The 144,179-nt window shown below is 40.7% G+C and overlaps 1 protein-coding gene across 5 annotated transcripts; it reads left to right on the forward strand.

Moving 5' to 3' along the window:
* Positions 1–38,700: 38,700 nt before the first annotated feature.
* Positions 38,701–107,056, forward strand: chl1b (cell adhesion molecule L1-like b). 5 transcript variants are annotated; one of them, XM_069165738.1, is made up of 28 exons: positions 38,701–38,863; positions 74,977–75,161; positions 77,845–77,862; positions 78,718–78,826; positions 79,005–79,195; positions 79,883–80,005; positions 80,554–80,724; positions 81,014–81,040; positions 81,169–81,280; positions 81,479–81,660; positions 83,883–84,014; positions 85,399–85,539; positions 86,458–86,569; positions 86,870–87,036; positions 87,118–87,283; positions 87,392–87,516; positions 87,878–87,979; positions 88,289–88,486; positions 88,696–88,766; positions 89,588–89,810; positions 91,252–91,367; positions 91,632–91,836; positions 91,969–92,091; positions 95,043–95,222; positions 100,431–100,562; positions 101,556–101,628; positions 101,742–101,855; positions 103,736–103,820. In XM_069165738.1, the coding sequence occupies exons 2-27, from the start codon at positions 75,059–75,061 to the stop codon at positions 101,842–101,844; spliced, it is 3,405 nt and encodes a 1,134-aa protein (XP_069021839.1). In that variant the 5' UTR covers positions 38,701–38,863; positions 74,977–75,058; the 3' UTR covers positions 101,845–101,855; positions 103,736–103,820. The 5 variants fall into 5 exon arrangements, with proteins under 5 accessions (XP_069021839.1, XP_069021921.1, XP_069021598.1 ...); XM_069165820.1 differs by having other exon boundaries at positions 101,776–101,855; XM_069165497.1 differs by lacking the exon at positions 101,742–101,855 and having other exon boundaries at positions 38,705–38,863; positions 103,736–107,056.
* Positions 107,057–144,179: the final 37,123 nt, after the last annotated feature.

Consider the following 144,179-nt stretch of genomic DNA (forward strand, 5'->3'; position numbering starts at 1 on the left):
GTTACATCACTTTTGTTGGTGTTAGTTTCCTGTTCTTTACTCAACTGTTTTTGGTATTTTCAACCCAATCATTTAATTCCCATAATATTGTACTTGAGTTAAGTTTGATTTTCTTCTTCCTTTTAGGAGTGCTTGGGGCTGGCTGCAGTGTGGCCGCCCAAAGGGTGATGGGTTTGGTGACTGGTGTTTTCACCTGCTCCTCACATTCTCAGTTGTGTGCTTGGAGGTATGTCCCCCCTCAAAGGCAGCATGATTTACAGCTTCAAATATTATAGTCTGTCTGTTCTGCAGCGTTCAGTCCAAGTTCAGTTTTCCATCCCACGTGTATTAGCCCTTTTTGCCACAACATACAACTCCAGTAACAAAGCTCCCCTTAGTTTATGATGTATCAAGCAGCCATGGGGAAAATTATTGAATAGTGAAACCATTCACACTGCCAGACAACTGACCAAAAATTACTATCAACGTGATCGATTACCGAGTGTGTCTGCTCTGCTTATTCAGCTGGTTTGGGTGGAGCTCAGCTGTGTGACTAAATGCTAATAAACATGAGCAGCTCTAGGACACTTTCATTTTGTCAAAGTAGCTCTCAAAGGAAAAAAGGTTGGAGACCCCTGGCCTGCAGCAATGAAGCAGTGAGCCTGGAGAGGTGCTTTAAGTGGCATTTAAGTTTCCAAAAGGTCAAACATCACTGTCCAAAACACCAAAAAAGGCACAGCAGGTCAGCCATGCAACCATGGCTTTTCTTTGACACTGGTGATGTTGAATTTTTTTCCTAGAGGATCAGACTGTCGACACCAAGTTCTACTGTGATGTTCTGAGGCATCTGAGGGAAAACATTAGGTGCAAATGACCTGAACAGTGGCGCATTGGCACTTGGGTTCTCCAAGATGACAATGCACCTGCTCACAGGCCACTGAAGACGCACAGTTTCTTAAAAATAACAACACAATTGTAACATCCTGGCTCCCTAATACTTCTTTCTGTTCCCCAATAATTTGTCATAGACTTTGATTTGTGCTCACTCCTCATGTTTCTGGTGCACAAAACGTGGCCGACGCACCCAGACTACGACTCACAACAGCATATGTAACTCAGATGCTGATTTTGGTTAAGCGAAGGTTTTAGCTTCTCTGTGCTTCATGCATGTTACAGTGCTGTGCAACATTCATAGGCAACAGGAGCAGTCTTGGAACTTATTAATCTGCCTATGTATTTCTAAATGGCAGTAATCAGTGCCACAAAACAATGTGATGTCTGTCATCAAAACATACGAGTGTAAAGGTTGAGCTGTAAATATGTTGTCCAAATGCAGTGCAATGCAAATACTTTTTATGCGTTTTTTTAATTGGTTTTAAGATAATGGGTGTAATTAGAAACCATGGACACTTCACTTGTGGGTGCTAATTAGACACACAATTTTGATCATTTGATTCATCTGAAAAGGGCAAAACAATGATGCTGTTGTTTAATTGCACTTTTTAAAAGGGGGGAATTGCCATGGACATGCTTGCATTATCAACCTTTGACAAGCACCCACAAACTATAATCTACATTGATTGTATTGATTTTCAAATATTACTCCAACATTGTGCTGTATGTTGCATTCAGCCTTATTTTGAGTGCAGGCAAATTTCATGACATGAGAAATAAAGGAACGATTATTATCATGGATACATTGTGTTGTTTTAATTGTTATGGCTAATGTGTAAACAAAAACTCAAGCACTATTATGAATTCAATGAAAGGGGATTTCATCTCAGACATTGGGATTAACTTCATACTGAGCTAAATCTTTCCCCAAAAACTACCATGTGTAATCATATGCTAATATTAGCATTTAAATCACATCTAACATTATTACAAACTCGTAAATTACAAGTGGACTTCTTGTCTATTTTCTTCCAAATGAAATGTCTTGGTGTGTATTCTAAACTTGTATTTGAAGTAAGATAAAAAATGTATTACGAGTTACATCATTATAAGTTACATTATTATGAAGGCCATGATAAAAATAGAGGAAATAGTTATCATCCAAAAAAGATTGAAACGATCAAAGAGTAATCATGGCTTTCAAATGCTTTTCATTTGCAAAGATGTATTCACTAAGTGAATAAAGGCAGTTTTATTTCACCAACACATTCATTTCAAGGTTTCATCAGGTAATTTGTACCTGCTAAGGTCAACACTGCAGCTCTAAGTCTGCATAAAACATTAAACTTCACAATTTTTCTTGCTTTCATTTAAGAACAAATTGCAATGTGTCAGGCTTATAAAGCAAAGGACATTTGCTTTCAAACATGGCAACCAAAAATACTTGAAGTTTCAAAGCTCATTTTTTACTTGCAAACATCCGTTAATAATGCAAAACCAAGTCAAGGTAAATTAAATAAATGTCCATGTTGGTTTAAGAGTTGAGTTTAAAAACTGAAATGAAATAAAAGTTTAGTTTTCCAAGGTCAAAAACTTTCAACCGTTACTGAAATGAAATGAAATTTGAACATAAATTTCCATCTACACTCATCAAGTTCCAACACCTGAAACAATTCACAAAGAACACGTAATATGGTCAAAAGCTCCAGAGAAACCATCAAATGGACGTTGAAGTGCGATTGTTACAAATGTCTTGAACAAAATAAAATACCTCAAATGTTATGTCAACTTTTAAAATAAAATTATCTGCATGGATGTGATGCAGGAAGTAATCTCATACCAATTTTAAGTTTTAGTTGTCCTGTTATTTTTTTTAAAGAACACTAAATAATTTAATAGGTTTATCTGATAGGTGTAATTAATAAGTTAATTCATCTTACCAACTGTAGTTCCTCTGATACCTAAACATTAAATTTAGCAGCATTCAGTTTGATTAATCAGTTCAAAGTCATTTTATGAGGTGTGAAATTGTAAAAGTAGCTTAGTTATGTTAACTGAACTTGAAAAGAGTTTAATAAACTTCAGGTATCAAGTTGAATCAGCAAAAAAAAAAAAAACGAATTAAAACTGACATTTTAGATTAAATGAACTAGAAATTAACACAACATATGCCTGTGACTGAGGCCTAACTTTCTTGGATCCTTCCAAAAGTGTACATTTCGCAAATTTTAAAAATGGGTCACAAAACCTTAATAAAGAAACTCAGTCATTTCTTGGGTGCAGTACATTTTAAGAATAAACTTGTTTTGGATTTTCAGCCACTGATTTCGGTTGTCCATTCAGTGTTGCCAGAACAATAGGCGCCGGAATTAAACCTTAGAACCTGCCGTTGTGAAAGGTAAATCATAATTGTAAAATAAATTAATATAGTCTGTAAATATAACCCACCTTTTAATTATCATTGAAAAAATGGTTTCTACAAAACCTTTCGATGAGGTTACCTTAAATATGACTAAGTATGGTGGATTTGCTATTAACTGTTGCTAAGTACCAATGGGTGTACTGACAACTGCACATTAAAAACTTTGAAATTTAAAAATGATTAAATGATGAATTAAAGATTATTTTGGATAGATTTAGTTCGCAGCAGATGAGGCATCCATTTGACACACGACACCAGCAACAAACAAAAGACAAACATGATATAGCACTTATGTTTCAAATAATTACTAAACCATTCAAATAAAATAAACACATAAATGTGGCTCCCAAAGCAACTGTGCAATGTTGCTATGACTTGTTCACTTGATGGCTACTGGAATAAAGCCATTTTCATGCAACTTTGGTCTTCGCTTTGGGACTGTAGACCTTCAACCAGAAGGAGGAAGCTGAAATTCACTCTGTAAATAGTGAGAGTCGTCATTGAAAATCTCACCACTTATACGCTCTAACTCTCTGGTGTGCATGGGCGCTGGGGGAAGCTGTGACTCACCGGTCAGCCTACTAGTCCATTTAACAATTTGATTCAGAGTTCCTTGTTCTTTAAAGACAGATTGCCAAAACATGACTCCAAAGAAGAAAAGATCAAATCTATTCAATACAAGCACGGTGGAATAAGGTCATCATGCTTTTGTCAATGTGGACAAATGACGGTTTTCTCACACAAAACAAACTCTGGTGCCGCTTTTTGCACTTTGAAACTTTTAAGCTTTACAATTTGCTTCAAAGTTCAGTTTTGAGTCTGTCATAGTCGCAAGGTATTTGTAAGATTTCTCATAGTCCACTGACTAACCCTGAATGAATATGATTTACTGTGTGTGGCCATGTTTTCTAAAATCAGTTATTTTGGCATTGGTTTTAGATATGACTTGACAAACTGGTCGATGGCCAGGCCACAGCTGCTCTCATTGTCCCAGATTCAGCAACTTCTGGAGTTAAAAAAAAAATACTTTTCCTTTGAATATTAAGTGGATTTATTGGGTGAAAAACCATCCAATCTGGCAACAGTGACTCCAGTGAGCATTACTGGCAGCAGGATGGAGTCTGTTGGATTGAGTGCCTGTGTTCATCATAGTGAAGGAACGTGTGAACAGTGAATGGTGTAGTGGTAAAAAGCAATTTTAATGTTTTTTAGACAGTTCTTTTTTAGACAGGGTTAGACATTTCTTTAAACATTAATATACATTTTTGTATTTGGTATCTTATTTTCTACCTTCAAATCTGCAACTGTTCTTATTGCACACGAACAGAGCACCACTCAGTGATGTGCACAGAGAAGGGGCAACCACTAACTTTCACAAATATTTAAACTTTCAACATCAGCACCTAAGTTACACGTGTTTTTGTGACCACTGGTAACTGCGCATTTGCGCAGAGAGCACACGTCTAAATTTGTTTAAAACTCAGAGAAATCAGCAACAGAGACCCTCAAGGAAATATATAATAATGAGACTGGAGATGTGTTGTCAGTGACATTAGCGCCTCAGAGGGGCAGAACATCACTGTCCAAGACAGAGGAAGGTGCATCAGGTTGGGAGCACAAACGTGGGTTTTCTTTGATATTTGAGGGGTTTCCCATTGTGAGTTTATCCACAAGCCTAAGACTTTCAATTCCAAGTGCTTCTATAATATTCTGAGCCGTCTGAGGGAAACAAACGACCTGAACAATACCATAAGGGTTCTTCAACATGACAACACACCCGTTCACAGTTTGCTCAAAAGTTTCTTGCCTGCAACAACACAATCATTTTAATAACACAATCCCCAACACCCCTACTCACCGGATTTGGCTTCGTGTGACTTCTTTCTGATTGTGAAATCGAAATTGCGCACGTACAGCTGGTCACAAAAGCATATGTACGAGACTTTTTGATCGCCCCTCGTACAGTGTTGGGTAAAAATAACACAGAAGGGTGCCTAATCATTAATTTAAATGTGCTGTCAGATAATTTGTCTAGCCTATAAGGATAAGTCGATGGCTACAGCTAGCACTTGAATAGAATGCCTGATGGACTAAGTTATGTTGACAGCATTTGATTTGATCCCTTGTTTTTGTCACCCATTCAGTGACAAATAAAGCATCGGCATAAGAATACAGATACCCGCCCAAAGAACTGTATGGTCAGATGTGGGGCACCCAGATGAGGCATTTTGCACTGCTAAGGAAATGTCATTTAGCCTTTATTAAGATGTCATCTTGACTTTATCAGGATGGGGAGCACTGAAAACAAACGCACAGAAAATATTGAGTGGGTGGGTGCGGAGGCCATCAGTGTACTGAGTGAAAAACTGTAAAATAGACATATTGTGAAAAGGATGTTGTGGTCAAGGCTGCAGTGAGGACACCTTCCATTTGATGTTGAAACTAAAAATTATAAATTAATCAAGGTTTAATTATCACATAACATTCACTAATTCATGCAATCGTTCATTAAAAACGTTGTGTTGCCTATTAATGCATCACTGTATCCTTCCACTGTCTTTCAATCAAGGACACATTGTGTCCAAATGTGAAGCTGCTCTGCTGAAATCATTATTTTGCAAAGGATGGCTGCTGTTATTATTCTCTGCAAATTTGAGACAGTACAAAAATTAAATAGCTGCCAGAGAATGTATTATCTATACAATGAAGCCACAATTCTTTTTAAAAATAGAGATACAGAGAGAAAGTGAGAAAACAGTCTGCTGTGACTCCAAAACAAAAACACACGCATTGTTATAAAACCTCACATGAGCTCGGTCTGAAATGTACATGCTTCCATTCCTTGCAGTAAGTCACAGTGAAGTCCGAATTATATTATAGAGCTGAATGACTTCAAATCAGTGTCATGAAACAGCGGCTATCGCTGTTTGTTAATGAGGGATTGCCCCTGAGGTAAACACAAAACTACAGAGCTTCTGCTTAAAATTACACTATAATGAAATGTTAGGAAGTCTGGAAATATACCGAATATGTCAGTTTTTAAAATGTGGGTTGTTCGTTCTTGTGGGTAGTATAAGGAAAAGGCACAGTGATCACACCTCACCTTCTAATCCGTGACATTTCCTCAAAAAAAGAAATGTCATAAGATACAGTACTTTCATGTTATAATGACATGTTTTTCTCATTATTGAGACAAGTATTTCATCATAAAAGATGCATTTCTTGTTAAAATGACAAACCTTTTGATGGCTTTTTGTCATAACGTAAGTTAGTTGTTGTCATGTCAAGAACGTTTGACATTTGGCTTTACTCTAAAAAAAAAACGTATACAAGCACATTGGAGAAAGCGACAATGAAGTTATGTGTATGATTTGAAATGTCTTGAAATGTAATTTAACAATGATGACAGTTTTGTAAATGTAAATACTTAATGAAATGTAGGTTTAAACTGTAGCCTGTAGCCTCAATAGTAAACCTAGTGAATATGGAAACTTAGAGGCACTACCAGTCTTCCAATTTTAAACTTTGATACCTCATATTGCATTTGTATTTACTTGTTTAAGCTGGTGTTGTTGTGAAATTGCAAAATGTGATTAACATGTTACTGTAGAGGAGTGGTGGTTTTGCAGTTTTTACTTGTTTGCCGCAAATCAACTGCTGTCTATGTGTTAGCCGTAGCGACCTAACTTGCGAGAAAGAGCACGAGCTAGTGATGTGTGCGTTTTTGTGATGTTTCACTCTTACACTCGAAAGCACAGATGTTAGCTGCAGAGAGGAACTGCACCAAGCGTTTGTGTGCTTTTGTGTGATAGCTCAGCCTCTTAAACACCTCAGGACGAGGAATCCTGTTTCATTCTTCTATTTATTTCAGACCCCTTTTGGCTACTTTTTTCTCAGAATTGCAGACTTATAACCTTAAACTACAGTAAGTCCGGAAGAAATTAAACAATAGAATACGAACAGAACCCAATAGTATCAGTTCACAGTATGTAAAAATTGTATGCAGGGCTCCTTAATGCAAACAATTTGAGGGAAAAAAAAAAAAGAATGTTAGCTCTTACTGCCCAAAGCACATTTCAATAGCCATTGCTACAACTATCACAAAAGCACTGTGGCAAATATTCATTTTCAGCTTTCCCAAATTCGTTGTGCTGAAGTGGAATTATTTTCAGTTTTTGTACATGCACAGACTATGTAACGATTATTTTTTACTATAAGAAAATAATAGTATAAAATAAAAATAAAAAAAATCATTCAACAGATCATCAGTTTTAACGTTCGCCTGTATTTTCACTGTACACGTAAAAAAAAAAAAAAACTCCCACTTGTGTTTTTGAATCTATTCTATTTATATATTGTTTTAAAAATATTTCCTTGTTATAATGACAACATGATTTGTCTTATCAGACATTTTATATTTTAATAGGAGATAGGAACAGTAGTTGTTTATATAATAAAATCAGCTTTTAATACTACGCAATAATACATTTTATAGACAGACAGAAGAGATCCTCTGTTTTCATTAAACATCCTTAATGCGCTACATGACACATTACACTTTAAGAGCTTTTACACATGAAATTATGCAATTAGTACTTACAAGAGAGAATTACAGCAAGCAGAGACATTCCTTTTTTTTTTTTTTCAAAGACACACTACTTATGCATAATTCAGTCGATGAAATATTTGAAGGAGACATAAAGAACAGACCTAAAATTGTCTTCTGTGTATTCAACTTGTAAACTATTGTGTATATTACATTAAGTATGCAAGCTCTTACATGTCATGAAGCAGCTGTGGTTGCTGCATTAATACAACAGTGAGTATGCATGATAGATAATGTCTTTTGTAACCTTTACATGATTACAAAATGTATTACCCATTAGAGCCTGTTAACCCTCATAATTATGTTTCTGCAGCCATTTACCAATGGTTGTGGGCCGCACATTGGAAATACTGGATATATATTTATATTCAGTGAGGGAAGCACCAAGCCACACAATGAAGCACAAAGCTCTAAAAAGAGATGTGATCTAACCTTATGGGCCAGGATTGATCTGCGGTAAAAGGATTTTTATAGTGATCTCAAATTTGACTGAGTCAGGCCTTGGCCTTGTCAGTATCATATTTTCAAAATGACATTGCTGTACTGCATGTTAATACATATTCTGTTGCCGTTTTATATCATTATTTCGACATGGTATTGACCGGCTGATATTTAAAGCTTGTGAGTGCCTCAGCCATCATTATATGCCAAGAAAGAACTCAATCACAGATTTCATGGGGATATCGGGTGTGTCTTCAATCTTTTTCCTTCTCTAAGCATCAATAATGTCATCAATCTGTTTGTGTTAAGATGCTCCCTCCACCTTGCTTTGACACCCATTTCACAAAAAATAGATGGAGGTTCAACTAATCCCTTAAATTTACTGAATTTTTTTAAGGCAGTCATATTTTGTTTTTTTGTCAACCCAACACAAGAGTATTTTTTTACTGCTTGAAGTTGCAATATCAAGCCAGAAATGCAGTACAGTGAACCACCTAAGTAAGCATGCGAAATGTTGATGCCTCTTTGCATCACACGCAGACAGGTCTTGGGAGTATTTTATAACCATGCCAGGGGAATGTAGCTCTACAATAAATCAAATGTGCTGGCTAGTAATTATTGCCTCTGCTCTCTCACAGGGATCGGGGGATTTCACTCGTGAACTTCCTCTCTCTGGGCTTTGGAGCACCACCCCTTGTGTGTTTTGAAAGACAAGCGAACAGAAAGGCGAATGTCAGTTTAATTGGTGTGTTTGTGGCTCCTTCTGCACGCCAGCTGCAAATTAGTTCCACGGCGCAACTCAAGGACACAAGCACAGTTACTGTGCGAGCAATGTCTGAGGAACGTTGAGTGCTGCTGTAAAAGGGAACGGCTGGCTGATGACACTGTCAAGATAATACACTTTTAATGATCCTGAGGTGCATGTTTTTTTGTTTCAGTCTGACTCTGCTGTACTGTATGGACACTAATATTCATTATGGGGCTTCCTTTGGCCTGTGGTTTACTAATAGCAGGATGTTGATAATTTGGTTTGCATTAAAAGCAAATCATGAGCTCTAGGCCAAGGGCATCATGAGAAGTTGATATTGCTCCACAGCAATATCCTTGCTTCGGTGTAACATGCGCAGTACCTCTCATTGCATAGTCTCTTTGTTCACTGCAGTGCAGTGCGAGGATGTAGGTGTACTTAAAAAAAAAAAAAAAAAGAGTTTGCCTTCGACAGGCATTGCTGGAAAACCTGATTCAAACATCGATGTGCAGCATCTAGTGTCCAAGAGCTCCCTTCTCCCTTATCTTTGTCTATTCTCTTTGTTTTTCCCTGGACCTGGTAAACACGTGGAGGCGGAAGGGGCTGCCGGACAAGGATAGGCTGTGAAACCAAGAACATTCATCCAGTGGAAATGTTAGAGAAATCACTGAAGGTGATAGGATCCATTTTGGTTTTCAACACAGACGGACACAGACTTTTCCCATTAATTTGAAAGTGATTCCACATCATTTTTCAATGCACTGTAACTTTTTATCCTGTTTTTAGCCTCCTTTATATTTTGATGACTGTTTTAATGTTTTAATCACTGGTCTTAATTGTTTTTAAATGTCATTTTCTTTTGCCTTATGTTTTGATGCTTTTAACGGTTTTGAATTGCCTTGTTTTTGAAATGTGCTCTTCAAATAAACGTGCCTTGCCTTGCCTTGATTACCGGCTACATAACATGTCAGCATGAAGGGGGGGTTCAGCAGCAGTTCAAGTGTTGATGGCTTCCAAGGAAATGTAAGATGATGTTTGTGAACAAAGCGGATATCAGACTAACATGTATAAAATATATGTCCCTCTGGTAGACTGGCGGGTGTATTACACGCTGTGGTGTGATACTAGATTGGCCTTTCGAATGTTAAAATACTACCGTAGTGTTACTTTGATTAGGTTAGGAGCATGAATTGTACGCACAAAACTGCAATAATGAAGTACTAAAACTCGGTACCCCCATCTTGTCAGTTGATATTAGTGTGTCATATTTCCTGACAATTAATCAAATTGAATAAGCACGAAGCAATTGTGTTAATTCAACCAAATTCATGTGAGTATTTCAGCCTATACTACAGTTTCTTTTACCATTAAACAACAGGTTAAAGTGTAACTTTCTCTATAAAGGAATACCCATTTGGTGCTTCACTCACTAACCACCTTTTTTAATTTACTGATGCTGTATATTCAACACAGTTTTGCTTGTTTGTTTTTTTCAGCCCTTTGTATTCAGTAGGACTAGGGCCTTCATTAGATTTTTGTTTCAATACAAATTTACAATTTAATTTTTTGTTGTTGTTGTTTTTCATTTCATAATTTTTTTCCACTATTGCAGTGTAAGCCTACTCCTAATTTAATAACGCATTTATGAAGAAGAGCCATTTATTGGCTGTGGTGTTTGGTTTTGCAACCAAATCCATGATTTAATGTTAGTAGATGTTCATTGAAAAGCAGTTGGTCTTTACTCAGTTTTACTCTGCTGTTTTTACGAAATAATGGAACTAATTCCAACGATAATGCAAAATGATTGCGGTCGGCTCAAATAATCACGATCAGGCGATTATGTAATAATTGTTTCAGACTGAAGTGGAAGGAGCTACAAAACACAACGTGACACATTTAGCTCTTTTCTCTTCGCTTCCAATTCCTAGGAGACATGTCGAGCTTTTAACTGCTAAAAACTCCCCTTCATTCATTACATAGTTGCTAATCACCACATATCTACTGGAGAGTGCACGTATTTGACTGTCTGCCAATTTTTTTTAAAGAATCCAATCCAAATAAATTCATTATTATTGTGTGGCCCTCAATTTTTTTTTTTATAAATCCAGTAATAGATCAATAAGATTGTGTCAATGGCATTTACACTACTTTTTACTTACAATCCCTCAGTGCAATGCATCACATTTTATAGGAGCAAAAACTGCCGTCATGCAAGACTATTCCTGATGAGTAATGAAATGTTCGAAATGTCCATTTACTGCTGACCATAAACTATTGAGTGTCAGTTACATTGGGATATGAGAGTGGAGTTTATGGACTGGACTCAAAACAAGGGGGGAGGGAGAGGGATAGCAAAGTTGGATAATAATTCTCTGAGAGCTTGTTTAAGTAACTTTTTTTTAATTTTGCATGGCTATTTCATACATCGGCAACATAAATAATATTGATTATTACAGCTTTAAAGGTATTTTTATGTCAGTACAAATTTAGCTGTCCACACCTTCAACACAGTAGTTCAACGACACATAAGTCAAAGTCAATTACATGAACCATTCAGCGGAAGGCAGATTCATTACTGCCTTATAGTCTTATGTGCATGCACTCCATTCACCATGTATTTTATTATGCGAGTTTACCCCCCCCCCCCCCTCCCCTTTAGGACAACACAATGAAATTATTCATTAAGTCAGTAAGTTGCAGTGTCCACAAGGTTTATAGTCATGGTAATACTGTAACATACCTCATGTTACGATACCAACTGGAGTTCATTGGTTTTATTCACCTCTGCATTACTGCTCGTGCAGCAGTAGGGAGACTGTGTAGAGCAGTGTTCAGTAACTGCCACGCTACCTCTGCATGTTGCCCTGCTCTGATAATTGCACCTTGCATTGCAATCACTTTGGCCCAAGATCCCATCGACGAGTGACACAGGCTGTTTCTCAGGCTGCTTCTTGGGACAGAGTGGGGCTACAAATAATGTAATGTTTCTCTCTGTGGAGAGTGCTGAAGCATTGTTGTGTTCACCGTCACAATCTGGAAGCACCACAACAGTATTTTTCACTTGGGGAAAAAAAAAGAAAAGAAAAAGAGAATACCTGGCTGTTTTTACTTTACAGTACTTTTATCCCCCAGCATGTTATTTTACTCTCAGGCGAGGCTGCATTCTTCTTTTTTTTTTGTCGCAGTTTAACTGAGGATATTAGGTAGGCATGGCTGTTTCAAACTCATTTTATTGAAGTCTATGACAAATAAGTATTGAGGTGCCGCTTACACCACTCGGTTTACTCCTCTGAACATACCCCGCTTCTATCGCAGCCGTTTGGGAAGGGTAGAGATGTTATTGCTCTGTCAGTTTTATCTGACACAACCTGAGCTGCAGGATGTCACTGGTGGTGCCGAGTCTCAACCCAGTATAGGGACACTGGACAAAAGCCAGAGTTCTACAGCGCAGCTGCTAACAGATACAGTTAATTCAATCTGCATTGCATCACATCATGAATACTAGCATGGTCTGCACTTGGCTGGTGAAAACACTGTTGCATTACATCCTGTGACACATTTTGAAATATATTAAACACATGAGGATGTAACAATTCCTCATAGACATGAATCCTAACACAGCTCCTATTACAAAATTGTGCCAATGAACATTCTAAAACTAACAATGGCAATTAGACAGCGCTATAGAGCAAATTCTCGATAGCTGGCCATGAGCTCAAGCCTGCAGGCTGTGGGACGATAATTAATGTCAAAACAGTGCACTGGTACAAACAGACTCAGTCTGACATGGCTACAACGCACCAGTAGGCTTCAGAGCCCCTTCCAGTGTTTTGGTGGCGGCACATTCCAGCAGACTGCACTGCAACAAGCCACCTCTGACTAGTCTTCTAATGAGGTTGGGGACTGTCAACAGCCTTCCTCTGCACTTCTTCAGCCAGCCGGGGTGCTTGCTCCCTACACCCACTACCCAGCCCCCTCTGGGCCTGCCACACACTTTACACAGGCTGTACCGATTAATCAAATAAGGCCTTCTGCTGCTCAATTTAGCTTTTTTTTTTTTTTTTTTTTAAAGGACTGTAGCCCTTGTGAAGTGGGCTTGACACTCTAATAATTGGGAACTCTGCTGGCCTTGTTAGCAAGGCTAAACAAGGGTGGAGAATGTGTTCCCATGTTGTAATTAAATATTTACAACAGCAGCAGGACTCCTGCACACTATGGAAACACATTGCATCAACATGTTAGGCATTTTGCAGCTTTCAATTGCAAAGCACTCCAGACCATTATTTAGTTGTTTTTTGAAATTGAATTTGTATATGTTTGGTCAATAACTTTTTACAGTGCCTAAAAAGTTATTGATGCATTCCAAATGAATAGATTTGAAATGATTATTATGTATCTTTCTTATTATTAAGAACAATCCATGAAGACTATTATAAGCTTTGATATTGCTCTTATGTAGTTCCTTTTTTGGATGCAGTTAATCGTATTCATGTGCACTGACCTTTACGCACTGAGGACGCAGAACAAAAATTTGAAATATCTGCTTTTGAATATTTTGCATCAAAACTATTCATACAGGCAGCGATGTGAATTTTTTTGTCCAAAAGAAGTTTAAATTGATTCACGTCAGCTCATTTGTCAGAAACATTTTGATCCAGTGATGAGGATCTTGTCCTGCTCCTCTCGTTTCACAAAAGCAGAGGATATGTTGATATGTTAGCCAAGCCTGCTCACTCCCAGCTCTACTACATCCAAAAGCTCCACCCTTCACCTGGTTAAGTGTTTCCATGATATAATTCGAGCCCCCACTGTGTTTATACTATAATTATACACTGCACGTGTTATCACAAATCATTGCCCTGTATATTTATGATGGAACCAGGCGCAGCTTACGAGAAAACTAGGCATGCGGTCTATTCTCTATATGTCACACTGCACAAGTGTGGCGTGAAATGCACGTGAGATGCGCGTCTCACCAGAAATGCAGAAATGAAATGACTCCACACAGCAACATGTTACACAGGCCTTAATCTGTGTCCTGACTTGTGCATTTGGAGTAGTGACTTTGAAATTTGAGATTGGTGACTTTTTCATATAACACAGGGTGGCTATAATATAGACACAATCAATCATCACGTCATTTAGAGTTGTGATGTAACATCTTTTTTTCTCTTCCAACCAATGTAATTGGTTAATGCTTTTACTCCTCAAAAGCTCAAAAGCATAAAGTGGTTTCTAAAACATAAGTAGGATTTTTGCCATGTAATATTCATTTAACAACAGTTAGAAAAGTATGAATTAATCACATGAAAAAAACAACAACCTGCATGTAAAGAACTTAGGAACAAAATGTATTCAGCTCTAAAGCAGTGACCAAGCAGCTGTTACATTTTTCAAATCATTTCAAGAAAGTGCTTACAGCACAACCACTTTAGCTGCCAGTCACTGCAATTAGTCCAAGCAAACAGATGCTCAAACTCTCACATGCCCACAAACCAGTTGAGTCAGTCCCCGAAAGCTAGAATACTATACCCATTTTGTTTCACAATTCACACCTCATTCACCACATTTATGACTCATCCCAGTTTATGTAAAGTTTTCTGTCTGCATTTTTTTAAAACCCTGGAGTCTTTTGAGGGAATATTCTCCTGAAAACAGAAAATCATATTTGTCAACAATCTGCAGCAAAAATTCTGGTTTACTTGTAATAAGTGCCACTAATAAAAAATACAAAACGTAAGACATCATAGTCTTTCCAAGTGATGCGTAAAAACACACGCACACCCGTAACTGCTGGATTTGTGAATAGGCAGCTGTTTGCTACCACCACAGACATACACACCAAAAATAATCAGCTTAAAAGGTGATGATGGTGTGTCAGCATCAAGTTTGGATGGATTTATCTACACAATCGCCTATCCTCATTAAAAGTAATACCTTCAGAAATCCCTGTATAATGTGCATGTAATCCAGCCAGGCATTAAAATAAGTTTTGATATTTCAAATTCATTCATTTACAAAATCACACCAGTTGTGCGTTTGTGTCTGTGGATATCAGTGTGACTGCATGGTGGCACCATTCACTGAAAAGGAACTATGTGCTATTTATGGGCACAAGGGGGAATACAGGGACCAGTCGAGGGCCTTCACTGACTGGTGCGACAAAAACTGTCTCCTTCTGAACACCTCAAAGACGATGAGATGTTTGTGGATGTTCAAAGGTCCAAGTCTCGCCCTTCATCCAATCACCATGAGAGTAGAGGACTTAGGTGTCCATCTGGATAACAAACTGGACTCTGAAAACAGGTGCCATCTACAGAAAGGGGCAGAGCCAGCTGTTTTTCCTAAGGAGGCTGGGGTCCTTTGATGTATGCAGTGAAATGTGATATACTGTATGTTCATCCAGTCAGTGGTGTTGTGTGTCCTTTTTTATGCTGGTTGGCAGTGTGGCCGACAAGAACTAAAGGCTGCCGGACAAACTGGTCAAAAAAGCTGGCTCACTACTTGGAGCCTGGACTCAATGGGGATGGTTGTGGACAGGTGAATGCGGAGCAAGGTACTGGCTATAATGGACTCTCGCTATATTCCTTTGGACTGTGCATTAGTTGTGTCAGGACCGTGTTTACTGTTGCAATAACAATCAGTCGCACTTTTTTTCTCATTGGCACTTTCAATTTTATTCATCTATTTATCTAGTGATGGGTTGATTTTCTTAATCCTTCTTTTCTTAGCCCTGTTTTAAACCCACTATTACCACTAACTTGTTTTTGTGACATCTACTAGACATATGAATTCCCATAAAGCATCTCTCTCTCTCTCTCTCTCTCTCTCTATCAGGATGTCTGAGGGGTGGGGGTGAAGAAATATTAAAGGCCACTTGATATTTGAATAGGCAATAACAGTGATGCATGTTTGGTAAAAAGGCCACATCCCCAACGAAGATGAACATTTTCTAGGGCAATTCACAACATCAGGAAACAACATTTCTGTATTAAAAAGGATTTACTTTGAAGCTTTTCCAGCTTTTTAGAGCGCCCTCATAATTGTTCAAATCCTCTGATTTCGAATGGCTAATTACATTCTGTAATCACAGGCTAACCAGTGCTAATTCCCCTTTCTTCAAGTGAAAGTTAAGCCAGGCTAAAAGGTTGTGATCACATTATATCCCAATCTATTCTAATGATTTCCTCTACTACACCACATGGTTGACTTCCAATTTGGACCAAATATTAAGTACAGAAAAGGCCAGTACATACCTGGTTACCTATAGCTACTGCACATCTAGCATGTTTAGCATGTTATGCAGCTTTGGAATTCGAACATGAATAAAACATACTTAATATTTTACCCATACACTTGTTTTAATGGTGGAAAAAGTTCTACTATGTCTCTACAAACTGTTAGATCTGTACTCATAGACAACATACGTGACAAAATTAGACAAAAATACGTGACATGAAATGATATTTTTTGCAAACCTGATCAAAACCACATTTGGAAAGGTTTTACAATGCGCTCCCAATCAGATTTCTACAGCTGTGTGTGAGTCTGGACATTGTTGTGGTTCAGATTTGATCGCGTACGTCATTCACAACGCAACACACAGTGACAACACAATTTTCAGAGTGACAGAGCTTTGTTTCAGAGCAAATAACAGTGCGGAGAGTCAGTGAGAAACAGATCCAATTTGCCTGCAGTCTGAACAAAGCCTTACAGTGCTGTATTCTCCTAATGGTCAAACTACATGAATTAATTTCTACCATAATGGCCAGTTTACTCCATCTTTTAGGGCACTGTATCTCCTATTCTTCACTGTGGGCGCTTGATGGGTTTGTTGTTGTTGTTTTCCTTAAAATATACCCAATTCTGCATTTAATGGCACGCTAAATGACTTTTTCTTTTTTTTTTATATATCCCAACACAGACCTTTAGCTCACCCCCTTACAGCAACAACGTATATTTCATTGCAATGCTTGTTCTTCATTTGCAGGGCTTATTGGCGTTCTTTGCTGTCCTCTGGGTCCAATAGCTGTAGATGTTTTCAAACTAGGAAGTCCGGACTATACTATTGTTAACATGGCCTTACTACCAGCCCATATTTTACTTTCAGATAAAAAGGCACAAGTTTCAGCTTTTTTACACATTTTTGTTTTTAATTTGAACTTTGATTTCTTTGTTGACCTCAATAACAATTCAATTATTTGTGCTGCTGTAGCTATTTTTTTCTTCTCTTTCAGTTATTTTTCTTCTATTGTTTGTTAGGTGATGATAGCCTGCCTCAACTGTGGTTTGTTACAAAAGTCCAATTGATCAGAAGGATTTTTATGCTGCAGAAGAACTGAACCACAATTCAGTCTAATTTTGTCTGAGACTGCCTCTTTTGATCAGACCAAATTTAGGTGTCTAGGTTTGGACCATGGTCCAAGGCACCTTCCACACCTGCTTTTTAGGTTCGGACCAAACTGAACAGTCTGAAGGGACGGATCAAAGCAGACAGGTGTGGAAAAAAAAACCTGGGGCTACTGTGGCTGTCATGTAGCAGGAAGAGGGTTTGGATGGCTAATTATACAAAACACCAGCAAGACAATGTATAAGCTTTTGCACTAAAAGCGCAGCAGCTATGCCTCCCCAAGACGTTTGGAATGGTTTACGAACACAGTGGTAGAGAGGACAGCGCTGCCTTTTATTGTTCAAAGCATTTTGGCAATAAGGAGTGTAAAGAGCTGCACAACTGGAGCCAGTGTGTGTGTGTGTTTTTATTTTTATTATTATTATTATTATTATTATTATTTTGAGGAAGCATAACTACAAAAAGAGAAGAAAAGAGCAGCAAATCTGCACAAGCTGCTTAAAAAAAGACAAGCCCTATAGACATTGCAGCTGCCTTCTCACACTGGCAAAATGGACACACAATTGCTTTTACCAAAAACAGTATGAAGCCACTAAATTCATGTTAATCTTTGCTTTAAATGTTAGTTTGGTGCTTTAGTTGTGAGGAGAGCTGCCAGTGTCTTGGTTGAGAATCTTAATGCTCCAGCCAGCATCTGTAAAAGTGTCAATATGTGCAGAGGCGTGAATTGCATGTTCGGTCTCTGCCCGCAGAGCGACGGATGCCAAATTGGGGGTGCTGGCGGCAGATGGTGTGGGGTGTGAGATTAGACTAGGCATTGACACATGGCAGGAGGCTGTGCTGGTGTGAAGCTGCTGCGGGTTAAAGTGAAGTTCAGAGATCTTTTCCATGGGAATTGGCCCAGGGATTGAGAAGGAGTAGATTTACATACGTGTCTACATCACCAGCTCAGCTTCAGACAGTGTTTCTCCAGCGCCTCGGGTGAAGAATGTTAAATGCAACTTATTTTTTTTTTCTCTTTAAAATAATCCAAACAGTCAGCAGAGAATACTGTATGCTTTTTATACTCCGTTTTTTTCCCCTCTGGACTGAACTGTGTGCCAGAAGTTTATATATAACAGGATGAATTACTAAGTAATCACTGACCAGCCCTACTTTGCATACGGCTGCACAGGGAAAAATAGAGCTCTTTATGTTATTGCATCCATAAAGCAGGATGATACTGCTGCTGGAGTTCATTAATAAGAACCCAGGCCCATAACTCTTTAAGAAATATGATGTGTTTTATTCATACAGGAGCACATTGGAACAACTGTATTTTCACTGGCGCAATTAAGGACAAGAACCTTGCTCAAGGGCATAAATACGAGTGGCTCGTTGGATTCATCTCCCTGTTGTTAAATCACTAGGCTATTGACCCCGTGTAATACCGCCTGCTGACACAGTAGAAAAAGGACTTTAATTATATATTCTGGAGAAAATGGTGGGGGAAATAATGGGATACCCCAGTGGCAAGGGGACCTCAAAGTCAAGAGGAGCTTGAAAGAATATTGAATTTTTAAAAAAAAGGGCAGGTGTTAATAAATTATGATGCTTGATCATTTTCAGGTATTTAACCACACTGACATATGGCAATATCATTTTGTACCAGGAGATCTGGATGTTCGAATAGCCAATGCAACACTGCTGGATTTGGAAAGACTGGATTCAAGGGTGTAGGAACAAATATAGCCAGAGGAGGGTGACACAGACAACAAATGTACACGAAAAGCAGGATTTTGGCATAACAATTGTGCTTCCTAATTTTACCAACAGAGGGGGGTAGAGGACAACTTTTACAATCAGATTTATGGGTAAGGTGGAACGAGGCTGCATTCAACAATCTTTGAGGTGTCAGTGGATCTCAGTCCATGAATCAATTTGTGTCACTGACCATACGTCTGAGGTTGCAATTTACCTTCACATTATTTTTTAAGAATTAAGATGATGATTGACAAAGTGGTCTGCTAAACAATAACAACAATATCCATTAGCATGTCAATGTAGCAGGTCAGATTGTGACAGGAATTAATAGCAAAGGGTGAATGCAAATCTAATTGTGAAAATGACTTAGTTAGAGCAGCCAGTCAACCCTTCAACACACCAGAGCACATGTCCACGTAAAAGCACAACAAATTATTTAAGCCTTCATCTGTGCAACCCCAACGTGTTTGATAAAAAAAATAAATAACAAATAAATTCTGAAATGTGGATATGAATAAACGGTGTAAAATATACATGTGAAATGTGAATTTTTTTAAAGGTTAAGTTTTTAAAACACCAATTTCATTTCATAAGGCATTTTATCCCAATGACTATTTTATTTAATGTATTGTTTCATAACAGTGGTGTTATGATAGTGATCAATGGCCAGATTTGTCCAGGTAGCTTCTCTAGCTTGCACATTGGTAAAGTCAAATTGAATCCACAAGCAGGTGCTGAAAAGTATGACAATAGGGGAGAACGGGGAAAGTTCAGTCAGTTTCAGTTCTACAGTTTGTACTTGGAGCATCTTTAAAGTGAAACAATGACCATAATGCCTTCAACTAAATGTATGTACACATATTTCAAGGTGCGGTGCATCGCTGGGAGTAATCAATTTGGATCTAAAAGAAAAAAGTTTTCAAAATATGACTTAAAAAAAAAAATTGGTCTCTTGGCTTAACTTGCCCCCAGTGGGGTTTGAGTTGAGCCGAGGCAGGTGGGTAAATTGTTCTGCTGATTGTGGCGAAGTACATTTTCACCTCAAATAATGCTGTATCAAATCTAAGGAAATTCATCAGAGGTGGCTGCGCTTGTGCAAACTGAAATAGCTGGTAATTTACAGGCGAAAAGGGAACTGGTTGCACCAGTGCGCATTAGCACCTGTGTGTTGATGCCCTGTCTGTCCTCTGTTAATAGAAGATCGAGTTTGGTCAAACATTCTAAATGTCCTTTTATTTTGGCAGTAAAAAGTACGAATGCAATGTATAATGAATACTTTACTTAAATACTACTTTGATAATGATAATTAGAATTGGGGGAACTGGCTCAAGGCCTGTTCGCTCAAATTACCCAAATCCTGCCATTTTAACAAAGATGTATCATCCAGCAGTTTAGAGTTAACATCATGCTGAGAGTATAGCCTCATATTGTAACTCACTAAAGCACTAACAAGTGTGGGAAATGTGTCGGACTTCTCTGTTCTTGTTCAGAAAATAGAATCATAACTACTTGAACATTAAAAAAAAAATGTGTGGTCACATGACCATTTTTTTCTACAGTTGTCAAGAAACAAAGGGTAGCTGAACTTACCCTGTTCTCCGCTACACGTATACGGACTAACACCTCACCACACAGATGGTTTTCTGAGTGACGTCAGGTGTGAGAAGAACGAGACAGACGGAGGCAGAAATTGAACCAGACTGCCGGAGACTCTGAGGGGAGCAGCCTGAAAAGTTGTTTTTGAGCAATAAACTGCTTGAATCCCAACAGTGACGAGTGGAAATGTTCATCATCCAAGGAACACTACCCGCCTGTTAGATTAGAGTGCAAAATGATCTGTTAGCTCCAGCGCTCAGACCATCGTGGAAGCAAACGGTTTTTATAAACGTTGTGGATGGTTTTGCACTAGTTTTAATGTCAGCAAACTCACGCGAGTACTGTGTTAATTGCTGTTTAATAAATGGCTGAAAGGCTCTATGATTGATGTGTGCTTTGAGCAACAGCACGTACAAATTTAATTAAAAACTCAAGCAGACCCAGCTGACTCCCAACAATAAATGAAACTGTTCTAGCACAAGATTTTGTTAGGGATATCAGAGAAGCGCTTTTTGGAAAGAAAAACAAAAATAAAAAACTGGGCCAGGCTGAGGAAACCAAGAAGCATTAAGTGCCAGGTGCAATACAAAAGTGGTGGAATCCAAGAAACCGGGGTTTAAGTCCATGAGAAAGCCATGTGGTTAGGGTTAGGAAACATTTATTGAAATAAATCCACACTCAAACCCTGGTCCCTTTGATTTTACAGCTTTTGTGCTGCAACAAATGACCTCCGCCACTGGTATTTTTCACTAGTGTGTACTTTTCACGCTTTCACGTGACACTGAAATGGTATCCTCTAGTGGACTGAGAGATGTATTACACACTTTGGTGTGATACCACCCAACATTCTGATAAAAAACACCTTTCGATTCAAAAGTAATTTTGGATTAGCCAGCCAGTTGCTGCCGAGCCAGCTAGGTAGGTAGCATGTTAAGCAAACTACATAAGGGAATTTTGTGTTTTTGTTTCGATTCATTCATTACTTTGATCTTGTTATTTCCCCAGCAAACAGGAGCTAACTGGCTAAATCTGGTCGCAGTCATTGAGCCTGCTTGCTTAAGAGGGTGGGGAAATGTGATGACTGAAATGTGAGAGGGTACCATTTAATGATGAACAGCACCCTCACATAATGACAATTTTAATTTTGCTATTAACTGATACTTGTAGAAACATGCAGGTAGTAATTAATTATTGAAAATAGTCATGCCTTTACAGGAAAAACAATCCAGACAACTGCTAAGTTTTGTTATAAATATTCATCATGTGTAGTGAAGAGAGAAATAAGAAGACAGAAACACGTTTAGGGGGGGCGGTACTCTATACGGGGAAAGGGGGAAGAGGTTTTGTGGAGGGGTGACTTCATCAGAGCTTCATCTGAACACAAAGAGGCTCAACAGAAACTCGATTACTGGGAAATGGAAGTCTGCTGTCGTGTGACTGTGACAGTGCGGGGACGGGGGGCTGCGGGGGTGGGGTGGGGGGGTGGGGGGGCAAGACTCCGAGATGATACCATCAAAGTACTCCTTTATTTTGCTTGATGAGGAAGAGATGCCGCACCCCGCGAGCTGCCCGAGGGCATGCTGATGTCATCTGCCTGTCAGACACAATGACAGGAAACCTCGATGCTGGAGAGAGGCGCATGTAAATGAATGAATGAATGGATTCTGCTGGTGGATTCATCAGGTCCTACAAAGAAACTGGTCAAGGCAGTGATAATGGACTGAGAAGGCATTAGCATTTTCCCAGATACTTGTGACCTGATCTGATATATGCTATGATATATCCTGTGCTGATGATAAGCTGGGTGCTGCTTTTGATGAATTCATATTGCTTTCATTAGTGCTGGTGGGATGCTGCTTGGAATTCCCCGCGATATCAGGAGGCGCTCTTTGGTGCATCTGGGGGTTGGTTCAGTCGTGGTGTTGCTTATTGCTCCAGCTCCACCCATGATCCTCAGAGACACAATAGAGCCGCAAGACAGAAAAGCAAGCAACTTCTTTAGAGTATTTTTAGAGATGGATGCAAATCATTCCAGGGTTTCCATGTGTGTGCGTGTGTGTGTCTTTTGAGGACTTTGTTGCCCAGACAGATTTATTGGTGGGGCTTTTTGTGACCGTCCTCAGCTTCCAGCACCTTTGGCTCTAGCACAGAGACCGGAGACAAACACATGTGGCCTATCCAGATTATACCTCATTTGAGATCTACAATAGCCGCATTAGAGCATTTAAATGGGGCCCTGAGTCGTCAACCTTCGCACTGTTGACAGGTCACAGATGCATGGATTGTTAACTGACCGCTGCCTGTTAAAGCAAGCGACGGAATAAGACACCCATGAATGTTTATAAGAGTAATTCTCCCCTGATAAAAATAAATCCCCACCTCAACTACTCACCGCTGCCAGACAACATTTAATGAGATGCAGCCAGATTGCTAATTGACTTCCTGAATTCCACTATATCTCCATGGCAACTAAACCCGCAATCTCCTTTCTTTCTCATAGGAAAGGGAGACAAGTTTTTTTGTATTTTTTTTAAAGCCTCATTCAGTCTTCTGAATAAAACATTGACGATTACATTTCAGCTCTGTGCTCATTCCAAATTGTTAACTGATAATGCTCTTAGAGGAATACTGAGTTTTAATCAGTGCATGACTTGATTACACTGATTTGTTAGGAGCTTGAGTATTAATGACTCAGATGTACAAGGCAGGGTTGTTAAAGGAAGGCATTGTGAGGTGAGGTCATTAAAAGAGACACCGCACGGGGAAGGGGGGGGGGGGGGGGGGGGGAGGGAGCTGGGCTTGTCTGAGTGTCTGGCTCCCCACTGACACCAACATGGCCCTCTCTGTTCACTGTCAAAGTGACATAAACCAGTCCTGAATCACTGCTGCTGGACTCCTTATACGAAGATTCTGTGGATCCCTCTCCCTCACTGACACACTGACCCCCTCCCCCAATAGATCAGATCACGTGTCCACATCAGACGGGTAACAAGATCCAAGGCGGCCTTGTCCTGCTGAAGGGACACAGGAAATAAGCTGTGCAAGAACATTATTTAAATTACACAAGAACACAGCAGAAACCAGCTCCTCCAAACAAACTCTTGATTTGTTTGGGGCTTTGCTGAGCTGGGCTGTTTAAAACGTACATCTCATTTCCTCTGCTCATGTCAATTGTTGACATCAATGTAAACTTGAATGTTAACGTCACCTATTATCTTTCATCCAGACTTTTAATGTAGAGCTTCTCAGACTGGATGTATTGACCTCATTTGATGACAAGCAGAGGTTGTGGGAGATTTGAAAGAATTTATAGTTTTTAAATGTAAGAGGCCCTCTTGCAATTTAGTATTTTACTCTTGTCTTGCGAGAGTTATCTAAATTAGAGGAACATGTCGAGGTTTCTTAATTTTTAGTCCATGATGCAAGCCAGGTTCTAAAAACACTGGATTATTTTTTTTCTCATAGTGCAACCAAGCGCTTTTTGTTGTTGTTGATGGCCGTGCATTTCATATTCCACACCTCCAAATGGTACTGCAATTTTTCAATCATAAATTCGTAGTCTTAAATTATCAGGTTCATTTTCATACATTTGGTTCTTTCTGAGCCACTAAAGAAATTGTACTGTACAATAATAATAATAAACTTTATATGTATAGCACTTTTCTAAACTTAAGTTACAAAATGCTTCACATAAAATAAACCATTAACATAAAAGAACCAGTGAATTTCAACGAGCCTTAACAACACAACACCCAACAACATAAATGTTGTATAAAACAACCATAAAACAAATTAAAACAGGGTATGAAAGCAATAAAAGTATATCACTAAAATCAGCTAAAATCACCATGGGCTCTCCGATAAAACTATGTTTTAAGAAGAGATTTAAAAGATGTCACTGACTCTGCAGACCATATTTCCTCAGGAAGCTCATTCCATAACTTGGGGGCTCTGACAGAAAGTGCTTTGTCACACTTAATTTTAAGACGTGTCTCCAGAACAGATACAACATTTTTGTCTGAGAATATATGGGCAGGCTTATATAGAACAATCAGGTCAGCTAAGTAGGAGAGAGAGAAGCTATGAAGTGTTTTAAAAGTCAACAGTAAAATCTTTAAATCAATTATAAAACATACTGGGAGTCAGTGCAAAGAGGCTAAAACAGGGGTGATGTGGTTCCTTTTCCTGGTTTTAGTTAAAAAGTCTGGCAGCTGAGTACAGTTTGAATTGACTGATGGATTTTTGATTGAGGTCAGGTGAAGAGGCTGTTGCAGTAGTCTGGGCCTGAGAAGATGAAGGCATGTATCATGGTCTCAGCATCATGAAAAGTTAAAACAGGACATATTTTTTGAGATATTTCGAAGGTGATAAAAACTGCACAAGCTTTGTGATATGGTGTTCGAAACTGAAATTGCTGTCAAACCAAACCCAAAGATTTTTTTTGCCACAGGTGTAATGTGTTTACAAGCGGGCCAGCAGACGGGAGGATTTGTTTGGTTAAGTATGGAGGACCGATTACAATAATCTCTGTTTTGCTTGAGTATAGCCAGCCAGTTCTTATTCCTAGATCGTCAGTTAATGGTGTTTTGCCATGGGAATGAGAACGTGCTATAGTTATCCCAGTATTAATTCTGTCACCAAAACTAAAGCTATCATTAGCTATTGTGAAGATTTTGCACAATTTGAACCATCTGCCCATCAGGAGTAGTAAATGTATAAAATCTTAAATTATGGAGGGGTGTATATACTTTAAATTAGCTACACGCCACCGTGCTTACAATATATACTAATAGTAGGAATGAGTGCGGGATAAATGTACGCTGTCAAACATTTAAATCTCGCAATGGATGTTGGTCAAAGATACAGAACTGCATTAAAGATGTCATCTGACACAAAAATGAAAAATGACTGACCATTAAACTGGTATATCATATATCACCCTGTACAACGTAATATATATATATGTATATATATATATACTGTATATATGTATATACTGTATAAATATGTATATATATATATGATATTCCTCTACCCTCCATCCTCGTTAATAATGAACGTTCCGGGGAAACCCTAACTGCTAAATTAATTTCAACATGAACTGAAAATGTCACTTGTCACACTTTAAAATGTCATGACAACCCTATGATCATAATGTCAGGTTATATACAATATCTGATGACATTCAGACAGCTGCTTGTGATTGCAGATGATGAAAGAGGAAATACGTGAGCAAATAGGAAGTGTATCAATGTTTATTGATGCAACATTTTTTTTATTATTTTTTTTTATTTTCACAAATGATTAGCAATTGTGTGAATTTTTACTTTGGCTAATCCTTCAGATATTAAAGGTAAAGCATGCAGACAATGAAGCAAATGTGAATGATTATTTATATCGATTTCCATTGTTTCTTTTGAATTAGCCCCAGGGCTTAGGACTTGATTAGATGGTGCTGTGGATCTCGAGGTATTGATTTGTTGGCAGACTCCTTTAAAGCCACTCTGCTATTGTCTATCTCTGCCGCTCCCCTGTGGGCAGCGTTTGCCCTGCTACCAAACATGTAGTCGTCCCCCCCCCCTCAGAAGACTCCCCAAGACATTTAATTGAAACAGACAAAATAACACCCCTGTTATCCCATGGGCCCAATTCTATTAGCTTCTCAGGCACCTCCCCTGAGAGAGGTGTGGGGCCGCAAACCAAGTGTAACACCGGTGCATCATTCACACCTTCCAATCTCATCTCGGAATGATCATTCTGCCTGCAGGGCCGCTGAGGAGCAGCAGAGATGTTTTCTTATTGTAGTAAAGCCGCTGTATGACATCTTCCTTATCAGACAACCGATGATGTTTATGCACAGCATTTATTTGCACATTAATTAATTCATATCCAAACATCATTGTGTGTAAATGGGAGCTCCCGCTTGTGTTCCCGGAGATCTGATATGGACATGCTTGTCGACCTATCTGCCCGAGTACGAGCGGAAAGGCAATTATTTGCATGATCACACACTCATTGTGTTGCATCCAACCACAGAGAAATTTAATTATCTAATGGTAAATTCTTTCACAGGAAAAGAGTAGCGACTCAGGCCCATCTTTTCTGACTGTAGTGGTTCACGTCCTTCACTGCACAGCACAGTCAGCTGCATTATCAGGTCTTGAGTGTAAGTCTACTCATCAAGTCAAATTTAAGCTAAAAAAAACAACAGTTCTTTGCTTTCTTTGGTTAATATGTTTTAAAGCTGAGGGTTCACTCTCTCTTGAGCTGGTTTGATTTAATTTTTTTTTAGCAATAAAGCACAATAGATTTGGAGTACAGTTCCAGCACTACAGTTGGATCGATTGTCTCACCTGTGTGGTCTCTAAAATGCAAAGCTGCAACAGACAACCATGCTCATGCATGGTCGTAAAAAACGCACATGCCCACATCTAATCATAACACTCCATCTTCATCAAGTGGCCCAGCAGTTTTATTACTGCTGGAAGAGAGAGGAGGCTTATTCCCTATTTCCTTCTTTGTTAAATGATTGACGGCCGCTTGGCGTCAGTCTCCCATCTCAGCTCAGATTTTGTTGCTGCAATATTTGGATTGCTATGGAAACAGCTTTCATACTGTGAGCCTCCCCACCTCCCTCTGCCTTCATCCAGACACCACGGTATCTCCCAGCCTTTATTGGGTGAGAGGATGCTCCTTGCCGCTCTCATAAAGAGCAAATTATTCCACGAAGGCATATGATGAAGCTCTACCAGCAGAGCAATGCGTGGTCTCCTGGGAGAGCGCCTACGCACAGAGCAATCTGCCACAGGAAAACGCCCTCTCCCAACCTGCTGCTGATATTAATTACGAATCGAAAGCTACGGCTGTGCCTGCAGCGCTTCCTGTGCGAGGCTGGGTGGGGCTACGGGGGCTACAGATGTTGTTCACACATTCTTATAGTAGAAAATGGGAGAGGCTTTTGCTTTATTTGCATGTCTGTGCTGCAGGTGGATAGGTAGTAGTCTGAGCAGAAAGCCTTCATTCAATAAATCACTGCTGCCCTGGTTGATAATAGAGCATGTACTCAGCCAGAGATTCTTCCGTGTCGACTCCCATGATGTAGCCCTACAATATAGCCTCCAGTGTACAGTAAATAAAACATGTCATTGGTTATATAGCAGGTTCTTGGAGGAAGATCATCATTTGCTTGATAGTACTATTTCATTCAACAGTGCATGCAAGGTTGAAAATTAAACATCAATAAAATCCTATATTTGCCAAAACCATACCAATCTGTCCTCTCAAACACCATCTGCTCTCTGACACATTATATTTAAAGACGACACGTTTGAAAATAAAGTGACATGAGAAGTTTGCTACAAACTCAAACTTATTGGAACCGGAACCTATTTAGCACACTTATTGCCGAGGTGCACGTTCAGGAGCAGCAAAGCAGCCAAATGATTGGAACCATTTTTTTTTTTTTTTTTTTTTTTTTAATAATTGGGAAAATGGGCCCCTAATGGCCACTCATGTTGGCACATTTTGCAATACACCCCACCCCCTCCTAAAACTTCCCACAAAGTCACTGTACAGTGCACCTCCGTTACCCCAAAACCCCCTTCTTAGTACCAAGGTGGGGCCACACGTTGTGTGTGGGTGTGCTGTATGTGTATAAACCATGTGCAAAGAACACCAGCTGTTTCAGAATGTGAGAGTGAGTTTACCTGCGAGTTAATATTCGATGAATACATATTTACATGTTGCTCCTCCTTTGTTCCTCAAATACTCAGACATGTGTTTTACCTAACTAATGAAATGATTGAATGCATTTTTATGGGGGAACTTTGGCATGTGAGAGAGGGCTGGGTTGGGGGTGGCCTTGTAGGCTCCTTTGCCCGGGGCCCGACAGAGTCTAGGATCACTACTGACTACTGACTACTGCATGGGAAACAGCTTGCTACCTCAGAGGACTGACATGCTCAAACTGGATGAGGTACAGTACCTGGCAACCTCACTGTCATCGTGAAGCCCCTGCTGTTGTCCCCCAACAATTCTCCTTCTCCTAAAAAATACAAACAGACATTTTGTCACATCTGTTTCTTAGATATTAAACAAAACAATGTGATAATTAAACGGGGTTAGTGATTTTCTTATGTGGAGTTTTTATGTTTGAACACAGCCAGCCTTGTCTGTTTCCACCTATTTCCAGCCTATATGCTAAGATAGGCTAACTCTCCCCTAAATTCAATTCAATACAATTCAGTTTTAAGCATGAAATTCCAATGAAACATGATCCCAGAAAACTTTGTAGTTACTAAAATACACAGGAAGGAAACAAAGAGACAAAAAAGCAGGTTTAACATTGTGTTCTGTTGGTTAGGCAAAAACACAAGAGTTAAGTTGGTCTTCTCATCTCAAAATGCTGAACTAGTCCCTGAGCTTTTTGTGCATAAGTCGCATCAGATTTTGACTTGGAAACACCAATGTTTCTAATAACTCTAACACTGGCTCCCTTCTATTCAAGTGTTTCAGTAAGCCATGACAGTGGCGCAGTGAGCCAAGCATGCACCACGACACTAAAACTAAAGCAGCTAAATGGTATTCAGCCACATGCTAAAATGACTTTTATGAAAACGGTATGTTGAAGTGTTAATGATATGTTCTCAAACTAAAAAATACAGTTTCACAGGTATTTACTGTTAACCAAACTCTGAATAAAAATGACTTAAACAGTAATTTACTCCCTAAAAAACAAAACAAATGTATTATAACTATTTCTCATCCGGGTGGAGCAACAGGCCCAGAAAGAAACTCTGTTAACCTGTCAAGGCAACACAAAATTACATCATCTAATTAACCTTTGGAAAACCCCTTACTCTTGTGCAGTTTGTCTGTGTGTGTGCTTGTGTGTTTTCACAATTAAATTTGCTCTTGTCAGGGATATATTGTGGACCAGTGGCTGAGAGTGAACAACTTGCAGCACACACACATTTCATAACACAGACTTTCAGAAGGAGATTTTCTCCCCAGGGGCTTCAGAGCTGACACTTTAATCCACCCTGACACCATGTTGTTTGTTTACATCTGTGACTTCTACCCTTTGCTGTGTTGTTCAGTTTTTATTTTTATGGAAAAAGCAAAGAATTGTGTTTTGTGTTTGGAGTTTACACTCAGAGCAAGTCACAGACAGTCATAACTCTTTTATTTGATAATAGTCATGAACATTTCAAATGTTATCACATATTTCTCCCTTTTTGCATTGCCTTATAAGAGAAACTGCTGACTTAAGTGATCACTTAAAAAAGTGCCTGTAACACTTATAATGAAGCTAACAACTGAGCTACAAGAGGCTGGGGGAGGAGCAGCCGAGGGAGTTGGTGGACCACCACTGCTGCACAATGCTTTTCCCCCACTGTGATAAAAAACAAACATATGTTATTTGTTTGTATACGTGTGAAATGGAAGTGAAAATGCTTTTTGATCACAATGATTAATAGCCATCTTATACATTTCAAATAAATATCAGTAAAAAGGTTAAAGCATATAAACAAAATGTGGCAAATTGGAATGAAGGAACATGTTAAATCCTTTCAAATGGCCTTTGCGTTTTGCTTTAGATAAATAAAACACTTCGCAGCATTGTTATGGGTTTTTGGCAACACAATCCATCTTAATTTTTGATGAAAGCCTATAGGCTGTCTGGTATAGAGCGGCAAAGCAGCACACAGCCTGCATATTTACTTCCAGCTCATTTATTCTCATTATGCAGCCCTGCAGACGTCAATGAGGGGATTTCTGCCCCACAGTGATATTCCACGATACAGAAGGAGAGAGAGAGAGATGGAGGGGGCGGGGGGACATATCAGGGAAAAACAAGACGGAAGCGAGGCGATGGGGGGTGCATTCATTCATGCTCTGCCCGTGAACTTTGACACCTTTGACAGAGGTACCCTCTGTTTTCAGACCCTACGTTGACGGCACAAGCTCATTCTTTTCCCCTTGCTCAGTCTCCGTTGGAAATTTCGCATTCGCTGTCACATAATGAGGCCTGGCCCTGCCTGGCTGGGGAGGTGCCAATGATTTCCTATCTCGGTTTTACTTCCCTGCTGTAATTACGGTGTATAATGCCAACAATATGCCACCTGAGAAATGGCGCAGAGTAAATATGTATTATTTCTAAAGGAACAAACATATTTGAGAAAATAGGAATTTTATAACATGCATTACAGAAGTATAGGCTGCTATCCAATAACATGTGTATGCATAAATATTTATGATGTTGACGTGATCATATCTTTTATCGTATCTGTCTGTAAAACAGAGTTTTAATTTAATTTAAATTAAACATTTCTCTGCTTGAATTTGGAATTCTTAACATGTGAATCCCAGCTGATGTGGTAACACCCATGGTTACAGATGCGGTTCAATACTACAGCGAATGCAACTTTTTAAGGCAACTCAGGAACACAACAAAAGAATGGCTGCTATATCTGGTGTTAACAAGCCAACCAAACAAACTTGTTGTGTAAAACAATTTTGTCCATGACGACGTGAGAGGTTTTCCACACAATAGCAGGGAACAATAACCTTGGCTGCCATGCTGAGGAGTTAAAGGTGAGCAGCCTGTTATGCTGAATTCATGTAAACTTTGTTTTTGCCAACGTTTTTTTGAGATCACCAACAGACGCCCCAGTTAAGAGGTAAATCACAGATTCATCACAGATTTCCAAAAGATATTAAGAAGGCTAAACATCTGAACCTGTCAGGGAGTCCACATCCTGTTGTGTGAAAAGTGACCTTGTTGGGAAAGTGAAAGAGAGCATTGATGGCCTGCTGCCAATGAGTTGGCAAGTCACTGAGTGGAAGGAAAACCTGGAAAAATAATATAATTGTGTGAATTTCCTCAGGAAGAATGACTTAGGACATTTCCTTCTTCATATTTGTTTTTTTTCTAACAGTTTTAGAACAAAAACTTGTCTGTAACCTCTAAGATATATTAGTAAAATACAGTTTCATGACTAAAAATTTGTTCCTCCAAATTTTTTGGAAGAAAATAATCCTGTCTCAAGCATGCTATTGCATTATTTCTTGAGTAACTTCCTGCAAGTGTTTATGGGCGGCACAGTGGTGCAGTGGTTAGCATTGTCGCCTCACAGCAAATCCGGTCCTGGGCCTTTCTGTGCGGAGTTTGCATGTTCTCCCTGTGTTTGCGTGGGTTCTCTCCGGGTGCTCCGGCTTTCTCCCAACATCCAAAAAACATGCACCTCCCCAGCTCCTCCTGCCCACATGCCTAAGTGTCCTTGAGCAAGACACTGAACCCTAAATTGCTCCCGATGGTGTACCATCGGTGTGTTGTAAGTCGCTTTGGATAAAAGTGTCAGTGAAATGAAATGAAATGTAATGTGATAAAGCCTGGTTTGGAGACCACACAAACCCGTCAGGGATTCCTCCCGGTGATAGATCTTGCAATGTGTGACCCCCTGTCACCGATCAGTCTTGTAATGTGCAAACCACAATGACCTCAAGATGTAGTGTGAACAGTAGAGCGGTCTGACGACTTTGAAAGTCATGACGTCTGTGCTTGTCAGCATTACCTGAAACTCTATGTCGAACAGCTCCCCAGGTCTGTTATTTTTTGCTTTATTAGCTTGCTAAGCTCAAAAACTAAATGTTTAAAAAAAATAAATAATTGAAAACAGATTTAATTGAATAGTAGCGTCAGGCCAAACTGCTGTGAAAAATACAAAGTGTTTCTTGTGACTTCAGAATAAAGGTTTAGTTCCCCAGTTGAATGGTTTTAATAGGAAATATAGGCAGGATGTTCCATTTGCAATTGAATACAGATCTGACATAGTTATAAAGACTTAACAGCAGTGGTGGAATGCACCTGAGTACATTTTACTCAAGTACTTAAATGTTTTCATTTTATGTAGCTTTACACTTCTAATCCACTACATCTCAGAGCCAAATATTGTACTTTTTAGTTACTAGCTACTTTTAATATTACAAATTTGCATGTCCTTCCGGTCTAGTCATCTCCAATTGTGTTAATTTTCAAATGTTTCATATAAACTGAAAGATTAAGTGTTTCTTTTAAAACCCTTTTGGATTCGCTGGCAAATGCATCGTCAGAAAGCTGAAAACCGTTTTTCAATTTTTTTTTTATTCATGAAAACCTACCAGGACCGCAGCGGCACGACAAACATATGATGATCTCATAGAGTATGATTCATCTCTTTAGATTAAACTAAACCTATAACAATATAAAGGAGATAAAATTAGCTTAACCTCAAACATCGACAGCAGTAAAATGCAACACACATATTAAAGAAACAGAAATATCAATCCAAAATGATAATATGATAGTAATACTTTTGATACTTTAATTCAATTTTTCTGCAAATATTTATACTAATATAATATAATATATACACATACTTTCGCTTCAGTAAAGTTCTGAATGCAGGACTGTGCTTCCTGGTAAGCTTTAGTACATTCAAAGCGATTTGAATCTCATGTGGTAAGGGTGGACTCTGCCACAAATAATGGAGAGTTATTTAGAAGGAGGTATTTCCAGATTGTAAATACACTGAATGGTTATTGGTGTAAATGTCGACCATAAATAGTATAGTTTGGTGGTGATTGCGGTGTGATTAGATCTGACTGATATAAACAAACAACCCGCAAAACTCATTACACTTTAATTCAATAACTGACACCAGATTGAATGACATTATCTTTTTTCCAGTCCAGCCCAGCACACCTCACACCTGTCAGCTCAACGAAGACCGAAATGTTGAAATATCCAACTTGAAATAACTAAAACACTCATAATAAGAAGCTGAGTCATAATAAATAGGTTTTCAAGGCCTTTATTAAAGCATTTTTAGGAATGAACAATCTGAAAATAGGAATTAACTCTAATATAATTGCAGCTTTTAACACGGGGACCCTACAGGTCAGCTGAGAACAGGGCCTGAAGCTATTGTATCACATTTAACACTTCCAGATGAGCCAGTTCAGGCTGAACAAGAGGAAGCAGATGTTCCACCAAATCTAATTTTGTTTGATAAGAGCACTCACTGTAACACGGAGCACCTCGCAAAGGTATCCTGTTCCATTTATTGCTCAGTCAAGCCATTGTGTAATCCACTCAGTGTGACTATGATACCCTAAATCAGGTTATTTGGATTCAAGTCAATCTGTTCATTTCCCATCTTTGTGTAACAAAACGATCTCAGTGTTTTTTCTTTGGAGCCAGTTGGATGAAGATGAATCCATTGTAGAGAAGACAGGTGGGATGACCTGTCTCAGTGTCCTGCAGTCAGTGACTTTGTGAGCTTTAGCCCGAATGTGACCCTTCCCTGTTCAAGTTTCCTGAACACAGGTTCTTGTGCCAACATTTGTCCAGCTGTGTGGAGGTATGAGAAAGTAAGGAGAGTGTGAATGAATGTCTCCTATTTTTAGTGTGAACAACTGAGTGCAGCACTATGGGTTCTGGTCTGAAAACTTTGACCATTATCCTCGAAATGAAAAAGGTTTTGAGTCTCCACCCATACAGTTGGCTTTTTGTTCTTGAGTGTGGCCATTTAGAACAACTTCAAATCCTTTATGTGGTCTCAATGTGGTCAACAAGTTATTTTCTAGTTAAACCCAGCCAATAATAAATATCTCTTCTCTTCAGTGGATCAAAGAACAACATAAATTAAAATAATTTTGATAAATAACTGGCAGATATTATCAAAACAGCTAAATAGACTGCAAATCCATACATTGTGTAACCTAATGCAATACAGTTTAATACCAATGTGTGATACACCTGTCTGTCCACTATAGGATAACATGTCAATGTCACGTTCATAGACTGTATATAAAAATGGACTTAGCGTCTGGGTCTGGAAAGTGCCACCAATGCGGAAGTACCTTCGAGTGCAATATCCCTGAGGGCCACTAGGGGCTGGCTTAAAAAAAAAAACCCAAAAAACGTTTAATTCCGGTAGACTCCTATTAAAAAATATCAACTTCTCATGAAATACAAAGTCAGTAAATTTTCTCCATAAGTCATAGTGGTGTCACTCCTGATCATTGTTCTGCTGGTTCTTCTGAAAATAATTCTAATAATTAGATATTAGGCCACAATGAGAGGTAGGTTTCCGCTATAGGTGGGCAGGCATAATTCCCTCGGGTTGTCAGTCAGATTCAGTCAGATCCACTACTCGCTCCTTAGCACATCAAAATATGGTCAATTCTGGCTCCAAAAAAACAAGATGGTGATGGCCAAAATGCCAAACTCACAGTAGGTTGCTGCCTGCTCACAATTTGCTTTGCCTACGTGAAGAAAAACAAGGTGCCTTCGTGTTACACATCCAAACCCCTCATTGTAAGGAAAAGATCATGATTTGGGTTAAAATAAGTAATTTTGCTCATCACAGACCACAGCACGAGTCGCAGGTGTCTCTTGACATCCAGTCTCACAAATGAGTGGAGAAGATGAATGTGAGCAGCGAGGAGGCACTCCATTGTGATCAATGAAAAAAAAAAAAAAAGAAGATTTTTCTCTTTGATTCACATCCTGCATTTTGTCACTGAATATAAATCTTTTCCTGAATCCAGGCACGCTGTCTGAAAAAAAAATAGATGTACATCACTGACTGACCTACTGAGTCAGAGATGACCGAAAGTGAGCTTACAAACATTAATTGGCAAAGGAGAGAGAGAGGCTCTTCCCACTTTCTAATTTCCAGGTTAGAAATGCACTCCATTTCTGTCTGTGGGTCTGAGGTTATTGGATAAATTGATTTCTAGCTGACCTTTACTGCCCGCTTCGCTGATGCAAAGAGTTCTTAATGATCTTGTGCTGTCAGAGGTACTGGAATCACAGATCCCTACAGACACCATTAGTCCTACAGTACATGAGCTGACATCACGAGAGGAGTGAGCACAGTTGATATAGAGCAGGATGGCACAACAATATGAACACCTGTTAATATAATGCAACCCAATACACAAGCCATGCAGGGAATGCTGTATTTGTGAAGCATGAAATGAGACCAGAAGCGTGACCAGAGTGGCTTCCAAACTCGTTGTCACAACATTATGACTGCATGTTAGATTTAAAGTGAGCACAGAAAAATGCATGCTGTTTAAAGTAACACAATTGAAACCACTAAAGCAAAAAGGTTTTACATGGAGAGGGATATTAAGTTGCTAGAATCACCAGATTTTATTATGTTATTTATTTTCAGAAATAAAAATTGGTGCCAACATCAAACATTCAGTATCTTCAGGCCATGTTGTAATGGTTAATTAGAACTTAACACAACGTCTGACTTATTATTTTTGTTTTGTTTTGTTTTGTTTTGTTTTGTTGAGAGCTTCTCTTAGAATACAATGATAAAGAAAGGCAAAATAGGATAGTGGATTAAGACTGTCTGGGATAAAATAGTGGTCTCACTTTGTTATTATTGGCCACTCGGCTATTACTGCATTATGGAGGTGCCCTTGAGGAAGGTGCTGAACATTTAACTGGAAACAGGAAATGGTGGAATGGCTAAAGGGCAGCTTCCAGCAGCCTGTGGTATTACTATGTGTCACGTTCTCTCCTTTTTCAAATTAGTCAAGTGTGACAAAGAGCAGACAATAAACAGGAGCATGAGTGAAGATACAACAGCACTGGACATTCTTTAGACAAACAGAGGGAAGGATTACCGTTGTGTAGAGGTGTGATACAGGGTGGGTAAATAGAGTGGATAAGCATTTACTGTAATTCCTGTGTGTGTGTGTGTGTGTGTGTGTGTGTGTGTGTGTGTGTGTGTTTGTGTGTGTTTGTGCAATACAAACCTCACAACTAAATACAGTGGGTACGAAAAGTATTCAGACCCCTTTACATTTTTCACTCTTTGTTTCATTGCAGCCATTTGCTAAAATCAAAAAAGTTCATTTTATTTCTCATTAATGTACACTCAGCACCCCATGTTGACAGAAAAAAACAGAAATGTAGAAATTTGTGCAAATTTATTAAAAAAGAAAAACTGAAATATCACATGGTCATAAGTATTCAGACCCTTTGCTGTGACACTCATATTTAACTCACATGCTGTCCATTTCTTCTGATCCTCCTTGAGATGGTTCTACTCCTTCATTGGAGTCCAGCTGTGTTTAATTAAACTGATTGGACTTGATTAGGAAAGGCACACACCTGTCTATATAAGACCTGACAGCTCACAGTGCATGTCAGAGCAAATGAGAATCATGAGGTCGAAGGAACTGTCCAAGGAGCTCAGAGACAGAATTGTGGCAAGGCACAGATCTGGCCAAGGTTACAAAATAATTTCTGCAGCACTCAAGGTTCCTAAGAGCACAGTGGCCTCCATAATCCTTAAATGGAAGAAGTTTGGGACGACCAGAACTCTTCCTAGACCCGGCCGTCCAGCCAAACTGAGCAATCGTGGGAGAAGAGCCTTGGTGAGAGAGGTAAAGAAGAACCCAAAGATCACTGTGGCTGAGCTCCAGAGATGCAGTAGGGAGATGGGAGAAAGTTCCACAAAGTCAACGATCACTGCAGCCCTCCACCAGTCGGGGCTTTATGGCAGAGTGGCCCGACGGAAGCCTCTCCTCAGTGCAAGACATATGAAAGCCCGCATAGAGTTTGCCAAAAAACACATGAAGGACTCCCAGACTATGAGAAATAAGATTCTCTGGTCTGATGAGACCAAGATTGAACTTTTTGGCATTAATTCTAAGCGGTATGTGTGGAGAAAACCAGGCACTGCTCATCACCTGCCCAATACAATCCCAACAGTGAAACATGGTGGTGGCAGCATCATGCTATGGGGGTGTTTTTCAGCTGCCGGGACAGGACGACTGGTTGCAATTGAAGGAAAGATGAATGCGGCCAAGTACAGAGATATCCTGGAAGAAAACCTCTTCCAGAGTGCTCTGGACCTCAGACTGGGCCGAAGGTTCACCTTCCAACAAGACAATGACCCTAAGCACACAGCTAAAATAACAAATGAGTGGCTTCGGAACAACTCTGTGACCATTCTTGACTGGCCCAGCCAGAGCCCTGACCGAAACCCAATTGAGCATCTCTGGAGAGACCTGAAAATGGCTGTCCACCAACGTTCACCAGCCAACCTGACGGAACTGGAGAGGATCTGCAAGGAAGAATGGCAGAGGATCCCCAAATCCAGGTGTGAAAAGCTTGTTGCATCATTCCCAAGAAGACTCATGGCTGTACTAGCTCAAAAGGGTGCTTCTACTCAATACTGAGCAAAGGGTCTGAATACTTATGACCATGTGATATTTCAGTTTTTCTTTTTTTTAATAAATTTGCACAAATTTCTACATTTCTGTTTTTTTCCTGTCAACATGGGGTGCTGAGTGTACATTAATGAGAAATAAAATGAACTTTTTTGATTTTAGCAAATGGCTGCAATGAAACAAAGAGTGAAAAATGTAAAGGGGTCTGAATACTTTCCGTACCCACTGCAGCAGAAACACTTGTTTATGACGTCAATAATGTACTGGACCTACGCCACATTGGAAAGTTATTAAGTCATTCATATTTGAACAGCATCCTCACCGGCAGAGTTTGGCGCCTTCCTACCCCCTCCACCCCCCCCCCCCCCCCCACTCCTCCCATTAAAACCTGCTCACTCTGAAAGCTCAGGAATAATGTGTGCCACTGTTTTTTTTTTGGGGGGGGGGGGGGGGGGGGGGCTGGGGGAGCTTTAACCCGGTCACAACGTGGGGAAGTTGCTCACGGTTTTGCTGCGTTGCCATGGGGTTTTGTGAAACCTATTGACTGCGATAGGGTCCCTTCTTTTCTTTTCAGTCTGTCTTTGAGGAGGAGGAGGAGGAGGAGGAGGAGGAGGAAGAAACCGCTATTACTTTTTCTCTAACAGAGGCGCAGGAGGAGGAGGAGGAGGGGAGCGATAGTAGCATCCAAGGGAGGAGGAGGAGCGGAGGTACTCCGGCTCACACCAACTACCAGGCGAAGCGGCGTTACGTACGGGTTAACCTCCCTCTGCCTTTTTCTTCCAGCGGTGGAGACGGTTTCAACTTCGCAAGCGACTGCCGCGCCATGAGTTGCACCTGAGGGTGAGTTTTTTTTTTTTTTTTTTTTCTTCTCGCAATTTCTGCATTTCCATTTAGCTTCAGGGGAAAAAAAAAGAAAATCATACTTTTCTTCCGTGTTGACTGTGTTTAGTTGTTTTACTTGTCACACATGTTGGCGAGCTGTGAACGCGGAGCACTCAGCTGATACACCCCGTGGCAGGTGGTTGGAATTTTAAATTTCGAAAAAAAAAAAAAAAAAATCGGGGGAAAGAAGGATTTTTGATGTTGTCACGTATTTTCAGTTTTTTCCACGGGTGGAATATAGTAACCAGTATTACAGTTTAGTCTCAACCTGTCAGGGGATAACCTGGTTTATCAGGGTGCGGACTACCTTTTCTTCTTCTTTTTTTGGCAGAAAAACAACAACAAACCTGACCACCTCCATGATGCAGGGGTATTAGAGTTGATGCTTATAAATTAATGAGAGCCTGAGATTAAAGTTTTTTTTTTTTTTTCACACTGGTGTTACCTGATAAGAATCACAGACTGGATATCACACTCTGCTGTCCCTCTTATTTCCCACTACACAGCTCATAACACAGCAGTGATCTCAGCCTGCTTATCTCTGGCACTGGTGCTGAATACTGAACCGCAGAACTGAATCATACCTTGTCACCCTTGTGTGGTTGAAGAGCACTGCCTCATTCTCTATTGGCAAGAAATGCATGCATTTTGTTTTGCATGCGATGTACAGACACAGAGTTATGGTTATGTGGAGTAGGAAAAATGCAGAAGCCCCGCTGATGGTTGAACTACAGTAATGTCTGCGTGTGTGTGCGTGTGTGTGTGTGTGTGTGTGTGTGTGTGTGTGTGTGTGTGTATACAATGCCATCTTGGCAGATTTACTCTGAAAAAGGTAAGTGGTGTCACATGGCACCAGAAGCAGTCTGGAAAGGTTGTGACAATGTGTTTTAGAACAAACGTGTTTTCAAAGAACAAACACCCGATGGTTTCTTTAATCACTTTCCACACTTAAGGAAATTGATCTTCATTACATGCATCGCTGATGAAGTGCAGAGCATGCTTGCCCAAGATTAAAATGACTGATGAGACTTAAATGTGTGTGATTAAAATCACATTACAGTGACATTTAAATCTGAAGATCGGTGTTGTGGTTGCTATCTGTAGTTTTAGTGATCGGTGGGGATGTGCACGGAACAGTTGTTGCTTGAGCGTTTGTTGCATTCATAAACCGGCTGTATCTCACGTAGTTGACATGATATCTTTTTTAGATGATTCCCTCAGTATGAATATTTACAAGGTATGCAAATGTTTCACACACTGTATAGAAGTGCTGCAAATTTAAATGTTAGTTTCCTCAGTGTTGTTTTGTGGCTTCTCATTACAGATGATGCCTTTGAGGGGAATCCCATGAAACAGAGAAATGCTCCATAGTTTACCCATAATTTGATACTTGTATTCCTTTTGATGCTTTCTTTGAATTGTTCACAACACTATCAGCTTGGCCTATATTGCCTGTAACACAGTTAATTTTCCAGAAATCAATTGAAGAAATGCGCTCCTATTGCAGTAAACCCACTGTAACTACCACTCTTGCTGGTATTTATGTTAGAACAAGTCTTGCTGCTACTTTTAATACTGGTCCTGCTGCTGCTTCATGTTAAACACGAAGACCTTGTGAAGGTCAGACTGCCATTAGTGAGTTTGTTCATTTCAAGCTGCAGATCCTATTTATGTTGTCCCCTGTTCATCCCAGCAAGTTGTGCCAAAAGCAAATGGGTTCTCCAGTATTCATAGGCCAAATTATCACACATCAGGTAAGATGCCTGAATTTAATTTCTAGGCCAAAGACAAGAGCCTCTAATAGCACTTGTCATCACACGTGGTCCCCAGCTTCTCTGTATTCAGGGCAGTGGTGCTTTGTGTCCAGAAGTAGGTCGAATGCTTCTCACCAAACAATTTGAGTGAGAGCCAGTAATTGGACAAGCAAAGTGTCGAACATCTCCCAGCCGGTCCATGTCAGCCAGCCCCCCTCCACCACTTAATATGCAGCTCCAACCTGGCCCATTTCATGGACCTTTTTCATCCTTTTTAATCATTTAGATGACAAAATGCAGCAAACAGGACATCCTTTGTGGCCGCAGATAGACCCATTCATGTTAGGGGCTTGCATACTCTGCTGCTGACTGAGAGTTTATGACAAATATCTGCTCATATGTCTCTAAACACCCGCAGTGTGGTATCTGTCTTTGCTGCACACAGATTGAATAAACAACAAAACTGAGCTTCCACCTTGCTGTATTGTCTTTTTGCTGAAACTGGGAGCACATTCAGAGGCAAGGAGCGCATTGAAGATGCGAACGACAGAGTCAGGTTGGGATTTTTGCCTTTATCTGCTCATACAGGTGTGTGTTTGCACTCACGGCATCTGCGTGCACTCGCTGTATTGTCCCGTGTATTGCATGAGGTAAATGGTTGGTTGAGAGTGAAAAGGAGAAATAGAAAGAAGACAGAGAGCCCTTTCTTTGTGGCCAGACTGTATACACCTGGCATTGAAAAGAGCAGACTGAAAGATGTGTGTCCAGAGGCACACAGTTTCAATGATATGTGGCTGAAAGTCGAGCCAGGGAGGACTAGAACCTCTATTCTCTATATTTGATTTAGAGGGTTCGGTATCAGATACATCCTGCCTGTTAATTTGTGCATTTAAACCACTCTAAAATATTTGCTCGTCTCTTATCTTCAGGAGATGCATCTCTTATCAGCCTCAGAAATTAAATTCGGGGTTATAATTCAGCCAGAGGGATGGAATCTGGAGTATCAAATGGCTGTTAGAGATTAGACAAAAAAGCAGCCTGACATCAGTGAGCAAGAGTGAATTGCTGTATCAGACTAACTGTCCATTTAGGCCGCTGTTATCGCACTATCTACAATGTGTTGTAAGTGATGATGAAAAAAAGAAATCGCAAAGAAATATTGTCGTGAACAGGTACAAAAAGCGGATTCACAGAGATCCAGAGTGTAATCCTAAACTGTGATAATCAATAACGTGATACCTGGTAGTATTAAGATGGAAGTGTGTTTTTCCGGAGCGGTATGCCGAGAAGGTGTGGAGCCCAGCGAGCACCCAGGCACTAATTGAGGTTCGGCTCAGGCTCCAGCACTATAAGCAATTACAGTGAAGACTCGTGCTCCCTTAGCTGCAGGCAGTTGAGAGTGCTGCAGTGTAGCCGTACCTGAGCCCTCCTCTTTCATGTTTGCCACCGATGACAGCTGGGAAGACACATTCCAGCCAGTATGTTGTGGAAATGTGTTTGGTAACATGAAATATTCATTTCCTCTCCTGCTATCTGGCAGTGTGCGTATTTATTTACCCGATTTTTTTTTTTTTTTGGGGGGGGGCGGGTTTTGACGATACCTGTGACTGGTTAAGAAGAGAGGAAAGATAGAAAGAGGAGTGTTGAAAAATGAATCCCTCCTCGCTGCCTCTGGTGGGGGATGGAGCGGCAAAGATAAGAGGTGCTGATCATCATCGGGGCCACTGGGTGAACATGATCAATGGTGCCTCGCGCTGCACGGACAATTAATCAGTGAAGTTAATACTGAAGGACAAACCTGCAGTGAGGTCAATGTTATCTGGTGTGTTCGGTGCTTCTTTCCCCAGCAGGAGGGCACAGGAGGTCAGCAGCAGCCGTACGTAATGCCGGCGATGTGCTGTGCACACCTCCCTGCCTCAAACTATAGTTTAGCCTGTCATCATCCTTTCTCTGCCAGGCTGTTTTCTCTGACGGAACATTTCACCCTGACATATTGTGATTTTTTCTTTTTTCTTTTTTCTGTCAGCTGCAGAGCTTTCAAGCCTTTCATGTCTTTCATAATGTTTTGTGTTTACATGTCGTCATTCAGGAAAAAAAAATACGAATGCCTCGTTATTGTTATGTCCAAGCGACAATGCATCTTCTACTTGCCGTGGCGTTATCCTTACCTCCAGGCTGTTTGTGAACATGTTTTTAATGGGACTTTTCCTGCAGAGGCAGTGGGATGTAATGTGTTACTTGGCCTCGTTTAGCTTTGGAATTGTAATTTTTATGTTTAATTAATCAACTTAGATTAGGCTCACATGAAAACCATAACCAATAAGGGGATGTTTTATGAGAGGAATACTAATCCCTCTGTGCTTTGCTGTCAGCTTCAAACTCATTTTCCGATCTTATTGTCCTGGTTTTTGCCTGCGTGCTCAGATTTATAACGCCGTGGTTGAGTCACAGGGTGCATATCCTCTAAATCCAATGCTTATGTTAAAAACCTCTGTGAAAAGGGCAACACAACCATAAGATTCTCCCAGGAGCAACAAACATGACAGATATGCCGTAAGGAGGAAGAAGTTATTGCCTTTAAGTCACTGGGACACAGGGATGATTTCCATTTCAATTGCAGGCTCAATTTGGGATAACTCATGCATACGGAGGTAAGACGAACAAAGAGCAGAGGAACAGAAGTGACAAATGTAGAGAACGGAACTGAGGAGCCTGGTATCCTTGGCTTTGTGTCCCATGAAGGGTATTGTGCGTGGCTGCATGGATAAGGTTACAGGGGGACCCTTGGGACATGAAAGTGAAGGGCGCCAAGGATGAGGGAGGACACATGTGACAAGCAGGGGACACAGAGGACGTACCGGGACAGAAATGAAACACACCTCAGACAGACATGATTCTGTGATGTCTGCCGGTGAATTTGTTGGAGTTGCTCCTCACAGTTCCCCACACCTTAAATTGCTTATTGCTCTTTGTCCAACCAACAGTCCAAAAAGCCCAACAACATTCAGTGCATAATCATAAATCACAGTAGCAGATCGTCATATTGAAAGGTTTGCATTTTCACTTGATGAATAATGTAGATGTAATCAGGTCTCAACATTTTTTTCTCACCACTTGATTTTTTGATCAATTATTTCAGCACATATTGTGCTTTGTTTTTACGACACATTTCCACAACGCATCAGAGAAACGTGGCATCATTTATTAAGTAGAAAAGAGAACAGTGCTTTGAGCTTAACAGTTGCTATGCTAACATGCTGGTTTGCCATCTTTACCACCCTAGATTACTGTGTTAGCATTCTGTTGAACCTAACAGGCTGAAGAGCATGCCATTCATTTTGACTCGGTCAAAGGTGCAGCACACACGTTTTTTTTTTTCACAGCAACTAAGCTACTATAGCTTCACTATAAGCTTTGCTTTACCAATGTTTAGTGACAGTGCACGTTTAAATATTATTGTAATGCCAGTAGTCCAAAATTAAGTGAAAATGCGTAGTTCTAAGTCAAATACCTGTCCACCACCACAGCATCCAAACCCTCCAGAAACCCAGTTGTACAAAAATAATCCTGACAAGGTGTTGTCAAGAAAGTTCTCTCAAACCCACAAAGCTAGAGGAAAAGTTAGAGGATGGGGGACATCGAATGCCTGTTAAAAATATCAGGGCAATCAATACTTCAGTCTGGACCAAAGTTTTGGACCAACAGACCAACATCAGTCATCCATTTAGCCACACAGCTACCGTGGCCAATGCAAGTAAGGAGTCAAAACATGCTTTATTTTGGTATTAGACTTTAAGTCAATTTAAAGGTCCCACAGATCACTATATTCTCTGTTTATTAAAACCTCATCATGTAATAAAAATCACTAGCACATAGAGATTCAGTTTTTCATGCAATGCCCCAAATGCTCTTTGCATATTCAGAACAAAATCACTGTCAAATAGGGGGTGTGGTAACGTAAAATCCGTACTTGATGGTTTGTATGAGATAATGTATCCTTTAGGTGCTGTTGGAGTCTGTCTAGAAGTAGGTGAGTAATATGTGTCTGTCACATGTATGCTGCAAGGGTAGCAGTGCTCTGTGTCCTGAAGCTTCCCCTGGGATCTCATTACATAGTGTTGGGCTCCGTTGGGCAATGTAAGTGGACTGCTGGGAGCCCCAAGCCAGTCCAGCTCCATGTATGTCGAAGTGGTATGAGCATGCGAGCCCGGTGCCTGCTCTGCATATTAAGAGCCTGTTTACTGGCCCATTGAGGCCTGGAGTCAAGCACAGCAGTATCATCCAAATGGAAGATTAGAGAACAGATCAAGCATGATTAGAAGCAAAAAAACAAAGAGGCTCAGCTGAGTGGTCAATTTGCTAAGTGGGCTAGGATGCGAGCAAAAAGTTTAATTGAGTGATTTTCTGTTGCAGCAGCTGCATTGATCCAATTGTCCTAAATTGTCGTACAGGTTTGATCGTAGGTGGAGAATGTGCAGACAGCAGTACCCTTTTCATCCTAACAAGATTTTAGAGACCTTTTCACCTTTTAAAATGTATAATAGATATAGGTTGGTGCTACAGCATTGTTATGTTATTGGGTGTTAGGCACGCCATTGCAGTATGTTGCTCCAAACGTGTAGCAGTAATTTTTATGTGCCAGAATTTAACTAATTTCCTCATAATGAACATTTTCAGTCGTTTTTGACAGCTGGGATGGTTAATAAAAGTCCTTGCAGTTGTCCTTAAGGGTCTTCTACAAAGAGCCAGAGCTCAGCATGTCTATTTCTTATTGTACTCACCCCCAGACAGAGCAAATGTTGAGTAGAAGAATGTTGCCAAGCTGGTACGAATCCAAATTAATTCATCAGCTGGGGGGTGCTCCGATCTCCATTTTTACAAGTGTGATCCACCGACCACCAGCTATGAACCACAGACCTCTTTGACCTCATTATTTTTACAACTAAAACATTTTTTGGGTGGAAACCGAGACTTCTCGCAGAGCATGTTTTTATTGCCTCATGTCGGATTGCAAACCTTGTAACATTTTCTGCAGTTTACAGTGGAGTTCTAATGAGTGTCGGGGGATGATTTTGCGGGTCAAATGAAACCAGTGACGAGGTCCCATTCCAGTTCGGTACAGCTCGTAAGATGTTGAGGCTTAAAGAAAATAGCTTGGTGCTTAATTACTAACTGTTTTAGTCACAACGTGACTCATTCAGAGACACAGGAGTGCAGTGGTTGGGGTAAATACTCTTTAATTTCATTAGATAATCAGTGTTATGCAGACTTTCCTGAACACAACTAGACTGTAGTGCTCATTATGAAATACCAACCAGATTAGCATCCACTATAATTGGAAACCTTTTCCTTTTAGAACATAACATTTAAACACTGTAATGTAGAAGCTTGGATCTCATGGAAGAGGGTGGTTTATAATATCGATTCAGTTTGATCTTTTTTTAATTTTTTTTTAATGTACATGGCCTGGTGTGTCCTTTGCGCTGAAGCTGGTTGAATTATTTGATCACAATTTCCACAGTTGGTTTTACCCAAAGCTCTTCATACAGTGCTTTCAAAGTTTTTCTTGAAAAAGCATCCATGCTTTGTTCCTTCACAGAAAGGTAGCTGCAGGGTCTTTCTATCAGTCACGATCCTATGAGGGAGAAAACACAGTACATCGATTGTTGTGTGAACTGTGAGTTTCTCCAGCACGAAAAATACACAATATCAGTGATGAACAGTACAGTAAATGTAACAAAAATGCACAACCAAAGAAGGAAAATAATAATGGCATTGTTCTGTCACTAAGGCAGTGCATAATAACATCAAAATGCAAATTTACTATGAAGGAGAATTGCAAACACTTTTGGGAAGAAACATATGTTTGTTTCAAATTAATCCTGCTGAGGAACAAATGCGGTATGGATAAAAAAATAGTGCCCTGCAGCCCAGTAATTAGTTATTTTGACTTGCCTGCCTACATTCATCTGGGTACAATCCTCTTATCTGGGGATGCACTTGTGTAACTCTCCCTAATAAATTATTTTAGGTAGACTTTAAATCATTCTTTGCATAGAGGAGATTAATAACGTGCTGGCAATAATCTCAAATCAACTTCAACAATCTGTGCTAAATCTGGTTTGGGTTTACTACACTGTCAGTTCATGTCAGGTTAGAATCACATCAGTCTGAGGCAGGATTTTTCAGCTCCAACAAAATAAAAAAAAAAAGTCTGTGTATGAGCAAACCCTGCACCTTTTCAATGTGAGTGCTTTGCCAATTTTAAATGGCTTAAAGGCTTGAAGCAATGGATTTAAGAAACAAAAAGAGATCAATAGAGGTGATCCTGGAGAAATCCGTCTTTGATATCCTGGGCTTCAGCTTGGAAATGCTTCCATCAGTCTTCATGTGACATGCAAAGCAGGCTTCTTCTTTTTTTTTTTTTTTTTTTTTTTTTTGCCTCGGTGGATGCTCACATCTCTTTGGCTTTCTGCTGACCCTTCCGGTTTCCTGTTGGTCGTCACAACATCTTTCCCGGTAAGAACATCTGGGTGGTCTCCGTTTGTTCGATTCACGTTCAGCACCACAAGTCTTTGAGACACAGTAGTGTCGGCAGTTTGTTGTCTTAAACATTGACATTTGCATTTAAATTGACTTCATGCCACCGTGATTTATTTTATTTGGAGAGTGACAGAGTTTTGTCGACGGCTTTGCCTTTAATTCTCTTGCATTTGCCACAAGTATGATAACCGGAGCAGGATTATTACTCAGTGAAATCATGGTCTTAACTTTGTTTCAAAGTGCACTAAAGCCACACACCAGCCACCGAGCAATTGGGTCTCACGAATTCTCAGAGAAGTGCAGATTAAATTCTAGTCAGTCATGCACGGTGGCTTTTCTCAAAATTAATTGCAGAAAAAAATATTTCCGCACACTGGAGAGAAAATTTAAGTCGAAATTTGACAGATTTGTAAAGCAACGGTAAAGCTCTGTTCGATAGAGCTTTGGAACTTTATGGGGCTTGTACGACACCACATTTCAGATTGACTTGTAATGCAGACTGACATGTGTTCTTTCAAATATTTATCTTGTGCTCCTCTGCTAAAATGAGTTTTGTTGTCCCCTGTAGCTCAACTGCCACTGGAATAGCACCTTTTTAACGCACGTTTTCAACAAAAAGTAAAGGTATTAATCCGAAGCTCTTTCAAGTCATGTTGATGTCACCTGCAATTTATCCATGTTATAAAAATAGTCAAACAACAGCCTGCCAGCTCTGCAGGGGTCATGATAATTTAGGGGGCCATGGTGCTCACGGGATGACAGTTTGACAGGGGATGTTCGCAGAGAACACTCCAGAAAGCGAATATAATTGACACTATTAGCCTTGAGGTCTGTCAGTTTTCTGACAGTTGACGAGTTCACGTGTGTCTTCCCCTCACGACAGATAGTAATTTCATACCTCCTGTTTTTAAACCATTTTACACCTCAGTAATCCTTCTCTAAACAGCTACTTGCCCCAGCTGAGCCACAGTTTGTGCCCTACGTCACGGATTTGTGATTATTCTTTTTCAGAGAGTGAATCACAGGCCAACACCTTCATGATAGACAGTCTGCAGGTCTGGTTCCCCCTTCTTCTTGAGCTGGTGTTGTATAGGGCACTGCTGTGCGGTGTAACTCACCTGCTGTTGAATCATTTGGATCATATCCCTGAGCAGTGAGCAGCCCCCACTTCCCCATTTGCAGCCAAACCAAAGTTACAGATGGCTTTGCTTCTTCCTGTGGTTTACCAGTGGAAGAGGTGTGGAGAGTTTGAAGGTTACAGGCAGGTCTTCCTCTGTTTTTCCGTGTCGAATGTCATTACTAGCACACTACGGCCTCTTTAATACTTGGGCTGCTCTTTTTCTTTACCACCTGCAGTGTGATGGAGTTTTAGCAGGGGTCCAAAGTGTGCCAGAAGCACTGCTATTAACCCTGTGTATTGTGTCTTTCTATGAAGGGCAGTCCACTGGCAGAGTCTTCCCCCGTTCATAATAGATCAGACTGCATTCCTTCCAGTGAGCTCGGACATAGTTTGCTGGCTCACAAAGAACCTTCATGCAGATTTTCCAGCAGTGGACGCTCTTTTATTTCCATTTACAAAACCCTCATTTTTCAACACTGTTTAGACCAAAGTCGCTCCTCCCTGCGGTCGATTCAACTATCTTAGTCGTGAAGTAAACAACATCCTTCCTCTCACTCGCTACTCAGCGTAAAGAACTATTCAAACGGAGTGAGAAACAATGAGTCTTCTCCAGCGTGTGTGGGAGTGTGTCTTAACTTCACAAAGACAGGCTGATGCTCCGCTTGTAAGTTGACAGAGGCATATTAGTGTCACAGTGAAAAGAGGAGGATTTTGTAGCAATCACAGCAGCCTTACTGTGATCCGCTGCATCGCAGCGATTTAAAGGACTACAGGGACACTGTTACACTTCATGTGTGATATAATTAATAACATACTATTGGTGATGGCAGCACTTCTGAGAAAAAAATCTGTACTGTTTAAATATGTTACTGGGGCCACTTCAAATCAAATTTCCTCAACATGTTTTTCTCAGTTTAAGTTTAGATAATTACTTATTTCACAATATTTGGCAGTAAATTACACACAGTGATCATAGCTGACATTGGAGCTGTAAGCTACATTCCCTATGGGGTACTGTAACACAGATGTTAGAACAGCTGTGATTGAATGAATTAGTCAAAAACCTAAAATAATCCAACCAGGCCTGGACCCCACTACATCATTCTATGACTGCATGTTTACTACCCAAGAGAGATGGAAATACACAAAATATGTGGTGTGATTAATGAATACTCATCTTCTGAATGAAGTATTGTATTGTCTGTAGCTGGAGAAGCGTACTGTTCCCAGCAGCCCGTGTATTTGCCAGTGGAGTCACGTCTGTCGGCCTGTTTTTTTGTGAATTGTGAAATGGGAGGCCAACACTGATCAAACCACCCGTAAGCAGAGCACTAGGTGGGGGATTCCATTACGATACCCCGACCCCACACTGGCACCAAAGGGAACTAGAGGGGGGAGTCGGGTGAGGGAGGGAGGAGAGGGTGGGGGGGATTTGTTTTTCTCAATAAGTGCTGAAAGCGGTCCAAAATGCGTTCCGCCCCCCACACACTGGCTGATTCATTGGAGCGCATGTCTCCAGTTTCCTGCTGCTGTGATAAAGCAGGAGCCGGTGCTATTAAACTGATGGTGTACCTCTGCTCCTCTGTCGCTGTCGCTAAACAGCGCCCAGGTGGAAGGCTGTTGTCGGCCACCGGAGTCCATCACTTTGATTTGCTTGAATTTTAGATGCATCCTCTTCGCACAAAGTGCTTACTTTTATAACAAAGAGCTTTTAGACTGGACAGCAGAAGAAAGCATTTACATGAAAGCAAAAGAGAAAGAGAGAAAAAAAAACAAACAGGTTTGATCAAAGCTGCGTGTGCTTCAGCGCTTCAAAGAGGTGTTGTTCTGAGACATTTGGTTCCTGTCTTGACCCAGTAAATGCAGCACAGCTACTACCTACACAAGAGAACGTTAGAGAATCCTTCCCTGTGTGACCTGCAGCTCGGGTGCCCAGAATGCAGAGCACAGCAAGTCCGCAGCCATCATCATTAGAGCTGCACTGCTGTGGACACTAATGGCTATCCTTGTTCTGCTGCCTCGGCACATTCACAGGGCTCATCGGAGACTTGTGGCTGTGAACACATGAATTAATTCAGAGGAATGAATTCATCGTTCCTGTTCCCGCTTTAAACCAGTGCAAGAGGGAGAAACCTTTGTAGCAAAGAGCCACCAGCACGAATACATTAGTGGTGACGTCCTCTTTCTACCACCGTTGAATCATCAAAGTTGGCTGATTGTGGAGTTTGTCCTCGTTTATCTTCATTTAAAGGCTGGAAAAGATGGCGATGTTTACTTGTTTCAATATTGAGAAGGGGGGAGCAGCGAGGAGAGACAAATGGTGGTGGCAGTGTGAAACTGGGGGATGGGGCTGGTAAAATTGATGTGCTCCGGGTGTTCTGTCCCTGGACTCCTAATTGTGTTTTAAGATTTCAAATAAGCATCTTAAAATGGAAAGTTCTCCGGCCTCAGAAGGTGATAATGTAAACCTGCATGCATATTTCAGTGGAATGAAGATTTATTACCTATATTTCTTAAGAAAGTGTTAAATGCAATATTTAAAAATCAATACAGGGTCATGACAAGGCACATTCATCATGTTTGTTTATTTCTTCAGTCATGGTGAAAAGCTTTACACGGCCATCTTTTTCCAATTACATGCAAAGGGGGACATAGTCTTTGTTTTTTTTCTGTGGCAGTATAGATTTTCAGCCATTCAAATGAACTCTTTAGAGCCTGCAGTCGTTGTGCATGGGTCTTTCCCTGCTTTTAGACACAATTATTCCCTCCCCCAAATGTACACGTTACAGATCAATAGCTCTGACAGTAATTCAACCTCGAGAGCTTGTGGGAAAATCACTGTACATTGTAGGTGTAATTGAATCAGTGTAGTTCCCTGTTGTCCTTGCCTTGAAAAATATGCCACGGCACAGTGTGTTTTTTATCACTGACTCTTATATTTGTTTTATTTTGTCTCAGCCAAATGAGATGCAGAAAGATGGTGCAGGATTTAACTGGATTTCACTGCAGACAGTTCATGGTTCATGTTTCAACTTTTTAATCTAATGTGATTCTGGCAAGTAGGGCATTACTGATTCTGGTTAGCTCAGTGGCTGTGCTCTGTCCCTACCTGATGACAATCAATACTCATATTGTGTGAAATCAATTCCCCATATGGAGCACAGGCTGGGGACCCCAGTCCTGCTTTGGGGTTGGAACCTGCCCAAAATGGGACTTCTGAAGCCAATTCTGATAATGATTTTCAGGAGAAAAGTACTTTAAGGATCAGCTATGCCGATTGTCATGGAGTAATGACAGGAGTGAAACAGGCTGTTTTAAAGCTGAACAATAAACATGTTCATAATATTCTTATCTGTGGTTTGCTGCTCTGCCATTTCACATTCACTCTGATACCAATCTGTCTTTGTAAAGCCAATATCCGGCACTAATATCAGCCTGGCTCTAATTTTTGGTTTTAATCATATTATACTGATTGCCAACAAATAGTGTTAATCTCATTAGCCTTATCCAGATATACTGGGGCAAAACCAAAAACACATAATTGGGTTCTGTGGCAGAAGGTTACAGTACAGGGTAGTGTGATTGTTTAAACCTTTTACTTTACAGTTTCTCTTTAAGATGTTTATAGGCATGATCAGATCTGTTATTAAGGTATTGAAGTAAAGATGACACATTTTTACAGGAATATTCTTTATCTTTTGATGACACACAACCTCCTCCCCTGTTACCAAGAGATCAGACTTTTATCAGTTGCAGTATTTAATCTCCTTATTGTAAAATCTCACAAATTCCATCCCAGTATAACAGAACAAAACTAAATGTATTGATGTGGTTTAACAGTTGCCAGTTTGAGGGGTTTACTGTATCTAGTTCACTTGCGTTTTTATCAATTCTGTTTTTCAATAACCTCGTTCTGGATTAAGAGCTGAGCACGCACCCACCACAGATGAGTGGTGATAGAGAATCAAAGCTGTCTGCAGAGAGGTGTTCATGTTGCTAAGATGCAGTGTAGCGACCATTGTTCATCATCAGGCACAGCTGAGGAGTATGCATTATGGATGAGATAGTCATTCCACATGTAACACATAAACTGTTGAAGGTTTGGAGATGAAAGCGAGGATGGCAGACAGCAGAGAGCTTGCCTCACACTGACCACAGATCCTGCTGTGACCATAGCACGAGATAGAATCCGAGATCAATCAAAGCCTTCGTTAATGGAGCCAACAGAGGAGACGAATTCCACTTGGTCTATTACCACTTTGCTAAAAAAACAACACGTTGGAATCCATCAAGCACTTGTGTCTTCATGACTTCTTTCATCTGTGGGTATGTGAAAACAGGTGGAGCACCAATTGAAGTGTAAATATGAACTTTGTGGAGTCTGTTAAAGGCATGCATTTGACATGACCTCTGTTGAAGGTAGAAAAGGTCGTAAATGAAGCACAGTCTGCTCCTATTGACTTGTTCTATTTGATCTAAACCGCTTTCAGTCACACACTAACCTGCTATTAGGGCAAACAATATCAGGTATTGCACTATTGTATTTTGGTTTAAAATTTAGACAGGAACTGGAAGCAAAAGCATAACAGTGTTGCATAAAGCCATTTAAAGATGCTTAATAAAAAACAGAACGGTATGAATATTTCTAATGCATGTATAATTTTATCAGGGACATTTATGTGTTTACATACAAAATAATCATAAAAGGAAATGATCATGTGTCACCGAAAAAAAACAAGATGTTTTCTTGGAAAATCTACTGTCAGATGTTCTCTCCATGCTGTCCCAACTTCAATATGTCCAAAACAGAGCAATTCCTAAACCTCCTTTAATAGAGTCTTTCAGGGAGGCACAGGAAGAGGAACAAATGCCTCTATTCAGTACCGTCCAAAATGCTAATGCCTCCGGCTCTTAACACGTTTATAAGAGTTCCCATGTCACGACATGGCATAGTCCACCCCAAATGGTGGCTGTAGCAGGGGACCTTATGAGGAAGCCAGACACATTACAGAACATGAAAAGTATGACAACAAGACGGGTGGTTTCCTGGGGAACGGGACTTCTGAATCACTTATTTTCCTTATGGAGGACGTACGCACGCATGTTATGTCACTCTGAACATTGCGGTTTCTTTTCTTTGTACTGTTTTCAATCACTGAAACTTCTGTTTGGATCAGAGCACAGACCCTGACATTTGAAACATCGAAAAAAAAGTGACTGGCGTTGTGTGGTTTGTTACTGTAACAGCACACCACAGTGTAGTCATGGGCTTTGTTGACTGGTTTGAAAGAAGACCAAAAAAAGAGGCAGTAAAGTGACCGATAGCGCAGGTGCTGGCATTGAACTGTTCCACTGGGTTATATTGAATTCCAGTAACTATGTGCTTCCACTTGTAAATGATGGCAACACAAGTTTCTGTATTGTAGAAAGTTTCTGCGAGAAAGTAAATGAAGGGCTGGCAGGGTTTAGTGATTGCTTGGGAATGTAATTACTCCTTATCTGTAAGGCAGTGGGAAGGCAGTCTGCAGCCCACAGGCCTCGTTTGGATTGATGTCATGTCAGCAGCTCAAAAGGTATTTCTGGAGTGACATTCTGGTCAAGCTGTGGAACAGGTCCAATGTGGTATTGATCAACTGGAGTGATTAGACAATGGAGTACATCAAATTTCCCCCTCAGTTCTCTCTCTTAATTCCCAATTCAATATGTTGTTTCACTATCCAAAGCATGCAGCTGTTTCAAACAAACCTGTTGACAAGACAAATATTAGACTGACATTATTGAATTGATCGGGGTTAACCTGGAATCTCGCTGGACTACACTGCCAGTAGTGTTATGGATGTTTAGGTAGAAAATACATGATAAACACTGGTACAGAGGCACTGTGCAACACTCGGACGACAGATTGACAAAGTGCCATCAATGCCACTTTTAACAGGACTAAATGGTACTCTGTGTTTAGGAGTGTCTTGCACTCAACAGTGTCATTAGGTTGTCCGAAGACCTTCACATATACCAAAAAGAAAATCCACCAATGCTTCTGTGTGCTGCTTTTTGTGTCACTTTTACATGTTATATACAGTAGATATTCAAAAAGAGTTAGTAGGGGAGTAGTAGTAGTAATCGGATTTTAGCCTGACCGATACTGGATTTTTGTGGCTGTTGCCACTCCAATATTAGGGAGTAAATAGATTCCTATATCGATATATTGGCAGGTGGCCTATATACATACTGCACATACATTATCCGTTGCTTTGACTCTTGTGACAAAGATCTGTAATGGAGGCAGGATATTTGACTCTTTATAGCCTAGTGTGATGTCAGTTCACTACAACAGTAAACTTCACCAGAGTTTGATCATTCTAAACAACTATATAAAAAACACACAAATAAAAAAAACTTCTGATTCAAGCCAAGCATCTCCCTCAGCATTATGTTCTGTTAAAACAAATATTTGATATCAGCCAACATACACCAATACTGATACATCTGTGATTGGCTAAAATCACAGATATTTTAAATAGCCAGCAGATATATTGGACTCTAGTGGGGATGTGCCGAGCTGATCCCAAAGATTCGGTTCCAGGCCGATCAAGGTTTGTTTTGTTTTTTTTAACTAAAAGGTGTTGACTATGCCCTGGTCTTCTGTTTTATATCAGCTGGCACACAGGTGACTTAAACAGAGAGCACATCTTGTGGCAAGATGAAGAGGTGCACTCTGGCATGGAACACCTGCGACTAAAATATTATATGCAGTGTGGAGATACGTTTAACTAAAGCAGCACGTCAGCCTGTAATGTCTGTGATGTGATGATTTTAAGCTTAGGTAACTGTGGTTCAGATTTAATATGTTGTGACTGTAAAAGTTAAATTGCTACATCACTTTGAAGTGAAATTGTGATTGTAAAGAAACCATGAAAACTGTGATTAAATAAACATGGATAGCTGATGTAAAAACTTGGATGCGGGCAATATGTTCTTACTGAAGAGTTATCAAATTATGAGCATAACCATTGGATTGATTTGAATAATTTGAATGAACTTGAAGTGTGAACTCTGCTGCTGGATTGCCAAGGCAAATACAAGTTCAGGATTGGGACTCGGTATCGCAGATAATCAATATTAAATGACTCGGATTGGGATTTGAGGCAAAAAACTTTGGTCAGGACACCCTTATTTTTATATAGGGAATATGAGTCAGTAGTCTACATGTTTCTCACGATGTCTAAAGGCTGCTTTTCAGACTACCTTTCTTAAGTCTAATACTAGTTATTCTGCTATTGTGCCATGACAAAAAGATCACTTTTATCCAACAATTGCCCGTCAGTGATACATCCTGTTTGATGAACCAGCTTTTGTTCTCATTGTTCCTTTGTACTTTGACTTTACACTGCATATTTGCCACCACATCTTTGGCTTTGTATTCAATCTAATCTGTTGACATTATCCAAACCATCGCAAGAAATATTAAGACTAAGGTCCCTGGTACCTTTTTAATTAATGTAGCTCTAAACTTTTGTGTTGTTTGCTTTTGGATGGCCTGTTATTGGTCTCACAATGCAGTGTTCAATCATCAGTTAACCTTATTATCAAGCCACTACATGTAACTACCAGGAAATCATCTGTGTGCCCAGCTTCCCATACGTGTACCTGCTACTGGGATGTATTCCAAACCACACAACACAATCTCTCTTGCCCCAGTGTTTGTAGTAATGTGCATGGTTATAATACATAGCTTGTATCTAAAGCTGGAGAGTCTGTAGATACAGATGGCGTGCCAACACTAATGATTTTTATCTCCATTTCCTTCCTTCACTCTGTTGTCGGTTCGATTTTATGATTAAGAAAATTGAATTTTATCCCACTCAGTGCAGATGCTACAGACCGCAGCATAGCAGCTAAATGATGTCGCTCCATCAGCACTTGAACATACACTCACAACCTGAAGAAGCCAGTCTCCTTTTGCGCGAACCACTTGATGCCTCTTGAGACCTGAATAAACTCCCTCTTTGCTCATTTGAAATGTAGATCCTTTTACTGATGGTACTTCTAAACTTCCCACAACTTGAACCTTTACACAGCATGTAGCAAAAAAAAAACCTAAACTCATATCCTGCATGGCATTACGAGGGTTGCATAATATGAATTGCTTTGTATGCTCTGAATGCAGCCAAGGTCAACACGCACAAACACACAGTATTGATTGGCCTACAGAGGGTGCCATAATTTTCTACTCCAAAGCTCAGTGTCAATGTGTTTATAGAGTCATGCCATACAGTGTAAATATGTATGGAAAAGGCAATTTTGTGTGTTAATGGGATGCCAGTCTTAATTCTTTGACATTGTATGCAATAATATTCTAAAGTCTCTAATGAGGATGTTCTTGGAAACTCTGATTTGAGCTCTCTAATACTGAGTAAACGGAATTCATAGTCAATTTTTTTTTTTTTAAACAGTATAGAGAAATACGTGTGTCTGCATTTTGAATATAAAAAAAAAAAAAAAAACAGGAGGGAAAACCAGCTGTATTGAACTGTTTTTTCAATTGATTTAAATATCCTTAGTTGTGAAATGGCACTACTTTTAGAGGTGTGGAGACATTAAGGGCCTGATTTAAATTGTAAATTTAAATTGCAAAATTCTGCAGACACTTCTTAAGCTGCACCACTCTTACAGTATTAAACATCAAATTCAAATTGCGTGTTTTTTCCAAAAGTTTGCACATTAATTTTGCACCCGGTATGCAGGTGATTTTCTAATAGTATTTGTGTCACTGATATCAGGTGCAAATCACTGTATTTAAATGAGGGGCCTGCTTATGTTAAAAGTGATTTCGGCAATGGAAAACAGAGCGACCGCGAAATGGAGAAGGAAATCTGATCCCATTGAAATTAAGAAATATAAATATAACAAGAACAAAACCCTAGGAGGTTATCAGCAAGAAAGTCAATACTGTGGGGGAAAAAATGGCGGAAAAAAAAAAAGCAAATAAAAGGAGGGACGGTGGATGAGATCCTCTAACAAACACCGATCAGCAGGTCCAGATCTTTCTGTGATGGGCAGAGGACTTTTCATTCAGTGCCTCGCGAGTGCTCGGTAGCCTTATGAAGCTACCTGTGAATTCTGCAGGACACATTCAGGACCTGTGACAGCACACCTGACTAACGGGACTGGGTGGGACATCCAAGCAGCGATACGCTGGAACGGCCCAGAGGCAGGAACATGCTGAGTTGGACGTTTTTTAATTGCTGGTATTTCGTGGCTTCTCCTTGTTGTTGGCTGTCAATCATCATTCAGTTCATTCAATAACTCAGAAATGTCATCGCTGGACAAATGATATGTCCAAATAGTTTTTCCCTCTGTCATCTCCAATTTTTTTCCACGGGTGTAAAACCACGTTCTCATCGTATTCTTTGCTTTCCCCGCGTCTCCTTCTCACCACGATAATAAGAGCAGCCGTCTCTCCAGATTAGTGCACCTGATGAATAACGTGCCTTTCAGTCGTACTAAAACACACATGCAATCACTTCTCCTGTTTCTACTTTCAGGTTTAGTAAATATCGTTGCGGTTGCTAAATTGTTCTATTTACATGTTCCCTCCCAGTGTTTTTCACCTTCAAGCAGAAACGCCGAATATCACATATGCATGCAGGCAAACACGCAAAATGGACAACGTGTGTTACATTGCACATTTGAAAGACGCAGTCCTCACTGCACGTCCTTAGTAGATCAGCTTGGACATTTTCTTGCGGGTGGAGTGGAGTTTGCATGTGATTTTACACACGCAGACCTTTAGTGAATCAGGCTCTAAGTGTACTTTCACACCTACCGGGTTGGGTTTGGACCTTCTAACTTTTCAGTTTGGCGTGAACAGAAATACCAGGTGTGAAAGGTACCTAGGATCACAGCTAAGTCCAATTTGACACTGACCAAAAGAAGTGGTCTCAGCCAGGATCTAACTTAACCATGGTTCGGTTTGTTTGCATTGCGAAGGAACTGTCTGAAATGTTTAGATTTTCGGGCCAATCACAGGACATTTTGTGCGCGTATCATCAGTCATTAAAGGTTAGAAAAGGAAAATAGAAAATAGAAAATAACTAAAAATGGGCCCCAGCAGCACATGGGAAAAGAAGGAGGGCATTTAACTCTAATTTAGTCCGACCAAACAAAATCAAAACTCAGCTTGAAAAATGAATCAAAAGACCAAAACTTACAACTTTGACAACATGCGCGCCGTCGACAAACCAATCCATTTCAAGTACAGGGACGCACTTATGTCATGCTGTTGTTAAAAGTGTGTTAAGTGCGCTTGCAAAATTGCAATGTGAACCAAACTGAATTGATTCACATGCGTACAAAATGTAACAAGAACATGAATCTTGGTTCAGACTTTCTGGTGTGAAAACGCCCTTTGGCTATCTTTATACTGTAATACCGGTTGGAAAATTTGTATCACAGTTGTCAAGCTAAGTTACAAATTAGTGTCGAAAAAAATGTCTGTGTCGGGAAAATAATCCACAGCAGTTAGTTCTCCTTCATGTGACTTTTAGTACAACAAACAGCAGACTTCCACCCACATGAAGACAACACAAAGCAATATTCTGTCTTCAGACGGAGCTTTTGATGTTAGCCTGACAAAGGCACCGACTCCAAAAGCTCCTTTCACTGGATTCTTTTTTTTTTTTTTTTTTTTTTTAAATGCCCCATGTGTCCTTTCAAGTTGTGAAAAGATAACTTTCTGGGTGTGCCTCGCGTTTCAGTCTGAAGCAGGCGTTTGTTTCATTTGTTCGAGTGTCCTTTCAAGTGGCAGCAGCTCTTAGAAACACCGGGAGCCTTAAGCTCTTGATTTGGTGAGACAATCCATATCTGTCATCGTGGTTTGATGTCGGGTGGATATGACGGTGTACGCGCATTGTCCTGTTGTTAAACTTCCTGTTTTGTGGTTCGTTCCGCAGTCTGTTCGTTCTACTTTTGGTGCACATGAATTGTAAAACAGGAACGCAAACCTGCCGTTTTTATTGGTCGTTCTTCATTGCACCTAACGACGAAGCTGTGCCTGTTTTGCCCCCGAGTCACCAGGTGCTGCCTCACGCACATCCATAAATTTCTCCAGCGTGGCCTGTAATTTATGAAGCCGTCCGCGTCATGCGTGGGGTTCTAGGCAAATGTCAGGTTCTTGCACTTCCTCAACAGACCCCCTCCAGACGCAGTGAATAATTCATATTGATTTTAAGTTTTATAAGTCGCTGGAACCCAGAGTCCCAAGAAACCCGCGCTCCCCTTGATTTTCCTGGAACATATGTAGCATAAAAATGTAACTAGGTACTGATAAGTTCAATCCATCAAATGAACCCAGAAGGGATGTCTGCATGGTTGTATGGTTCCTGGTGTACTTTCTGGAATTGTGCCTGTGGGCTGCTACACCTGACGTCGGCTAATTAGCTATCAGGAGAGGCTCTGAGAATAATGGGGATACGGGTTTCCCACCAGCGCAGCTTCCCGTGGTCCGAAGTAAAGACAAGTAAGAAACATGTGGTGCTGCTGTGTGGTGGGTTGTCCTAAACTGACAGATTTTAGGGTACATATTGGAGAATCTGTTTTAGCTGTTGCTAAGGCAATATTGTTAGCCCACACACACACACACACACACACACACACACACACACACACACACACACACACACACACACACACACACACACACACACACACACACTGAAGTGGTGTTCTTTTTATGTGCTCAGTGAATGGCCATGAGGATGAGGTTTGAAAAGTTGTGCAGCCAGCCTATTGATGAGCATGTCTGTGCAAAAACACACACAGACGAGGCCTCGCCCTCAAAAGCCCCAACCCCCCCCCCCCCACACACACACACACACGCACACACATCTTTAATTCGTTTCAAACATTGGTCCTGCCTCCTCATCTCTTGCTGTGCATCCATGTGAGACGGAGCCCACCGACATTTTCCACCGCAGGATTAGCCGTGCAGCGCGACGGGCTGCTCTGCCTCAGTGGTCCTAAAGGGCTGACCCCGAGGTGAGTGTTTGGAGAGGTGGGCAGCAAGACACTCCTTAAAAGGATATTAGATCCTTGCTGCTCATTTTGAGTGGGCGTGTGACTAAATTATCTGTCCTGCTTCCCCTTGTCGTAGGACTATAGCTGGAAAAAAGCCTGTTTTCCGGAAATAATTAATCCGACTTGTTGGCATAATATTATTGAGGAGAACATGTTGCTGGTGCCTTGAGTGTCTCCTGATGAGCCTTTTTCTCTTGACAGGTGGGCTGCTGCTGACAGAGATGATCATCTTCTTATTTAGCTGCCTGCCTGCAGGAACTTTCCATTAAATTACAACTGAGCCGCCCTCTCTGGAGAAGGGGATTTGATTCAGACTAGCATGTGCTCTTGTGTGAACAGGTTCTCTGCTTATGTGAGTGTATGTGAGTGTTTGCGCACACCGTGTGTGTGTGTGTGTGTGTGCCAACGTGTCTATACTGATCCCTCCAACCATTTGGGTGGCTGTGTGTCCAGGGTGTATCTTAAAGCAGAGTCAAGCCTGGTTACCATGCCGACACATTTCAGCGAGAGACACCGCGTTTATGTTAATGAATTCATTTTGAATCTTATGTTTGCCTCTGTATTCTCGGTCAGCTGTGTACACACTCTAAATAGTTGTGGGGTAGAGGCCTTTTCCATTGCTAGATGTGACCTGGGGGAAATGGCTTATTGATTCTTGGGGGAAACATGACTAAATTGAGTTCTAAGTAGACACTTCATCTGAACTTGTCCTTAGGGGAGAAAATAAGAACGTACAAGAGCCAGTCTGCTTTTGTCCAAATTCTGGTTTACTAAATTAATGCTCCCTTCTCATATAAGTACATACAAATGTATGTTTACTACAATGTTTAACAGACAAACTTAAAACTTGTGTCGCAATAAATAATTATGAAATTGCGTCACTGCACTTTCAATGGCATAATTTCCCTGACATGCAAATATTCTGCAAATTTGAACTAAAATAAAAATTATTTTACGTGATGTTATGATGAGTTTGTAAAAGAGAAAGCTTCCACTGTTTGTAAAAGTCCTGGCTTATTGCAGGTTTGTGCAGCCAGAGACGGAACAGACGTTGTTGTGCACATTGTGTTCAGTAGGTGTGCTAATCAGGAGTAGAGATCCCCTGATCACTGCCACGATCGCTGAGCGCACCATCTGTGATGCTCTGATGGCCGGCAGTCTGGCTGAGAGAGCAGGATAACAGCCTGGTACAGTCTCTGTCCTGTCCTCACAGGGCTCCTGTCAGCTCCGGCTTCACAATTGTGACCGTTTTACTTAAAAGACCAGGAAGCACTTAACACATGCCTGCAGACACTTCTTAAGCTGCACCACTCTTACAGTATTAAACGTTAATTATAGTTCAAATAAACCGCATAATGTGCAAAGCTGCCCTCAAATATTGTTTTTTTTTTTGTATTGTCTTTGATTCATCTGTTTTTGGATATCTGCTGTTTGATCTGTGTCTTTGTAGTGTGCCGCGCTGAATACTTTAGCTGTCAGTGCCAATCTGGAAATAATTGAAGGGACTATTAAAGTGTCACAGATTATGGAGATTTGCACATAAACATGGGTGATTTCATTGCTGGAATTTTGTCTGTTTTTCATTTGCAGTCACAGGTCATATACAGTCACATCACAGGCAGTAATGCTCACTTCCTTGCTGAGTTCAAATAGAGTCGAAGCTTGTTTGTGATGGTTTTTCCTAAACTGACCTGAAATAAATGTAGACGCTCGCTCATGGTAGCCTGCTGCAGGAAGCAGCCCCGCAATGCATCAACCCAGGAAAACTTTCAATGCCAAGTGATCAGTATGAAGATTAGGGCATCTGTTGCCGTGACAACGTATGAGAAAACCATACATAGAAATGCATAGGTTGTCGTACTGATTGAGAGTGCAGAGCATGTAGCACTCGGTATCAGCTGAAGGCAAGTTGTCCTGCGTCTGTCTGCGAGTGCCAGGTTAGAGGCTTATTGACCGTTTTTGACAGACTGACTAACAGACGAGTTTTCGGTGAAACGGGCTGTATGCCCAAAGTTCAATTAAAAGCCTCGCTCTGTGTGGATCCAGCATATTTGCCAAATGGTAAGAAAAGTGCAAATCAGCCTTCATGCTTTCTCAGCAATCTGGTTGTCCTTGAGGCATATTGATGGCTCTCCCTGAAGTCATTTTTTAAACTCCCTTTAATGCTACAAGATTTATCTCATCCTGACAGGTTTGAAGGAGAATTTCAGGTACCACATGAGTGCGTGCTCTGGAACCACATAGCTACATTTTAAGATTTTAGTGGGGCCATGAACTGCAAGTGGAACCACCTGCATTTCTCTCTCTCTGCTCTCAAAGCAGGCGGTGGGGGAGCAACATGGCCTCAGTTTTGAATGGGCCCGGTGTTGTTTTGCTGTGCTTTCACTGAGCCACGTCTTGCCCAGCGAGGGCAGCAGGTCAAGAGAGTATTATTTTAATTCCAGCGACATGATAAGGCTGCAGACCTCAATCTTGGAGTGGTCAGATAACGTTTAGTGATTGCTGCCTGATGGAGATAAGAGACGTGTCATAAATTAAAGCTGTTGTAAACATTTTCTGTGAGAGCGCAGCGGATTATCTCATTTTAAATTGAATTTGTGAATCAGTCTGACCCATGTGAAGTCAGAGTGTATGACCAATGACGCGTCAGGTGCCAATGAGGCGCGGTGACAGCAGAGAATAAGCCATTTTAAATTTATGAGAATTTACTGAGTTGTGTGACCTGTCTTCACTTTGTCTTGCGTTTTAACAGTTGAATAAGTGTTTGCGTTCTTGCCCTAATAAGTCATGTCCAGATCAGTGAATCAGCTGGGCTTGAAGTGTGAATGAGCCGGAGTGGCGGAGGGAAAGGGGAAGAAGCTTTCTCCGGGGCAGTGCCCAGGACAATGTCAGGTTTGTCTGGCCCGAGTGCATGAACACTAAGCTTTTCGGAACTGGCAGCCCGCCCCGGTACCTACCCATCTCGCCCGGCTTCCAGATCTGTCCAGCCCCGGAGCACTAAGCATTTGTGCAAAGTTCATAAGGCTTCCCTCTGTTTGTGTGGCCATAATGGAAGCTCCATCCTGTTGTAGCTCAAAGAGTGCTTATGGGCTCTGAGGGCCTGGCGCTGGCGTTGCAGAGGCGTGTGAGTGTTCTCAGTTACTGACTTTGGCTGGCTGCGCTCATTATGAATAGACCAGTGCCCCCCCCCCCCCCCCCCCCCCCCGCCTGTCCTCCGACAGCTCTGAATCTAAGCCTCCAGTATCAGCGTTTCTTTCATCAAGTTCGCTGTCTCCCTTTAAACCCAATTTGCTAAATGAAAACCTCAAGCTAGATTAAATGAAAAGTCAGTCTGTTCACTCCATTCACTTACAGATGAGAAGTATAAAAAGCTGTGTTCAATTAAGATATTCACTATTCAATAACAGAACGCTGCCATCGGCGTACTTGTTAACGTCATTAGGTATGAAAGGTTGCAAAACCTTTCATCTAAAAACACTCTACGAAGCTGCTTAATGACTGAATACATATGCGGGTCCTATAAAGATGTTCAGTCTCCCCATTTCCTAACTGTCAGCATTTGTGAGGCTCGTGTGATAACAACCTTGTCATTTGTGGCTGCAAGTTCCGTCAAAGCAGCCGGGCCTTTGGTTGGTTTTTCACCACGTTTACGGCCCACATCAGCATAATTCAAGCATGACCCTCCTCCCCTCTTTCATTTTCTGCCTTTCTCCCCGTTAAAACCCAAGTCTCTGACTAGGGTCCACATCATACATCATCCCCCCCCCCCCCCCCCCCCCCCCCTTGTGTCGTGGGAGAGAGACTCCTTTTTTTTTTTTTTTTTTGGGCTGCTGGTGGAAGACTCTTATCGACAGTCTCAGCACTCTCTGCACACTGAGCTTTCCTCTGACATGTCACCCAGCCTCCCCTCAGGTCCATCTGTATGGTCGTGGAGTGGGGTGCCTGTTCAGCAGTGTGGAACAATCAGGTCCACTTCAATCGAGACATACCCAGAATAAAAGAAAATCAATAGTTTTTCACCCAAATATCTGCTCACAGTGGGGAAATAAAACAGAGGAGGAAGCGTAAAAGCTTCAACAATGCCAGACTAATGCTGGGCGACAATCTTCAGCAGTATTAGCAATTAAGTAGATTGTCACCGGCTGACAGAAGAAGATTGCAGCGGGAGCAAAACTCAACAGATTTCCACACAGCGGGTGATCTGTGCTCCCAAGATACCATTCATATTCTTTTTTCAACTGATCGTTGCAAATAAACTCATTTCATTGAGCATTCAGGTGCAGCACACATCTTTCATGACGCTGGGGGGGGGTGGGTTGAGATGGAACTTGCATTCCTACACTCTCCTTTGTACACACCCGGTGAATAGCCCTTAGATCGGGCTTTGTGGGAATGATTGTCAGTGGCTTAATGAGCCTCTTTGCCAAGCTACAGGCTTTGGCAACATATGTGACTACAGTGCTTCTGTTCGACTCCGTCTGCAGCCTGTATGACACAACACAGAACGGTCTCAGCGCTCTCTATTTTTGAAAAAAAAAATCTGAATTTTCTTCACTCATGCTTTCCTTTTATTGTGGATGTTACCTGGGAAGGAATTGTTCCTCCTCCCATTGGGACCATAGCTGAGAATGAAGTAAAATCGTGTAAGTACCCTACAGTATGCGAGTATGTCTACAAAGCTGTGACAGCACTTTTAGGTTCCTGTTTTGACCTTAAAATGTGCAGGAGGAGACAGTCAGCATATTTATTTTCTACTAAAAATCACTGTGTTATGATTCACATTTTGACAGAGTTAGAGAATACAAGTAATGCTGCTATATTTGGTTGTTTTCTTACTTTTTGCAAAAGCTAGAAACTTAAATAGGGAAGTGGAGCTTCATATTATTTGGTAGAACAATTTGCTATTTCATTTTTTTTTAATTAATATTTTGATTCTTTATCATAGTCAGTGAAAATGCCAACATTTTCTATAGATCCCTTTTACTGCCACGCAAAAGAAAAACAGTTCAGTATCATGTTTAAAAAAAGGTTTAATAACATATTTTCAGGCGACAACATCCAAATGTATCACACTAATACAATAAATGTATGTTTTTATACTATACTAAAGCATGCTTTAAGTTATGATATGATAAATTGGTCCTAGGCTGAGGCGATGTGGCCCTCCAGCTGATAATTGAGAAATAACGCTACCTCCAGAGGGTCGGACTCATTCTTCCTTCTGTACAGTCCCATGCATTTTAAACGCATACTCATCACAATATCATCCAGCCTGCTCAATAACAGCAGAATGTTGTCAATTCTCAACCCAGGCATGAACTGGAACTTGTCTCGTTTGAACGTGTATTGTAATGTAAAACGTGTCCTGTTATGATGGTATCAATTACTATTTTATAGTGAGAAACATTTTATGTTATTCGAATAATTTATCCCATTTTAACTTGAACAATTTTCATGTTATAACCTGTCAATATCCTAATATAACAAAATATCGCAAACTTTTTACGTTATAACGTAATACTGAACTATTTTTCCTTTACTTGGCGTGGCAGTGAGTTTCAAACTCCCAAACCAGAGCCAGAGTTATAACAATGAGGTTTTTTTTAGAGGACATTCATGCCTCTTTTACAGAGATTGGATATACAGTACTTATATATTAGGGTGAAACTTAATATAGAACATTCAATGCAAGTCAATTCAATTTTATTCATATGGCGCCAAATCACAACACAGGTTATTTCATGGTACTTAACACATGAAAGTCCTTACAGCAAGACTTTACAATATTATACAGAGAAACCCAGCAATTCAACATAAGTAAAGCTTGGGTGATTCTGGATTTTTTTTGGGAGCCAATGCCAAGTCCAATATTAGGAAGTAAAAAAAATAAAACATTCTGATGCGGATATTAATCACTCACTGTATGACAATCTTTGTCATACAGTGGAATTGAGGCAGAATATTTTACAGTTTAATGATAAACTATTTTGTCCAAAATGACAACATTGCACTGAAACAATAAACTTCACTGGGACTGTTTTAATATAAATAACTGTAAATAATAATAATAATAGAAAACGCAAATAGAACAATTTCTAAATAACCGTAAGCATCTTTTTCGGCAATATGTTCTTAAGAAAGAGGTTTTCACATAAGACAACGTATATGCCGATACTGATATCTTAGAAGTCTGATATCTGCCAATAAAATCAGCCAACAGATTAATCAGTCAACCTATAAACAAACACACATGTCAATTGAGATACAGTATCTGACAAACCAAAAGTATTATACATAATATTTGCAGTTGTGTGTGTGTAGATTTTTAGCAATTTATGAAGATTCCATTGTAAGAACTATGTAAAATCTGTTGAAATAGTCCCCTCAAGCAAATTACTAAAGGAAATCTGATTTGACTTTATTGACTAACAAGTAAAGGTCAATAATATTGCACATGCAATGATTAGAGTAATGATACGTGATAGTTAATCAGTGTGAGTCTTTAGTCATATTTAAGGGCTCACAGTTCACTATTTTAACTTCAACAAGCCTCAAAATTCCCCAGAGACTAGACAGACACAATACACCATGTCAGGGTGATGTCCAGAGCACTCACTAAACAAATATAGACTGTATCCACACTCACTTCAGTTCATTCTGTCCTTTGCTTCTTGCCAAGGCAAATTTACATCAATCTGTCTCCAAACAAATGCAGGGATGACTTTTAAACTGACCTCCAGGTGCATCACTGTGGACCTTCAATTATTCCATTCACTAAGCATGTGGTCCATTCAGGAATAGTGTTTTTCTTGGAAGCTTATCGCTTTCTTTGGTTTAGTGTCTTGAAAAAAGTGTGTCAAAGGCAGGTTATCCTGAAAGTACAGAGAATGTTAGCTCCAAGTGTTACTCGTAGCTATCAGTTGAAATATGATGCAAATTTGTGTCTGAGATGTTCAGGTTGCAACATTGATATTTGGACAGACATTTTTTGCATTTATCCAAACAACTCTTTTGAAATTGCTGCTAATGGTTGACAGACACATAACATTTCTTAAGAATCAACAGTAGATTTATTGGTGAAATTTCTTTGTTCTTGCAAATGGAGCAGCCAATGTAAATATTGAGATTCTGTCGTGTCAAATTTAAAGATTTGAAATGATGTGTCTCTGGGCTTCAGTTTATTCCATACGGTATGTCTCAACACAACCTTGCCTCGACCCTATTAAGCAACGAAGAGGCGCAGGAACTGGGCCACATATTCGACAGCTGTGTCAAACAGCTTACCCGGAGTAACACGTTCTAGTATTGGACAGGAAATTCAAATTTTAAATTTGAGTGAGCAGAGAACCTCTCATTTCACAGGCTGAAATTATAATTTTGACTTCATGAATATGAGAGACCTGAAGGGATTAAAAAAAAGGATGAAGCAGCAAAGGTTTGTAAAAATGTTGTTTTCCTGCCTCCAGGGGGACATCAAAAATTCTTGGTTGTTGGCAGAAATAAATTGCTTCGGGGTCTGATGGAGGTGAGGATTTGGGATATAAGAGCCATCGATCATGTCTTGCCGTGGAATAGTTTCGTCTGGGGAAATTGCCAGCATCAGTCAGACGAAGTGGATGAATGTGGAGAGAAGCACGCTGTGTTAGTTCACACAAAATAATATTCCAGTCCCCTGCACTACCGACTTGTGAATTCATCTCTCTGCTGGCTACTCAGCGAGGATCACACGCTAATGTGATTATTGTCCTGGGCAAGGGGTACTCCTGTGGGACTTCAAAGAGAGCAGATCAGAGGGAAATGAAAAAAAGAAGAAGCTGTAAGCTGTGATGCAGACAGGTGCAGTGCACTTCTTGAAACCTTTTCTTTTGCTTTAAACATATTACCTGGTTCAGAGTGAGAACTCTGTCAGCATCTGGCATGTACGTAGCACATACATTCTGCATGATTTATTAGCGTGTCATGTGACATGCTCTGGTGATCAGTTTAAGTGTTTTAATCAACATAAATCACGCTACTGCTTTTAATTAAAAGTCATAATCCGACGCAAAAATAAAGGTTAGCTTCTACTGCATACGAAGACACTGAAGGGTTTGTTCCATACAGTTAATGATTCCTATTTTGCAGTGTAGGCACTCTAAATAAATATTTGGGGACAACTTTGGCCCTCACTGTCTCAAAAACAGGGGCGAGGAGGGGCACTTTTTAAAAACAATAGCCTAGTTAGTATTAAAGTAATGGTTTTAATGTGAAATGAGCCCAAATTAAAATGCATACAATAATCACCAATTTGTGCCAACAGGAGTAAACAAAAAGCAAAGTGTGCAGTCATCCTTATGTGTTTCGAAAGCCATCTATATGTATGAAAGCAGGATATAAATTGATAGATAGATTCAAAACTTAATCACTGCAAGTGTAGGATCGCCTCGTCTCCGCCCAGTTATGTACACACATGGTGTAAGCAACAGTGCTGTTTGTGTGTTAGAGATGGAAATCGAAATTAAAGTAAAATAAAATAATGTCTCAGTGTAGAATCAGGATAATGGCCCAAACTTTTAAATACAATTCATTTTTCACAATTTTATAACCTGACGTTCCAGACCCAAACTTACTACATGAATGCATGGGTCTGAGTGTGCTCCATAAGGAATCATTTGCAGTTGTTGCATCCTGCTGGGCGTAGACCTCGGGTTCATTTTAAACTGTTGGAGCAGCTTCAACCAATTGGTACACGCCAAAACACTCCCACTGCTGCCACTACCATTTAGAAAAGGACGATCGATTTTAACGTCAACGCACTTAACCACCGACTCTGGTCGCTGATTGGTCCGCACTTTGGAGTCCCTGAGCAAATAATGTGAGCAGGGTTTTCCAGACTCTAATTGCAGTGAAAACTGAAGCTGTCTGCAATTGTCTGGCATGGCCAGGCTAGCAATTGTTGCCCATGCATCACAGTTTGTAGGGGCATTCTGCGATTTTATGGAGCATGTTTGTTTCTTGCCTCTCTTAAATTCCTATGCTTCTATTTCCTTTGAATATTATGAGCAGAATCTTATTTCCCCCCTCCCTAGACAAACTTCTTTCGGACAAACAAAAAAAAGCAGCTAATTCGAGGCTGGGGAACTCTTTATGCTGTTTTGTTCACGTGGAAAAAAAAACCTCTGAAAAATGGATACTACCAACAAGATAAAAACCTCAAGTGGTTGAAAACCTCTTCAGCTCTTTGTTTTCTATTTCGTCATATTAACTAGATCATGTGCCCCGATGTCTACTGCCAGCTGGTGACATGATCATCCTGCTGTAGCTCTGTATGGAGCCACGTAAGGCTCTGCAGGGTCACCGCAGGTTATATGTAGTCCCCATGCCCCCCTCTCTCACTGGTCATGGGAGTTCATGCAGGGTCACGAAGGTCAGCCATCATTAGTTCAGACACAACACTGGGGTCACACATCCCACAGTTCATCCGTGCAGCCGCTTTATATCTGTCTCCAACTGAGCCTCATTCCTCCACACCTGAGAGCCTTTCCTCATTCCTCCACCCTCCTCTATCCTCACCCTGTCGCTCCTTCGCCCAGCTGAACTCCCAGTGCCCCTCAGCCTGTGAAAGCTGTAGACCACCTTACATATTAATGGTGTGGTAATTGAACTGTCATGCTTTCAGAAGTGCAGTGAAATCGAGCCAAATCTCAATTAGACAAGCATATTATCGTATATATTGCTCCCACTTCCTAATCTCATTTAGCGCCTTGTTTCTGTTTCTTCTCTCCTCACTAATATTTCAATAATAGATGAATTGCACGGCTGAGCTTTTAGAAGAATACTGATAGAGCTTATCGTTGCCATAGGTTAGAATACAAGAGGAGCAGAGCGTGGAGGGAAAAACAACATCTCTAAACAGAGGAAAATGCATCTCTACATTAAAAAAAAACAAAAAAAAAAGTTTCTACAGGCTTGTTTTTCCCCCAAAAAAACTACACAGTGTGAGAGATTTGCAAGCCAAATGAGCAGCTGATTGGACAAAAAGTACAAATCGACGACTGAAAAAAACTGCAACTCATTACACACATCAGAAGCAATGCGAGTCAATTGCCGCTTAAGTGTTAATCAGCTCGGCCGTTGTCTTAATTGTTCTTGAATGATCAAATGGGAATCAGTGTGGAGGCATTATCGGGAGTGTGAGAGGGGAGTGTGGAGCCCCTGTCTTCCCGTCGCAGGTCTTTAGCAAAGAGAATATTTTAATCCAGCCTGACAAGACGAGGATCTTCTTAATCCTATTACAGGCTTGCACATTAAACTACAGTAGGCCCACACTTCTTTGCCTCTCTCTTGCCTTTGTGTGAGAAAGGAGCAGATGGTGCCAGCGCCACAGCCTACTGTAGTGAACTTTGAATGGCTGGGCTTGGACCCCACCTCGTTACTGAACAACACATCCACAAGTGTGGAGAATGCTCTAGGAAACAGCTCGCTGGTGTGCTACTTTTAATTGGACTACTTAAACGTTACTTACAGTTTGTGATACTTGTTTTACATACTGCATTTGACATTTGTTTACAGATTTGAGGTGTAAAGTGACACCATATGGCTAAACTGTAGGAGTCAAGAAACAGACAGACAGAGCTTGCCAGTTGTACTGTGGAGGTGTGCCAGTATTGTTTCTTACTGAAAGTCAGCGAAAGCTACGCAGTGATGCAGTATACAGTACTATAATGTGAAGAAGAGCTCTTGGAATTAACATGCCAACATAAGAATGTTGGGTTGAGGAAGGTTCTGGCTGATAGAAACAGTACAAATACTGGTTGCCATTAAGACTTTCCTCGATGAGAAAATTAGAAATATAGTGTGGATGGCATCACACGAACAGATAATAAGGGACACTTTTTGAAGTGAAAGCACATGGGGGATGGTACAGTCAGCCAAAGACAACGCAAGCTCAACAGCTATCTTTATAAGCAAAGAGCTTCCGTGGATAAATGACACAAGCAGACGTCGGCAGTGTGGATCAGACAGTTAAGATATGGGGCGTGGCTACATATGTCTGACACGAAACATAGAGGGAATATAAACCGTTCTTTAAGCCAAAATCTTGTGACAACAAATTAGCGGAAATACCACACACTAAATGTGTCACATGAAGCATCGCCATCCAATATAACACACAGTGTCTAAGATGACAGCAATTAGACTGAGGCAACCTTTGGATCAGGCAAAACATGCAATTTGAAGACGTTATTATTTCCTTGTTGAAATAGCAAAAGCATGCATGCCGGGCTGATTGACCAAATTAAAGAAATGTTGATTATTTTCCTTATTGACTCATTTCCCATTACTAGTTGTGAAATGTCAACAAATAGGGGAATGATCTGATCAAATACCTGTTTCCACCGTGATATCTGTAAATGTCCAACCAACAGTCCAAAACCGTTTTCACTGAGTTGTGACAATGAAAACGCAACAGTTCCTCTGTTTGGAGAAGCTGAGAGCAAAGAAGTTTTGGCAATGTTTTACCATTTTTGACTGAAACAACGAACTGATTATCACAATTAATGTTGTTTTCTATTCATTGCCACATTGCTCCATGAAAAAAAAAAAAAAAGTTTTGAACTCAGTGTTTAGCTCATGACAAGATGTGGGGAAATTGGGACTTTGGAAACCAGGTCTGAAGCGTTTATTGTCGCCGATGCATTAAAGATGTGAAAAATTAGGTTACCATGCCTTTGTTTAAAACTGGTCCACATTCAGAAGTGATTTGGTCTTGTTGACAAGGAGAAAGTTTCTCAGCGTGCTCTACATCTGTCACTCAGAGAGGGCTTTAAAGTACAGAGGCAGATCTCTTTTGGCCCACATCGCTTCGTTTCCCTCCGTGTACCCCCTCCACCTCAGAGCTTCTGTCCCCTCTGAGTCTTGGCTAAGGAAGGTTAGGGTTCACACTGGCCTTCCCACAGCGAGCAGCTTTTAACCTCCCGCCAGCTCCATCAATCTCAGGCCGGTGAGATCGCTCCTGAAAGGGGCGGGGATTAAGAACAGCCTGCCGTCTGTAAATCAGTGGAGCTTGAAGGGGAGGCCCCATTCTCCTCTGCAGCATATAGGTCCAATAGGCATCGCACCCCATGAGTTCAATGTAGACATCATCACCCGCAGCAGTTAAGCTCTAAGGGGACCTCCCTCAACCAGATGGCTGACTTGGTTTTCAATAAATGTTTAAAGAGGGGAGAACAAATTAAATCAGAAGGCAAATGATCAGGCACAGTTTGAACAAAGTGTAATCCATCTAAGGAGTTGTTAGCTTGGTAAAGGATTTTGGCCAGCAGAACAAGACAATGAGAACACATTCTCCTCTGGGGATTGTAACCCTCCACCCTCTCATCTTAACCAGGCCAATCTAAACAACAAAGCACAAGCCAATTAGTGCAAAGCAAAGCCCTTACCTTTTGATTTCAATGTGTTCAGCAACATAAATCACCAAGTTTGGGAAAATGAGAGACAAAGGAAAGCCTAAGGCATTTCTCCAGATGACTTATAACTTTGACATTCAAATCTTCAGCTGGAAATAAAGTCAATAGGCGTGAATTGTGATTGAATGGGGTTCAAGTCTATCATACATAGCACGTGGTGTCTCAAACCTTGGCGGTGATGCTGTGTGTGGGAGGGGCCAAAAAGGTCAGCATTGAGTCACAGTTAATACCATTAGGGCCAGGCATGGTTGAAAAGTTCAGAGTGCAGGTTCATCTGGAAACAGAGAGAAGGAAATAGTCTCTTTTGTTTTGTGGTCAATTATTCAAGTACAACTCTCGAACAGGAGTTTGACCTCAGAGTTGCTCATTGAATTTGTAAAGGCAGCAAGAAGATTAGAAAAGAGCAGCAGTTGGACTCATTGTTAAGAAGCTATTTTAAAGACATTGCACGGCTGGTTGATCTCTTGCAAGTCACTGTACAGCTCATATCTTGATTACTTGTGCTTAACAACACATACCTGCCTCCTTTGACAATAATTGGATTTCCTATCAACACAAGTACAGTAATTAGCAATTATTGGACTTCGTCCTTGTGATGCCCTTTGCATGTTAAGCCCTTTCTGTTTTGCTCGAGTGCCACTAAGACTCCCTGTAGACCAGGGGTGTCAAACATACGGCCCGCGGGCCGGATCCGGCCCGCCAGGGGGTCCAGCTCGGCCCGCCGGATGACTTTGCTGAGTGTGAAAATTACAGAAAGACATAAATTGCATTTCTATGAGAACATGGAGGTTTATGAGTACGAGTGTTTTGTAATTTTTTTTTTAATCGATCCAGTAATTGCTTCAAAAACAGCGTAAATGCGATGTCTGCTCCGGAGGAAGAAGCGCTCGTTTGACGTCAAACGCGTCACAAAGCGAGGGAATCTGCAGAGGAGAGCCCAGGCAGATAAACAGTGGGCTGATGTCTTGAGTTTTTGCTCTTTATGTTTCTAGTTTATTGTAGAAAGACCTTAAAATAGGGTTTATCATCCAAAAACCTTCACCAATGATTTAAACGTAGAGAAATGTTGTCGTTATGTATGCGTTATTATGCTATGATTTTACTGGTCTGGCCCACTTGAGATCAAAGTGGGCAGTATGTGGCCCCTTAACTAAAATGAGTTTGACACCCCTGCTGTAGACCTATAATTTCACATTTCTCTTAAACTCTATTGTTTCTATTTTGTTATTATGGCTCATGTTAGCTGTCGAGCTAATTACTTTGGCATGACCTGCTGAGCTCGGTCACAGCCAACACACAGAGGACTAATGAACTGGCAGCCCAAAGGGTTTACAGAACACTGCTCTTAGACATAAGAATTCCCGTACATTTCTCTTTTCCATCCCCTCGTTCTGCACTCTGGACCGATCACGAGGTCATTATGGTTTAAGACTCTGGTTTGTTAGCTGGAAAATGATCCAGTGCTCTGGACTCTGCGGCCTGCCAGTGTTGGAGTGCAGACAGCTTACTCTGTCTGACTGTTAACTACATATGCTTTTTATGTCTCACACCCCTCAGGCAGCACTATGTGCTGCAATAATAGATACAATTGTTGCTGCATTCTTAATCTCTTTGAGTCATTGTTATCAGGAACATGCAGCCACAGATCATAACAGCACAGTGATTAAATCGGCCAAACACTGATGGTAATGTTGATGATGATTTCAATCTTGGCTTGGTTTTGGAATAAATGTATTTTTCCTTCTGTAATGTTGAACATCTGCCATGCGTTAATATATCCACAGGCTGCCTCATTTGTTTATTTCTTTCTTTTCATTGTCGCATTAAATATACACTTTGTGCTGCACACTTCTACAGACTACACAACAATCCGAGTCCCAGGAGAAGGGGATGATAGGAGACTCTAATGTGAATATTTCTTTGTCACAGCAAAATTTGTTCTAGTGCAGAACAAGAGTTCCCGCTGATGCAAATAAAAATGTGCGCAGCGCCTGGCTATGCCTGACTGAGCAGAGAGCAGTCGTGTTCCCGGTCATGGGGGATTTGTTGTTTATTGGGTTTGCCTTTGCCTTTCTGTCTGCCAACGTGGGTGGATTCATGGGGCCTTCTCCGTCTGTGCTGCCTTCACAGGTACCGCATCGTCAGAGGAATGAACTGAGGACGTTGAGGAGAGCACTTGTTTGTTGTGAACACCTGAGATCTCAGTGAAACCATGAGGTTGCAGAGGAGCCCAGGACTGCTCGCCGTCGTGGCCGTGGTCACCACCTGTATTTGTGCCTTTCATTCGACTGCAGCCATTGACATCCCACTGGAAGGTGAGTCCTGATTGTAACTTTAGCATAGCACCAGTTCACCGCACATTCTTACAAAGGATGCGGGTTGTGACACAGCTGCGTCAGGTGCTTCTCAAAAACTGTTTTCATCGGGACTGCTTCCATCATGGAAAACCGCCATCTTGAAACAAACTGTGGATTATCCAGCTAAACAAAGAGATTGTTTCTGACAAAATTACTTTTATGTTTTTAACTGTAATGTTATGAGCACCGCATACACAATTTTGCATAAATCTCAGAGAAAGTTATCAAAAACCAAAACTGCCTGAATAGTTGTAGAGGTACATTTAAGGGGTCTAAGAAGATATCGGGGTTGTTTTTTTTCATAGTTTTGGTGAGCATTGGACATTTTTGTCAGGAGTATTAAAAAGCATAACTACTCTCATTGACCTTGAGAAAACAAGTTTTAGTAAACTTAAAGCAGCTATAATAGAGTACATTATGTCAAATGTAAATGTGAAAGCAATGTAAAACTGAGAAAAGTAGTGATACATTTACAGATAATTATTTGCTGATTCTGAAACTCCACCTGACGTTACGGAGCTTTAAAGTGACTTTCAGCTCATCTTAAAGGTGTCCAGGTGCAACTCCACTGTTGTGGTTCTCTCTCACTGCACTTTAGTGTCTTTTTCGAAAGCAGCAGGTAGCTGTTTGGCGTGAACGAGCTTTTAAAAACCAACTGTAAACTAACTGCTCTTTTATTTTTATTTTTTTTAGTACACTATGAATGTGTCTCAATTCGCATGCTTCTTTTAGTTCACTTAAATGTAGTCCTCTTACTTGTCTGGTGTGTGAATTTAGATATTCTACTGTTATCTCAAATCACATTGTCTGGATTTACACATATTTACGCTGTGTTCTAAATGGCGTGTTTGTGCACTAACACTCACTATTTTGAGTGCATTCACACTGTCAGTAAAGAAACATGCAGTGCACTACAAGTACCAGGATGATGCACTCAAAACGGTCCAAAAAAGAAGTGTGAAACGCTGGACACTTTCCACCCTAAACGGTCACCATCTTGGCTACGTAGAGGAAGGGGCGGGGCGCAAAGAATTTTCAAATTAAAGCCTCCGAGGAAGCTGCAGCTGTTCCTGAACATTGAACTAAAGTGTTTATTTTTCACTGCTGCTGCTGGACAGAAGAATCAGTGTGTTTATTGAGTGTGTTAAACTAAGGACAAAAAAACACAAGGATTTCTGGATAAAATAATTAAAGTTGTAGATATTTTGGTTTGTGATGTATTCACATGGTGAGGTCATTTACAGTCAGTGCAGAACAGCAGTGTGAAGATTGAAACTACCCTGTCAACATTCCTGCACTACACAAGGAAGAGTCCTCTTGTGGAAGAGCACTATTTATTAGTGTATGTATGTCATTTGACAAAGGGGAAGTTTCCAGCATTCTATACTTTATACTTTTTGACTGATATGCATACACAATCCTGGTACTCACAGTGCACTGCATGTTTCCATACTTGACAGTGTGTACACACTTATACACTCCAAATTGCAAGTGTAAGTATGTGATTTTAGACGCAGCCGTAGAATAAGGATTTGAAGAGTTTTAACCCTCAGACAATGCATGCAGGGACATCTAATACAAAGCTGCTCATGTCTCTTTTAAGAAACTAAAAATGGTGAATTTAGTGAGCACTCAACCGTAAACATTCAAATCATGAAGTCATTTTTAGACTTCATGTCATGCGAAGTCATGTTTATTTGTCCCGATATCGTTGTTGAGAAGAAAACAAGGAGATGTAATGGACTTGAAATCAGTATATGGTAAAAGGTTAGCGGACTCTGCTAAATTAAAAAATTTCCCCTCGGGGATTAATAAAGTATATACCTACCTACCTACCTAAATTGTTGCATAATGGTTTACAATTTATTACAAATCAGTTTAATTCTGACATAATTCACTGACACTTGAAGGTTTAGTGTGATTAGTGTGATTAGTGCCTTACTGGCAGAAATAGAACATTACATTCATAATCATGTTTCTATTGGTGTATGAAACTAATGTTATGTTTCCGTTACCTTAGAATCGCACAAGCTACTGCAAAAAATATATGTATATATATATATGTATATATATATATATATATATATATGTGTGTAAATACTATGTTATTGTTTTTGCTCATTGACAGAAAACTTGCCCTTGAAGTGCTTTTATCATATACACAAAAAAAGTAGAATAATTTAGAGGGAAATAAATAACACCGTAGAGAACTGTTACAATTGTCAAGTATTCTGTGAAATGAATATATTTACAACTATTATCTTGTTTGAATCAGGTTGCTTTTGTGTTGGATCTGCGTTTGTATCCCTGTTTCCTTGGAAACACATATCAAACCTCTCCCTTTAAATTATTCAGAAAAATCTCTTAAGGGTTTGATAAAGAACAGTTCAAACAGGTTTTCTTAAAAGGAAAACACATTTTTCAGGCTCACTGTCAGAGAAAATCTTTTTAGTTCTGTCTTCTGTTTTGCATTACTCGTGTGTGTGTGTGTGTGTGTGTGTGTGTGTGTGTGTGTGTGTGTGTGTGTGTGTGTTTAAACGGCTGCATGTATGGAGAGTACTTGTGACTAGAAAGGATTATTCCCAAACTGCTGACTGTTTTTGTTTTGTTTATTTTCCCCCTGCTGCCATGGATTATATAGTCTTAGGTCACATAAACAGTAAGTTCACTCTGTTATATTGTAGCTGGTATTAGTGGCGTCCTCCTGGCTTGCTCTTGAGCTCAGTGGCAGCTTTACTTACAGCCATGCAGAATGTGTTGGTTCTGAATCTCATGTGTCATCAGTCATGACTCCATAATGCTGCTATTTTAGCTCATAGGGTTTATGGCATTTGCTTTTCCTTCACGCCTAATCATACTATTAACGCCATGTTGTAGCCATCCTCACCATGTCACAACTGTCCTCAAGACCATATGACACCAAATTACTTTTATGCCAGAACAAAACCAGTCAAACAAAATGATTAATTTAAATGGCAAATTATCAACTTTATTTGTAGAATTGAGAGTTTTACAGATATTTAGACTGACATTGTTATCAATAATCAATGTTTTGGATAGAACTCTTCATATTGAACATTAAATATTAGACACTATTTTACAGACCTGGGGGTCAAGACCACCTAAATAGTCCCAAGTTGAATTTGAATGGTCACAGGGTACTTCTTTTCAGATGCCAAAGATTGGGTTTAATTGGGTTTATTTAAAATTTCCTTAAATACAAATCAAAACATTATTGCGATCTTTATTTAAATGTGTTATCTAAATACAACACATAAGTCAACATTATATACAATTATTTCCACTAAATGTTGTTTTGTATTAAAATCTTTCAAATAAACAATCTGAAAAGTTCAAAGCCATAAAACCTGGGATGGTTGTTAGTCACGAGCAAAATAAGCTGGGAACCTTGGCTGTAGTATCGTGCTGAAAATGACATACTTCTGAGTAGGTTTCTGTATTGATGCCTGCATTGTGCCTCATTTTCATGCTTGTTTGTTTGTTTGTGGCCCAGTTGAGCAGATGCCCACCATCACGGCTCAGTCGCCCAGCTCCCTCATCGCTTTCCCTTTTGATGAGAGCTTCTCCATGACGTGTGAAGCCAAAGGGAATCCCGAGCCAGAGTGAGTACTGAGCCTTGCGTCACTGCTAGCTTGTTTAACATCCAAACATACACCAATAACAAACAACAGTTTATCATCATGTTGCATTTGGGTGATTTGGTTTTGAACTCTGGAAAATGAGCTTGCTGCAGTCTGAGCTGAGGGACTCGACATTTCAATACTGGTTTTCTTTATGTAGATTCCGATGGACGAAGAATGGCCTGGAATTCTTCCCCTTTCTAGACCCCCGCCTGATGAAAGAAGAGAGTTCTGGGACCTTTGAGATACCCAATAATGGGAACCTTACAGAGTACCAGGGAACCTATCGTTGTTATGCCTCAAACAAACTAGGGATCGCCATATCAACGGAGATTGAGTTCATTGTGCCCAGTGAGTAACCTGCATCTGTGTGTGTGTGTGTGTGTGTGTGTGTGTGTGTGTGTGTGTGTGTGTGTGTGTGTGTGTGTGTGTGTGTGTGTGTGTGTGTGTGTGAGAGGGGGTGAGAGAGGGGGTGAGAGGAGGAGAGAGGGGTGCTCTATTACAGTGCTTTCAAAGTGATTCAGGACTGTGAGCCCCTTGTAATGACTGCACCTCTCCATTGTGAGCTTTACATTGTACTGGACGTGGCAGAAAGTCATTGGGGCTCCCGAGCACTCCACCGCTCGCAGCATCCCATCTGTAACTCTGTACCAGAAAATGCATCAAATGATCCGCCATCATTTCCTTTGCTACATTTTTCATTTTCTTCACAAGTACAGTCTATAAATTCTAAAAGAAAATGTACTCAACAGGGGACTTTGACCAAATTTGGCTGGGTTTCAACTGCTCAGCAGTAGTAACAGGCCACGCACAATAGTATGGGTGATGTCTGTTTTGTATCTGCAGGCCAAGAAGAGTGAAAAAAATACCACAGGCTTAAATATACTGAATGATACAGAGCTCAGAAAACAAATGGTCCACATAAAGTCCATGAATGATATTACTGCCACCTTCTGGAGGAGAGGAACATTGCAAAATATATTTAATTCATTCATGTTGATTTTATTTACTCACAGTAGGTTGTTTTGTTTCCACTAGATGTTCCAAAATTCCCAAAAGAGACACTTGATCCTGTTATGGTGGAGGAAGGACAGCCGTTTACTTTAAAATGTGACCCACCCAACGGTATACCTCCTCTACAGATCTACTGGATGACTATCAGTAAGTAATAACTCTTATTTATAATAAACTGAAAGTGTTTCACTGTTACAACTTAAATTCACTTGTTATGCTGTATTTTTGACTATTTGGACAGCATAATACATAAGTTATTATATCAAGCTTAAAAAGTTCACCTCCTGAAATAATGAACCGCTAAACATCACTGATCTGTGGGTGGGTCAGTCATTACAAACTCCTGTTGTGCACATAAACACTTCTCAAAGCTTTAGAACTTCATTTTAAATTAAATTAGAGAGCTAACATTCCCTGGGGCACTAAGTATGTCAGGCTGAACTCTGGGAAAATTGTTAATTATTAGGTGTTGGTTTTAGATGTTTAACTCTTATATAGCTTAATGAAGAGCTGGAAAGCCAATACAGAATATGTAGTCAAGGATACTGTGAAACAATGTTGTTTTAAACATATAGGTACCTCACAGCAGCCGTGGAAGACACATCGATATTTACTATGCATGAATGCCTAATCACAATTTTTACTGGTGTAGATTGTGGGGCTGGACATTCATACCATTATCTTCCTGTGTTCAGACCTCCAGCACATTGAGCAGGATGAGAGGGTGTCCATGGGCCTAAATGGAGACCTCTATTTCTCTCATGCTGTGGAGAAGGACAGCAGGAGAGACTACTGCTGCTTCGCCGCCTTCCCAAGAATACGAACCATCGTTCAGAAGAATGCCATGTCTGTCATCGTCAACACAAGTAGGTGTCAGCGTCTTTGTCGTCGCTCGTGCATCGTTTGACTCTCAAACCAGCATGATGCAAACTTTGATTTGTTTTCTGAGAGCTTATCATTTCCAACATGTTCAGTGATTCACAGCAGCACTTCAAAAGCCATCCTAGTGTCATGCTGTCTTGTTTATGTTCATCTCCTTGGTTTTATGTCGTGGTTTTGATCTTGGTGATGTTTGTCATGATGCATCAACATTGTCCTCATTTTCAATGTGTCTTTTTTGTTTTTTGTTTTTTGTCTCATCCACCTCCATTTCAGCAACAAGTGACATGAGCTCTGAAAGTGGTAAGTTTTACGTTTTTGGAGAGCATTTTTGCGCATGTATAAACAGCTATGTGTACTAGGCAGGTGAGTCGCTATGGATGTATGTTACTGATTTCTACCCTTCCAATTCTTTGTTGTACTTTTCTTAGCCAATGCAATTCTGGAGAGAAGACCCTCTCTTCTGACGCCCTCTGGTGCCAGATCAGAGAAACAGCTGGTCAAAGGGGAGGACTTGAAACTGGAGTGTATTGCTGAAGGATTGTGAGTAATATTGTCATCAACTTTAATATTGTTTAAAGAATTTCACTCCAAATCTTATTTTAGCATACTGTGTAAACCATTTCCTTTCAACTAAAGCTGGTGTACTCATTTTTTAAAACGACTCCATTGTGATATTTAGTCACGTATGGGCAACATGCAACTAAATCTAGACTCACCGTTTTATCGGCTATCTGTCAGTCCAACTCCACAGGTCGAGTGGGTGAAGATTGGCCATCAACTTCCTGTTAAGGCGAAACTGGAGAATCATGGGAAATTGCTAATTGTACCGAGAGCCGAACAGGAAGACATCGGGAAGTACATGTGCAAGGCAAAGAACACACATGGAGAAGTTGTCCATTACTTCACTGTGACAGTCGAAGGTAACACCAGCATACAGTAATGTTATCAAACATTTTTGAAACAATATGATAGATGCTATTTAATAAATAGACCAATCTCAGACTGATCTCTCCTGAGCAGCAGCTCTAAAAACAAAGTATATTGTGCTTCTTGAAGAGGTGGAAGTATTCAGGTTCTTGTAAAACAATGTGAAAGTTGTACATTAACACATTAGCTGACAAAAATGTAACAAGCAAAGTATTGTAGTATTAGTAAAAGTACTTATTCTAAATAAAGATGTGCCTTGTCACTGATAGACAATTTTACATGTTTTTTTTTAATCTAATAGTTACTACTACAATGGCGTATTAGATCTAAATTAAGAACAAAAAAAGGAGGAAAGAAAATGTTGGGGCATTTCTAGACTGAATTGACATTTTAAGCTTAAAGTCAAACTTTTGAGGATGAATAATATGACTAGCTTTCGTGCAAACATAAGCTATTCTCTTTTAGCATATAAACATAGAGTTGTAATAAGTATTGGGACTTTGAAAACGTGCCAAAAATGGTGTTTGTTCAGAAGAAGAAACCACACAAACTAAGAAGTAGCCCCATTTGTTTAAACTGAAAAAGACAGATGCAGTTGTATTGACAGTTACACCTGCACACAATACAAAAATGATAAGTTGTATCACAAGACGCAAAAAGACGATTTATTAAGTTGTCCCAATGCGCTATAGTATGTTGATATCAGTTGTTGTATTGGTAATTTTAGTCACTACCTTGTGTGGATGGAACACGACAGAACAAACAAAAGCAAGAGCAAACTACTCTATCACGTCCATTACATGCTTGGGAGGATTACTGGAGGAATGTGTGCTAACAGAGGCACAGAAAATGGGAAACTGATTGCAGGTGTAACCATCAATAGACCTGCTTCAATACATCAATACCTCTTCATCTGTCTATTTCAGTTTACAAAAATGTGGCCACTTATTTCAAGTGTGCGTGGTTTATCCTTCTGAACAGATGCAGTGCCTTTGAATACCTAAAGCTTATCACCACACTGTCTATATGCCCTAAAAGATAAATAATATCCTTGTTTACTGAAGCTGATTTTGATTTCAACTTTGTTCTCAATATTTCAAATGTATTTTATTTATTTACTTTTATTTGAAATAATTGTTCCTTTAGTGCCCCTAATACTACTTGTGCGTTAAATAATATTGATGCATGAGTATAGTAATAGTATAGTACAATTGTTGAATCTGAACTTAATCTGATCTATTATTTTATATATATATAAACAAGGCTCTGATACACTTCTGACTTTGGGCTTTTGTCTATTCTTTGTTCTTTTTAATAAAATATTTGACACTAATTATTTTGGACTTCAAATTCTTAGTTAGACTAACAATGAAATGCAGTTAAACTGTGAACAACTAACAGATATCTGACATCCATCTAGATACTGGATTTAAGCCAAAAATATTTAATCTTTAACAGTTTGTTGATCTTTAATAGCTGCATTTCTAAGCTAATCATAAGTTTTGTCTAAAAAAAAAAAAAAATCATAGCAGTCAGATACTTATTAAAGTAAAAGTAAAAATGCAGTGTTACCCTCTGAATTGTTTTGGAGCAGAAGTACGAAGTAGCATGAAATTGTAATATACAAGTGAGGTACAGGTAACTCTAAATTGTACAGTACTTGTGTACAAGTAAATGTACTTTGTTACTTTGCACCACCGACTGAGCACATTGCAGTTGTAGATGTTATGTGAATTAAAAGAAATGAGCCTGATTATGCACATTGCTGTGGTTGCAATGCTATTCTGGATCATCATATAACCTTTGACACACTAACAGCTTGTGCAGGTGTTACTGTTTAATTAGATAATCTGTAAATACTTTCAGTTTGAATTATTTTATGGCTCTCTGTCGTGCTCTATGTTATGCTGAATATTATGTCATCTGTGTGTGTGGTGGTTTATGTGACAAAACAACTCCAAAGCAATCTACATTAGAAGATTACATCTAATACATGTTTTGTGCTGAGAGTGATTCTGGTGAGACAGTAGGCAGCTGAAGAGCCTTTTGTACGTCCTGGGTAGTGAACAGCATTATTTAATTGTGAATAATACATATTGCATAACTGTTCCTGTGATGGTGTCCTCCCTCTGTAAGCGCTTAGTGTCCTCCTTGTACTGACACTCGTCAGTTTGATAACATCATGCTGTGTATGTGTGTGTTTGTGTGCTCCCAGAGCCTCCAGAGTGGGTGTTTGAGCCAGAGAGTCAGCTCAGTATGATCGGCTCAGATGTGCTCATCAAGTGCTCTGCCAGCGGGACTCCTCAGCCGACGATGACATGGAGGATAAACGGCGCACCTCTGCAGGGTCAGTCCCGCAGCCCCACTAGAGACTCACTTCACTGTCTAAAAGCTTACTACTAGCTAGTCATGAGTTTTAATACAACATATAACATGAGGAGAAGGTGTCCAAAAGTCGATGATGAAGGTCAAACACTCACTTTCAATTAAAAATATATTTACTGGGACAGCAAACATGCAATCCAAGACAAAATAAGACAATTACAACACTCTGTGTAACCAGGTTGCCACTCATGACGATAGCTGTAGAGGCAAACCGTGAATGATTCACTGTGACTGCGAACAGGAATAGTTTACAGTTCATAATCTGGTAGACACTGATACAGTGCAACATGAATAAGTGCAACCTTTCGGAGATTAACTTTTTTAACCGTTGACAACAATCGGACTCTCAGGAAGTTTAGATTGTTATGAAAACATAATTCAACAAGTAATTCAAAAAAAGGAGAGATCATTTGGAGTGAAATTCTTTTACTGAATTCGTGACAGTTATACATTTTGGAGATTGGGCTCCAATGATGAGAGGCCACTTCATAGAGTGATGTCCCAAATGGATGGAGGAGATAGGACAGGACCCCTGGAGCCTAGACGCTGGAGGTGATGGAGCAGAATACGCATATTTAAATGTTTTATTTATGTACTCAACAATTCCCACATAAGCGGTAGCTGGGAGGAAAAACTACTTTTCAACAGGAATAAACCTCAGACAAAACAAGGCTCAGACTTGGACGGTCATCTGCCTTGAACAGTAGGGGGGGAGGTAGGTGCGGAGATGACAGATGAGGTGGTGATGGGGAGGAAGAGGGTTGCTCATCAGGACGTCTGAAAGACAAACTGACAGGATGAATGATATTTAAAAAAAAACAGCGACAAGAGACTGATCAGCTCAAGCAACGCATGCAGAGAGATCATTGGTCAGGTATGGTGATGACAAGATTATAAATGAGTGACTTGAAAGCATGGGAAGTGATGAAGAAAATAGAACAGTAGGAAAAGCACACCCACAGAGGAATAAAATTGTAACATGAGGGAACAGATCCTCCTTATTAAATTTACGCATGAGCTTCATCAATCATCTATAATATGCCAAAACAGAGTGGAGATGACAGAACCGCTGGTAGCCAGTTACGTTTAAAAAGGGGGTCATGTTGGTGAGGTTGGGGAAATCCAGTTATGTTTAACAGTTGGTGATGATCTGAAATAGAGCTGGGCAAAAAGGAAAAACAAAACAAAAATCACAATATTTTTTCACAGGATATTGATATTGTGACAATATTGTAGGGATGACCATATCCAAAATCGCATATCTTACGACTATACATGATTGCTATATTTCCCAACCCTAATCTATAACTTTTGTTTTCACTGAGTCTATCTTTGGTCTATTACAGAGTTCCCAGCTGCCAACAGGAGGACATTTGATGATACCATAGTTTTACATAATGCCAAAGCTTCTGACAGCGCAGTCTATCAGTGCGAAGCCTCCAACAAACACGGCACCCTTCTGTCTAATGCAAACATCATGATTATGAGTAAGTACAACAGCTTTTATTTCTGTGAGCCTCAGTTTTCATCACTTCTCTTTCCCCATCAGGTTCTTCTCAAGTACATGAAAACACAATCTACACACAGTGTTTGTGAGTAAGTGTCAGACTTCGCAGAGTCACTGGGAAGCTGCTGACTGATGTGTCAAGCTTGAGAGCTGGCACTGATGCCGGCATATGCCCATAAAGCAGTGAGGAGCCCAGGGAAGTAGAGCTGTCTACAAGCTGTACTCCTTCATTCAGGCTAGCGGTTCTCCCTGCGGAGCAACAAGCCCCGTTCCCTGCCATTTATATGCTAACAAGTTCTCCCTCAATTCCATACTGATTTCAGTGCCATAAGACAAACATGTGCTGCTTTACAAATGCAGATAAAAAAAAAAACCAAAAGACAGCGTGTTGCTTTCCGTCACTCTGCGCAAACGCAAAGAGTTTGTTCGCTGGTGACACAGGAGTTAATAAAGCTGTACAGTCTCTGAATGCTAAGTCCCAGTTGCTGTCCTTGTAAACAATTAGGAGAGACAGGCTATTTTAATGGAAGGCTTTGGCTACAACTGATAAGGTACACGTGCTCGGCTAACTCATTATTCCATTGTTTTCTGCTTTGATTTCGTTTGCATATTTGCACATTTCTGACAACTTGACAGCCGAATCATTTTTTAACAAAATGGAGCTCACAATTAACGCACAGGTAAGGCAACAGTGTTGTCACCTCATTTAACCCACAATTATCTGCCTCATTCCAGTCCTGTTCTATCAGGTTTTAAAACTGCAAACCAAATCTCACTCAGTGCTGCTTTTGACTAGTAATTAAGAGCCACATGTTGTTTCCTTCACAGTGGAATATCCGCACTTTGCTTTTCTAACGATGTCAGAATGATGCTTGGATTTTACTGCTCATCCTTGTAGATCTGCCCCCCATGATTTTGACCAACGAGGGGGAGGATTACTCCGCCGTGGAAGGGAAGGGAGTGATGATGCACTGCAAGGTCTTCAGCTCTCCTCTTTCCACAATCACTTGGTGAGTGTACAGTTTCCTCCCAGCTGCTATACACCAGCAGAGAGCAGTAGATCTCAACTGGTCGATTTAAACAACCCACTTCTGTATCCGTGACATGTTGTTTCTTCAAAACAAGTCAAAACAATGCTCTCACTCAACTCTAATGTACTATTCAGCAACTTCTTATTTCCTCATTGTTGCTACAGTTGATTTGTTTAGACTGCAGCTGTGTTCATATTTAATTTGACCTGAGACAACTTTAGTTCAGCCTTTAATGGGTCTTTTTTTTTTTTTTTTTTTTTTCTTCTGAATGTTTTCCAGGAGCAGAGACGACTCCTCCGAATCCGTGGAAGGACCCAGGTTTACCATTCACGACAACGGGTCGCTCGAGATCTACAGCGTAGAGAAAAGCGACGCGGGACAGTACACATGTTTGGCTAAAAACACAGAGGGATCGTCTGCCGTTAACGCCATGCTTTATGTAAAAGGTGAACAGTTTTATCTGCAAGAAATGTTTGCAACAACTCACAGTCCTTGAAATGTAACTAACACTGTCCTGCCTGTGGAAGATCCCACTAGAATAGTCGTGGCCCCGGAGGACCAGCAGATCCTAATAGGTACCACAGCCCAGCTCTCATGCCTGGTAGCGTACGACAAGTCCTTCACCAATGACTTTGAGATCCTGTGGGAAAAAGATGATATGGAGATTGCCCTCAACTACACTGAAAATTCAAGGTATGATACTGACTTTTTTACAGCATTGCAGACTTAATCCCATCTGGAAAGTCATTTCACTTTTCAGTTTTCTCAATCAATATTCTGTCTCCATGTTTCTGTCAACAGATACCTTGTGGAGGATGGAATTCTTCACATCATCAATGTGAGCCACCGAGACCAAGGTGTGTACACATGTGTGGCGCAAAGTCCGGTGGACCGAGACATGGCCTCAGCCCTGCTCATGGTGTTAGGTAAGACAACATATGAGTCCTCGTTCTGCTACAGGCCAAAGGATCAGAGACCCCTGGTGCTATATTAATGTGTGACACGTTCGTGATGGGATCAAAATGTCAGGAAGCCAAAGCAGGAGCATGAAAACGCAGACCATGGCTTTATTAGGGCAGTGCCGTATCTGGCTAGCGCCCTTTCCAGATATTGTTGACATCTTACAGTCGAAAAGAAACAGTGGCAGCCAGTCCAGCGATGCAGCTCGTTCCACATCCTCTGACTCTCGGGATGATTTGATTGAACATTTGTTCCCTTGGCCTTTTCTCTCTGCAGAGATTGATGTGTGTGTGATTGTCCAAGCCATGGTGTTGTGATGATTTTCAGATGTCCCCGATGCGCCGGAGAACTTACTGCTGTCTGAACACAAGAGCAAAAGTGTGAAACTGAAATGGATCCCTGGTGACGAACACAACAGCTCAACCACAGGTATAAGGGAGCATCCATGTGTTCTGGTGTCAGCACACTCTTAAACTGCTGTGAATGGTATTAATATGACATACACATTTTAGGGCATCATTCTGCATGTAAATAGATTTGTTCGATACCATCTTGTACAATATGAATCAATTATTGATTCAGCCAAGCATGCATTATGATTAGTATCCCTGAGGAATGTACAAGCCCAGAGCAGGGTTTGAGGAGTTTTCTGCACAGCTGCTGGTTAGATAAGAAATCCTTTGGCAAGAATCGTTGCGGTGAGGGACCTGCTCCTATTGTCTTTATGCCTGTCAACAGAGTTTATTATCGAGTATGAGGAAAGCAAGTGGGAGCCAGGCAACTGGAAGGAGCTGCTCAGAGTGCCCGGGAACCACAACTCTGCCGTCCTTAAACTCCACGGCCACGTCGACTATTGCTTCCGCGTATCCGGTGTGAACGCTGTCGGGACAGGTCGTCCCAGCGAACCCACGGAGAGATACAAAACCCCCCCGGCAGGTCTGAGTTTTCCTCTTTTTAATGTTTATCGTACTTTTTGATAAGGTCCTCCCGGCCACTCGAGCTGCCAACACTGCTGCTCTGTGAACTTTAAAACACTCAGACCTGCATCATAATTGATTCTCCTCTTGTTCTCTTGTGCGGCTGTTTCACTGGAGATTTCTTGCACTAACAATGTCCACAAAATCTATATTCCTTCTATTCTACAGCCCCCGACAAGAACCCTGAAAATATCAAAATCGAAGGTCATTTGCCACATGAAATGGATATCAACTGGGAGGTAAGAGATAGAGTTTGGTCTTTTATGATTCTGTTACTGCAAATTCTGCAATATGACCACCTTTGCATGGTGAATTATTCACTTCCACTTCAGTTTTTGGCAGTCAAAGAATTTCACAAAGAGAACAGAGATGGAGTTGTATCAATGTTTCATAGGCAATTACCAATAGGAATCGAAGAAATAGATACAGCCCACTTTTCATATTTCATTCCGCAGTTCAGATCTTTAGGAAAGCCATTTTCTGAGATTACCATGATTCAGTATCTATTGAAAGCTGCTCCTTCTCTTTGATTAGAAAGAGGAAGGAAGGCTATGAAAAGGGAAATGTTCTTTTAACGCTCACAGTAATATATTCGCCTTTATTGTAGAAAGATGAATCTCTCTTTCACTTATTATCTGGTTGCCCTGTCATGGTAACGTAGCTCCTGAATCCTGGATTCATGAGCTCTCCCTCTGTTAATGATTTGCTTTTGTGGATAATAGTATCTCGTTCTATTTCTCACGGTCTGACTTATGTGAGGAATGAATCTTCTCATCTACAATGTCTCAGCAAGCCCTTTATCAAAGAAAAGCCTGGCTGCTAGACCAGGTCAATTGTTCCATTGTTTCATTAGATAGCAGTAAAAAAAAAAAAAAAAGGCTGCCAGTGTTCCAAGCACAGCTCAAAGGGCTAGCTTGTCATTTTAATCCCATGGAGGCAGTGACATTGAGCAGCGAAATACAAGAAGCATCTTATGCAACTGTGAACGTCTCAATGAAATCCTTTATGTCATCTTTCTTCCTGTTTTTTACTTTTGCTTTCTTTATCTTCCATTAATCAGCCCCTGCTACCCATCGAGCACAATGGCCCCGGCCTGGAGTACAAGGTGAGTTACAGACGACAGGATATGGAGGAGGACTGGAAGGAACACATGGTGAAGAGACACTCGTTTGTGGTGAAGAAAACTCCAACCTTCGTTCCCTACGAAATCAAGATCCAAGCCAGGAACCATCAGGGCTGGGGCCCCGAGCCCAACATAGTGACCGGCTACTCGGGAGAGGACTGTGAGTCTTGGTCTTTCTTGACAACAATTTATCTAAAGCTGCACAGCTTTAGTTGTACACAACCTACCCATGACTAAAGGCTAGTTAGTGACTAACTAGTAAACATGCGGAGCATTAAGCAGCAGAACACCCAAATATTTCCAGCACGAGTTTGTGAAGCTGAAAACAGAGATTAGAGAAGAGTGACGGTAGTAAGCATACAGCTGTATCACCATTCCCTCTTCTCTACTTGCTCTACATTTATGCTACGTTCTAGCATGACACCGGTAAGATGTTATGATCCAGAGTCTGCTGCTAAGCAAAAGCCCTTTCTCTTTGACGTACCTTCCTGTCAGCTCAATGTGTAAATAAGCAAATGGTTGCCAACTTGTAAGCCACGACCAGTGTTTCCACATCATTAGATGTTGCTAGATTCTCAATTTGCCTATTTGAGGCATCAGCATGTAACTAAACAATATCAAACTGGAAGGAAGGATACAAACGGAGAGAATTTGGTAACGTTAGCCGTAACATAACATTGTGTTATTGATCTAGTTGTAACATGTGTCCACTCCCAGATGACTGTGATATCAGTTAATGCACCTTTAAAAAAATATAACATTGTTTTACATGTAGTGTAAATTTGACAAAAGATACAGTGAACGATGCTCGTAAATGGAAAATAGAAACATTATATACAATCGATTTTTGTTTTTCTGTTGCTATTATTAGTAAAAGGACGACGCAGATGATTTTGGTGTATAAAGGTGATCACGCTGTCTGCAGAGTACTTACATGAACTTAGACAGTTTCTGGGTATTCACCTCTTCCTACCATTTAGAGCTGCCAAAGTGCAAATTAAATAGTGAAGCTCAAAGACGTGGTGTTATACAGAAAAGTTGTGATTTAATTGAATCAATTTTAATGAATTAAACTTTTGCCTCTGCGTGATTCTGGCGTTTTCAGCTGCAATATTGAAGTAGAAGTGTGAAAGAGATCATTTGCTTTGGGTTTGACTTTTAGTTTTAGGGTTGTGTACTGTGGCAACTGCAGAGAACAACAGTGTGTGCAGAAGTTTACTATATTTCCTTTGTTTAGCTTTCTTCTGGACTTGTCCCCAGGAGGTCACCTCAGGTCATGACACCTCATCATTGTCAAATGTGGTCTTAGCAATTGTAGTATTTACCCCCTTTAGCTCAATGGTTTTACCATTAGTTTTTGTGACTCTGGGTAGAAATCCCTTTCCGATAGGGGCTCCTGTAAATAGGTGATCACAAAATATAGCTAGTTGAATAGAATTTTATTCTGTAATTCTGCCTTATTTTGGCTGAAAATTTCTCATTTGGCTTTATATAAAAATCAAGCTATTTCAGAATAATTTACACTGTGCCTGCCTCAGTACTGTTTTTCCTTGTCTTAACTGCAGTTTACTATGGATTTTAATGTGTGTTTGCCTTTGCAGTTCCCTCTGCTGCGCCTGATGATATAGCTGTGGAGGTAATGAACAGCTCAGTGGTCAAGGTTAGCTGGACACGAGTACACAAGGACAAGTTACATGGACATCTGGGAGGCTACAGGGTAATACCTCAAAAAGCAGACCTTTTCTTTTAGACACAGTTTAAAAGGAATGGCCCTGACCTTGCTCATAACGTTTGCTTTTCTCACCCGTTTCTGTCTCCTACCTGGTCAGCTCAATGTTTTCCCGCTCACGCCACCACAAAAATAACCTACAATAACTCATTCAGCATTCTCTCACACATATACTGTACATATTTACGTACAAAGTTTGATGCCCTGTAGCCGCCGCTGAGGATGCCTCTATGTGTCTCTTTCCTGATGTAGATAAACTGGTGGCGTCTGCGAAGTCTGGTGGACTCAAAGAAAAGCCATGGAGACAAACACACACTGATGTTCCCTGGGGATCGGAACCACACCACGGTACCGGGACTAACACCTTTTTCAGAGTACAGCCTCCTCGTCATGACCTTCAACGGTCGGGGTAACGGCCCAGGCAGCCATCCCGTCAACTTCAAAACCCCAGAGGGAGGTAGGATTGTGGAAAAACAGCATGGAGCGTATTGATTCACAACTACTGAAGAGAAAATATAATAATAGCCAAGGAAACTGGGTTGCAGAATTTGTCTGCTTACTGTGTGTATTACCTTCTTTTCCCCTACAGTCCCTGAGAAAAATCCTGTTTTCAGGGTCACAGATGTACAGAGGCACACTGTCTCTCTGGTCTGGGCCCCGCCATTGGAGCCTAATGGGATTCTCACCGGATACCTCCTCGAATACCAGCTCAGTACGTATTCCTATGCCTCGTCCCTACACTTAATCATCTCAGATAAAATGGTGATCCCCCCGTATTGCTACAAGAAGATAGTGTTTCTTTTTCCTTTTCTTTAATAGTGTTTACATCCCTCAGTGTTTCTTTTCAGCTCCCAGCCTCTAAAGAAAAAAAATAAATTGAGTATACAAAAGCACACAGACCAAATATTTCAGTTTGGCTACAGTGACTGTATAGCTTCACTGCTTTAAATGCACAGACTCTTCCTCTGTGTTCTATTGCACTGTGGGGGTACAGACAAGTATGTGCAAGTCTTTAAGAGAGTGGTGATTGTCTAACCCATGATCCTCAGCACAGGAAGAAAAATCATTGCCCTGCTCTAATATGGCTTGGGTCATGGTGTGTGTATAGGAAACATGTCAGGGTGATGTCTGCTAGCCTGCGAGTCATGATCATGGCTCAGCTCCTGCTGACCAAGGCCACTGTGTCACAGTCTGTTAAGGTGCGGTTTTACTGACCCCATCCTGACTGCAGGGGACATCGTCAGCATAGCTCACAGTCCCAGGAGACATCATCACCGAACACATCCCCATGTGCACACACTTTTCCATCCTGAAACAAAAGTCATAACGAAGCTAATGACTAACTTCCAACAACGTCTTAGTACCGCATTTCCCGGCTAATTGAGTTTAATTTGCATCTGCACAAGAGGACCAAGCGTCACAGTATTTCAGGAGAGGACGTTTTCATTGTTCCACAGCAATTAAGCTGATGGAGTCTTTGAAGTGTGACTTTTTTTGAAGTCCCCTTGCAGGAAGTCATGCGCGAAATGTGAAGGAAAATGCAGCCAGCTGTCAGTGTATCATAAGTGACACAAGTAGATCCTCAAGCTCCAGTGCTGCTGCTTTAGGGCCACGCCCATTTTTACAGCAGCCTTTAAAAGCCTCACATCTCACAGGTTGTTAACACACTGAGGAGCACCAAGGGGTTTAAATAGTTCAGCCAACCTGCTGTGAAATAACATGTTTTCTGTGTAAAACCTTATGGTCAAAGTATCAAGTTGCCACTTTATCCATACACTAGATGTGGGGAATGCACAAGAGTAGATGTGGATATTATATATGTTTTCCTCTACCAGTGCACTTTGGAGTGGTAATGATAGTGGTTTGAAAATGTATACTCACACCAATACAAGTTTTTGTCAGTATTCGTTTAGAATCACGACATAAATTACTGAACCTAAAGGTTGGATTTGTCCTTAAGTTGCTCTAGCCATTGAGTGGGTGGCACACAGTAGTCCTACCGCCTTAAAGAGCTGTTAACCCACTCTAAAGCCCAGGGCTCAGTATGCCAGCACCAGACTGGCAGTCTGCCTGCCTCTCAGGGAAAAGTGTGTCAGAAAAGTGAAGATGAGGGCTCAATCTCTTCTCAATCTGTTCTTTCAAAATATTTGTCCTGTTTGTTTACAGCAGTTTACTGTAGAGTCGATATTGATATTAGGAAGTAAAAGATAAAGTATGTCTGCGGGATATTTAATATCGATATGTCGACTGAAATGAGGTATCAAACGTGTTTATATGTAACTGAGGCAGAACATTTTACTGTATAATGATAACTTTATTGTCTAAAATGACTCGCATTGAAACAGTGAACTGGGAATGTAATCATTTTAAATAAGTGCAATTAAAAATAACAGAAAAAGTACAATTTAATAATTAACCGAACTTCTGTTGCTGCATGATGAAAGTGAGAAAAAGCTTTCATATAGGACAATAAATATCAGTGACTGGCCAATATTCGCCAACTGACTATGATTGGTCAGACTCTAGTTTACTGTATACACAATTAAAAGACATGTTGCATCATCCTTTGCTGTGTGGCATAGTAGCTACATTTACTCAGTTTAAAATGAAACATTGAAGAATATATAATGTATTGACTTTATTAGCATTTGTGAGTTGAATCAGATTAATCTACTCACATTTTGGATCATTTAAGATGGTTGTAGTGAGGTTTGCGGTGAAATATCGGCACGAGTGGGAGTTAAAAATGACCTTGGCTTCAATTCGCTCTGTTTTTCTCCCATTTGAGCTAAACTTACGCTTGCTGTCAGGTCTGAGTGTTGGAGAGTCTCGGTATCTTTCATACTACACAAGGCCAAGCGTGTTTGGCCCACTGGGCTGAAGACTATTTGGAAATATTGTTGCTGCAGTCAGTAAAACAGCCTTCAGCCAGTTCACTCCATAAGATCGTGTGCACCAACTGTCAGGGCCCGAGTGTTTCTGGGAAAGTGAGAAAGTAACGTTTCCACAGGGTAGAAACATGATGCTTGTGGCCTCTTTTCTAAACCAGCCTGGATTGCATAATTTACCAAAACTGTAATGTTTTTGTCCCTAGAAGCAAAACAAAACAAAAAATCATGATGACTGATAACAGTGGGTGGTGTCCAGGCAAAGAGGGAAGCAGACCAATACATTCTTGTCATTGTTTCTGTTGCCTCCTACCGGAGAGACGTAGCACCTCTTTCACAGCAAAGGTCACCTCAACACCTGCTGTGTTTGTTTTTCTTACAAAGAACATAAATGCCACCGCCCTACCTACTGGGCTGCTTTACGTTGCGAAAAATGTGATCCCATCACAATGTGGACAAAGTGCAGACACCAAAAAAACAAATACATTTGAGTTGTAAATTGTGCAGGGCATCTTCTGCTTGTTTGTTAAACACAAAAATGTGTTTAAAGGGACATTAAGCCTGACCCGCTCAAAAAAGCAAATGACTTGTTTTTTTTCTGAAATGTCTTTTGAGCCAAGTACAGAAGTCAGACAGTCAGTAGAAATAATTCTAATCAACTTAATCAAGTTTATATATGTGGGGTATCAGTACAAAAGTGCATACCATTTATAGAAATTAGCTCTAATCTAAAACATGAACATTAACGATTTTTTGTTGCTATTTTTATATCTAGTCAATGAAACTGAGGAAATGGGGCCACTGCAGACAGTAGACATCAGCAACCCTGACACCACCAAGTGGATCCTGCGCGACTTGGAACCTGTGAGCAAATACAAGTTCTACCTGCGTTCCTGCACCATGGTGGGCTGCGGGCCTGTTGTCAGCGAGGAGAGCACCACCACCCCCGAAACAAGTGAGTGGCGGAAGGTCCAGGAAGCCAGTTGACCAGGCTTGTGTATGTCTGGATAATGTGCGGGTGTGTGGGCAGGTGAGTGTGTCTCTTTCTGAGGGGGGACATAAGATCACAGGCGAGCTCCGAAGAGCAGAATTGGCTCGGCCAAACTGAGGCTGAGGCAAAGCAGGTGACGAAAGCATTTCCCTATTTCAAAATGGTATTGAACGAGCACAATATGATGTATGCCAGAGCAGCCAAGCTTTTCATATCTCCATGTAAGTTATATTTTTGGATAAACAATTTCATATGTGCTGCAGTGGAGGTTTTCATTTGTCACTGTCATGAGAGAGCAAGTGCTTATTGATTGGACGGAGAGCTCGAGCTATGAAACGATCAGCTTCAGAAAGAAAATTACTTTGAGCAGGAGGGAAACTGAAGGTTTTCATACTGAATTGTGTGATCATGAAAGAGTTGGTGGTTAAGTAATCAAAATGAGCCGGCTCGTAGTATGTAATCTTGTCCATCCAATTACAAATATGTTTTTTTGAGGACTGCATGCCATACTTCAGCTGGCTCAAACTCAAGCCGAGCTGGTGTGATGGGGGGCGTGCTGTTGCGTGGCGTGTGAGCGATTGGACGGGAAATGAAACAGGAAACTGTATGCGGATTCCCCTCAGACTCAGTAAATGGACTGCAGAAGCAGATACTGTCAGCATAAATTATAATATAAATACATCTTAAAAGAGTTTGTATGCCATCCATGCTTCCTTATGTCAAATCTATACACAAAACTTTATGTTGAAATACACTGCAGCTGCTAAATATGCAGGTGATTACTTGGTGTTTACTGGAGGAATCCTTACAATCAGAGAAAGAAGGCTAATGGGCTCTCAGGGGCTGTTTATTTGCATGCTGAAATACCAGGAAAAATGATTGCAGGGAGAACGACTCATTTTTTATGTACTGAGTTGCGATTTTGTAAAGCTATTACATGTGTGTGCGTTCGAGAGTCTCAAGATTTTGAGCACGAAAGCTATTTGTAGTAACTCCACTATCACCATGTGCATATATGTCAGTGCTGTTTCTTCCAATGGTACTCTGCTTGCTTTTTCACGTGCCACTAAAAAGCACTTTGCTTTGAGAATTAGCTTTAATCATACGGTGTGTATAATAAGTGTGTGTGTGTCAATACGTACGTCTGCTTAGCCTTGCGATACTTCTCCCCTCTGTCTTTTTCCTTTCCTTTTATTTTTTTCCCCCCCTGCAGCTTCCAATTTGGCTTTCACCGTTGGCCTGAGTATGTAGATCTGTGCTTATGCAGCAACTGTGGCATGTCATATTAACACAGACGCTGTCAACCTGCTGAGAAATACTGCAACTGATGACATGATCACAATGTTTTTGTCATTATAAATGTCAAAATTGGGTTTATGTTGGTATGATATGCTCAACAGTCATAAGCATTGTTTTAGATAGCGGCTGCATGCTTTAGATGTAAAACTGTCGATAGGTGTGGCTGCAATAGGCCTGAACAAATCATCAGGAGTATCAACCAGTTCGGCTTTTGATTTGTCCTCTGCAGATTGTAGCAGCCCAAACACTTGGCTCCTCTTCACATAATTGACCTTGTCTGCTGTTTGCCCTTGCCATCAGCAGAGAGCACTCTGATGCCTCCTTTCATTAGAAACATGTCAACTTCTTCTCAGATAAAGTTTGTGGCTTCCACTCGAATAGCAATGGTAATGAGTAACCCAATTATAAATTCATATTAATCTTGGCTCATTAGTGACCGTAAACGAATATTGACTTTTATCCTAGCAACGGCAGGCTCAGTGCAACACGTCTAACTCAAGCTGAGATAACAAATGATGCTTTAGGAGCCAAACCCAAGATGAGCATCAGACCCACCACTCCTTTTAATGAAGCACAAAAATAGAATGAATTTGCTTTTAAGTCAAATTAAAAACCCACATCTCACCTTGTGAGTAAACCGATGCAAAATGTAGTTTTCAAATTGTAGATCGGGTTTCACTGTGGACATGTTGTCACTAATCCTAGAAATTAGCTGAAACTAGCATGTGTGCTAACAGTAGAAAGTATCCCCTACCACTTCCCCCTTCTGAGCTCTTATCCCAATTGATAACCACAAGGTCTGTGTTTCTTTTCAGGCAAGTCAGCCTTCCCCCCCACCTCCAAGCATGCCAAAGTCCCCAGTGACCAAACCCACTCGTTCCTCCATAGGTAGAGCTGCAGCACATACTGACACGACAAGCATCCAACCACAGACTGAATCCAAACCTGTGAAATTAATACAGGGAGATATGGAAACAAATACATGTCTTATCTGAATATTTTGGTGCGATAACTGCTGGACTTGTTTGGTTGGCTGCTGGATCAAATTGATAACACCAATACAGTACCACTTCATCAGGTATTTTTATCTGAGAGTTTATATTGCCTCCAGTATCAGAGAGAGAGATGGAATGTAAGGTAACAGCTGTATTTTACTGTTTCCTGGGTTTCATTTCCGTGCTGCACCGCAGGGAAATCTAGAACACTGGATCCATATCCTGATCCGACTGTGGCTGAGTGCAGTCACTTGAACAGGACAAATATGTCTAATTGTTAGTGATTGATTTGTCGGGTCCCGGTCCCCACTGTACACGGCAGTGTATTGACCCAACGGTCACCTGACATTTCCATGTAATCTTCAAGTGGGTAAACAGTAACACGGCTCTGGGACAGGAAGTTGTCCCGGGGCAACATCTGAGCTGAGAGAAAAGAGCGAGGAGAAACGTCCTCCTGGGCCACGCCGGGGGAGGCGTGAGCTCATACTGGGAAGGTGATATTTACAGGACACTGAGATAAGTGCATAAGTGTAAAGCTGTTGAAAGCTCCTGTATCAGAATATTTTCTGTCCTCTCCTCATAAAAAAAAATCCTCCTGACTTTGAAGGGGCGTCTTCCAGGGCACCAGCTCCCTGCTGCGTGAGCAGCTGCTTTCTGCAGCATTTAATAGCAAGCTGAGGAGCGCAGTGACAAAACACGGCGGCCAGCCTCGGGATATTTTTAGTTCGGGAGCCCTTGTCAGTCGAAGTCATCACGCAGTTCCGATGACTAGAATTACCATAGTTGCAGACTAATCCATCAACATTAGTGAGAGAGTGTCATTTGCAGTGGTTAGGGTGGACGGCGCAGACGCAGGTGTCCTTGTCAACTGAATTATCACCTGAGCAAATAATGCACCTGAGCTGGAGACGCAGCTGAAGATTTGCATGTTTGCCGTGGTGAAATGAAGTGGATTGTGCTTTGTTGACCAACTTAGACAGCTGCTGTCAAAGCACACGTTTCCCATACTGATGATGCATATCAGTCACGACATTAGCAGCTTTTTTCCTTCCCCTGTTTGAGTGTCAGGATCAACCACTCAATGCGTACGTCTGCGGTAGATGTAGCTCTGAACACATAAGGTTTGTTATTGCTTTCAAAACAAAACACCATCAAAAAACATGATTAATGAAGCCCACTGATAAGTATAACCAGGACCTGCATAGTTACCATTGACAACTTTGTCTTCTCTGTGTTGTCTGATTGTTGTAAATCACGTATTGTTATTCTTACAATTATTCAATGAGTTGAGTTTAGATGAACAGAAACAATTCAAATTAATCACTTGATAATTTGTCATTGAATTATAAATTTAAAAAAATTTACGGTCCAGTTTAACAACTCTAAAGTTCTGTTGTTTTTCCACCATTTGAGCATATTTGGGTTTTTTGACTCAGACTATGGGCCCTGGGAAATGCTGCACGTAGTTGCTGCTGTATAAAACGTCTTTGAATTAGGCTGTTTGAGTGAAAATATTCTATTTCTAGAGTGACGATGTGCGGAAGACATTTAGATCATCATGTAGGGAGAATAAAAACAAATACAAAACGATAAAATGAACCTAGAATCAGAATGTTTTGTTGCTCGTGAAGTGTTATACAGGTAAAGTTTCTATATATCAGTAGCTTAACAGACAATTTCTAAATAAGTGTAGGTGTGCGAAATGTCTATCACCCAAAAGTCTTCATGTTAAATCTCCGTTAAGGTCCCAGTAGATGTTCATTTAACTTTGCAGGCATCACCTGTGGTACAATTTCCATATCCACATTAGTCTTGTCATGTGTGCTGTAGTGAGAGTGACCCGCTGTCCCTCTCTGTCAGACGTAATTGATGCCTCCTTACAACAGTGTTAGGAACAACCAGGCTCACCTCTTCCACAGAAAGTGACGCGCAGCATCCTTCATGGCATAATGACAACACTCCTAAACACTTTCATCTGCTTTGTCCTTTACTAACAACCCTTTCGCCATTTCTCTCCTTTCCCTCATCTCTTCTCTTTTCCCTGGCAGTACCGGCCCTGTTGAAAGTTAGCTCAGCTGTTAGCGACAGCTTCGCAAATATCAGCTGGGTATCTGGAGGAGAGCACACACAGTTTTATATTGTATATATCAACAACCGTAAGATCATGGCCTTTTTTTTTTTTTTTGGGGGGGGGGGGGTGTTAGAGTAGAGTAGAGCAGTAGGTGAAAGACATCTACCATCTGTAACCGTGTGTGTTATGTATTTTCAATCGTTTTCTACATTAGACAAAGCCAGCTGTGTGCATTCATGTGTTCTGACACCTTCCTGATCATTCAACCCTCTGCACAGGTGAGGGTCACTGAAAGATATCAGAGGCCTTAAACTCCTCTCAGACTTTCCACATCATTGACGGGCTCGAACCTGAGACAGGGTACACTGTGCGCCTTATTCCGAACAGATGGATTGATAATTCTCGTATATTTGAAGATGTTATCACGACCGTGTCCACAGGTGAGGAGGGAAACCAAAGTAACTCAAAGAAAAACAAAAAGAAGGGGGGACAAAAATAGCAGAACTAATTGACCTCCCACCGTGTCCTTGAGCAGTGACTCAAGCCGCGGCATGTGGTCCTTCACGGTGTCACTAGGATTTAATTTAGCTCACTAAGAGGAATTACATTTGTACAGCGTTCCTTACTTGATTAATTAGACAAGCAGGATTAGCTGTTTAATATTAATATTGGATCGTCTCCATCAGCAGCGGGCCCTGCCACCTTCTGCCTTTGCATCAGATAGGCTTTGTCGATGTAAACATTCAATCAAGTGTCCTCATGAAAAGGCCAAGGCGAGTCAAAGTCACTGGGTATTGTTGTCCTCAGGTCAGGCCAGCATCCACGGAGGAATATCCACCAAGGGCTGGTTTATCGGCCTGATGTGTGCCATCGCTCTCCTCACACTTATTGTGTTGATCGCTTGCTTTGTCAACAGAAATAAAGGAGGAAAGTATTCCGGTAAGTGCTCACTGACAAGTGCACGCACACACACACACACACACACACACACACACACACACACACACACACACACACATCACCTTGCTTGAATACTAATTGATTTTTGGAGCACCATTATGTTTCTAAATCGCCGTTTGTTGCTATGAAAGAAATGATCAATCATCCCTGAAGCCATCACAAGAATACTTAAGAGAGTTTTTTTTTTTTTTTTTTTTTTTTTTTTACCCGGGCTTGAAAATTCATTTTGATGCAAATTTGTACATGAAACAGGCAGCTGTATTGATAGGAAAATGAGCAGTTCTACTGTATGTCCAGTATTTGAACTTTGCATGGATATGAGAGGGAGCTTTTTCCAGCAAGAAGCAATCTAAACAAAGCGCAGCCCACAGCCAGAGAAAATGCAAAATGCTTCACGAGGTGGCCGCGCAGGGAATAATGACATCAGCTTGGCGGTATCTCAATGTTATTCCTGCTATTGGGGACGTGAGAGTCCTTGTCGGCTTTATTATTCACAGCTAATGGCCATCAGGTTGTCGTCTGGGCAGCGATCGCTTCGCTCGTCAGCAGAAAAAAAGAGCGCGATGCAGCTCTGTCCTTTTGTTTCCTCATTAAGTTCTCGTTATCGCCCGTAGTTCCAACAACCTCGTCTTTCATTTACCCGAGCCGTGTCTGTTTTTTTTTTTTCTGTTCAACCACATATAGGACTATGCAGTTGAGGTGATACAGAATTTACAATTTGTTTTAAATATAGACAAATATAACAATTAGATACAAACACGAGGGAAAACTTGACAAATATAAAATGTAACATTTATTTGAATTTATGCATTCTTTTCAAAAGGCTCGCATTCATCTTTGTTTCATTTAGTAAGTGCAGGGAATCAGAGGCAGACTCTCAAACTTATTCACACAGTGTCAACAGTCTGGAATCTTCGTCGGCAGTCGTCTCTTGAGGAAATCACTGATATCTTCTTTTCCTTTTGCGAGCAGTAAAAGAAAAAGAAGACCTCCACCCAGACGTAGAGTCCCAGGGCATGAATGACGACACATTTTGCGAATACAGGTAAGCGTCACCCTCCGAGCACTATTTCACCACCTCACTGCAATTCATGCGCAACGGTGTGAATTTCTCCTTTTCCAAGGGTCTTTTTTTTTTCCCCCATCTTCTTCTCCCAGTAATTTTCTTTGCATTTCTCCTCTCGCTGAAAAGACAACACAGCACGCGCGAGGTTCACGCGGAGCCTCACACTTCCTCTGCAGAAGACATTTGATGGACTGAGTAACTGGAAAGTATGTGATAAACAGCGGTGGTATCACCGAGCTGTTTACACATCAGTGTTGTCAGAGTAGTAGCATCCCTTAATAGGAGGTGGTGCTCTTAGATACGGTGGTTGTGTTGTTGTGAAAGGCATTGCATCATAAAGGGAGCCACAGCAACGCTCAGATGTTGCCATTTTTTCGGTCAGGATGGAGCTGCGGGCCGGCTGCCCGGCACATGGCGAGAGGCTAAAACCAATCAGTGTAATTGAAAGCGGCTCACCTACAGGGCAGTAATATCTGGGCACGTTTCATTAATCCTTTAGTGGTCCAATTCATTACAGTCTACCGCAGTGTGAGCCCCAGTGTAATTCTCCAATCAGTGGGTCTGCACAGCACAACAAATGCTGATGTGATGAAGTCAAAAGTGGCTCAGTGTGAGAACATTTATACTTTGTCACGTTCACCTCAGGAGCCGGTTGCCCCAGCGTATACTATAAATGTGTCACTAAAGTTTTGCTTACCAAAACTAGTGATTTGCTATGCTCGGTTGCAGCATCACCAGCGTAACTCCAGCATGGCAACATCATTTCCAAATCTGAAAACTTAAGCAGAACAAGTTCAACATTTTGGGGAGTATGCTAATATCCTTTTAGCAAGGATTTAGATGAGAAGGTTATGACCCTTCTCATGTCTGCATGGGAAATTTGAAACTACCAGCAGCAGCAGATTAGTTTAGCACACAGTCCAGCTACAGGCTGAAGCGGGTACTATCTTTCAGCTGGATTCTGGGCTGGATGCCTCCCATCCTTACTTCAACCACAAGACCGCTGTAAGTCACTGCTCGGTGTGCAAAACACAAGTAACGCTCTCTAAAAACATTCAAAAGCACTTTAAAAGGATTTTAAGAACGTTACCACAAAACATTTGTTTAATGTTTTCAAGCACGGTATTATACGCTATATAAAGCAATAACATTATGTGGACATTAAGAGTTCGGACATAATGTTCTGACAATATTATGAACAGCATTTTAAGTATATTAACACTAAAATGTTTTAAGAGAATGTTTATCTTGCCTTTAGGATAAACCGACTGGGGAGAAAGAAAAAAAAAAAAAAGTCTCCTGGAAAGCAGAACATTAAATAACATTCTCGGAACGGTTATATGGGAGGATCTAGTTTGTTCATTTCGCTGGTAGATGTATTTTGTTTGGCTTTGGACAAAGCCAAGATACAGTAGCTGTTTAACCCTGTTTCCTGACTTTGTTTTGAGCTAAACTAACATGCTGCCGGTGATAAGCAATCTAATATTAGCTTTGTCAGTTGGTCCACTTAGCTGGTGAACAGTTACACCCGGCAGTTAGTTGGAGAAAATGTTTCGTAGCAATGTATCTCCACATCAGTTTTGTGTGGTGCAACCCTTTAAATTTAGTGGCGTGTCAATCACCACAACCCTCCAATTCCGCAAAGTTTGAATTTGTGCACAGCTGGCTGGTGCAACCCACTCCCGAATGACTGGTGGTTCATTTCAAAAGCTCTCTTATCACCGGGAATCACGTAACAACATTACATAGTCCATTGTATGTAATAGTCTCGCAGTTAAAATGCATCACAGGACCACAGCATGTGCACCAGTTCAATGTCTCCCTCAATGTGTCGTTTGTCTTCCAGCTGTCCCTTTGTCAAATGCATCGACGCACGTACACTCCAACTATTAATTTTGTCTCAACATGTGCATCTGTGTGATTATTTCCCATTGGTTAGCCAGAGGTAAAAGCCGATGTCAGTCACAGACCCTCTCTGCAGAAGCAGTGATAGCTCCAGCTTGCACCCCCGTCCTCTCCAGTAAGCCACAGAGTGAAGCCATGGGTGAAATGAGGTGATTCTAAATCCACTGCGCCTCTCTCACAGCGACAACGACGAGAAGCCGCTGAAGGGCAGCCAACACTCGCTGAGCAGGGAGATCAAAGCGGGGGACAGTGGGGACAGCCTGGTGGACTACGGTGAGGAGGACGCTCAGTTCAACGAAGACGGCTCCTTTATCGGCGAGTACGCGGGGCGAAAGGAGAAGAGGGTGTCCTCTGAGATCAAAGCCATCGTTCAGACCCCGGCATGAGGAGCGGCATCCATCCCACCCCGGACACCGTTTTCATTAAACCTGCTGGGAAGAACAAATGAAAAAGGAAACAGACATTATCCATACTGAGCACAAGCTGTGTCAAACGTAATGCGTCGTTGCCAACTGCACACTGCCATTTTCATTTTATAAAGCTCTGTTTTGTCAAGTTGCAACACAATGACCATTACTAAATACTGTGTATATATAGTGTATATTCTATGTGCGGAGTGTCTTTGTTTTTTTTTTTTATAATTATTATTACACAAAAACTTAGATGGCTTGGATTTTATTCGTATTTTTTATTTCCACTACTTCAACTGCAGTACTATTTGTACGAATGTTAAAAACAATTCTGTCCCCATTCCATGTCATCACATTGAGCTTTGCCACTGACGTCAACTTGTAGCTGGCCGCTGATAAGTGGGGATATCAGGTTGATATTTTTCAATTGGAGCAAATATTACTGACCTTTTATATTTGAAATGGATTGAATATGATGTAAGATGTGTATAAACGTTTGCTTATTAACTTATTTTTTTCCAGTGGTTTTATACCTGACAAAATAACAAGGAAATTCACGTATCATTGCATATCATAAAGCTTGATTATTGAGTCATAAATCTTCCTGTGATTTTAGAAGGAAATATTATTCAGTTACTCGGTTTTGTTCATGAGCACATCCATTAGAAAAGGTAAATCACAAGCATCAGTCTTTATTTATTGTAACATCACAATACAGATCACTGCAGCACCAATACAAACAAAAAAAAAAGGTGATCTATTACAGGTTAATATTTACCAGACCAATAAATCAATAATTTCAAAACATCAAAATGTATAAAACATTCTAATTTAAAACCAGTACAATTACTGGTGAATCCAGTTTATTATTATTTTACAATATGTTATAATGATAGTAGTTGCTAATAGTTGGTATTTTTGAAGATGGTTTTGGCAAGTAATCACATAATATTGAAATGATAGTTTGAAATTTAGGCCAAAAGTTAAATGAAGCAATCAATACCACTCTCATATCTGTTTGCTAAAAAAAATGAAGGTGCAGCTAGTTATCTTGGCTCCAATTTAAAGACTGAAAATGGGAAACAGCTAGGTTGGCTCTGTCTAAAGTTAAATACACAAAAAAATACACAAATGGGATTGAATGAAAATTAGTGAGGGTCAGACTTGCTGTTTCCCTCTTTCCCCAATTAAGCTAAGGTAATCGGCTGCTCGCGGGAGCTTCATGTTTAGTGTGCAGACACAAACCCAGTATTGATCTGCTCTTAAAATTTCTGGCACAAAAATGGTATATAATTCACCTATTTCCCAAAATGTTGAGCTGTTTTTTTAAACAGTAATTCTAATCCAGTTTTTTCTGAATCGCTAAAACACTAAACCGCATTCTCTGAACCAAATACTCAATAGCGTGAACCCATTTATTGAATCGCAAACTCTTTTGGATAAACCATAAACTGTTTTCACTGATTTAGACACAGTTAGCAGATCTCATTGACTCTTTTTTGCAAAAGTCTGAACACATTCTCACTCGCTAAAACACAGTTTTCACTATGACACACTTGTGGTGCATCATGGTGACCACAAGTAGCAACAGTTCAACAATTAAAACACAAGTGCCAGTGCTTGAACACTGACTCAAAATTGAAGAAGAACTGGAGCGGGGAAAGAAAGACATTTCATGCAAGCCAACATCAACAGATTGTCTGTGTCCACCAAAATCCAGAGATTCAGAGAAGAAAAATGTCTTGTCATTAAACGTTTACATAACTACTGTATACAGATGTTTCAGTGCATCACTTTGCCAATATACAGCAAAGGGGGTAAAGTCCATCACTCTTGGTATGGCACTATATGTCGATTTTTGTTACTGCATGTTCCCTTTTCGTAGAATTGAAAAATTGCCATGTGAGGTTGGAAGGACACCTGTGTTCTCCCAACAGTAAAAAAAAAAAAAAAACCTCATAGTTGACATGGTCCTTCAAAACAACACCATTAGACTGCGTGAGAAACAGCAGTTACAGTATTGAAAATTTGGAGGGAATCAACAGTCAGCCTTGGCTTCATTTACCGTGTCCTCAAACTGAACATTTTTCAAATTTACATTTTGTCTTTGTCCTTTACACTACTTAATTTTATTCTGTACGAAAATGAAATTATGAAATGTTTTCTCTTTTTTTTCCAAAATGCATTCACTATATTGTAAACCATTTATAAAAAAAAATTCTGGAGCTGCATGCCCTGAACATTGTGTTTTATATTTTTGGACGCAGTGTGTATTGCTCAGTACTGTTTTAATTCCGACGGGCTTGAAACATGATCTGACGACATAGTTTGGTTTTGAGCACAGATGAAACTGTTTGCAGGTGAATGTCTTGATTTTGTGAGAAGAGTTAGAGGTTTTTGTGAATGTAGTTTGAAAATTAGGGTTTGTCCTTACAGTTTTGAGAAACGGGTGGAAGGTCTCAAGAAATGTGTCTTCGCGATTGTGAAAAACTGTAAATAATATTGAATTTCTAAAATGTTTAAGGACTTGCACATACACAATACTCGTTGGAAATTCTTTATTAGGAATAACTCCTTGGGATGTACTACCTCGTTTCCAAGTGGACCCTTAAAAAATTAAAGCAGGACATTCCAATTTTTGTATGAGTCTAAAAGCACATGATCCGACATTTCCCCAATGCAGGTAAATAATTACATGTAATATAAAAAAAAAAAAAATCCTGGTTCTCTCAAGAAAAGCAAACTGAGACTACCCGCAATGACATCAATATGACCTCGTCAGGGTTATTTTCTCAAACAAAATCTGATCACCTGTGACACCCTTTTTTGAATCTGATCATTTGTAATCTGTTTGCATGATATTGGACATCCACCACCGAAGTGCTGTAGTGAAGTGTTACATGAGTCTTAACAAGCCTTACTTTCAGTATACTGCCATTCACAACACAATCATCACATTGTTGAGCATTAATATTAGCAACATGATCATAACAATTGCAATGTTTTGTAAGAATTCAGCCATTGCATGTTACAAATGTTAATTGTATTTTTTTTTTGTTTTGGATGTCATTAAATTGCTTTACTTTCCTACATCCTGTTAATAGTCTGACTGTGTGTCTGGCCACAGCCATCACTGACAATAGATTATTAATGTCCTCCAGTGCTGTTTTGTATGACCTGACTGAATAAATCTCTGCCTTTACCTCCAGTCACCAGTAAAATATGAGTTGAGAGAAAGCAGTACCTGGTGAAACGTCCTCATTCACTCTGAATAAAATGGAAAATGTTTGACAAATTGCTCCCATTTGCCGTATCACTTTAACAAATGTCGCGCCAGGGTCAAGTCTCCGTCCGAGTTGAACGTCTGCTTTGATTACTTTGGCTTTGGGGGAGAATTGCAAGAAATCAAAGTGGTGGGCTCAGCCTGGCCCCGGATCAAGGAGCGAGAGCTGTAATCATGTCTGATCGTTGATGGTAGGGAGCGCAGAGCATCAGCGTGAGGGTTCTCACTGCGTGGGTCACATCTGCCTCCAATACTCTCTCATCACTCAGCCAGGTTTGCCTTAGATGCGGCACTGAGAGGCTTCGGCTCTCACATTGATGACCTTCAGGTGTTGATAATGGACCCTCTGGTAGCCACAACAAAGGTCCTCAGCTCTCTGGCAACAACGTAAACAGCTGGAGGTGTTTTGTCTGCATGCAATCAGTGTTGGTGAATATACATAGCTTTAATTGTGCAACATAATAATTATAGCTCTGTGCAGAGAAACTGGATTGCAACAAACGTAGGGAACAAATGTTGGGACCATTAAAGCCTCAGAAAAAAAAAAATACAAAATTAGTTGAAAATTAAAGGATTTATTAAGGGATGCCCATATGGCGATATGACAGTTACTGTTTTTTCTGAATAATTGTTTTGTGCGGTCCATTATGTCCGTGAAGTGCACACTTCTAAGCACAACTTGAGGTAGTGGACAACCTCCAAAATGTATTTACTGCATTCAACTGTCTTTAGTTGCCATTTTCTTATGATGGGGAAGTGACCAATACGTCATTGAATTTAAGTGGACATTGACTACAATGGGTCTGATTCCAACAGAGGGCGCATTGATGCAGTCAGGGCCGCTGTACGCTAAAGCAATACGAGAAGGAATAACATCTGCACAGAATCGATTTTATGTACGTCTGTTTTAACTGCCGAGTTATCGTTTTTCTTTTCTGAGCTCACTTTTGCAGCATCTGAAAACATGAATGAGGATTATGATAGTGGGTTACTCGCAACACTGGTGTCATACAGCCACGGCTGTTCCTCAAACAAAATGATGAGGTGATCCTCTTTTTGTTCAGATCAAAACTTATTGTGATCCGCTGACAGTTTGCAACTGTGACTTTTCTACAAGCTGACTGGCTGTAGATAGGAGTGACATACCTTACACTGTAAGACTGCTCACTGGCGACTTGATGAACTGAACTGCAGGTGACAGCGTCAGCCGGCTTCAGTCCAGCTGAGACGGACCGGTTCATACAACTGTAAACTTTTCCCTGCAACAGTTTTGTCTCATCGCAAATCTTTGACCTGAACTGGGCTTAATGGTGAATATTAAATTATGATGATTGTAAAACAGTCTGCCTTGAGTCTATATATAACATAATACAGTGACTGATGTCGTAGTGCATATCAGATGTATAAAAGTTGATACAGCATCTGAGTGATTTGTTTTATCCGAGTCGTCTTTTCATTGTAACCAGAGATTGACATATAAAGCTGTAAAACAAAAAAAGCTCAATATTCTTTATAGGGATTTTTTTTTTTTAAACAAGGCTAACAAATAACCTGTTGTAGAGCATCTGTCATTTCTACTAAATTGATGTACAACCCTGTTTCCAAAAAGTTGGAACGCTGTGTAAAATGTAAATGAATTCCTTGCATTAATGTAATGTTATGCTGGCAACAACAACTGAAGACTGGAAAAGTTGTGATACTAAAATAAACCCCTCATTGAACATCTCACAACTAATTAGGTGAATTGGTAACAGGTGAGTAATGTGAAAAAGAGCATCCCAGAGAGGCGGAGTGTCTGAATGGTGAAGATGGGGAAAAGACTGCTTGAGCCACTTTTATTCCAAAAATGTCGGACTTCAAACACAATTCTGTTGTGGAAATCATAGTCTAGCCTCAGAAACATTTTTGAAAACCATCATCCGTCAACACAGTTCATAACTACATCCACACATGCGGGTTAAAACTCTGCCACGCAAAGAAGAAACCATATATAAACATGATCCAGATACGCAGTCGCCTTAACTGGGCCCGCTCTCATTTAAGATGGGCTGAGGCGAAGTGGAAAATTGTCCTGTGGTCTGACAAATCATAATTTGAGGTTCTTTTTTGGAACTCGTGGACGCTGCATCCACCGTGCTAAAGAGGAGAGGGACCATCCAGCTTCTTAATAGTGTACAGTTGAAAAGCCAGCATCCGTGATGGTACGGATGGTACATGATGAAATCAAAAACATCCCACGTGTGTCAATCAAACCAGGCAAGCCCCCCAAAAAAATACTTCTCTTTAAGACCTAATATCTAATTTATTATGGAATTATTTCCAGAAGGACCACAACACTGACCAGAAGGAGTGCATTTACAAAACATCTCTACGCCGTCCTTTTCTCTGTCTTCTCTCCCCTCACCCCAACCAGTCGAGGCAGATGGCCGCCTGGTTCAGTCGGAGGGAGTTTTTCCTTCTCTCTGTTGGAGGTTTTTCTGCCTGAAAGAGGAGTTTTTCTCTCCTAGCTCATGTGCAAATTGTTTAATTGTTGGGTTTCTCTGTATAATGCTGTAAAGTTTTGCTGGAACAACTTTAATGTGTTAAGTGCCATGAAATAACCTGTGTTGTTATTTGGCACTATATAAATACAATTAAATTGAATTGAATTGAATAATGTGAGCATAATGATTTGTGGAAAAAGAATAAGACATTATTTCAGGAGAAAAGGTCTACGGCTCAAACAGACTCCCATTCAAACAGATGAGGGGTTTTTTTTCCGAGCCAACTCCTAAGTGGTATTGCAATATATGGCATTTCCACAGCGGCTTCACTTTTAAGACTTGAAGACAATGTCTACTTTTATGTGCAGTCTCTTTTGTGAACTGAAACTGTGAAGTATAATTCACTAGTAAAGCTTTGGTGACCAGTATTTAGATTCCTGAAACTGTATCTGCTCACTGTTTTTGTATTTACAAGCCTTACATATGTATGTGTGATGATGTGTTTGAGTCCCATTGTGTGGTTTGCATGAGGTCATGAGGTTGCATAATTATTTTAAAGATTCTGTATTCATATAAAGTCCTATGTGTAATCAGTCTTTAATGCAATGTATCCTATCATGCCATGACCTCAGCCAATTACAATGGCAATGTCAAAGGCTTAAAAAATACTCTGTTGTGTCTCTGTACTTCTAATGGATTCGCAGCAGGGAATAAAAGAAAGCCTCTCTCCGGGCATCACAATTTGTTGAGCGATGAATAGAGGAGAGGGAGGGTCAATGACTTAAAGCACAAGGTGGACTTTTAAGAGCCCCAGTGATGTGAGAGAGCCTTTTTTTTTCCTCCAGACAAAGCACTCCAACAGTGTTTCATCTAAATCAGAGTTATAAATAATACAAGACTCAAATGAATGTCAGAATTGCCTCGAAGGTCTTGCACTGGAAAAAATAGCTGCATTAAGTAAAGAGGAAAAATGAACCCCTTCCCCCTGCCATATCAATTCCTTCCCATGTTACCAAAAAAAAAAGAAAAAGAAATGCCGTAAGGCCGTGATTATGAAACCAAAAGGAAACAGTGGATCCAATTATCATTTCACGGTGGAGGAGTGATAAAACGTCAGCATGGTGTTGCCTCATGCCAGAAGACTTTATGTACCTTGACAGCGGTGGAGCACAAACATCTGGGCCCCTATCCAGCTACAGGGGGGCCCCTTACCATTTTTTAAAACATCTATTGTCACACCCGTGCAAATAACTAAAACATGTGTAAGTACATGCATGTGTAGTGTTTATCGTGGTAATCAGTAATAATTTAAGACAGTCTGTACACTCTGGAATCCCAGCACATTTCGCACTATTTTCAACATATTGTAATATCTTTGTGAACCTTCATAGTTTGCCACATTATTTCTTAAAGTGTATGTCAAGCTGTTCATTCAGCCAACAGTTTACTTAGACAGCAAACAAGCTACATTTACAAAATTACAAACAAGGGGCAATTAAAAAGTTCAGAGACTGTGCAGGGAGAACGAGGTAGCTATAACCATTACGAGTAATTATTTCAAGTTACATCGCTGAACCAAAATTAACGCCTGAGTTACACACGTCTTTGCGACCATCATTGGTCATCATTGACTAGAGCAGAGAGTGCACATCAAATTTTGTGTCAGATTTGGGAAATTGGCAATGGAGGCCATTTATATGCCTCAGAAAGCCAACACAGCAATGAAGCAATGAGCTGGGCGAGGTGTTTCAAGTGGCATCTGCACTGTACACTGTAAATTCATCCGTCAGGGTCAGGCTGTCAACACCAAGTTACACTGTGTTGTTCTGAGGTGTCCAAACAACCTGAACTGTGACTCGATGGAACTTGGGTTCACCAACATGACAACGATCCCACTCATAGCATGTTGAAAATGCACAGGTTTGTCACTTGCAACACCAAATCCTGTAGTCGCTCCTCACCACTGGATTTGGCCAACGGTGACGACTTTCAAGTGCCCAAAATCTGACCCCAAATTAACATGTGCTCTTTGCTTGGGTTTCAAGTCCATGGCCAAATGTACACACAACCGGTTCCCCCCCCAAAAAAAAATGTAATCAAGTATTGATGTTGATCAAGTGACATAACGTGACATAACATGGAATACTTGAGCATGAGGTTATAGCTCTGTGCACATCAATGTGCTGCACTCCATTGGCACGCAACAGTAGCAGTTTCTGAACTTGTTAAATGTTTAACAGTGTTTTTATTCCATTCTTTGAGGGCCTTGATCACCTTATGACATGTCCCCAACAGTTTCCCCAACATACATAAATGTAAAGCCACTTCTGGGCCTACTGCTGCCTCCATCAGAAATTATACAAGCAAATTAAACCAGTGGATGTCTGATTCATACAGTCAGGTAATGAAAAATCCTGCATTCCAGCGACAGCGAGGGCTCCACTCTAAAGCAACGATTCACTTGGAGTGCTGCTGAATTTCCAGTGCCAGCACAGGCTTGTGACTCTTTCAAAGCGCTTAGGCATCTGGGACATCTAAGGGACTGATCTCAACATATCGCACTTGCGCTGCAAATGAATTGGTCCCCCAGGTCTCCAAAGCTGTCAGCAACTCACTTTGTATGAGAGCTTCATTCATCAACACATTTTTCCCTGTGAGTAGCAACTTTTTGAAAAAAAAAAAAAAAAAAAAAAAAAATGGGGGTAGAAAAAACACAGCAAAACTTCTTTTTTTCAGACTTGTCCTTTCCAGTATGCTGAATATCCATGTGGGGTTGTGGAACATTTGTAGGACTAAATTAGGAACCAGGGCCTGTCAGGCTACTGTTCACTCCTCTAGAGACAGTTTCCTTTTGAAATAAATATAAATTGCACCATTACGTGTATGATAGGAATTAGTCGACATATAACATGTTTAAAAAAAAATAATCATAGTCATATGTTTTAGTCAGTTTGATAATTTTGCTGTCAAGTTTATGAAGAAAGTCGCATCTGGAGTAACACTTTATTTTACATGTTGTTTTTCAGGAAGATTCATTGAAAAAACGATGTAATTTGGTACAACCAATCAGAACATTTCACACATAAAACATTTAAAAGCAAGTAAATGATTTCTATGATGTTTAGTCTTTAAAAAGTTAGAAAAAGGTGAAATATGCCGACTAGCGTTATACCAAGCCCAAGGCGCAGCCTAAAGTGTCTTGTTTTGTCCCAACCAACCGTCCACAACCAAACAATATTCAGTTTATTGGCAAGTAAGACTAAAGAAACCACAAAGAAGCTCTAACACTGTCAACAGTGTAAAAAAAAAAATGGCTCAGAACGATTAATCACTTAAAAAAGTATTTGGTGATTCATTTTCTGCCAAACAACTACCTTAAAGACAAATGTTATCACATGTTCTTTTTTTTAGAAGATCACGAACCATAGAAATAAATAGGGTATGTTTAGCACAGACTTTCTCTTTTTAGCGTTGCAGTCAAGTTGCTTTTGCATGTAGACTTCTTCAGCCGAGGAGCAGTTTGAACGTTGAAGCGTTTACATAGCATTTATTGTGTGGTACTCGAGCATTTACTACCATTTGACCCTACTTGAGAAGCAGTTGTGAGGTAATGATGATTACACAGCAATGTCAACTGTCTGAGTGCAGCACTTGATGATGTGCAATTCAAACTCTCACGGAAAACAGCGCTTTCTGTGGAGGTGATCATTTTGTGGAGAGGTGCGGGAAGCCTCGAGAGCAAGAAAATTCTCAGCGCTCGTGGAGGGGCCGCGAGCCGGGCCAACACAGACTGATGTATCTAGCACAGACAGATGCTGAATGTGGACTCGGCTGGCACCGTTTTGGAAATGTAGGCTACGGGGGAACACATGGCGGGGCAAAGGTAGCAGGGGACCCAGGGGAGGAAAGCAGATGGGTCTATATTAGACATCTCTGAAAGCTCTGCTTCTCCCTGGACGCCTCCCAACACTGCCAGGTCAGAGGAGTGAAGCGTCAGCCTCTTTGAATCCAGGTGGCTCTCATACTTGACCTCACTTCTCCTCCTCATTTTGTCTGCAGCTATGTGTTCGCGCTTTGTTCTGCACTGTTTTGATGGACAAAAGAAGATACAACTTGTTTTTCTTCAAAAAGATAGCAGATCATTTTTTTCTTTGGTTCAAATATGTATTTCTTTTGGTGGATTTTTGAAGAACAACTACAGGCACTGTACTAAAGTAACACAGGTAAGCAAAGTAGCACAGGCACTTGGTATAACATTTGTAATGTCAGTTGCAGATATGTTTATCTACATTAGCTAGTCACCACCAAGTATGGTTCAACTTTTGATCACATAATATATATACATATTTTTTTATTTTTTTTTACGGAAGCATACAAGCTGAAGACAATTACTGAATATGGCACGATCAGCTCTTAAATGTAAGTGCATTAGCTAACAGTAGCTAACGTTTTTGACAGATTTAGGGTGCCAGAGACCAACTCAAGACAAAAATAGTTGTCTCTTTAGTTGCTTACGGCTATACTATGTTCACGAGTGACAATATAAAACCAAAACTATGAGACAAACAAGCAAAAATATGAGAAAGGAAATGGAGAACTTAGTGATTTCGATTTCACATAAGACAATGTGGGTAGATCTTGTTACCAGGACCTGCTGGTCACGAGAACCACTGAAGCCAAATTCAGCCTGACAAAACTTTATGAAAATGGAGTACATAAAAACTGCTGTTGGCATGACGATCAAAAATAATTACACATATAATAATACGTTTTTAAAGGACAGACCCACGTGATCCGACATACCTTAAATTCTAAGACTACTGTCACAACACTTGCATTTACAATAACCTATGTTGTGATTTGGTGCTATATAAATAAAGTTGTATTAAATTGAATTGAATTTAATGGCCAGAGTAGTGGATTATTCCAAAAAGTCAAAAGTTCAAACGATTAAATTCCACACAGATGTTCCTACACTGTAAATACTCTCCATCTCTGTGTAATGTGAAGTGATATACAAGGAAAAAGGGTAATCCAGGAATTGCCTGGAGCTCATATTCAATAACATTGCAATTTCAGAGCTGCTTGTATTATTTATTGAAACACTGTTGAGGGTACTGAACAAATGTCTTTATTGTCCAAATGGCTCCTTGTAAATCCTGTTTCATTCTATTTGGGTTTGACAATTATGACCCTGGATACAATGCCCTCTGCAAAGGACAAATCGACTTCTCAAAGTAAGTGTGCGGTAATACATGTTAATGTACCGTATCTGTTGTCATACGCTTTTCAGGGCATTAGCAGTTTAATCTACGAGCCATCTGGGGAAGTGGAATGCAGATAGCCAGGCTAGATTTTGTGGGGATTTGATATCAGCAACACTCTTTCAAAACAAAATTGTATTTATGTGTGTAATGGAAGAAAAATAATAGCCTAATGATATTTAATCTTTTCTAGATATGACTTTCCAAAATGGGGAGGAAGAGGGGAAAAAAAAAAAAAGAAACAAAAACAACAAAGAAAACAACTCACAGAGGAGCATCAAATGTGCAGATGAAAACTTCCATTCAAATAAATAGAGTTAAAGGTGCAAACCAGTCTTTGGCTTCTGAAACAAGTCCAAATCCAACATCCTCTCTGGTGCTTGTGGTCAGCATTTCTGCTGCGCAGCCCATTTTGTCCCGATCAGATGAATATAAGTTACAGAGTTACCCTTTTAATGTTAGTGATGTATATTATCTTCTAAAAACTGCTGTGGTGTAATCAATCAGAAAAAGCCTCTTTCTGACTCTGCTCGGTATGAGGCGAGGTGTTTCCTCTGGGCCCCGGTCTTAGCTCAGGGTAAGACTAATGACTTTTTGTCTTGAGTGGCCAGAGCTTCACTGCGGCCCTTTCCTCGGGCTCCCAGCTGCTCTGTTGTTGAGGAGGCTCCTCTGCTCCAATCCAATCAGACGAGGACCTGTGTTATCTGCGGCCAGTTTGCCTGCACGCGCCAACCACACGCACGGGCTGCCTCACCTGGGGGGGAAGAGGTAAGAACAGGGTCTTTCAAAGATTCGGTCCACATTTTTCACACCAGTTACTGCAGGATAAGCCCTGAGCTGAGCTCCGAACATGGCACTTTGAAACGCCCTCCTACTTTGAGAGGATCAGCTTGGTGCACAACAGTCACAGCAGTTTCAGATTTGAGTACTCTGACCTTCAGAGAGAAAAGAGAGCCGATGAAATAGTAGTCAAAGAAATAATAAAGCAGATTTTAATTTTGCTGACGGACACCACAAACTGGTCGTGGAAAATCTGCAGAGAACTGAGGGATGAATTTTGATTAACAGCCCACGTAACTTCAGAAGGTGAGATTTCTACTTGTCAGAACCCACTATGTGTCCTTTACTCACTTATTTTCAGAATAAAATGGCCTCGGGCTGTGGCACCCTTTCCAACAGGCATTGACATGCCACTCTTGGCTTTATAGTTCATCTCGAGCATACACATTAAAATCCTGATTCTCAATTGCTCAAAAAATGTGCTATGCACGGCATCCGTTCCTCATTTATCTTCTTCCATTCTGCCAGAGCAGACAGCATGAGCATCCTTACAAATACATGTTGAGCATAGAAGCATTGCTGAAACTTACAAAACTTGATTTAACATTTTTGAAACAATTCTAAGGTTCTATAAATATATATTATATTTAATGCTGGGAAATGTACATGAAATGTCCAAAAATATTTCTGGGATATTTTTATATGATAAGGCAGCATCTGAATATTGTAATGCCAGCTTCTGTATGTTGCCTGTCCATCATCAAACACACAGATAAAGTCAACAATAAGCTGGTGACACAAAGGAGCCTTTAGCAGCTCAAAGATCAAATATTTTTTTCAGGAGGAGGTGGAGACTGAAAAAAGGGAGTCAATATTGGACTTGCTCTCATCGGTCAGTCTCAATTAAATGTTTTGATATGTCGTTCCAGGACAACTTTGCTCGGGTTGCTATGGCAAACCCGGGCAAAACTGTACTGTGCCGTGATTGCAATAAAGAGGAAAAGTTTGGACGCAAACATTTTGTATTGTCTTTCTATTTAAAAGTAGACCATCAGAAGTAGTCATTGGACAGTCATGAAGACATCAGGCAGATGCTATCATCCGCTACAGTAGGTGATGTTACACTATTGGTGCCAAAGAAGGTAATACTGGACAGAGACCTGCATATGTTGACACTGAACTAGAAGCTGAAAGCCAGGAGCCGACCCCGATATCAAAAGATCGGGATTGCTAATAAATTAGACAATATCTGTATGGCTGGATCCCAGAAACATTAAAAGTATTAAAACATGTCTTTGTTTGTAATTTAAATAGAAGGGAACCATATTTACATCTAATCCACTTATGTTTATTAATCTGCATGCATTAACTTTGAACACACATTTCCATTCCAGGATTATGTGGTATGAAGGGCAGCTGCATTACATGTTTTGATCTGTGACCAAATGTACTGACCGTTTTGGTCAAAACAGCAAGTCTTCTTTAAAGTCAGAACATTTAAGACGAGTACAGACAAATATAATCAACTGAGAGGATTATAGAATCTTTACTTAATCCTCTACTCCTACCTTGATTTTCCAAGGTTTTAAAACTGTACTCCCCTCATACCAGTTGAATTTTTATTTCATTCTTATGCAAATCGACTTCTAAGTCTGATCCATCCGAGGCTGTGAGATTCATTCCGAGAACACGTAATAGAAGAGTTTAGCGAGGGTGCAGGTGCGCTTTATTCATTCTTCTCTTTGATGGCAAATTGTAGCCAGATGGAGCATTATCACCTACTTGTTCTGTTATGGAGCCCTTATTTTGGTATGTTTTTGTTTTTTTATTGAACATTTTTTTCCCCCCCAAAAATTCTGTAACATGAATTATCAAGAACCATATAACAGTATCAGTGTGACAACCAAAAGAAAAACAAACGCATTGCGTGAAAGATGCAAGCTTAAAATAAAAGAGATTAAAATAATGCTCGTATGAACCCACTCAAGAGTATTACTTGAAGGGTAAACCAAGAGAATTAATTTTTTTTACCAGGTTTTTAAATGTTACAGCTTTATGCTTGAATCTGTTCATTTAAATGCAACATATAAAACGTAAATGTCTTCAAAAAAAATTCATTTTATGAATGTAGCAATTTTTGGGAATAATGAACAAATTCATGACCTGTTCATTGCTCAAGGAATGAGGGTAATTTAATTTTCTTCCCTAAACATGTTGTAAGATCCAACAGCTTGTCAAAATGTATGCACTGAATAAACACGTTCTAGTGTCCACCATATAACTACAAAAGAGCATGTGTCTTTTATTTTTGATATTACCTGGTAACTTCCATTATTTGTAAATATATTGGTATGTTTGATTTTGAAGTAAAATTATTTGATTTGTAGTGGAGATAGTTCTTGTGCTCCATGAGTGTATTACTGAACAGTCAGTCAGTACTTCAAGGACACAGAGGAATCACCTGACATATCCTTTAATATTCTCTGAATGGAGGACTCTGTCCTTGATATAATTTCACAGGATCCTAGACGCTGGAACAGTCATTAGTATGATCTGATGACAAAGCGTCAGAAAATACAGTGTAACCATGATGCACCCTTGAGAAACTCCCTGAGTTTTGTGGTTTCTTACAGTTTCCGTTTCAACATAAATTATTTATTAGACTCAGCATCTGATGTGCATGAGTTTTGCCCATAGATTTGAAGTGTTTTTTTTTTTTTTTTTTTTTACCACCAATCTGTTACCACCAAACAGATTACTAAGAATATGTTCAGTTATACTGTGTTGGGCCAAGACTGACTTTGGAGTTGCAGTACTACATTAGACAGCCAAAAACGTCCAGCACTACATTAAATAGAATTTCTAAAGGAATCATAATGCAGCAGCAGTGCCACAGAAGGAGAGATTATTTTCAGGAATCATGACCTCGTTGACATTGATCTTCTCTACATGAGAGGAGATGAAAAAAGCTAACAGGTGACGCTTATCTGATGTTGGAGCAGATTATCTGATTTCATTGTCTAACTGACCGGAATCCTGCTGCTACTGTTTTGCTTCTGCACAGCTCACATATCTTAACTTGATCTCTGTCCATAAATCAATTTGAGGTTTTGTGTTTATTTTTGTGTCTTCAGAATGTTGAAGAAAATGTAAAAGGTTAATCCATAAAAGTACAGTTCAAACTTCACGGATGACTGAGTGGTTGTAATTTTAGCCTCATCAGAATAATAATAAATATCTTATTTTCTTTCTTGGTCTGACAGAATTGGGAACACAAGTATGAGTTATATTTGTATCTGCAGAAATACAAAAAGGAGATAAAGTTGAGGGGAAAAAAAGAAGACAAAATAATATTCTAATGACTGCTTTGTTGTGGAAATCAAATAAAACACTTTCCTCCAAGAAAGATGGAGTTCCATCTCATTGATAAGGTAATGATGTATACCATGGGTCAGGCAGGGAGTGGCAATAATGACTGTAGTCATTTAACATATTTACTGGATTATCATCGGCAATTTTATGGCTGATTTACAGTCACTTTATCCTCTCCCTATAGTGGAGATTTCACAATCAGATGTGCATCAGCCATCCTTTTATCATCTCATGTTTGCTGAGCCAGCAAGGACCGGTATACTGCCATGAAGAAACGTATTTCATTATGTCCCAATACAAATGCTTTATGTCAAAGATGTTTTCAGAGGGGGGGCCTCCACGCACTGCTGGCTGCATGACTGGTGCTCATCCTTACGTAGCCTTTGACTGCACTCTCTCACGCAGTCTATACAAGGCTATGGGTCAGGTACTTGGCTCGAAGGATGATGGATTGAAAAACAAATACTCCCCTCCATAACCTTCCTTTTATTATGTTTCCCTTTCTTTGTCCGAAGTGAATGTGCACAAATTAATGTGTGTATGTCCAGACTCTAACAGTCACTGTCTGGGACCAGACCATCTAAAGCTTACTCTGTAGTGTATCTGACATGACCAATAAGGTTTTAGATTGGATCATAGCACTTACCACTCAGCAGTCACAATCATTAAATTTTACTGGATGATTATTTGTCATACAAACAAATTGCAATTGAAATAAAATGTCCCTTTTTGTTTATTTTTGCTTTGACCACTAGCTTTTGCTGCAGATCTTACAAATCACCTCCTACAAGCAATTTGGCCATTTTTTTGTGCAATCAGTTTAAGACTATCGGTGTAATTACAACCTGGTAACTCGGCTCTTTTTTTAGCGCTTGCACAGCCAGTCTGAGAGGTGGACAAATCAGCGACCAGGGTCGGTGGTTAACCGTGTTTGTCCCGCCCCTCCTTCACCATAATTGGACGACTGGTGACAGTGATAAGCGAAGCATTCAGATTTTGGGACTTTCGGTGACTGGAAAAAAAACTCTGAAGTTCAGTGCTCATGAAAAAAAATCTTGAGAGGATACGCCATCTGGTAGCTGCAGCTTGTCAGCCGATTTTGGCGAATGCTGATTGGTTCAAATTAACCCGAGGTCTATGCCCAGTAGGATGAAACTTTTGCAAACGATTCCCTGTAGAGCATGGCCAGACCCCATATTCATCCAGTCAAATTGGGTTTAGTTCGCATGAGGCTAGTGGTGTTTGGCTTTGCAACTAAATCATTGCTTTTCCAGTCGGTTCACAAACCAAGTCACGATTGGTTGCTGGTTGGGCACAACAATGTGATGTCATCAAAAGAGCGCTAGAAACAATTCAATTCCAATGGAGATTTAATTTAAATGTCTTTGTGTAAAGTGAAAGATGTTGCTGGTCCTGGGCAAAGAGTGCAACAATCGAAGAGTAATGTCAATGTAAAACCGCAAAGAATCTGCGGATTTCATCATTGACGGTAAAATATGTCATTAACACATTCAGGGAATCCAGAGAAGTCTCTGTATGCGAGGTCAAGGCTAAAAACTACAACTGTAAAATTGGATAGCCATCTGAGGGATTGGGGCCAACAGGCAGCACCGCATTAAAAACAGACACAATTCTGTTGTAGAAATCACTGCATAGGTTTAAAACACTTCTGAAAACCATCGTCTGTGAACACAGTTCATCGCTGCATCCACAAACGCAGGTTAAAACTCTGCCATGCAAAGAAAAAAAAATATATAAACATCATCCAGAAGTGCCACTGCCTTCTCTGGGCCCGAGGTCATTTAAAATGGACTGAGATGAAGTAGAAAACTGCCCTGTGGGCTGACAAAACAAAATTTGTGATTCTTTTTGGGAATCACGGATACTGCATCCTCCAGGTTAAAGAGCAGAGGGACCATCCAGCGTATAAACAGCGCATACTTCAAAAGCCAGCATAGGTGATGGCATGTGGGTGCATTGGTGCACCAGGCATGGTTAACATCTGGAAAGGCACCATTTATGCTGAACGATATATGTAGGTTTTGGGTGTTGTCTTTTTCAAGAAAAGCAGTGTTTATGTCAGTAAAATAACTGCATTATGCATGTATTACAACAGCATGGCTCCGTTGTAGAAGAGTCTGGTTGCTAAACTAGCCTGCCAGCAGCCCAGAACTGTCACCCATTTAAAACATTTGGCGCATCATTAAACTAAAAATATGACAAAGGAGACCCTAAACTGTTGAGCAGCTAAAATCGTATATCAGGTGTTGCACTCTGCTCACATTGGGGCTACTGCTGTTAAACTCTACAAATTTTTTTTGTAAATTCACATTATCATCAAGCTATTTTCATAATTATCTTTGTTTGCTGTGCCACATTAACAAGATGATATCACATAAATGACCTGTTGGCCCAAGTATAAGACTTTTTTTTTTCTGGAACTCATGTCTAAAAGGGATTGAAGATCAGATATTCTCTCTGAATGGAAAGTGTTTTCTAAGTAGTCTTCATATTATGTAGTTGTGTCCTTTGGAGTTAATCAGGCCCTCAAGTGTTTGGTTAGACCACTTGAACCTGTAGCACACTGCCGAATACTTAATGTCGTGTTTAGCTGCCATGGAGGAAAAAACTGCCGAAACAAGGTTTGCATCATCTGTCAAGCAGCTAAGGTTTGCTTCTCTCCCAGATGATGAGAAGTTCAAAAAGAAAAATGCAAACAGAAAATAATTTTAAAAACATTCACCTGGGCCTGAAGAGACAGTGTACGAGATTAAAAAGTTACAAGAATGCTCCTGCTACGCACAAACAGAGCAGAATACAGTAATGCACATGAGTCAGGGGGAAGCAATGACTTTTGCGATTAAGTGTTCCAAGTTTTTTGACTGACTTTTTGCTCCATCCTTACTTTCAACTGCCTTGTTGTTTTGTACCTGGTGCATTCACCAGTAAAGACCCTAACTGATCCCTGGTGCCTTGAGTTGTGCATTTCAGTCCAGTCTGTATCCCCCAGTTGTTACAAACATGTTATGAAGCGTCTTACACTTTCACCCATGACACCAATCATGTTGATTATCATTAATGCCTGAAAGCTTCTGTTTACAGTGACATACTGTCGGGTATCACACAAAGAAATAACTGGCATAGTGGCTGTGATGTTGTGGCACGCTGCCAACTTCTCACCTTTCCTACCTGTCAAGTTATAAGCAGTCTGCACTGTGGTTGTCTTTACAATTAACCAAAATTAAATGAGAACAAACAGATGGGCAGCCAAACTCTGTTTAGGCAGATGGTATTTGAATTGACAAAGGAGCAAAAGTCTCAAGCAATGACTATTTCTGTTTACGGAGAGATAAAGAATTCTTGCTTAAAGAAAATTGTTTTCTTTGTTCTCAGCTTTACACATGAGCATAATCTAACAGTTTAAAACAAAAGCTCATAATTGAGATGCCACATCATGTTTAAGGCTTATCAACATCTTAAAAGTTTGTGCAAGAAATCACATCACAACTACCTAGTCGCAACAACACCTGCTCATGCACATGGCATTTTCCACTGCAGTAAACTATTTCTTACTTTGCCAGTTCGTTAAAATTAAACAGGGCTATTTAGATGCTTCTCTGGGAAAATAACAGGGAACAACAGTTTTTTTTTCTTTTTCTAAGGCTGATAATGTGTCAAAGAAACTATGCACCTGTCAACCACAACTACAACTTTAGTATACTACTACTACAACTACTTCTTTACTACTACAACTACTACTAGTACTTCCATACCACCACTACAACTATTACTACAACTACTCCAACCACTATTTTTTACATTACCACTACTACTAGTACTTCTTCTACCAGTACCACTACTACCATAACTACAATTGTGACTAAGACTTCTACTTCTGTACTACTTCTATACTACCACTATTACTATTCATATTTTTATACTACCACTCGCACTACTACTATTACTATAACTATGACTACCAATACTTCTGTACTACCGCTACTACTACAATTACTGCCTTTATACTATTACTACTATACTACTAATATATTACTACTACTCATCCTAATACTACTATACTACTTGACCTACATTACTACTATACTACTATTCCTAGTACTACTACTATATTACTACTACTACTTTTATTCTACTATTCTACTAATAGTGCTACTACAGCTGGCTTCAATGCGTGCTTTGAACTTTTAATGTGATGCAGAAGGTAGTGTTTGTTTTGCATTAGAAGTAACTTAATTCAGCTCTGACATAGTACAAAGACAGTGCTCAGTAAACTGTGAGGCTACAATATTAATTTAGTGGAATTCACACAGTAATACTTGATGCCATGCTGAATTGTTTCCTCTGAATACCACACACGTATCAATCCAGTGTGGAAATCGTGAACTTTGTTGTGAACTTTGTTGTAAACAATGAAAACTACTCTTTCCAGAGGTAACTCCTACTGAAAACTGCCAAGCATATTCTATCGAAAATTTGATGAGGAGGTTAGGAATTCATTAAAATCAAAAGTATTATAACTTGAACACAATGTACAAAGCATTGAAATATAAATAGTATACTGTCAAAGAAGATAAAAGGTCTTGCTGGTGTAATATCCACGCTGCCTTTCCTCTCAGAAGTCTAATAAATATGCCCAGACTGTTTCTGCTACCAATTGTATGTGTCCATGACTGGAATTCCCCTGTTGAGATCACCACATGCAGTATGCTGATTGGACTTTAGCCACAATATTGAACCCCCAAAATGTCACTGTTCCAACATTAGAGGAGTTGGTTAAAAAAAGAGGAACATGGTATGATTCAAAGTCCGATCCGGAGGCGGAACAGCTGCATCCTTCAACAGGACTTGCCGGAAGTCTGCTTATTAACGACAAGCAAGTCACAAATCTGCCAAAAATGATGAGGCTTACAATGCTGCGGAGCATTACATCAAGGTCAGTCTCAGATCCACATTACTGGGAGATCTGGACCTGTGTTTCAATGACATCATATCCGTTTGACTATATTTTGGTTTTAGTTTTTTATTTGCATTCTTTGCAGGTGGTCAACAATAAATAAGCGGAATCTTATATACTGCTGCTATTAAACAGGATAAATACAGTCACTTTCATGCCGTTTTGGGCCTGTTGTATGCTCTTTTATTCTATTATCTTATCCTTTTCATGTTTTATTACTTTTATGCGCATTGTTTATCATTCATTAGTGTCCTATGTTCCTTTGCTGCTCTAATGCACTAGACTCCCTTTGAGGGCTATTAAGGTATCATGTCCTGTCCTATAGCAGCTTTGTCATCCTCAGTGTTTTAGGCTTATAAAATGGTTGTAAATGAATAAGGCAATAGGCTTTTGGGCTGTGTAAATGTGAAAATATACAAAGTGCAACAAAGAAGCAACAAAATAAAAGCTTTTTTTGGACATAGAGTTGAACACTGTTTCAACAAACTGATTTTATCATCAGTCAGCTGATAGGTGTTTATAACAACTGGGACTGGTGTAACAGATCAGGACAATCAATGTAAGAGGTCAATCTAAGGGAGACCTGAGACTAAACACACGACCACGGAATCCAGAAACCAATCAGTACGAAACAGAAACATGCAGAACTAAATGTCAAGATAGTAAACCTTTTACATCCACATAAAAATATATTTATGATACCAATCTGTAAGTTTTAAATAAACTGCTACAAAGTAATTTACATTTAGAGAAATGTAAAAAAGAACGGTTGCACAGTATGTTTAGCAACCCGTTCTTGTGTGCTCACAGACTTGTCGCTTGTCTGACATTTTTTTTTTTTTCTTTTTCTTGATTCTGTCTGGTTGGATCAAAGTTTTGTTTGTTCTATATGACGATCTCTTCTTCTGTCATTAAGAGCATCACCAGGCAGCAACCAGAGATATGATTAGATGACTGAACACTGTTTGAAACCACAAATCAACTTGGTGGTGGTGGGGGGGGGCAGGAGTTACCTTGAATTTTTAAAATGTTTGCAGTGTGTGGATTAGCAAATTTAAATATGTCACAGCCGAGAACAAAAGTCCTGCATTGTAAAAAAAAACAAAAAAAATGTTTAATGCAGTATCTGTCATGTTCAATGCACACGAGTATAATTTATTGTAAGTTTTTGTTATTCTGCCTTTTCATGCACATACAGTCTGCACCCCAGACAAAAGGGAATGTTGAAAGCTGAAATTATTGTTTTTTTTGTTTTTAAAATCATGTTTTGGTTCTGTCTGAGGAGGTCACTCATATTCCCCAAGATAACACTTTTCCAGTAATATTTGGAAATTAAATGCTGAATTAATTAATATTTCCGTATAAACAATGACAATTGTAGCCACAGGCAGAGGATAGACTGAAACGTTTGAAAAAAAAAAAATAATCTACTGCTGATAATCATTACAGATGGAGCTGCTAATGTTTCCCCTATTGTGAATTTATAAGCTGCAACAAAAATATGTTTGTGTTAACAATGGATACGGTAAGCTTAAATAGTGTGTTTGCTGCATAGACTGTATAAAAAAGTAGAAGTAGCTTCCGGCTCTGAAAAAATGAGGCCGATGCGTAAGTGCCTTAAGCTGTAATATGACCGGGTGCCGCTAGAGGTTGGCCCCAAAAAGCCTCTGGCTCCATAGACTCCCATTCAACAAGTCTCATAAAATTCTCAGTCAATAAAATTTCTCCACGAGTTATTTTGGTTTTGCTAGCTAAAGCCGCTCCTTCTTCTTAGTTTTCTGGCAGTCAATCTGAAAATAATCCTGTCATTAATTATAAAATAAGCTTCAAAAAGACAGTTTTTGGGCCACGTCTGTTTGATCGACAGGCCTGTGGTGTGACTGCACCAGGGGACAATAATACGTCCTGTCCACCAATAGGTCACCTACTCGGGTTACAGCTATTGGTGGACAGGATGTATTATTGTCACCTGGTTTCCAATCAGATTGAGTCAGACCACCCCACCCCCTCGCCCCACCCCAGCTCGCTCCCCACAGGCTTGTCCAAATACGGTCACTATTGGATTCATCTTCGAGGCTTCACAGCGGCCATTCGCAAACCAATGTGTGACGTCACTGCTGGTTGCCGCTTGGTTTGCTGTCACAAAATAACCGAAAATTACAAGTCTTTTCCAAAGCACTCTCAGCTCTATGCAGTGTTTTATTGTCTTTCAGCCCCTTTTATTTGGGGGAGGGGGTTGTTAACCGTTTAACGGCAGCATCTGTTTTAATCAAAATATCTCTTTAAACTAACTGTGCTGGGCTACCTGCCCAGCATCAAAAAACATAGTGGAGCATTGAGCAAAATTAGATCCACCTGGGCCCACAGTTTTGCTGATGATAAGGATTTAGTTTTGCAGCCTGGCTTCACTTAACTCCTGATCCAATTGTTTCTGTTACGATATGGTGTCCTAACGGACCCAGACGCAGACACAGTAGGAAGAAGTCTTTTACGAACCAGGAAGTCCTTTATTCTCTCCAAACACTGACACACAGTAGGCAGAGAAAACACAGCATACAAGTCCGTATGGAGGCCGGAGGCCAATGTTCAGCGAGGAGATCAATCTCCAATCTCCTCTCCTCTCCTCTCTCCTCCTGAGCCGGAAGCTGGCTCCGTCGCGGATCGCGACTGGCAGGCAGGCAGACGTGTTCGTAGCGTGGGCGTGGCTTCGCTGGGGGAATCCCGAGGTTTCTCCACAAGCGCAGCAGACAGGAAGCCTTCATCGCACAGGTGATACCCGAGGCTCGACCTGGACGGAAAAGCAGAGTCGACTGTGTGACGCCCGAGGCTCTGCACAGGATTGCCAAGATCTCAACAGCTGATCTCCGTGGAACGAACTGGAATCTTCCTCGTTCGGGTGAATGCCCCTGGCTCAACGCTGAACGGCAGGACACGGGAGTCAGACGGGGAGTCAGAACCGGGAGTCTCAGGCGAAGAGGCGCAGCTGTGCTGACGGAGAGAGAGGCGTGGCAGTGGGCGGAGCTCGGAGGAGGATGCTGCGAGGAACACAAGCACGTGGCATACAATAACAAACAGACATGGAAATGACAGCACACATGAGGAGAGGTGATCGGGGACACAAAATAGAGGGAAACACACTAGGATCAGACAGGAATCCTCAGTTTCAGCATTACCCGTAGTCAAATTAGGCTGTAAACAATCCTCAGCAGAGTATAGACAGACCTAATCTAGTCACGCAATGTCCAAAATAAAAACAAAAACAGATAATCAAATAAATGAATACAGCTTCAGAATTTCTGAATTGCAAGGACATATGAAGTGTAATAATAATTGGCTTTTATTAATTAGACAAGTATTACAAACATCACTGTCTTGTTTAGTCACCAAGTGTAATAATAAGATAGTCTTTGCATCATTTAATTTGCCTTAAGAAATAATCTTGTAAATGTTGTGGCTGCATTAAAGATACCTAAAATATATATTTCTGTCTCTTAAGTTAGGCAGCACTGCAAATATTCATCTCTGTAATTTTACATGTACTGAGTTGCCTACATTTTGTTTTTTTTAACAAACACAGTAACCCTAAATTGTTCTCAGAATATTGTGCAATGTTCTAATCATGATTTCAGCGAGAAGTTATTTTTCTTTTGTTGACACCAAAATGTTTTTCTTAAGGGTAGGATCGCTGAGCATTTTCCAACACAGATGCTTATTATATTGGCAGTTGCAGTAGTACGGTATTGTTATTTTCTGAAACTACTTACTCAAACTCCAGCCTCAACTAAAACTGAATCACACTGTCACGCTGACTTGTTCAAATTAGAGGAGAAATCATCATATTGCAATTTTATGCCTGGCATATTTGAAGATAACGATATTGTTACAAATAACACAACTACGTCTCATTTAAATGATAATTTTGTGTCACTGTGTATTTTTTGTGGGACAACAAAGTGGGCCATTTGAAATAAGGCATTTAAATAACAAAGGACGCTCACGTCAGGACAACACACAACGGCTCTATTTAGTTCTGTCTAATTTAAGTCAAAAGTCTTTTATCAGCATTCGATTTGATGAATGAGAGAGCAGCTCGGGCTGTGTGCTCCACTGTATGCCGATGCGCCAATAGTGTGACAAATGGCTGTGGGCCTGGTGACTACAAACACAGTAAACAGAGTCGGAGCTGCCACCACAGCATAGCTTTCCACAGGGCTTCCTCACACATCATTCATCTCCTTCATGGGTTGATGAAACTGTAGGGAGCTCACAACGAGGATGGCGTTATACTTCATACTGTACGCTGGAAGACACTGCTTTTTTGCCTCGTCTCTGAAATATAGCCTTTGTGCACAGCAGTTTATGCCTTAGATCAATGGGGGGGTTCATATTATGAAATGTGAGTTTGAGGCAAATAAACAGAATTCAATATATTCCAGCTGGTATTTTGATGTGATTCTTGTTATATATATGAATAACAGCTACATTTTTGTGTGGAGCTCACTGTATTTAGAAATAGTTGTTTTCTTATTAATCTAAATGAGGAATTTGTCTCTGATTGTTTCCTACAACATTCTTAACATTTCCATTTTTTCAGATTGTGATGTGCCTTATACTACAATGACTCATAGCAGTCGTCTGGATATTTCTATTGAAGTGTACTGCTGGCACATTTCTTTTTTCCATTATTTTTTGGGTTGTTCTTTGCTGTCAATGTCCAATTGGCAATTGTGAAGAAACCTTCTGCCACTCTGTGCACTGAGTGCATGTGCATTGCCACATACATAGGTAATGCTGCTATTAGTGTTGACCTACTTGGAAAAACACAAGTTACTCAAGCCCTAAAGAAACAAAGTGACCAAATTGTAAAATGCTTCCAAAAAAATAGAGGGGTGCCAACATATTTGCCCTCTAATACGGTTCTGTCTTGTACCTTTTTTCCATGTTTGCTCCACAAACCATTCGGACAAACTTTGATAAAACCATTTTAAAAATACATTAGACCACGGCCATTGTTGCTAAGCAACAGGTTTCCAAAGACCTCCACCATTGTGCGTCTTGTCCAAAAGAGACAGGCAGACAGAAATTTGACTCAAACAAACCATGTAATACAAAAACAAACACGGAAATGTGGGGAAGTGTTGTGTTGTCTCCATCACAGTCGCTTTCCAAATAAAATGCCCGCCAGGAGGCTTAAGTCAACTCAGCTGGTAGCGCAGATGCTGTTCGTTCCCTTTAACACGGTTGCCAATGCAGGGAACACCAAGCCCTCTGTGAAACCAATTTCAAAATGGAGAGCTGTGATTCCAGCTCAGGTTCCTGCTCGATGGGTGAGATGCCCTGATTGTTGCCCTTCACAAATTGAACCAAGCTCATCGGTTGGAAACAAAGGTGTAATCCTGTTCATTTCCCAACTTGTATTTCAGTGCCTCCGTGCTGTGAAGTGGAACATTGTGTAAAGATACAAAGCAAAATTCATCAAATCAAATAACATGTGGAATATATCTGCAAGAATAGCACATAATTATGAGCATAATTGCATCATTGCCTCAAGATGAGGCATAAAAAATAATGCTTATATAAAACGCTATTAAGCGGGTGTATTCACCAGTTAATCACTGCCTGCAGGTTGAATGAAATGAGGTTAATTAGAAGGCCACTGGAGGCTGGGAATATAATAAAACAACTGAACTTGAGAGAAGTCATGATTTGTTGTGAGAGTTGGGAATTATAGCAAGTAGACTAACTTTTGAGATCTATTGAATTCAGAAATCTGGTTGTGTCTGTTGTTAGACTCGATTAAACCAGAGATGAAAAAATGTGACTTAGGCTTGAACAGAGTGAGCAGACACGTTAACTTGCTGGTTGCATAAAATTGGTCTCCTGCTGCCTGAGTGAGAAGCCATTATTTGCCTTTGAACAGCTCCTCATACTTAAAGGACAACATCAGTTTGTCCTTTTTCAAAATTCTTTGCTTATTCAGTGCCCTATCAGTAAGGCGTGGTTTCACACCTCATACTAGATGCCATACTACAATAGGTTTGAGCCCAAAGTCCATTATATTTGGTAAGTGTGAATGTTACGTATGGCACTTGGGTATGGTACAACGATCTGAGCCTGGATCCATTCGAACAAGGCAGACACGGCAATGGGACACATCATGTGTGAAAGCCAGATGTAGCAAAGTTAGGACAGAAATGGCAGCTTTACTCTTTTGTATGTCACATTTTTAAACATATAAAGGTTCTCTCCCCAGAGATCTACTATAGGTATAGCTGCAATTTTCAACAGTCACACTGGCATCCTTAAATTACAGATGTGATTTGAAGACAGGTGACAATGTGTTGAGTATCGTCATTGTTTGTGCAGCCGAAACAAAAGCAGCAGTAACATTTTGTAACTCCATTGTAAAGTTAGCCAAAGGAACAATGCACACTTTTACTGTGTACAGCATGGTACCCAGCTATGGAACATTATTGTGATGTGAAGCGCTGTTTTATTCCTTATTGACACAACTTTTTCAGTGAACAACAGAGTTCAACATTATAGACATCTTCTACGGCAGTCTATACTCGACTAATCTGTCTCTAAATGCGTCCTGTTATACCCATATTCAAATACAGTCTGCTCTTCCCTCGTCTGTGTGACAGCCGGCTATATTGTACACTCCTTCCTGTGTGGCCATTCCAAACAGCTACAAAGCATTTTGATTTCCAACTTGTTGAACAACATGTAAGGCCAGTTTGATTGTTTCATGTGCAAGCCAGGTCTTGGAGAAGGATTGTCATTTTGGCTCTGTATTGAAAACATCCCATTTCTTGCTTCAGGTCAGTCTTTACTTTTATTGAACTGTAACTTCAGTCTTTTTGTTTACCCTTAATCAAGTACTGCCTAAATTTAACAATAAAAAAATAAATAATGCTTAGGTACACACAGCATGTGTCTTGATTCCTTTGCCAGAATGCATTAAAATATAACCAGGGTTAAGGTTAATATGGCTAACCTTAACTAAGTGGTTACCGTTGCCTAAAATTGACCGGACCTCAACCATATAATGTTAAGACCGAAATATTTTCCTGACTTTAATCACATTTTATTTAGCCTATGATAAACAACACTTGTGTTTTATATGCCCAGCCACCAGATGGGACAATTCTGCATATTAAACTTTGCGTTCAACTTCCACGTACAATTTCAATTTGGTAATACAATTAGCGCTGTAGTATGACTGTGTAGGACATTTGAGTTCCATGGAGGACACTGGAGTTTCAATCCAATTAAAAAACAGTCGTTAAAATGTATCTTTGTTTTCTGAACAAACCTATCTCTACCTCTCGATTGTGGTAATTTTGTCAAACTACCTTCATAACCTTCACCATACTGTAGTTGCCATGAAAAATGGGAAAGTTTTAAATATGTTCATATTGGATGTACAATGTACTTAAATGTGAAATTAACATAATTAATGAAACACAGCCCACATGGAGGTTCATGTTTCACACGGATTTACATTGCCTCTGCAAGTAAATTCTCAGATCTTGGAAATATAGGTCTGAAATTAAGTTTCAAATAATATTGGCCCAATGGATGTGGCATTTCTACAAAACATATTTTGAAAAGCAAATGAAAGGACATTAAAATGTTTTGTAACAGTTTAGTAAGACATCTTCAATACACAACAACTTTAAAATGAAACACCTTTTTAATATTAACAGGATTTAAAAGGTGGGACATGAATTCATAAGGAAAACCTTTTGAGGTATCATTAAGTAAAAAAGGCACAGTTCCTAAGAACAAAACATGTACATAAACAATGTTTTGGAGTCAGAATGTTGACTTTTTCACAACAAGATTGCTCAGCTTTCCCAGTGTGTCATTTTTCATTTTTCTTATCTTCTGCACCTTGAAGGCTGCCATAGAGGAGAAGTCTGCAGCGCTCCGCTCCGGGAAGGCTTCAGTGGTCTCCAGAGAAAAAGTCTTCGTTTAGTATTGAACAGTCCAGTAACCATGTCTTTGAGCTGTGTCTGAGGCAATTGCCTCTTCTCTGAAATTTCCAATTGTGGGTTTTGGGTTGTGGGGAACAGTTCTCAGTATCTCTGTGGATATCAATGCTTTTTCTAGACAGCGTCTGGGTTTTGAATTGCCTACAAATGTCATAAAATTGATATTCTCCAGGATGCGTTGACAGTCGATTTGAGGAAGTAGGGGGGGAAAAATGAAGAAGAAAAAGATTTGTCAGAGCATCTTCACTGTTTTTATGCAACTGACACTGGGGAAATGGGAAACGCCTTATTTGCTGTGGGGTGGGATTTTGCTTTTGCTGACAATTTTCACAGTTTTGGGTTTTGCGCATCTAAGTACGCCTGAAACACTCGATAAAAGCAGAAAAAGCAATTGCCACTGTCATCTGCAAAATAGGATTTGAGATACATAGGCAGCTATTTCGTATCCACTGTCTCTTAACTTAAAGTATGTTGAACAACACAGCCTGTTTCATAGGAGTATGTACTCCATATATCTGCAGGTTGCATGTTATAAAATCTCTTTCTCCAGATCATATGTGACTTTTTCTATCCAGACTCGATGTATAATGCAACATCTATCGTTCAGCTGTGTCTAGTAAAAGCCACTGTCTTTCTGCATGTGAACGTATCATCTCTGACCCTCCATCAGATGGCGGAGGCTAAAAGACGATAGAAAGAGAATAAAGACATCTAACCTGAATTCACAATGAGTCCATTCTCTGTGCACTCTGTCTAGCATGCAGAGAAAATTTATTTTTAACTTGTCTTTTATAAGAAAGGACAACACATTGTCAGATATTTTTAAAGGACTCATTTATTTAAAGGAGAGTTCGCAGCAAACACACCTTTGCTGGAATAGTTATATCACATGACATATTACTCATTTAGTGATTAGGACTTATGTTCCACATAATATGCCCCATAGGATTTTTTTTTTTTCTTTTCTCCAGGACAGATTTCACGTGTAAAATGGTACATGTATCAGCGTCAATGCTGAATCACTGCTCTGATTTATCATCCAGCAGTGAAAAAAAAGCAAAGAGCCACAGCTAGAAGCACCGCATGGCCCCAGAGCACACGTGTCAGACCTCCCGTTAAGTATGCACGGAACTTGAACATCCCTGACCTTGATCCCATTTTGAAAAATGTGCTCATCGCTCATGATGTCAGTCAGAAATCTCTTTTCATGCACTCCCCGGTGGTGCTGCAGTGTCACTCACAGTAAATCTTTATTTTCTCTCCCACTCCCTGTATATTCTTAAATATCTTGCACATAAAGATGTTATCCAAATTACATAAGCAGTGTTAATTGTTAGTTGCTGTTTGCATCCTTGGCATAGTCAGCTGATTGTTTTTAAAGGTGCACTGTTACACGCTCCCACCTTGTGTGCTCTCTCTCCAGGTATTTCTGATGCATGCTGAGTGGCGTGCACTGCCCACCCAGCTTAGTTAAAGGATGTTGAAGGCTAAGGACTTTACTCGTCCAGACGAAGCAGCCTGTGACATATTTTGCTAAGTTGCTTTATTTCTTTGGAGCATAGGCTGTCCTTTTTTCATTTTATTTGTTTGTTATCTTAGTTTCACCACCTGGTTTAGTTTAGGTGGAGAACGTCCGGGTCCTACAGTCCATTGTGTGGCTTTGTTATTGTCATTTCTTGTTAGTTTTTCAGGTCATTTATATTTTTTATATTGGAAATGGATTCAATTACTACATATTTTAGGTGACAGGAGTTTGCTCATTGTGATGAACCCACATGACCAAAACACTGCGCTGAGAGAAGCTGACATCAAACAGAGGATAAGTGGCAAGCAGCAGTGACGTCACCCATTGGTTTGTGAATGGCCATTATGAAGCCTCAAGTTAGTGAGTTTTTCCAGCGCCATCTTGCTTGTCCCGAGCGGTTTGGACCTGGTAGTGACCATATTTGGGCGAGCTGGGGGGAGCGAGAGGGAGATTTGGCTCTATCTGATTGGGAACTCTGCGATACTATGTCCCGCCCACCGATACCTGTAATCTGATTGAACCACATGCCTGTCAATCAAACAGACACATCCCCAAAACCCAGCTTTTTGAAGCTTATTTTATAATTAATGAAAGGATTATTTTCAGATGGACGGCCAGAAAACAAATCTGGAAGAGTGAATTTTGGCGAATGACATACAGAAAACTTGTGGAGAATTTGACTGAGAATTTTACGAGAAGTTGAATGGCTGTCTATGGAGACAGGTTTTTTGGAGCCAACCTCTAGCAGCACCCATTGGTGTTACAGCTTAAGGCACTTCCGCATCGTCCGAATTTTTCAGAGCCGGAAGTTACGTCCACTTTTATATACAGTCTATGGTATAAATTTAGCATTTAGCAGGTAGAGCATTTGTTCGAAGGCAAATGTCTGTTGGTGTGGACGAGGGTAGGGGTTAGGGGTGGTCACCATGCCGGCTTGCATTGTGAAGACAACCCTAATTCACAATAGGCTATACAAAATGTATACCAAAATGAAAAGTAAGTGAATAGTCTTAAATTCCACATTTAGGGTTGGACTTATAAGTGGTTTACTGACTCATGTCAAGTCTGAGCTAATTGCATGAGTTAGTTGTTATGAAGTGTCATTACATCATTCAGCAGCAAACTATTCAATTGCATCTGGCATATTATAATTTCAAATAACAATTTAACCGAAGCCATGCAGACCTTTAAAAGCAGATTTTATTTCTCTCAGGGATTTGTGTTATTGAAACTGTCAAATCCACACTTCCACCAGTTGTGGCAACACTTAAGTCACTTGGGACATGGGTTTGGAATTGCACAAAAAAACTATTTTCAGCTTTTGGAGTGTGTACAGGGACATGCTGTCAAAACATACCACTTACTATCACATCATGTAGACTGAACTCCTGCACATGGCCTGAAAAACTCATTTTCCTCCAGAACAGGCACCCAAAGAGATATATATGGAAATTCTGTGTTAAAGGTTTTGAATATGCTTCCATTGCATCATGAAAGCGTTGGAAATGGTAGAATGAGCTCTTGTGAATACAGACCCGGTAGTGATTTGATGTCAAAAAAATGCCTGCGGTTTTTCTCAGATTGATGCCTCTCGTTTTCCTTTTTTCCTGCTAGAAAGCTCCAAGTTTGTAGCTGCTTGTGCAGTCAAAATTTAATGCAAGAGGATGACACACATTTTACCTGGGCCGACCATAGTGCCCAAAGAACCACTGAGCAGGAAAAACCAAAAGCACTGAGCTTGCGTGATCAAGTAATGTGACCTGATGTTTCAGCAGGATACTGCTTACATACATTATATTGCTGTAGTTGTAGCCACAAACTCACTTGTGTCCTCTGTGACAAAGTTTAGATACAACAATTGCTGTTTTTTTTCTTCTCTTGACTCATTGTAGCGGTTTCCACACAGAGGCTAAATTATTCAATACAACCTCATTCATTTGACTCAGTACTGCTGTATTTGCTGAACTAAACCTTTATTCCAAAAAACTGACTGCTTAATCTACTGCACAGTGTTGCCCTTGGGCAACGCAAAGTCTTCTTAAGCCCCATGTCCACTACATGTTTCATTACATGATTGTAACCAATCAGAATGGTCCAAAAGGTATTAAATAGTGTTCCAACAAGGTGTAGGAGTCATTATCAAGCATCATTTGAAGGCGGGACATCCTTTTCTGACACATGGTCACAGGAGCACACAGTGTGAGAAGAAGGTAACATACAGGGCTTTTGTAATCTAATTTTAAATGACATGAACTCCAAATAAAAAAAAGATATAGTTGCGTGTATGAAGGTGTAAAGAAGGCTTTTGTCAGGTTTTATGAAGTTTTATTAATTTTGCATTTTCAGAAATCTAGTTTTTCTTTCCGTTGCTCCAGGGCAACGTTGTGCGACAAGGGTACTTTTTAACAAAGGTTTTGCTGACTGTGTTTGGAAGTTATCACATAGTATTGCATGTATTTGTACAGAATACATGCAATACGTATATTTGTTTTTGTTTGTTTATATTAATTTAAATCAACTTTTACAAAATTTTGTCCGAAAAATGTATGTAAGATTGTTCTCTGAACATATTATTGAATTCAATATGGAAGATCTCTTCCCTCACATTTTATCTTCGTATCTCTGTCTGAGCTTTTTCCTGCTGCTCTGAGCCTCTTTATGTCTTAGGTGTCTTGCTGTTAAAAGGGAGTTTTTTTTTCCTTCAAACTGTTTATGGTTTTATTCTGTTAAGGGGTGTGTTTCCCTTCCAGCAGTCTGAGGTTTTCTTCCTGTTAAAAGGGAGTTTTTCCTTTCAGCTGTCAGTCATGTGGGAATTGTTAAATTGTTGTGTTCTGGTTTAAAGTGCCCTGAGATGCTTTACGTTGTGAGTTGTTGCTACATAAAAAAAATTAAAAAAATACTCTGCTCCAGCCCTCCAGCCAATAGGCTGCCTGGTCCTGTCCAAACTCCTAAATCAATTTGGGACATTGCTCTTGGTAGTGGCCTTTAGTTTAACCATCAACATTTATAAGTGAAACTATCTTAACTTAAATACATTCTTATTCACTCCTAATGTAACCTCTCCTTTATTGAACTGTAGTTATTCTTGTTGTGTTTTCGTCAGCATTAGAAACTTACTTTTTCCATGTTTTTATAGACAGTTCCTGGGTGCACAGGAAGTGATGTGCAATACGTGCAATGTCCATCTCTGTTTCACAGTAGAGAAGAACTACTTTTTGAAGTTTCACATGGAGGGAAATTTAATTTCAATGAAGTGCATTATTTGACATGACCTGCTCTGTGATACAAACACATGTCTGTATGAAATCCAGTATGGGCAAATGTTTCAAGTGTTATTACTTTATTTTATTTTTTATAAACTGTCAGTTTGTAAAGATTTGGGGATTGTGCTGAGCTCTCTGACCATTGTTTTATGATCTATAAATATATATAGTGGTAGTGGGGCATGGTTGGGCTCAGCTGCAGGAGGGACTGATTGGGGGAGTGGTTCAGGGAATGGTGCCTGGAAGAGGCTTAATTAGCACAGCTGCAGTGAATCACTGGTTGTCTCTCTCTCCACATAAAATCACCTGGTAGGACACCGGACGGGGGGACTCTTGGGGACACTGAGCAGCAGGTTGGCTGTGGAAAGGACGTGGGACGTGTGCTCAGATGCTGGGCAGGAGAGCACACAGTCATTGGGGTTGTTTGTGTTTAAATAAACATGTCGGAAACTATACTTTGGCTTGTTGTTGTTCGTTCGTGCCGAAAAAACCCACAGGGACGGCAAGATGTCTGTCATTCTGGCGCCCAACGTGTGGCTCAGCACGGAGACGGACAGACAACAGATGGTCATGCAGGCGCAGCCGGTCATGGCCCATGACCAGGCCAACAGGCAGTTCCTGAGAGCGCTGCTTGCCCAGGCAGAGAGGCAGGCACAGGCACTCGAGGGGCTTGCAGCACGGTCAGCAGCAGCTCTGCCGCCGCCGGCCTCTTCTACGGTGGCGGGGTTGGCTCTACATAAAATGACTGCAGCTAATGACGCGCAGTCATTCCTCGAAAGGTTCGAGGCAGTGGTGGAGGCGGGCGGCTGGCCCGTGGCTTTTGCCTCTCCCAACGGGGGAGGCACAAACTGCATTCCTGGGGCTTCCACCGGATGCGAGAAACGTCTATGCCAACGTGACGAAAGTCACCCTGGACCGGCTGGGCCTTTCACCGAAGGAGCAAAGCCAGGCTGGAGCCAAAGGACCGGCCCTTCGCTCATGCCCAGTGGCTGAGGGATGCCACAGCCAGGTGGTTGCAACTGGGGAGCTCGGTGGGGGAGCATGCCTTGCTGGAGAAGGTGGTGGTCGAACAGTTCGTGGATGGTCTGCCAGTCAAAATGGCAGCATAGGTCCGCTGCCACCGTCCCGCATCACTGAAGACTGCCATCATTTTGGCAGAGGACCACCTCGATGTCCACCTCAGTGGTCAGGAAGACGGCGGACCCTCGGAGGAGGGTCCAGCCACAGCTCTTGGCTCGGCCACTACCATCTCCGCCGCCCCACCCTCTCCCTCATATCTTGTCTCAACAGGTCCCTGCAGCTACAGGAATCTTTCCCAACCTACAGAGGGCCCCTCAGACGTCAGGGCAGGAATGTTGGAGGTGTGGGCGGCCCGGACACTGCCAGCAGGAGTGATATGTGTGCTGTGCTCAGCAGTGGCACAAGGTTGTCCGACACTGAAGACGGGGAAGGGGAACCAGCGGAGCCTCCCGTGGAGACTCCACCGGCTCCCGAATTACACTCTATGGAGGATTTTCCACTTGAGCATTCTCGTGATGACACTTTGCCTTTGACCAAGTGATAAAAATTGATGGCCAGTTGGTGCGCTCTGATGCAGCAGTTATATCCGCACTTTTCGGTGATTAGGGACAGGCTGTAGAGTGAGTTGTGACACGCAAAGAGGACAGGGAAACACCCAGTTGTTGGTGCTGAAAAGCTGCCGGGAAATCATTTTCCAGGTGGCTCACCCAATGGCTGGCCACATGGGATATTATAAAACACTGCAATGGATAATGACCCAATTTTATTGGCCGGGGGGATGTGCGCCGTTGGTGGGCATCCTGCCCGGAGTGTCAACTGGTAAACCAGCTGGCCATTCTGAGGGTGCCTTTGCATCCTCTGCCATTAATGGGATTCCCATTTGAACGCATTGCCATGGACCTCATTGGGCCATTTCACAGGGGTGCACACGGATATCGCTTTGTGTTAGTTCTGGTGGATTACGCATATTATGATATCCCGAGGCAGTGCCATTGCGCAGCATTTCTGCAAGGAGTGTCGCGCAGGCTCTGTTTCAGGTCATCTCCCGAGTCAGAATCCCGAAAGAGATTATGACTGACCAGGGCACCTCGTTCGTGTCACGAACACTGAGAGAACTGTACGGATTACTGGGCGTTAAATCTATTCAGACCAGTGTGTATCACCCACAGACCGACGGTCTGGTGGAGCGTCTGAATAAGACTTTAAAATCCATGATCCTTAAATTTATTCACAAAGTTGAACGCAATTGGGATAAATGGCTTGATCCTCTGTTGTTTGCAGTGCAGGAGGTTCCCCAGGCCTCCACGGGATTTTCTCCCTTTGAACTGCTGTTTGGCAGGAATCCATGGGGGGGTGCTCCCCCTGCTTAAAGAAAACTGGGAGGAGGGTCCAAGCCCCGGTAAAAGTGAAATACAATATGTCCTGGACCTGCGAGCAAAACTCCACACTCTGGGTTGAATGTCACACGAGAATTTGCTGCAGGCCCAGGAATGTCAACAATGGCTGTACAACAGAGGGGCCAAGTTGAGGCAATTTACACCGGGAGAAAAGGTACTTGTGTCGCTTCCTTCTTCCAGCTCGAAACTCCTCGCCAAATGGCAAGTGCCCTTTGTGTTCACACGGCGAGTAGGGGAATTTCGACTATGAGGTGGTGCATTCTGACAGTGGGGGAGCTACACAGATCTACCACTTCAACCTCCTAAAAGCATGGAGAGAGGTGGAGTCTGTTTCTCTGGTGTCCGCAGTATCCGAAAGAGAGGAGCTGGTGGCCAGAGGTTCCAAAGTCGACCAGTCCTGCCTCGCTCCCTTGTGAAGCCCATCTCTCCGGGACCCAGAGAACAGACATTGCCCAGTTGCAAAAGCAGTTTGCTGATGTGTTCTCCCCGCTGCCAAGGACGCACAAACCTCATAGGGTACTACATGAGACTTCTCCGGGTGTGACAGTGTGGTCGCGACTCTACATGTTATCTGAACACACAAAAGAAAAGTTGTTCAGAGGGAATTCGCTGCTATGCTGGAGATGGGAGTAATAGAAGAGTCCAACAGTGCCTGGTTTAGCCTCATTGTTTTGGTTGTCAAGAAGGATGGATCTGTACAGTTCTGTGTGGACTATCGCAGGGTGAATGATGTGTCACGATTTGATGCGTACCCAATTCCCCGGGTCAACGAACTCCTGGATCGACTGGGCACTGCGCGTTTCTTATCGACACTGGATTTAACCAAGGGCTACTGGTAGATTCCCACTCTCGCCAGAGTCCAAGGGAAAAACGGCCTTCTCCACTCCGTTTGGGTTATACCAATTTACCACACTTCCCTTTGGGTTGTTTGGTGCCCCAGCCACATTTCAACGCCTCATGGACTGGATGCTACATCCGCACACTGCGTATGACGTCATTGTCCACAGCACCACCTGGGCGCAGCATGTGCAGCGGGTGGGCGCGGTGCTGGAGTCCCTGAGGCAGGCTGGGCTCACCGCCAACCCAGGGAAGTGTGCAGTTGGACAGAGGAAGATACAGTATCTGGGGTACCACTTGGGCGGTGGGCAAGTGCGCCCTCAGGTGGACAAGACAGGTTCTCTGAGGGGAACCACTCCTCCACACACCTAACTTCTCTCTTCCATTTACCCTGCAGACTGATTCATTGAACAGAGGGGTGGGGGCCGTTTAGTCCCAGCAGGTACAGGGGGTTGACCGCACTGTTCTGTACATCAGCCGGAAGCTCTCGGAGAGGGAGGCCAGATACAGCACGGTGGAGGAGTGCCTGGCCATCCGGTGGGCGGTCAACTCCCTGCGTTATTACCTCCTGGGACGCCCATTCAACCTCTGTTCAGACCACGCTCCGCACCAGTGGCTCCACCGCATGAAAGATACCAACGCCCGGATCACTTGGTGGTATCTGGCGTTACAGCCTTTTAATTTCAAGGTGGTCCATAAGCCGGGGGTGCAGATGACCGTGGCCGACTTCCTCTCCCGCTCTCGGGGGGAGTGGGTCTCCTGGGGACACTGAGCAGCAGGTTGGCTGCTGAAAGGATGTGGGACGTGTGCTCAGATGCTGGGCAGGAGAGCAGACAGTCATTGGGGTTGTTTGTGTTTGAATAAACACGTCGGAAACTATACTTTGGCTGGTTGTTGTTCGTTCATGCTGAAAGAACCCATGGTGATGGCAAGATACATGTCACACATATATTGCTCTGTGATTTGTTACCATTGTCGCATAACATTGTCTTTAGGCAACGAACTAATATTTCTGACATGGAGGGGGGAGGAGGGTGCAAAAAGTTTGGTTGATAGATACATAACAGTTAAAGGTCATAACTTTGCATATTGACATTGCCTCAAAGTCCTTTCTTGTACCTGCTGCTGCAAGTGGAAACCCGTTATGGCATCTCTCTTTGGTTTGTGAACTGCTGTTTTAAAGCACAGAGTCTGGCATCCTGACTGTCGCCATTTATTTGGAGCCAGAATTGAAAGCCTAAAGCCTAAACTGGAAATCCGACTGCATCCCATGGCATGTCAATCAAACTAGAGTAATATTTGGGGATGTGCTATCAGATGGCGATGGATAGGTTTTGAACTGCAGTTCACAAGCCAGTAGGGTGACCAGATCTTAACAAACCAAATGTGGGTCAAAGAGTATGTTTGTGTGGGACAAAGTGGGACGTGTTACCAATGCTGAGAGGTAATCTGAAGTTTGTATTCGTCAATCCAACTTAAAATAAATAAACAATAAACTTTGAGGGTTACAGGTCAGTCTGTTAGCATGTGAAGGACTAAACAAATGTATTTCATTTGAATGTAACTTTACAAACTCCCACATGAGGTAATTACAGTAAAAATAATAGGAAGGTGAAGTTTGACAGTAAATGGTTTTATGTGGTGCCAGCTCACCACCACAGTCTGCTGACCTGTATGGTTGGGATTCTGCACAGTGTGGTCAGCAGAACTTATTTCAGCTACTGTTTCACTTGTACTTGTCGCTTCACGACGTGAATTTGAGATATAATTCTGTCAAAAGAATAAAACAATGTCCTTCTACTGTCGTCACCCAGCTAGAAATAGTGTTCCAGCTGCTGTATTTCCTTTTCTTTGAAGTAGTTTTCTTCATATTCTGCAGCTCAGCTTGTCACTTTGTGGTCACGTAATGATGGCAGCAAAGATGGAGACCGACTAAAATGCACTGGACCCGCGTATAAACAGTTTGACTGACATCAAACAGCCCCATGAAAAATGTGTTCATCTGCTAAGTCAAAACTGTTGCAGTTAATCAGTGGACATTTTGCCTCACCTGTTGCATTTATTACGGCTGCTCCAGTATCTTGAGATGTCCCACTGTTTAGCAGCATTGAATTGAATATCCTGAGGTAGAAGGCAATACGTTGTACCTGCAATTTGTGCAGTGCACACAAACTGCAGCTATCTTTTCTTAGATGCAGCTTTCTGCTGTGTTTGGTTGCATTGCTCTTCATGCTGTCTTCACAATGAACCTTGCTGTTGTGAGATGTTGTTCAGATCAGTTGTAATTCCAGGGTTTCTCCCAATACTTGAATAACACAACTGATTGCGTGCACTTCACAGTGGCTACAAATGTATTTACATTATGGCAACACTGAGACAAGAGAAAACATACAACCCTCCATGCTCACGTTCACAGATACAGGAAGTTTGCACGTGATTGGACAGTTGGGTGTCTGTGGTTCTGCTTCCATCTCCTCCTATCCACAGCATGTCAAAGTTTCCTGGTGTGAAACTCTGAACCTTAATTGATGAGTATACGAGCGCCTTACATGGTCGCTCCAGATATCAATGTCTGACTGTGTCTAAAAATCAAACTGAATTTAATACAAAACTGCAGAACACATTCACTATTAAAAAGGTTTTTCTTTTGGTGCATTTTTGAGAAAATTAAATATAGTAAGAATTATCCAAATTTGTTTGTTTTTGCTTCCTTTGGTATGTATCTATAGGTTCCTGCTGAATGAACATGTATTTTAGTAATGTGCTGTCCTGGTTTACCTGTGCGTGTATTTGTACGTTTAATTCCGTGATGTATAAAATATAAACTATCAGTTTCATCAAAAGCTAGAGCCAATTAAAATGTTGGCATCCTCTCAATGTGTGGGACGTGGGGCAAGGCAGAAAAATGCTGTGCCGTCCCACATTAAGTGGGACACCTGGTCACACTACAAACCAGTGGCTGACATCAGGGTGGGTTGTAACTTGAACCACACAGGACTATTAGGTTATATCCCATAAATTAAAAGAAAAATTCTCCTCAAAAGGCTCACAGCCTCTGAAGTTTCCATGGAATGTTGTGATATCTGGACTGTTTATACAAAGCATTTTCAGACCATACAGCACGATGCATTTTTAAACACTCAGTATCCAGTCAGTCTCATCCTCTCTACAGTCCTTTGTGTTCTTTGCACCGCTCGATGGACTTCCATCTTTGCAATTAGAATGACAAATGTTGTTAGTATTGAAGTTAGTCATAGAGCCATGTGATTAAAGAGTGAACTAAGCACTAGTAGTGAGCATTTTTAAAGCATCATTAGCAACCTCATTAAACAACACATAACATAGTCAAGCTGTAGCTCCATCCAGTTTAATTAGTATGATTGACCTTGTTACGCATGTATAGTGCTGCAAGTGATAAGTGAAAAATCCACTGATTGTGGTACTTATAGCAAACATCTCCTCATATATAATGTGAGCCTGCGGCCATTTAAAACAGGCCTCACCATGGCAAAATAACGCCACAATGCTCCTCTATTTTGTTGCAGTTCATCCATCAGAGAGCAAAACAGTCTTCATTTATAGGGCTGCAAGAAGCCAAACCAAGGTGAGTTCTCAGAGTTTGAGACAGTCTGACCCTCATCAATGATTTGTGGCTCCTGCACAGGCCACCAGCTTCCCTCCTCACCCCTTGCCCCTGCTTTGTTTAGAGGCCTTGGGGCTGGCGTGCGGTGGCTGGAGGATCTTTGAGGTGTCGACAGCAGGAGTGGTGGGCCACTTGGCCATGACAGGAAATAATGAGACACGCATGGGTAATGAGATCACAAAGCTGCTGCGGGGAAAGCCAGAAAGAGAGGATTACAAAGTACACTCTGTCACAGCCTCACTTCCGCAGAGCAGAGCAAAGCTGAGCAGGGACGCACCTGTACGTGCAATTCGGCTGACATTCGCGATGACACCAGCATGGATGGAGACATGGCAGCTGTGCAATCTCATTTGCGGCGTCTGTTTCCAGTAGC

Source organism: Embiotoca jacksoni, unplaced genomic scaffold (assembly GCF_022577435.1).
Source record: "Embiotoca jacksoni isolate LCO1_2020_lvr unplaced genomic scaffold, fEmbJac1.0.p SCAF_1, whole genome shotgun sequence".
Lineage (NCBI taxonomy): Eukaryota > Metazoa > Chordata > Actinopteri > Embiotocidae > Embiotoca > Embiotoca jacksoni.

What these genes read in the sequence shown, in the direction of transcription:
- chl1b (XM_069165497.1), top strand. Translation starts at nt 75,059, where the DNA reads ATGAGGTTGCAGAGGAGCCCAGGACTGCTCGCCGTCGTGGCCGTGGTC. An exon ending in ACACAACAGCTCAACCACAG is followed by an intron (nt 87,980 to 88,288) that starts GTATAAGGGAGC and finishes GCCTGTCAACAG; the next exon opens with AGTTTATTATCGAGTATGAG. An exon ending in CGGCTACTCGGGAGAGGACT is followed by an intron (nt 89,811 to 91,251) that starts GTGAGTCTTGGT and finishes TTGCCTTTGCAG; the next exon opens with TTCCCTCTGCTGCGCCTGAT.